General features: G+C 43.0%; 3 protein-coding genes and 1 pseudogene across 4 annotated transcripts; all 4 read left to right on the top strand.

Moving 5' to 3' along the window:
• The first annotated feature begins 38,092 nt into the window (after positions 1–38,092).
• LOC115113525 (FERM and PDZ domain-containing protein 4-like) lies at positions 38,093–83,151 on the top strand (annotated as a pseudogene).
• A 1,219-nt stretch (positions 83,152–84,370) lies between these two features.
• tlr7 (toll-like receptor 7) lies at positions 84,371–91,135 on the top strand. Its single transcript, XM_029641307.2, has 2 exons — positions 84,371–84,549; positions 87,226–91,135. Exons 1-2 carry the CDS (start codon positions 84,532–84,534, stop codon positions 90,397–90,399), a joined length of 3,192 nt encoding a protein of 1,063 aa, XP_029497167.1. The 5' UTR covers positions 84,371–84,531; the 3' UTR covers positions 90,400–91,135.
• A 158-nt stretch (positions 91,136–91,293) lies between these two features.
• Positions 91,294–99,958, top strand: LOC115113542 (toll-like receptor 8). The gene is made up of 2 exons (XM_029641319.2): positions 91,294–91,525; positions 96,553–99,958. Exons 1-2 carry the CDS (start codon positions 91,523–91,525, stop codon positions 99,658–99,660), a joined length of 3,111 nt encoding a protein of 1,036 aa, XP_029497179.1. The 5' UTR covers positions 91,294–91,522; the 3' UTR covers positions 99,661–99,958.
• A 490-nt stretch (positions 99,959–100,448) lies between these two features.
• On the top strand, positions 100,449–102,176 carry tmsb4x (thymosin beta 4 X-linked). Of its 2 annotated transcripts, none has more exons than XM_029641332.2 (3): positions 100,449–100,553; positions 101,471–101,583; positions 101,700–102,176. In XM_029641332.2, exons 2-3 carry the CDS (start codon positions 101,484–101,486, stop codon positions 101,729–101,731), a joined length of 132 nt encoding a protein of 43 aa, XP_029497192.1. In that variant the 5' UTR covers positions 100,449–100,553; positions 101,471–101,483; the 3' UTR covers positions 101,732–102,176. The 2 variants fall into 2 exon arrangements, with proteins under 2 accessions (XP_029497192.1, XP_029497200.1); XM_029641340.2 differs by having other exon boundaries at positions 100,501–100,553; positions 101,450–101,583.
• The last annotated feature ends 42,003 nt before the right edge of the window (positions 102,177–144,179 follow it).

The following is a 144,179-nucleotide window of genomic DNA, read 5'->3' as shown; positions in this document are numbered from 1 at the left end:
CCTTCCAACAGGACAACGACTCTAAGCACACAGCCAAGGGTCCTTCAACAATGTACTGAGTGAAGGGTCTGAATACATATGTAATATTTAAGTTTTAGATTTGTTATACATTTGCAAAAATGTCTAAAAAACTGTTTTAGCTTTGTCATTATGGGATATTGTGTGTACATTTATGATGGGAAAAAAACGATTTAGGATAAGGTTATAACATAACAGAGTGTGGAAAAAGTCAAGGGGTCTGAATACTTTCCGAATGCACTGTAGATGACATAACATTTTTGCATTAGCCTGTTTAAATTACGCTGAAGTTGTAGACATGCAGCCCCACAAATAAGAGGAACCGACTGTTATCAGAAATCACTCAGTCGATTTTATTTTACTTTTTTTTTTATTTAACCTTTATTTAACTAGGCAAGTTAGTAAAAAACAAAAATCTTATTTACAATGACGGCATACCCTGGCCAAACCTAGATGACTCTGGGCAAATTGTGCGCCGCCCTAAGGGACTGCCAATCACGGCCGGATGTGATAGAGCCTGGATTTGAACCAGGGACTGTTGTTCCGTCACTTGCACTGAGATGCAGTGCCTTAGACCGCTGCGCTGTAGACCGCTGTAGATCAGCATGTTTCTCCACGATCGTATCGTCGGGAGGCTACTGCAATTACTCATGGCAGAACAACAGCTGCATCATTAAACCTCATAATTAGCATAAATTAGCAGTGTTGTTCGAGTCAAAGATGATTTCAGTGGACTGGCACAGCTAATGTTAGCAAACCAACGTTGATGTTGGACAAATTAATGGTAGCTTTTGTGCCCATAGTCAAACTTCAGCAAAACTGCTAATTGATGCACAATAATTCTTAGGTAGAGGTATAATGGGGCGATTAAGACTTCCTCACCCCAAAAACATGAACATTACTGACATACAGTACCAGTCAAAAGTTTGGACAGGCCTACACATTCAAGGGATTTAAAAAAAAATATATATATTTTCTACATTGTAGAATAATAGGGAAGACATCAAAACCATGAAATAACACATATGGAATCATGTAGTAACCCAAATGTTTTTGAACAAATCAAAATATATTTTATATTTGAGATTCTTCAGAGTATCCACACTTTGCCTTGATGACAGCTTTGTACACTTTTGGCATTCTCTTAACCAGCTTCATGAGGTAGTCACCTGGAATGCCTTTTCAATTAACAGATGTGCCTTCTTAAAAGTTTCTTTGTGGAATTTTTCTTCATTCTTAATGTGTTTGAGTCAATCAGTTGTGTTGTGACAAGGTAGGGGTGGTATACAGAAGATAGTCGCAGGGTAGCCTAGTGGTTAGAGCGTTGGACTAGTAACCGGAAGGTTGCGAGTTCAAACCCCCGAGCTGACAAGATACAAATCTGTCGTTCTGCCCCTGAACAGGCAGTTAACCCACTGTTCCCAGGCCGTCATTGAAAATAAGAATGTGTTCTTAACTGACTTGCCTTGTTAAATAAAGGTAAAAATAAAAGAAATAAAAAAATTGGGTATAAGACCAAGTCCATATTATGGCAAGAACAGCTCAAATAAGCAAAGTGAAACAACAGTCCATCAGTACTTTAAGACATGAAGGTCAGTCAATCTGGAAAATTTAAAGAACTTCATCTAGTGCAGTTACAAAAAACATTAAGTGCTATGATGAAGCTGGCTCTCATGAGGACCGCTACAGAAAAGGAAGAGGATAAGTTCATTAAAGTTACCAGCCCAAATAAATGCTTCACAGAGTTCAAGTAACAGATACATCTCAACATCAACTGTTCAGAAGAGACTGTGTGAATCAGGCCTTCATGGTGGAATTGCTGCAAAGAAACCACTACTAAAAGACACCAATAAGAAGAAGATAATTGATTTGGCCAAGAAACACGAGCATTAGATTGGTGGAAATTTGTCCTTTGGTCTGATGAGTCCAAATTTCAGATTTTCTAACTGCCGTGTCTTTGTGAGACGCAGAGTAGGTGAATGGATGATCTCTGCAGTGTGATTTCCACGTGAAGCACGGAGGAAGAGATGTGATGGTGTGGGGGTGCTTTTCTGGTGACACTGACAGTGATTTATTTAGAATTCATGGCACACTTAACAAGCATGGCTACCACATCATTCTGCAGCGAAATGCCATCCAATCTGGTTTGCGCTTAGTGGGACTATAATTTGTTTTTCAACAGGACAATGACACCGCCAGGCTGTGCAAGGGCTATTTTACCAATAATTAAAGTGATGGAGTGCTGCATCAGATTACCTAGCCTCCACAATCACCCGACCTCAACACAAAATATGTACTGATGACAAAATTACTCCAGTTGTGCAGAAAAGTTATATTTGCACTGAGGAAAAAGCTCAAGGAGGAACTCAGACGCTTGGAAAAAGTTGGACATCATCACAAAAAATGGATGAACCCACAGATTGGATAAACTCACTGGTAATTGTGGTGAAAAAGAGCAGCATTCTCAGAATATGTCTAGACCTTAGAGAAGTTGGCAACCAGCAAAGTGGTCCAGTAAGCTTGACGCCTCATCAAGATTCTGGCAAATTAAGATAGATGACACAAGCTCAAGCCTATGCACCTTCCACACACCTGAGGGTAGGTACAGATTTCTTCATCTACCATACGGGATTCCCTCAGTGACAGTGGTCTGCCACAAAACAATCCACATGATCTTCGGGCACATTCCAGTAGAGCCCATGACAGACGACATCATCGTCCGGGGGTCCACAAAAGAAGAATACGGCCCGAGAGAGAGACAAATGCTGGACCTGACAGCGAAAGTCAACCTGAAACTAAACAAAGGCAAATGATAATAAACTATTTTTGGGTGGGCTTGGGCTCATATTGTGGCCTGTGTGTATGCACAAGCTACAGTAATATGGGTGTTCTGAATGAATCATCACCTTAGAAACAGCTGTCCATTTAGTTAAGTTAGGCTTTGAAACAACATCCACAACAACCATGTTTTCCACTCAGTCTCAACCTGTAGTTGAACTTCTCTCTTCAAATTGATCATCACAGTGAGGTGAGTTTTAAAAGCATGATACTGTTTTGATGATAACTGTGTGACGTGATTTTCGATTAGATGTGCATTGATGTCAGAGTGGTTAGAGGGACAATAGAGTGCTGTGTTCCAGGCCATTAGCGACCTGATGGTCGTTAGCGAGTTAGGCACTACCAACACATGTCCAGAGTGCATAAGAGGAGAATACCGTGACTCAACAGTCATGTGGAATTTTACAGCGCCCTTATGACTTCCGGTGTGGTGGCAATACTGCAACAGCCTTAACCAGAAAGATCTGAGGAAAACATCAGCCATAAACAACAAGGAGCGCCCGCAAAACAAGGACGACGTGAGACGCATGATCACCTACCATGCAAAGTTCATAACTCAACTGTCACCACTCATATGAATAGCACATGGGAATGGTACCATGAGCAAACAAACTACTTCACAAACCTGAAAAAGACAATCACAGAAGAGCTATTGCTCAGGTTCTACAATATAGATAAAAGCACAAGGATTTCACAGTTTGGCCTGGAAGCAGTTCTTCTGCAACTGCATGTTGATACCTGGCAACCCATCGCTTATACATCCAGAGCCTTGGCAGGAGCATCCAGGGCATTGACAGGAGCATCTAGAGCATCCAGAGGATCTAGAGCATCCCGAGCCTTGACAGGTGCATCCAGAGCCTTGACAGGAGCATCTAGAGCATCCAGAGCCTTGACAAGAGCATCTAGAGCATCCAGAGGATCTAGAGAATCCCGAGCCTTGACAGGAGCATCCAGGGAATCCAGGGCCTTGACAGGAGCATCTAGAGCCTTGACAGGAGCATCTAGAGCATCCAGAGGATCTAGAGCATCCCGAGCCTTGACTGGAGCATCCAGGGAATCCAGAGCCTTGACAGGAGCAGAAACAAGGTACGCAGAAATAGAGAAAGAACTCCTGGCGAGCACCTACCCGTGCAAAAGGTTTTATCAATAAGTCTACGGACAAGCCTTCACTTCCGGTGTCTGTCGAGAGAATGGAGCAGATCAAAAGAGAGACAGCAGCTGACAAAACAATGACATAGTTGAAAGAAACAATACTGAACGGATAGCCTGCACAGAAAAACAACTGTCCAAGGAGAAAACAGGATTATTGGATGTGTCATGATGCCTCTTGTCCTTCCTGTAGCAGGTGAGCTTGCGCTAGAGGTCCTTTTTAGCGAGAAAAAAAGTGAATAAAAAGAGAACCTTGACAGGAACATCCAGAGCGGGGTGGGAATAGTGGGCAATACCATCGTATATATCACAATGTTTCGTGGGTATTTAATCACGATAGGACAAACGTTGACATCCTCCAACCCTACATTTTTGTTACCGACTACTAATCACCCTACCCAGAAGTAGCAACACTGCCAACTACCTCCAAGCTGCATTGACCTACCTGAAAACTGTTTCGCAAGACATGGGGTTGCACTCCAACAATTGCCCGCAGTTCTCCAGTTCTGAATTCCAATTTTTCACCAAAGACTGGGGATTCACAACACCTCTAGCCCCATTTACCCAAGGTCCAATGGCTTAGAGTGAGAGAGTTCAGTTAAAACAGTGAAAAGCACACGATGGAAAGAAGGATTTCCTAAAAAGTCTGATGATCAGTCCCCATTCATGATGGACTTGCTAACACCCAGAGGTGATCGCAAAGTCAAACTTGCAAAGGAGAAACATGAAGAGAAACAAAAACAACGACGAGACAAAAGCGCAAGACACTTGCCTGAACTGAAACCTGGAGATTAGGGCCTGGATGATACCAGTGTCGCAATATTTTTTCCATTGTAAAAAATGAAAACATGAAGCAGACCAAACTCCTTGGTCCTTTAAACACCTGCTGTATTTAAAGACTTGTGTCCTATAGCTTGGAAAATATATACATGAGACTCTGGATGACAACATAATGATATTTGCTTACAAAGTTAGGGCTGTTGTACTAAAGAAGTTAAATCCGCTTTGTGTTTTGTTTCCTTGCCATGACAGTAACCAGTATGGTGATACTGGAATCTTCCCGGCCCTACTGAAGATCATGTACAGCAAGGATGTGTGCAGAGACAAGTTTCCCCTCAGTCCTACAAGATTCAAGGGGAGCATGGGTCACAACAACTCAGATGAAACCTAGTAGATCTAAGGCTTTAGTCATTCACTCAAATGACTGAGAAGCGTCCGGATTACAACCCTGAAGTGTGAAATGCTTCCAGTAACGAACAAAGCATTTAGAACACTGTCCAACGGCTTCAGTAAGCAGTCTAGCATGAGATTTGATATGTGCCATGTTTAGTTACAGAGAAAAGTGGTTATTTTAAACGAAGGGAGATACTGTATGTTGTCATTTGTTAATTACATTAAGACTACATTACCCTTGAGGCAATGCGCCACCCATTGTTGTTGGGGGTATTCCTTGCATGACTACACACAATGATATTGCTAGCTGAAGTATCAGTTTATTAAAATGTGTTAGACCTATGCCCCGGTTTGTCATTAAACAAGAAACATACATAGTACCATGTACAAATACTATTTTCCTTCACAGTCTGATGCAGTATCGGTCTCAAATGAAACATTTTGATATCTTGAATGGGATTATATAAGTGTGAGTATGTGCTGTTCTTATATCACTGTTATACGCTAAAATTCCCAATGTGATTATTCCATAGCCTCCTGCTTATAGGTCTTATTTTAGCTTTCTTAGCGAGCAACTTGAGCCAAACTCTGGACTTGCAGAATTTAGCTTATCAAGGGTGGATTTTTAATATCCCAGTGTCGTCAAAGACTGAAATCAGCTCTTTTTAAAACGAGCTCAGGGAGAGAGGAAGCTAGGTTAGGGATCAGAGTGGAAGCTTTGATTGGTTCGAGGCCTGGGTCACACTCTCTCTAGAAGTCCTCCTGTCTGACCTTAATATCCTCTGCCACTCTGCTGGCCTTTGGGCCAGGCAGCGGCCCAAATGGACAAACAGCCCAGAATACGCTGAGTCTCTCCTTCTCTCCCACAGCCATGGGACACAGTGTATGCAGATCAAGCAGGCTGTCAGACATGGTCCACTCACTGATCTGATCTGGGTGTACTAGATGCACTGGGTGTTTGGGCCTTCCAAATTTTTTTTTTGTAAAGCACAGTATAACTGCAGAATGCTGCAAATACTGCGTCCGAAATATCACAGTTTTCTTTACTGCAGTAATTTTGCAGTATAACTGCAGTTAGAGTGCAGTATTACTGCAGTATGCTGCAAATACTGCGTCCGAAATATCACAGTTTTCTTTACTGCAGTAATTTTGCAGTATAACTGCAGTTAGAGTGCAGTATTACTGCAGTATGCTGCAAATACTGCGTCCGAAATATCACAGTTTTCTTTACTGCAGTAATTTTGCAGTATAACTGCAGTTAGAGTGCAGTATTACTGCAGTATGCTGCAAATACTGCGTCCGAAATATCACAGTTTTCTTTACTGCAGAAATTTTGCAGTATAACTGCAGTTAGAGTGCAGTATTACTGCAGTATGCTGCAAATACTGCGTCCGAAATATCACAGTTTTCTTTACTGCAGAAATTTTGCAGTATAACTGCAGTTAGAGTGCAGTATTACTGCAGTATGCTGCAAATATTGCGTCCGAAATATCACCGTTTTCTTTACTGCAGAAATTTTGCAGTATAACTGTATTATTTTGTAAGGGGGACCTGAATGTGATCTGCTCCAAATATTCCTAAAATGGTTATGCCTCTATATTTCACACTGTTGTGTCTGTGAGCCTGTTAAAATGCTGTGCTTTCCTTGTTTTATTGACCAACCGTCTGCAGAATGAGATATTTCCTTACTGGTTACTGATGAGCTTTAGAAGTTAAAGTCTTCCGAGGGTCAGGATTCCTGAGGCTCAAGGTCTCAAATCAAATCCTTATTTTTATTGTTACAAGTTCCGAATACAACAGACTTTACCGGGAAATGCTTACTTACCAGTTTTTCCCAACAATACAGAATTTCTAAATAATAATGCAATTAAATATTAACACAAGGGGAAATGTCTTGTCGTTGATATTATACAGCTTTAATTTGAGGGTATTTTCATCCATACTAGGTGAACTGTTTAGAAATTACAGCGATTTAGTACATAGACCCTTCATTTTAGAAGACCAAAATTAATAGGGCAAATTCATTTATGTGTAATAAAGTAGTCAAAAGTTTAGTATTTGGTCCCAAATGTATAGCATGCTGAATGGATTTGCTGTTTGTTCGAGAGCTAATTCTCCGGTACTGTTTACAGGATAGTAGCAGAGTGAACAGTCTATAACTTCGGTGGCTGGAGGCAATTTTAGGTCCTTCCTCTGACACCGCTTCGTATATAGAGCATTCAGAAAGTATTCAGACTCCTTCCCCTTTTTCCACATTTTGTTAAGTTACAGCCTTATTCTAAAATGATTAAATCAATAAAACATCTCAGCAAAATACACACAATACTCCATAATGACATCACAATACTCCATAATGACATCACAATACTCCATAATGACAAAGCGAACACAGGTTATACATTTTTTGCATATTTATAAAACAGAAAAACAGAAATACCTATTTTTACATAAGTATTCAGACCCTTTGATATGAGACTCAAAATTGAGCTCAGGTGCATCCTGTTTCCATTAGTCATCCTTGAGATGTTTCTACAACTTGATTGGAGTCCAGTTGTGGGACATTCAATTGATTGGACATGATTTGGAAAGGCACACACCTGTCTATATAAGATCCCACAGTTGACAGTACATGTCAGAGCAGAAACCAAGCCATGAGGTCGAAGGAATTGTCCATAGAGCTCTGAGACAGGATTGTGTCAAGGAACAGATCTCTGGAAGAGTAAAAAAACAATCCTGCAGCATTGAAGGTCCCCAAGATCATAGTGGCCTCCATTATTCTTAAATGGAAAAAGTTGGGAACCACCAAGACTCTTCCTAGCTGGCCCAACTGAGCAATCGGGAGAGAAGGGACTTGGTCTGGGAGGTGACCAAGAACCCAAAGGTCACTCTGAAAGCTCCAGAGTTCCTCTGTGGAGATGGGAGAACCTTCCAGAAGGACAACCATCTCTGAGGACTCCACCAATCAGGTCTTTATGGTAGAGTGGCCAGAGGGAAGCCACTCTTCAGTAAAAGGCATATGACGGCCCACTTGCCAAAAAGGCACTTAAATGACTCTCAGACCATGAGAAACAAGATTGTCTGGTCTAGTGAAACCAAGATTGAAGTCTTTGGCCTGAATGCCAAGCATCACCCCTGGAGGAAACCTGGCACCATCCCTCCTGTGAAGCATGGTGGTGGCAGCATCATGCTGTGGGTATGTTTTTTCAGCGGCAGGGACTGGGAGAGTAGTCATCTTTCCCTTGATCCTGAAGGGAGCAAAGTACAGAAAGATCCTTAATGAAAACCTGCTCCAGAGTGCTCAGGACCTCAGAATGGGGCGAAGGTTCACCTTCCAACAGGATAACAACTCTAAGCACACAGCCAAGACAACGCAGGAGCCAGAGCCCGGACTTGAACCCGATCGAACATAGCTGTGCAGCGACGCTTCTCCAACTTGACAGCGCTTGAGAGGATCTGCAGAGAAGGAGCTTGTAGCGTCATACCCAAGAGTACTCAAGGCTGTAATCGTTACCAAAGGTGAGTAAAGGGTCTGAATACTTACAGTATGTAAATGTGATATTTAAGTTTTTACTTTTTTACATTTGCCTAAATGTCTAAATTTCAGTTTTAGTTTTGTCATTATGGGGTATTGTGTGTAGACTGATGAGGGAAAAAAAAGATGTATTTTTAGAATAAGGCTGTAATGTAACAACATGTGGAAAAAGTCAAGGGGTCTGAAAATCTTCTGGATGCACTGTAGATGTCCTTAATGGAAGGCAACTTGGTCGTAGTGATGTACTGGGCTGTCCGCACCACCCTTTGTGGTGCTTTGCGGTCAAGGGCAGTGCATTTGCCATACCAAGCAGTGATGCAGCCAGTCAAGATGCTCTCGATGGTGCAGCTGTAGAACTTTTTGAGTATCCGAGGGCCCATGCTAAATCTTTCCAGCCTCCTGAGGGGGAAGAGGCGCTGCCCTTAGTGTCACGTCCTTAGTGATGTGGAAGCTCTACATGGGTAATGGGGTTTTCTGATCAAGGACATTTCTGCCGTACATTAACGACAGCAGCCTAGTCATGAGTCATGAGGACCAAACATTATTTATTGCACGCCTCACCACGAGCAAAGGCACTCTGAGTCTCCAGACACTGACAATCTGTGGCATTTTAATATGGAATGGTTGCTATGTGTCTGCAGGGGAACGGTTGCAAAACATTGTTTTAAATGTCTTGGCCTAAGCATCCAATATTATATTTAACATTGTAGTGTGGGATAATATTATTGAAGAGATTAATATTCTGTCAGGCCTACATATTAGAGGGCAACTTTTCCTCCAACCCAACTGAGTTGGATATATCAATAAATAGAGGTATCGTGCCCTCTTGGTCTGCTTTAATGTCAATAGCTATAACTGAGTGTACAACACATCAGGAACACTTTCCTAATATTGAGTCGCACCCTCTTTTCCCCTCAGAACAGCCTCAAGCCGCATGGACTCTACAAGGTGTCGAAAGTGTTCCACGGTTGTGTCCTTTGGGTGGTGGACCATTCTTGATATACACAGGAAACTGTAGAGCATGAAAAATCCAGCAGCTTTGCAGTTCTTGACACACTCAAACCGGTGCACCTTGCACCTACTACCATACCCCGTTTAAAGACAATTCAATATTTTGTCTTGACCATTCACCTTCTGAATGGCACACATACACAATCCATTTGTCTCAAGGCTTTAAAATCCATAAATCCAAATATAAAATCCTCCCCTTAGATTTAACAAGTGAGGGATCAATAAGGGATCATAGCTTTCACCTGGATTCACCGGGTCTGTCTATGTTGTGGAAAGTGCAGGTGCTCCTAATGTTTTGTGCACTCAGTGTATAGCCAATCTCCCATGTGTCAGATGAGAATGTAATTATTTGGTAAAGGTTAAGGAAAGACCGTAGTAGTGGCTGGTGCCTTCATCTACATAGCTGGTTTAATACATGACATTATAAGTAGACTAGGATTTATTTTAGCTACTTCTTAGTGGATTGTGTGTATGATGGCACATTGAGAGAGACAGAGACTGCATAGATAGCCTTCATTAACAAGGAGAAGAGGTAATTTTATCAGCATGACAGAGGCAACATGAAGTAGTATTAAACCCCGTGGATCAAATGATATCAAGGGCTTCTAGGTGCTATTTGACACAAGGGCCAAGTCTGTAGTGTAGACTGTAATTAATGAGGGGTGATTCTTCCTCAATTGGAAAATAGACATTCGGTGATCCATCATTTGCATGTGAGAATGCACAGTGGGCTGACTCTGGGGTACTTTGAGTCTGTTCCAAGGTTGCATAGGCTACATTCCAATATGTTTCCTTTGCTAATATCCTCACATCCATCAACATGATGAATTCCTTAGACCATTTTGAAAATGTTTTTTTTTTTAAGCAATGGCTTCACATGGAAAATAGGAATCTTTATATGGAATATAGGAACCTTTACATGGAATATAGGAACCTTTACATGGAATATAGGAACCTTTACATGGAATATAGGAACCTTTACATGGAATATAGGAACCTTTACATGGAATATAGGAATCTTTATATGGAATATAGGAACCTTTACATGGAATATAGGAACCTTTACATGGAATATAGGAACCTTTACATGGAATATAGGAACCTTTACATGGAATATAGGAACCTTTACATGGAATATAGGAACCTTTACATGGAATATAGGAACCTTTACTTGGAATATAGTTTTTTTTAACAAGGGTTTTTCTTTATTTGTACTATTTTCTACATTGTAGGCGTGTAGGCATTCAAGGCACACTTAACCAGCATGGCTACCATAGTATTCTGCAGCGAAACGCCATCCCATCATTGGTTTCTCAACAGAACAATGACCCAAAACATACCTCCAAGCTGTGTAAGGGCTATTTGACCAAGAAGGACAGTGATGGAGTGCTGCATCAGATGACCTGGCCTCCACAATCATCCAACCTCAACCCAATTGAGATGGTTTGGGATGAGTTGGACTGCAAAGTGAAGGAAATGCAGCCAACAAGTGCTCAGCATATGTGGGAACTCCTTCAAGACTGTTGGAAAAGCATTCCAGGTGAAGCTGGTTGAGAAAATTCCAAGAGTGTGCAAAGCTGTCATCAAGGCAAGGGGTGGCTACTTTGAAGAATCTCAAATATAAAATATATTTTGATTTGTTTAACACTTCTTTGGTTACTACATCATGTGTTATTTCATAGTTTTGATGTCTTCACTCTTATTCTACAATGTAGAAAATAGTAAAAAAATTAAGAAAAACACTTGAATGAGTAGGTGTGTCATAACTTTTGACTGGTATTGTAGGAAACATGGAAAAGATTCAAACTCAACATGTGAAAAATGACTCCATTGCTTGAAGAATGCAGTTGACACGCTGCCGACCTGTTTAATGGCTAGGAAATAAAGGAGCACCATTGATTAATCGCACATCCTCATTTTATTATCCTCCACCTAATAGGTTAGCTGCACTGAATTGCACCAGGTAATAATATGTAACACGACTGAGGTCTGTACCAAAAAATTATAATATTTCAGTGGGTTTACAATGTAGGACTCATGACCCGAGTGGTCAGACTGAAATCAAATCCAACTTTATTTTCCACATGTGCAGAATACAACAAGTGTAGAATTTACTGTGAAATGCTCACTTACTGTAACGCCCGGGGTGTAGCGGAGGAAGAAGTCAGGCGCAGGAAGCAGAGAGTTCAGGGTGTAGTGGAGGAAGAAGTCAGGCGCAGGAAGCAGAGTTCAGGGTGTAGTGGAGGAAGAAGTCAGGCGCAGGAAGCAGAGTTCAGGGTGTAGCGGAGGAAGAAGTCAGGCGCAGGAAGCAGAGAGTTCAGGGTGTAGCGGAGGAAGAAGTCAGGCGCAGGAAGCAGAGAGTTCAGGGTGTAGCGGAGGAAGAAGTCAGGCGCAGGAAGCAGAGAGTTCAGGGTGTAGCGGAGGAAGAAGTCAGGCGCAGGAAGCAGAGAGTTCAGGGTGTAGCGGAGGAAGAAGTCAGGCGCAGGAAGCAGAGAGTTCAGGGTGTAGCGGAGGAAGAAGTCAGGCGCAGGAAGCAGAGAGTTCAGGGTGTAGTGGAGGAAGAAGTCAGGCGCAGGAAGCAGAGAGTTCAGGGTGTAGCGGAGGAAGAAGTCAGGCGCAGGAAGCAGAGAGTTCAGGGTGTAGCGGAGGAAGAAGTCAGGCGCAGGAAGCAGAGAGTTCAGGGTGTAGTGGAGGAAGAAGTCAGGCGCAGGAAGCAGAGAGTTCAGGGTGTAGTGGAGGAAGAAGTCAGGCGCAGGAAGCAGAGAGTTCAGGGTGTAGTGGAGGAAGAAGTCAGGCGCAGGAAGCAGAGAGTTCAGGGTGTAGAGGAGGAAGAAGTCAGGCGCAGGAAGCAGAGAGTTCAGGGTGTAGCGGAGGAAGAAGTCAGGCGCAGGAAGCAGAGAGTTCAGGGTGTAGCGGAGGAAGAAGTCAGGCGCAGGAAGCAGAGAGTTCAGGGTGTAGCGGAGGAAGAAGTCAGGCGCAGGAAGCAGAGAGTTCAGGGTGTAGTGGAGGAAGAAGTCAGGCGCAGGAAGCAGAGAGTTCAGGGTGTAGTGGAGGAAGAAGTCAGGCGCAGGAAGCAGAGAGTTCAGGGTGTAGTGGAGGAAGAAGTCAGGCGCAGGAAGCAGAGAGTTCAGGGTAGCGCTCCTTTATTTACACCACAACGGTGAAACGACGCCAACCCAACCCAAACACGGGGAACTTAAACAGTCCAGCAAAAATACACACACACACACACACACACACACACACACACACGGACAACCGTGACCACACGTACTCTGAAAACAAACCCACACAACCAGCAGGTGGGCCGGCTGGTAAATAAAGCCCAGCCAATTCTCCTAAACTAAACACAGGTGCAACTAATAAACAGAACAGGGGGAAAAGGGATCAGTGGCCGCTAGTAGGCCGGTGACGACGACCGCCGAGCGCCACCCGAACAGGAAGGGGAGCCACCTTCGGTAGGAGTCGTGACACTTACAAGCCCTTAACCGACAGTGCAGTTCAAGAAAAATAACATATTTACCAAGTAGACTTTTAAAAAAGTAATAAGAAAACACATATGGATAACACATTAGTGATCTATTTAGAATTCAAGGCACACTTAACCAGCATGGCTGGTTAAATACGGCAGTCAGTGTGTCCTCTCATATGGCCATGTCCTCTCATCTGGCCATGCCCTCTCATATGGCCATGCCCTCTCATATGGCCATGTCCTCTCATATGGCCATGTCCTCTCATATGGCTATGTCCTCTCATATGGCCATATCCTCTCATATGGCCATATCCTCTCATATGGCCATATCCTCTCATCTGGCCATGCCCTCTCATATGGCCATGTCCTCTCATATGGCCATGTCCTCTCATATGGCCATGTCCTCTCATATGGCCATATCCTCTCATATGGCCATATCCTCTCATATGGCCATGTCCTCTCATATGGCCATGTCCTCTCATATGGCTATATCCTCTCATATGGCCATGTCCTCTCATAAGGCCATGTCCTCTCATATGGCCATGTCCTCTCTATGGCCATGTCCTCTCATATGGCCATGTCCTCTCATAAGGCCATGTCCTCTCATATGGCCATTCCTTGGCTGTCCAGCCACCGAGCAGAATGACAGGTTATCTTTCCCTTCTAGTCCCTCTGCTCCTCTATGTTCTTTATTGTTTAGTTCATCGCTCTCTCTCTTTCACCTCCTCTCTCCCTGCTGAGCAACACCCACACTGCTGCTGTGAATTCTCCTTCATTATCTCCTTTCATTCTGAAAACACGACACATGATGTCAGGAAATGATGAGCATGTCCTTTCTAGAGGACAGGAGGAATTGATGAAACTGTCCTTTCTAGAGGAATTGATGAAACTGTCCTTTCTAGAGGAATTGATGAAACTGTCCTTTCTAGAGAAATTGATGAGAATGTCCTTTCCAGAGGAGAGGAATTGATGAGACTGTCCTTTCCAGAGGAGAGGAATTGATGAGACTGTCCTTTCTAGAAAAAAGGAGCAATGCGAGGGAGCCGGCTGCATCCATCAGCTGTGATTTGTGTCCCTACAACCCCAGCTTCCCCCGGCAACCCCAGCTTCCCCCTACAACCCCAGCTTCCCCCTACAACCCCAGCTTCCCCCGGCAACCCCAGATTCCCCCTACAACCCCAGCTTCCCCCAACAACCCCAGCTTCCCCCGGCAACCCCAGATTCCACCCTACAACCCCAGCTTCCCCTACAACCCCAGCTTCCCCCAACAACCCCAGATTCCACCCTACAACCCCAGATTCCACCCTACAACCCCAGCTTCCCCTACAACCCCATCTTTCCCCTACAACCCCAGCTTCCCCCAACAACCCCAGCTTCCCCTTACAACCCCAGCTTCCCCTACAACCCCAGCTCCCCCAACTTCCCCCAACAACCCCAGCTTCCCCCTTACACCCCAGCTTCCCCCAACAACCCCAGCATCCCCCAACAACCCCAGCTTCCCCCTACAACCCCAGCTTCCCCCTTACAACCCCAGCTTCCCCCAACAACCCCAGCTTCCACTCTACATCCCCAGCTTCCCCCTTCAACCCCAGCTTCCCCCTACAACCCCAGATTCCCCCTACAACCCCAGATTCCACCCTACAACCCCAGCTTCCCCCTACAACCCCAGCTTCCCCCTACAACCCCAGATTCCCCCTACAACCCCAGATTCCCCCTACAACCCCAGCTTCCCTCAACAACCCCAGCTTCCCCCAACAACCCCAGATTCCACCCTACAACCCCAGCTGCCACACTACATCCCATCTCTCTCTTCCTCTCTCCCTGCCCGCCCCTCACTCTATCTGTCTGCCTCTCTCTCTTTCTGTGTGTGTGTGCGCCTCTCCCTCGCTCTCCCTCACGCCTCTCCCTCGCTCTCCCTCACGCCGTGTCTCTTCAAAGCGGTTGTTACTGCGCGGCCCCTGCACATCATTCCACTGCGATGGAAATTAAATGAAGGTGGCTTAACGAACGGATCCAGGCATGCTTTGAAGGATGTAGCCGAGGGAAGCGCCACTGCCAGATCCTTTTCCACAGGCTGTGGATTTGTGCCGCTGATGCGAGGACACAGCAATCACTCAGCCGTGCAGAAGCCCCGACAAGAGGACTAATCTCTCCACCTGACTTGTGGAAGCTACAGCTTTTTTTCCTCCCTGCATTATTTATCCCCACCGCTAAAGACAGTGGGACAATGGAGCCAGCTACCTGAAGTAGATGATCAATTTGTAGCCTTGGACGGACAGACCACAGTTTGCTGCGCACATGGATGTGTTTAGCTTTGTGAAGATGCCAAAGCTGTCAGGGTGAGTCTTACGGATGTTGTTTAATTCGCCTGTCTGCTTCCATGCCACTTGTGTAATAAACGGTGGTGGATCTTTTACCCACAGGCGTGATTCACATAGAAAACAGGGGATTTAAAAAGCGCCATATAGAGTGGAATCTTGTGTAATGTTTGTAGAAACTGCACATACTGTTAAAATTATTGTTATGATGACTTAGTCTGAGTGCTGTCACATGCGATTCATGTGAGATGGAGAGAGAGAGAGAGAGAGGGAGAGAGAGAGAGAGAAAGAAAGAGAGAGAGAGACAGAAAGAGAAAGAGAGCGAGAGAGAGAGAGAGAGGGAGAGAGAGAGAGAGAGAGAGAGAGAGAGAGAGAGAGAGAGAGAGAGAGAGAGAGAGAGAGAGAGGAAAAAGTGGGATGGAAAGGGGGGAGGAGGAGAGGGGGTGAAAGCAACAGAGACTGACTGAAGTGAAGTGCTCCATGTGTCTGAACTTAATGAGGTGCTTTTATTAGAATGGGAATATGTGGTCAATTTTCAATCTGCCACTACACATTCATACTCAGTTGCAACATGTAATGGAGTGTTTTATGGTGGGGTTTAAAGCATAGGCACATACCCGTGAATTATTGGTTGGCAGTGATTTACTGTAACCCTAAAATCACATTTTGATGAATTATATAGTTGCATTTTTCAATGTAATATTAGATATTTATACAGGAGTGTTTAAGGTTTTTATTTCTGAGTAAATCAACCATGTAAAATCATGACAAAGATATTGCAATTTGTTACGAGGACACTTTGAGTGTAAATTTGTAACTTATTGTGTCTACAGATTGAACTGGGCAAAACTTTAGCAAATGATTGCAACAGTGTGATATGAGGCAGACATTTTGCCTGTGTTATGTTCATCTTAAGCAAATAGTGAGCATCTAGAAGACAACTCCAAATAGTGAGCATCTAGAAGACAACTCCGAATAGTGAGCATCTAGAAGACAACTCCGAATAGTGAGCATCTAGAAGACAACTCCGAATAGTGAACATCTAGAAGACAACTCCGAATAGTGAGCATCTAGAAGACAACTCCAAATAGTGAGCATCTAGAAGACAACTCCGAATAGTGAGCATCTAGAAGACAACTCCAAATAGTGAGCATCTAGAAGACAACTCCAAATAGTGAGCATCTAGAAGACAACTCCAAATAGTGAGCATCTAGAAGACAACTCCAAATAGTGAACATCTAGAAGACAACTCCAAATAGTGAACATCTAGAAGACAACTCCAAATAGTGAACATCTAGAAGACAACTCCAAATAGTGAACATCTAGAAGACAACTCCAAATAGTGAGCATCTAGAAGAGAACTCCAAATAGTGAGCATCTAGAAGACAACTCCAAATAGTGAACATCTAGAAGACAACTCCAAATAGTGAGCATCTAGAAGACAACTCCAAATAGTGAACATCTAGAAGACAACTCCAAATAGTGAGCATCTAGAAGACAACTAGATTACTCCTAGGTTGTCAACACATTACCTGCACATACAAGTCATTTTACGAGCCTCTGAGGTTCGACTACAGTGCTATGCAGTTATAAATAGGCAACAAAATAGAACGATAGGAAAGGTAACTGGAATATGTGTCTGTCTGTATGTATGTATATGTCATAACAATTCTGAGTAAGATCCATACATTTTCCAGACCAACAGTCAAATCCTGTTGGGATTTCTGCATTTTCTTGAACTGAATCTAGATAATCTTCCTGAGGGATTTGCTTTCATCAGCAACACTGCAACACTGTCTATGGCTGGGATATAATCAGTTTATCGTCTAACTTCATATCACATTTCACATTCAAGCCATTTCCTGTTAAAACCAAGACAAGATCCTCAATGAAACACAAGTACAAGATTCATACATTTTCCAGACCGACATTTTGCACCTGTTGGGATTTCTGCATTTTCTTGATCTGAATCTAGATGATCTTCATGAGGGAAGATTCACTGAATTCACTAAAAAAATTGACTATTGAATGACAAATGAAAAGCAAATTAGAAACATTTATGGCATTGATTTTCTGTATATTCCCTATCTTTGTTCTAGGGATGATTAATTTATGGATGATTCATTTATGAGTTCATCCAAAACAACATGTTCACCAATTTTTCACATTTGTGTTGTTTTGTCAGAAATGATTGGTTATGAGAACCTTTATGTGTGTGTAAAATATTACTTTTCTCAGATTTTTTTATTCTTACATTTTAGATGTGTATGAAAAATGTATTTTATATATTTTTTTACGTTTATATATCCATTGTTTAACTGGAATGGAATTTTTGTATCCTGTGTATTTCAAATCTAATTTTATTAATCACATGCACCGAATACAACAGGTGTAGACCTTACAGTGAAGCGCTTACTTACGAGCCCCTAACCAACAGGTGTAGACCTTACAGTGAAGCGCTTACTTACGAGCCCCTAACCAACAGGTGTAGACCTTACAGTGAAGCGCTTACTTACGAGCCACTAACCAACAGGTGTAGTAGACCTTACAGTGAAGTGCTTACTTACGAGCCACTAACCAACAGGTGTAGTAGACCTTACAGTGAAGTGCTTACTTACGAGCCACTAACCAACAGGTGTAGTAGACCTTACAGTGAAATGCTTACTTACGAGCCCCTAACCAACAGGTGTAGTAGACCTTACAGTGAAGTGCTTACTTACGAGCCACTAACCAACAGGTGTAGTAGACCTTACAGTGAAGTGCTTACTTACGAGCCCCTAACCAACAGGTGTAGTAGACCTTACAGTGAAAGTGCTTGAAATGCTTACGAGCCCCTAACCAACAGGTGTAGTAGACCTTACAGTGAAGTGCTTACTTACGAGCCCCTAACCAACAGGTGTAGTAGACCTTACAGTGAAGTGCTTACTTACGAGCCCCTAACCAACAGGTGTAGTAGACCTTACAGTGAAATGCTTACTTACGAGCCCCTAACCAACAGGTGTAGTAGACCTTACAGTGAAATGCTTACTTACGAGCCCCTAACCAACAGGTGTAGTAGACCTTACAGTGAAATGCTTACTTACGAGCCCCTAACCAACAGGTGTAGTAGACCTTACAGTGAAATGCTTACTTACGAGCCCCTAACCAACAGGTGTAGTAGACCTTACAGTGAAATGCTTACTTACGAGCCCCTAACCAACAGGTGTAGTAGACCTTACAGTGAAGTGCTTAGACCTTACAGTGAAATGAGCCCCTAACCAACAGGTGTAGTAGACCTTACAGTGAAATGCTTACTTACTTACGAGCCCCTAACCAACAGGTGTAGTAGACCCCCTAACCAACAGGTGTAGTAGACCTTACAGTGAAATGCTTAGACCTTACAGTGAAATGAGACCTACAGTGAAATGCTTACCCCTAACCAACAGGTGTAGTAGACCTTACAGTGAAATGCTTACTTACGAGCCCTAACCAACAGGTGTAGTAGACCTTACCCTAACCTAAACAGGTGTAGTAGACCTTACAGTGAAATGCTTACTTACGAGCCCCTAACCAACAGGTGTAGTAGACCTTACAGTGAAATGCTTACTTACGAGCCCCTAACCAACAGGTGTAGTAGACCTTACAGTGAAATGCTTACTTACGAGCCACTAACCAACAGGTGTAGTAGACCTTACAGTGAAGTGCTTACAGTGAAATGCGAGCCACTAACCAACAGGTGTAGTAGACCTTACAGTGAAATGCTTACTTACGAGCCCCTAACCAACAGGTGTAGTAGACCTTACAGTAAAGTGCTTACTTACGAGCCCCTAACCAACAGGTGTAGTAGACCTTACAGTGAAATGCTTACTTTAACCAACAGGTGTAGTAGACCTTACCTAACCAACAGGTGTAGTAGACCTTACAGTAAAGTGCTTACAGCCACTAAAAGTGTAGTAGACCTTACAGTGAAAGCCACTAAACAGGTGTAGTAGACCTTACAGTAAATGCAGGTTTAAACAAATACAAGCATAAGAACAGATAAGAACAATAGATAAAAGTAACAAGTAATTAAAGAGGAGCAGTAAAAAATAACAATATATACAGGGGGTGCCGGTACAGAGTCAATGTGGGTAGAGTTATTACAGTGACTATGCATAGATGACAGCAGAGAGTGGCAGTGGTGTGGAGGGGGAGGGGAGGGGGGGGGGGGGTAATGTGAATAGTCTGGGTAGCCATTTGACTAGATGTTCTGGAGTCTTATGGCTTTGTGGTAGAAGCTATTTAGAAGCCTCTTGGACCTAGACTTGGCGCTCCGGTACAACTGGCCTTGTGGTAGCAGAGAGAACAGTCTATGACTAGGGTGGCTGGAGACAGTTTTCAGGGCCTTCCTCTGACACTGCCTGGTATAGATGTCCTGGATGACAGGAAGCTTGGCCCCAGTGATGTACTGGGCCGTTCGCACTACCCTGTGTAGTGCCTTGAGTACGGAGGCCGAGCAGTTGCCATACCAGGCAGTATTTGACTATGTGGGTGTGTCACCTAGCTATCTTAAGATCAATGCACTTTTGCCACATACTGTAAGTGGCACTGTATAAGAGCATCACTCCAACCTAAGTGTATGTAAACGTCCGAATTCAACTGTTTTGGAATGAAACTCTTCAATTATTATCTCAAGTATTACATGTCTTTTTAAGTGGAACTGACAGTGTTTTAACTACTTTGCAGATATGAAACAGACAGACACTCATAATATCAGTAAAAAATGCTTCAAATCCAACTTTATAAGAGGTTTTAAAAATAGGTTAGAAAGGCCATGATTTTTATTTTTATTTTACCTTTATTTAACTAGGCAAGTCAGTTAAGAACAAATTCTTATTTTCAATGACGGCCTAGGAACAGTGGGTTAACTGCCTGGATGTATGCAGTTCAATGCATGATTCATAGAATTCTCCAATACATTTCTTCGTAGTCCAAAAATAATGCTATCATGTTGTAAATCACAGTTGCCTGGTACATTGTTTGCTGCCTCCACCTAATGGGATGCACTGTTTCCGTTTCAATCACTCAATATTTTGAACAAAGAAAATGGACAACTCTAACTAAGGTTGGGAATGTCAATAAAAATCAAATTAGCAAGAGGCAATGATCACAAGTCAGTCATAACGTGGCTAATAGGCTAGCGCACATGTGTCAAGGCCCGCGGGCCAAATAGGGCACACAAGCGAGTATAAATGAGTCAACAGTTTGAGTCATCTACTAATTACAGCCTGATGCGCTCGCGTTGGTGCATGAACCTTCTACTGTAGTGGGCTAAATCAGGGTCACACAGAGTGTACACCTCACACACACGTTTTTTTACAAAGAAGACACCCGTACCATGTCAGGTATAGAGTTCAATTTGATTTCATTTTGAGTGTTGTATCCTAATATTCCACTTTATAAAGTACATCACAGAAGACTGAAGTATAACAAAACCGTTTGAAAAACCGTTTGACCTAGAAACAGCAGACTTTCGGCGTTTAACAGTTTTTTTTATATATAACATTCCACCCATGAGGCCACTAGGTCATTTGACTGCAAGAAAGGGCTAAACTTCAATTGCACTGCTTTCATGTGTCCGGTTCAATAACGAGCAGTGGTGAGAATGTGAACTTTTTGATTAGGGTCACAGCATATTAGGCACATCTGCAAGCATTGCAGCTAAATCTGGATGTATCTCTTTTAACAACTAAAAACGCAATATACAGCACCATATGTACATACAGCGCATTTGGAAAGTATTCAGACCCCTTAACTTTTTCCACATTTTATTGTTTTTTTTCCCCTCATCAATCTACACACAATACCCCGTAACGACAAAGCAAAAACAGGTTTTTAGTCATTTTTGCAAATGTATTAAAAATGAAAACATAACATTTACATAGGTATTCAGACCCTTTAATCAGTACTTTGTTAGATCACCTTAGGCAGTGATTACAGCCTCGAGTCTGCTTAGGTATAACACTACAAGCTTGGCACACCTGTATTTGGGGAGTTTATCCCATTCCTCTATGAAGATCATCTCAAGCTCTGTCAGGTTGGATGGGGAGCATCACTGCACTGCTATTTTCAGGTCTCTTCAGAGATGTTTGATCGGGTTCAAGTTCGGGCTCTGGCTGGCCACTCAAGGAAATTCAGAGACTTGTCCCGAAGCCACTCCTGCGTTGTCTTGGCTGTGTGCTTAGGGTAGTTGTCTTGTTGGAAGGTGAATCTTCGCCCAAGGCTGAGGTCCTGAGCGCTCTGGAGCAGGTTTTCATCAAGGCTCTCTCTGTACTTTGCTTCGTTCATCTTTCCCTCGATCCTGACTAGTGTTCTGGTCCATGCCCCTGAAAAACATCCCCACAGCATGATGCTGACAATGCCATGCTTCACCGTAGGGCTCGTGCAAGGTTTCCTCCAGACGTGACGCTTGGCATTCAGGCCAAAGAGTTCAATCTTGGTTTCATCACACCAGAAAATCATGTTTCTCATATTCTGAGAGTCTTTAGGTGCCTTTTGGAAAACTACACAGAGGGCTGTCATGTGCCTTTTACTGAGGAGTGGCTTCCGTCTGACCACTCTGCCATAAAGGCCTGATTGGTGGATTGCTGCAGAGATGGTTGTCCATCTGGAAGGTTCTCCCATCTTCACAGAAGAACTCTAGAGCTCTGTCAGAGTGACCATCAGGTTCTTGGTCACCTCCCTGACCAAGGCCCTTCTCCCCCGATTCCTCAGTTTGGTCTGGCGGCCAGCTCTTGGAAGAGTCTTGGTGGTTCCAAACTTCTTCCAATTAAGAACGATGGAGGCAACTGTGTTCTTGGGGACCGTTAATGCTGCAGAATATTTTTGGTACCCTTTCCCACATCTGTGGCTCTACGGATAATTCCTTCGACCCCATGGCTTGGTTTTTACTTTGACATGCACTGTCAACTGTGGGACCTTAAATAGACAGGTGTGTGCCTTTCCAAATCATGTTTTTATAACATTTCTAAAAGCCTATTTTTCCCTTTGTCATTATTGTTTATTGTGTGTAGATTGCTTTTTTTTTTTTTTTTAGTTTTTAAAAAATAAGGCTGTAATGTAATAAAATGTGGAAAAAGTCAAGGGGTCTGAATACTTTCTGAAGGCACTGTAAGTGGACATTATAAAAGATAATTTTTTTCTAATAAACAAATGACCTGCCAAATTCGTTATGTTTTTTCACTCTAGCCCATTCGCTGATTGAGTTACAACTTAACTATGTCGAGAGCACTAGCCTCTGCCATATGGACACATAGAAACACTCTGATCCATTGGTGGCTAAAGAAATGAGAGCAGAGAACTCAGAGATAGCCTATAGGCCAGTGAAGCAGTAGGCTTATAACTTCCATCATCAACGCAGTAAAATACATAGGCCTCAAGCTGACAAATAAAAAGAGTAGAAAATATCCTGCTCGCTCGATGCAAGCAACACTGTAGCATACATGAGAGCACCAGCTGTTCCAGACGACTGTGTGATCACGCTCTCCGTAGCCGATGTGAGCAAGACCTTTAAAACAGGTCATTCACAAGGCCAGACGGATTACCAGGGCGTGTACTCAGAGCACTTGCCGACTGGCAAGTGTCTTCACTGGCATTTTCAACCTATCCCTGACCGAGTCTGTAATACCCACATGTTTCAAGCAGACCCCCATAATCCCTTTGCCCAAGAACACTAAGGTAACCTGCCTAAATGACTACCGCCCCGTAGTACTCACGTCAGTAGCCATTAAGTGCTTTGAAAGGCTGGTCATGGCTCACATCAACACTATCATCCCGGAATCCATAGACCCACTCCAATTTGCATACCACCCCAACAGAGCCACAGATGACGCAATGTCAATCGCACTCCATACTGCCCTTTCCCACCTGGACAAAAGGAACACCTATGTGAGAATGCTGTTCGTTGAGTACAGCTCAGCGTTCAACACCATAGTGTCCACAAAGCTCATCACTAAGCTAAGGACCCTGGAACTGATCACCTCTCTCTGCAACAGGATCCTGGATTTACTAACGCCCGCAGGTGGTAAGGGTAGGCAACAACACACTGATCCTCAGGCTGTCGCACCGTCAACGATGAGACAGCCTATTGGGAGGAGGTCAAAGACCTATCAATGTGGTGCCAGGCCAACAACCTCACCCTCAATGTGAGCAAGACTAAGGAGCTGATCGTGGACTACAGGAAAAGGAGGGACAAACATGCCCCCATTTACATCGACAGGGCTGAAGTGGAACCGGTCGAGACTTTCAAGTTCCTTAGTGTCCACATCACCAACAAACTATCATGGTCCAAACACACCAAGACAGTCGTGAAGAGGGCACGGGTCCCCAGATCCTCAAAAAGTTCAACAACTGCACCATCAAGAGCATCCTGACCGGTTGCAGACTATTTACACAACTGCTACTCGCTGTTTATCTATGCATAGTCACTTTACCCCTACCTACAAATTACCACGGCTAACCTGTACTCCGCACATTTACTCGGTACCGGGACCCCTGTATATAGCCTCGTTATTGTCATTCTGTCATTCTACTGTTACCTTTTATTTTATTTAGTATTTTCTTAAATCTATTTCTTGAACTGCACTGTTGGTTAAGGGCTTGTATGTAAGTAAGCATTTCACGGTAGGGTCTACATCTGTTGTATGTGACAAATACAATTTGATTTGATGAAAATGATGGTTCTTTTGATCACATTCATCTGTCTTTTCTGCCTGTCCGCCTCCCTTTCTAAATGTCTTGACTTGCTAGTGAAGTTCAACATGGTATCAAATCATCACAGGGTGCTGCCCAAAGCTGTCGCCTTTAGCAACATTGTATCAACTAGCCTATTCTGAGCCCTACATTGTTCCTGCACCAGCGATCTCGGGACAGAAAGCTGTTTTTTTAAAGACGTTTCCACTGGATATATGGGATCATCAGATCATGTTATTTTGCTCTTTCACACCCCGAGGCTTGGTGATTATCGAGGCAGGGAGTGTTGGAAAGATTTTTCAAATAATGAGGAACTATCATTTGCAATGGATGTTTAAAAAAAAAAAAACGACTTTGTTGACTTGTGTGAGGCGAAGAAATAATGAGTTGTGTATGTGGGAGACGCACCATATCTTTGCCTCACCCCCCCCCTTCCCCTTCAACTTGATGCAACATGTTAAATTATACTCAAGATCTTCACACACAGGCTTATTAAGGTGCTTTTTACTAACAGACGCAACTCAATCAGCTAATGTCACGCGCACCTTCCAAACTGCCCTCTTTTCTTTGTCTTCTACGTCTTCGTCTTCATCTTCTATGATGACAGTCCGCAAACAAACTGTTTAAGTGCATGCCGCCACCTACTGTACTGGAATGTACGATCAATCATGATTTTTTTTCCAAATCCCTACCAACTTCTACCACACCTTCCCCAACACCATTAAGCTTTATCTGTGTCGTGCGGAAACACTCCACCCTTAGGGTTGTTTAGCATTTCAACAGTAGCATATGTTACCCCTGTCGTGTCTTTACTATCATTAAATGAAGACTTAGTTTTTATCAAAGATCCTCTGTAATTATTATTACTCGATTAAACTGATTCATCATGTAACTGTAATTAACTAGGAAGGAAGTCGGGGCACCAAGGAAAATATTCAAATTACAAAGTTATAATTTTCCTAATATAACTTTTCAGATATTTTCATATCTGATCAATAGTCTTTTGAATTAATGAATTATTTTTTTCCCTCACCTTAGTCTCATTCCAAATGTCGTAAATTGTTGGTTATCTGCACGAACCCAGTCTTCACTATGAGTCATCCATACATCAATTGTCTTAAATCATTAATTTAATAACTAACTAAACAATCACAGAAGTGCACAAACAAACAAAGTAAATATGGTTACAAGAAATGATAGGGGAATGTGCCCTAGTGGGCTAAACCGGCATGGCGGCTTGTTAGACAAAAGGGGAGTGGGGGTCAGCTGAGAAGTCACTACAGAGTTGATAATTATAACAATTGAAATGCTAATCCTTTGCACATGAACGCTCACTCATTCGGGAACAATTGCAATCAATATATATTTATTCACGCTCCGTGTGTGTCGTCTTGATCACTGTTGAAAAGTTTGTTTCTTTTGTAGAATTGTCCATCTCTCTCTCTCTCTCTCTGTGTCGTGGTTAGAATGGATAGTGCAGAGTGACATTCATTCATGTCGTTATGTATAGGTGTTTCGACGGTTGTCGGTCTTCGCGTTCAATGATACCGAATTCCTAGCTGCAGACTAGTAATTAATATCAAAGACTTGTTCTTATTCTGTCGGTATCGATAGTCTAAGAGTTTAACCATGTGGGATGGTTAAAAGATTCAGCAGTCTGGTCTCAAACCTTGGCCCTCTCGTTATCGAAGGTAAGCTGGTCTGCAACCTTTGTCCTCTCGTAATGGAGAGAAACATGGTCTGTTGAGAAATTCTCAAGGTGAGGTTTTATTCGGAATTGCCGTAACTGGGCTCATTGGCGGTGCTCTGAATTAGTTAAACTCAAAAGGGAATTGGAGTTTCCTTCATTAAAAAGTCCAAAATCACATTACACAATTTTACAAACAGTATCATCCTTACTCATTCATCTTATACAACAATTAGATGTAAACCTCATATCTGAGGCTATTATATAAACAGCGTTATGGTAATGTGGCCGCACCATCTCCCATGAGCCCCACAAAATTGTACCAACCGGACCAGTTCGTAGCTGGATTCTTCACCGATCTTTTATACCTTCTCCGGAACATGAATGTTGCCCGGACCTCAAGTTCTGTGGGGTGGAAGAAAATTCACTCTGTCTCTATACTGTGGCCATGAGGAGATCAACTCCTCCAGGAATTTACGACCTCTCTGACCACAGCAGCCTATATGTAGGAGACAGAGAGAGAGGGATGGTACTCGCTGTACCCAAGAGGGCAACGTCATGACACCCCCAATATATCTTATGCTATCCCCACATTAACCTTCAACCTGACATTTCTGCTTTCCACAACTCGAGTAGTATTGATAACCTTACCAATAAAAGCAATGAAGTCAACTTTATTCATAATCAAAGTGTCCTTTGACACCACAAAGTTATGAGCACAATATTTCTGAACATGACTTGAAACCATGTCAGGACCAACAGAAACACCAGCCCCAACATTATGTCCACATAGCACAGGGGCAGACATGGTAGCTCCATCAGTCTGACATTATGTCCACTTAGTACAGGAGCAGCCATGGAAGCTCCATCAGTCTGACATTAGGTCTAGCTAGTACAGGAGCAGCCATGGAAGCTCCATCAGTCTGACATTATGTCCACTTAGTACAGGAGCAGCCATGGAAGCTCCATCAGTCTGTCATTATGTCTAGCTAGTACAGGAGCAGCCATGGAAGCTCCATCAGTCTGACATTATGTCTAGCTAGTACAGGAGCAGCCATGGAAGCTCCATCAGTCTGTCATTATGTCTAGCTAGTACAGGAGCAGCCATGGAAGCTCCATCAGTCTGACATTATGTCCACTTAGTACAGGAGCAGCCATGGAAGCTCCATCAGTCTGACATTATGTCCACTTAGCACAGGAGCAGCCATGGAAGCTCCATCAGTCTGTCATTATGTCTAGCTAGTACAGGAGCAGCCATGGAAGCTCCATCAGTCTGACATTATGTCTAGCTAGTACAGGAGCAGCCATGGAAGCTCCATCATTCTGACATTATGTCTAGCTAGTACAGGAGCAGCCATGGAAGCTCCATCAGTATGTCATTAGGTCTAGCTAGTACAGGAGCAGCCATGGAAGCTCCATCAGTCTGTCATTAGGTCTAGCTAGTACAGGAGCAGCCATGGAAGCTCCATCAGTTTGTCATTATGTCCACTTAGTACAGGAGCAGCCATGGAAGCTCCATCATTCTGACATTATGTCCACTTAGTACAGGAGCAGCCATGGAAGCTCCATCAGTCTGACATTATGTTCACTTAGTACAGGAGCAGCCATGGAAGCTCCATCAGTCTGACATTATGTCCACTTAGTACAGGAACAGCCATGGAAGCTCCATCAGTCTGACATTCTGTCCACTTAGCACAGGAGCAGTCATGGAAGCTCCATCAGTATGTCATTAGGTCTAGCTAGTACAGGAGCAGCCATGGTAGCTCCATCAGTCTGTCATTAGGTCTAGCTAGTACAGGAGCAGCCATGGAAGCTCCATCAGTCTGTCATTATGTCCACTTAGTACAGGAGCAGCCATGGAAGCTCCATCAGTCTGTCATTAGGTCTAGCTAGTACAGGAGCAGCCATGGAAGCTCCATCAGTCTGTCATTAGGTCTAGCTAGTACAGGAGCAGCCATGGAAGCTCCATCAGTCTGACATTATGTCCACTTAGTACAGGAGCAGCCATGGAAGCTCCATCAGTCTGACATTATGTCTAGCTAGTACAGGAGCAGCCATGGAAGCTCCATCAGTCTGACATTAGGTCTAGCTAGTATATGATCAGTGATGTACTGGGCCATTCACACTATCCTTTGTAGCGCCTTGCAGTCGGAGGCCGAGCAGTTGCCATACCAGGCGGTGATGCAACCAGTCAGGATGTTCTCAATGGTACAGGTGTAGAACCTTTTGAGGATCAGAGGACCCATGCCAAATCTTTTCAGTCTCCTGAATAGGTTTAATTGTCCCCTCTTCACGACTGTCTTGGTGTGCTTGGACCATTTTAGTTTTTTGGTGATGTGGACATCAAGGAACTTGAAGCTCTCAACTTGCTCCACTGCAGCCCCGTCGATGAGAATGGGGCCGTGCTCAGTCCTCTTTTTCCTGTAGTCCACAATCATCTCCTTTGTCTTGAGCACGTTGAGGGAGATGTTGTTGTCCTGGCACCATACGGCCAGGTCTCTGACCTCCTCCCTATAGGCTGTCTCGTTATTGTTGGTGATCAGTTCTACCACTGTTGTGTCATCGGCAAACTTAATGATGGTGTTGAAGTTGTGCCTGACTGGGCAGTCATAATTGAACAGGGAGTAGAGGAGAAGACTGAGAACGAACCCCTGAGGGGCCCCTGTGTTGAGGATCAGCGTGGTGAATGTGTTGTTACCTACCCTTACCACCTGGGGGCGGCCCGTCAGGAAGTTCAGGATCCAGTTGCAGAGGCAAGTGTTTAGTGCCAAGGTCCTTAGCTTTTTGATGAGATTTAAGGGCACTACAGTCTTGAACGCTAAGCTGTAGTCAATGAATAGCATTATCACATAGGCTAAGGTTAAATCTAGACTTGGTTTCCTCTATCATAATCGCTCCTCTTTCACCCCAGCTGCCAAACTCACTCTGATTCAGATGACCATCCTACCCATGCTAGATTACGGAATGTAATGATGTATAGATCGGTAGGTAAGGGTGCTCTCGAGCGGTAGGTAAGGGTGCTCTCATCAGTTTTGCCATCAATGCTCCTTATAGGACACCTCAAAGCACTCTATACTCCTCTGTAAACTGGTCCATCTCTGTATACCAATCGCAAGACCCATTGGTTGATGCTTATTTATAAAACCCTCTTAGGCCTCACTCTCTCCTATCTGAGATATCTAATGCAGCCCTCATTCTCCACATACAACACGCGTTCTGCCAGTGATATTCTGTTAAAGGTCCCCAAAGCACACACATCCCTCGGTCGCAAAGGGTGGCTACTTTGAAGAATCTTGAAAATAAAATATATTTTGATTTGTTTAACACTTGTTTTGTTACTACATGATTCCATATGTGTAATTTAATAGTTTTGATGTCGACACTATTATTCTACAATGTAGAAAATAGTAAAAAATAAAAATAAAAAAACTGAGTAGGTGTCCAAACTTTTGACTGGTACTGTACAGTCGTGGCCAAAGGTTTTGAGAATGACACAAATATTAATTTCCACAAAGTTTTCTGCTTCAGTGTCTTCAGATATTTTTGTAAGATGTTAATATGGAATACTGAAGTATAATTATAAGTGTCAACGTCTTTTATTGACAATTACATGAAGTTGATGCAAAGAGTCAATGTTTGCAGTGTTATTAAGGTCTGGGGAGTTTCCTGGCCATGGACCCAAAATATCAATGTTTTGTTCCCGAGCCACTTACTTATCACTTTTGCCTTATGGCAAGGTGCTCCATCATGCTGGAAAGGGCATTGTTCGTCACCAAACTGTTCCTGGATGGTTGGGAGAAGTTGTTCTCGGAGGATGTGTTGGTACCATTCTTTATTCATGGCTGTATTTTTAGGCAAAATTGTGAGTGAGCCCACTCCCTTGGCTGAGAAACAACCCCACACATGAATGGTCTCAGGATGCTTTACTGTTGGAATGACACAGGACTGATGGTAGCGCTCACCTTGTCTTCTCCGGACAAGCTTTTTTCCGGATGCCCCAAACAATCGGAAAGGGTATTCGTCAGAGAAAATGACTTTAGCCCAGTCCTCAGCAGTCCAATCCCTGTACCTTTTGCAGAATATCAGTCTGTCCCTGATGTTTTTCCTGGAGAGAAGTGGCTTCTTTGCTGCCCTTCTTGACACCAGGTCATCCTCCAAAAGTCTTCGCCTCACTGACGTCCGGATGCACTCACACCTGCCTGCTGCAATTCCTGAGCAAGCTCTGTGCTGGTGGTGCCCCGATCCCGCAACTGAATCAACGTGAGGAGACGGTCCTGGTGCTTGCTGGATTTTCTTGTGCGCCCTGAAGCCTTCTTCACAACAATTGAACCGCTCTCCTTGAAGGTTGTGATGATCTGATAAATGGTTGATTTAGGTACAATCTTACCGGCAGCAATATCCTTGCCTGTGAAGCCCTTTTTGGGCAAAGCAATGATGACGGCACAGGTTTCATTGCAGGTAACCATGATTGACAGAGGAAGAACAATGATTCCAAGCACCACCCTCCTTTTGAAGCTTCCAGTCTGTTATTCAAACTCGATCAGCATGACAGAGTGATCTCCAGCCTTGTCCTTGTCAACACTCACACCTGTGTTAATGAGAGAATCACTGACATGATGTCAGCTGGTCATTTTGTGGCAGGGCTGAAATGCAGTGGAAATGTTTTTGGGGGATTCACTTAATTTGCATGGCAAAGAGGGACTTAACAATGAATTGCAATTCATCTGATCACTCTTCATAACATTCTGGAGTATATGCAAATTGCCATCATACAAACTGAGGCAGCAGACTTTGTGAAAATTAATATTTGTGTCATTCTCAAAACTTTTGGCCATGACTGTAGATAAAAGAAAATGGATGATTTGTGTGAAACATGCTGTACACCTTGATAAAGGTCATAAGCCAAGTTGTACCATGGGTGGTTTGGGTGGCATGTGCATGCTAAGGGTTATAGGGTCTCGTCTTGGAGGGGTAATCTATGTCCCTCATCAATAAAACAACGGGGGAGATGTGTGTTTGTGGTGTCCTTTATGCATTACCATCTAGAAACTCTGCCTGCTTGCCTGCTTGCCTGCCTGTCTGCCTGTCTGCCTGGCTGCCTGCCTGCCTGTGTTTAACTGATGTCCAATTATATAGTAGCTTCTTCCCACTACCAGTTGCAACGGCATAGTGGATTTTATTAGTTGTATAGTACAGTGACTGGTGCAATGAGAGTTATTGATTGGTTTGATGGGGGATGTTCTAATATAATTGGTGCAGAGCCCAGTGGGTTCCTGTAACTAGTGCATGAAAGAAAACAAGGTAGGCAGCCAGTATGACATTTTAGGAACAGGTGCCTGCAGGAGGAAGAACATCTCTATTCGATGATGTTCTGGCTAGGCCTGAATAACAGGCAGACAGCAGTGGAGGCTGCTGATTGGAGGACGGCTCATAATAATGGCTAGAACAGAGTGAATGGAATAGCATAAACACCTGAAAACCAATGCGTTTGATGTTGTTGGTACCTTTACACCTATTCGGTTCCAGCCATTACAAGGTGCCAGTCCTCCCCAATTAAGGTGCCACCAACCTCCTGTAGGTAGACAGTGTTCAGACTCAGAGCCAGAAGGATTTCAACCACATTCACACAACAATAATACTAAGTAAGATATTGACAGATGGATTCATTAGTCTTGAGACCACGTAAACAATGTAGTCTCAATGCAATTTGTATTATTCTGTAGGTAAATGTACGACACTCCATTTAGTATGATTTGTTACATTATAAACGGAATTGTGTGTTGTACCAGGTCATACGGATTAGAAGACGTTTACTATCATAAGTCTTACCCAGTCGTACAATAGCATAAAGATTGGATGATGCAACTTGTCGTACCTGCTGGAGGACGTATAGTATTGCACGTCTTTATCTGAGACCAGGTTACGCAATAACACCAAAGGAGAATTATAGGGAGGATGTACGTTGGCGATTAAGGGAACTAAAACGACCAAGGTGAATTTACGTAGCAGGTTAGGTGAATTTACGTAGCAGGTTAGGTGAATTTACGTAGCAGGTTAGGTGAATTTACGTAGCAGGTTAGGTGAATTTACGTAGCAGGTTAGGTGAATTTACGTAGCAGGTTAGGTGAATTTACGTAGCAGGTTAGATGAATTTACGTAGCAGGTTAGGTGAATTTACGTAGCAGGTTAGGTGAATTTACGTAGCAGGTTAGGTGAACTGGGTTAAGTTTAGAATAAGGGTTATCTAAAATGCTACAGTTGTCCCTGACAAGACTCAAACATGCAACCTTTGAATTGCTAGACTGTCGCGTATAATACCTACCCATCCTCCCCAACCAGCATCCCTACTTTTAGTTTCTGTCTAAAGTAACTAGACTATTAGTAGGTATTATAAGTCTGGGAGGTGCTCAGAAATACATAAAGTATGTTTCATGTGGCTCTAAGTAAATTGTCCTATAAAGAAATGGTCGGGAGAGAGAGAGCCGCCTGCCATAGTGTAGTAACTGCCCATGGCAACAATATCAGCACTTACAAAGACAAATAGGTGCATTTAATATTCAGCTCTTTTGAAATAATGTTAAAATATGTAATAGATGGTGTTGCCCAGGGGCAGAAGCCAAATGCAAAGCGCTAGATACCAACACCGCCCTTCCTTACTGTGTGAAAGACAACTGTGAAATATACATACCACTCTTGGGTCTAGATTTGGCTTCATTTGCTGTTGTTAATTATTCTCTCCCCCTGCTGATCACGTGTGATGTAGGTAGTTTACACCATTTTGTTACCATTAGAGATGCAAAAAAAAATCTATGATAGATGTAGCCTTGATTGGCACATAAAACAGACCTTATGCTCACCACAACAGAAAGTGGTTATACATTTCGGCTGCATGTCAAACATTCAAGTGTAGCGTTCATACTTGAAGCTTGAAATGAGACAAGGTTTTCATTGGTTTCAGTGAAATGCATTTGTGACTGAATGGAGACAGAGAAACTATCTGTATTTACTGTCATTGGCCATCTGTAGGGTCAAACAGAGGGGATACATTACTTTTACACCGTGTCTCAAATACGGTGCCATTTGGATGCAGCTAGACAATCTGAACTTTCAGATCAACTGCCCCAGGCTCTCTCTCTCCGTCTCCTCCTTCAAATCAACTGCCCCAGGCTCTCTCTCTCTGTCTCCTCCTTCAAATCAACTGCCCCAGGCTCTCTCTCTCCGTCTCCTCCTTCAAATCAACTGCCCCAGGCTCTCTCTCTCTGTCTCCTCCTTCAAATCAACTGCCCCAGGCTCTCTCTCTCTGTCTCCTCCTTCAAATCAACTTCCCCTGGCTCTCTCTCTCTGTCTCCTCCTTCAAATCAACTGCCCCAGGCTCTCTCTCTCTGTCTCCTCCTTCAAATCAACTGCCCCAGGCTCTCTCTCTCCGTCTCCTCCTTCAAATCAACTTCCCCTGGCTCTCTTGCGCTCTGTCTCCTCCTCCAGATCAACGCCCCCTGGCTCTCTCTCGGTCTCCTCCTCCCTGGGGACGCTCATCTCAGCTACTGTTTGTCCACAGATCAGATATCCAAACACATGTACAATACTTCCCCCTCACAAACTACTGACAGGTTCAATTTACAGTGAGATTAGTGTGTAGCACTGGGCGGAGTTTCAGGGGTATTCCCCATGGTTCCGTGAGAGTGTACCCTGTCACCCTAGTGTTTCAAACAGAGCCCATCTCTTTTCTTTGGAATCTGATGTGGACGGCAGGGATAACATGCAGCAGCAGTTGCTGCCAGTCAGTTCAATGTGCTGTTTCAGCACTGAATGACAGGACAGCTCCCAGAGATCAACATTACTTGTGTTTTCTGGAGGGAGGATTTTAATGCTTGCAATGCATTTAAGAAAATTGGTATGTGTGTGTGTTTGTTAAGCTTGGGCAGTATACCATATATTTTCGCATACAAGGGTATTTTCAATTACTGACGGTATGATTTTCAATACTGTTCCCCATTTCTCCTCCAGAAAAATCTCACAAAAATGATATTGATTCACATTAAGTAATCATTTCACGGTAAGGTCTTCTACACCTGTTGTATTCAGCATTTCACGGTAAGGTCTTCTACACCTGTTGTATTCAGCATTTCACGGTAAGGTCTTCTACACCTGTTGTATTCAGCATTTCACGGTAAGGTCTTCTACACCTGTTGTATTCAGCATTTCACCGTAAGGTCTTCTACACCTGTTGTATTCAGCATTTCACCGTAAGGTCTTCTACACCTGTTGTATTCAGCATTTCACGGTAAGGTCTTCTACACCTGTTGTATTCGGCATTTCACGGTAAGGTCTTCTACACCTGTTGTATTCAGCATTTCACCGTAAGGTCTTCTACACCTGTTGTATTCAGCATTTCACGGTAAGGTCTTCTACACCTGTTGAATTCAGCATTTCACGGTATGGTCTTCTACACCTGTTGTATTCAGCATTTCACGGTAAGGTCTTCTACACCTGTTGAATTCAGCATTTCACGGTATGGTCTTCTACACCTGTTGTATTCAGCATTTCACGGTAAGGTCTTCTACACCTGTTGTATTCAGCATTTCACGGTAAGGTCTTCTACACCTGTTGTATTCGGCATTTCACGGTAAGGTCTTCTACACCTGTTGTATTCGGCACATGTGACAAATAAAGATGTTATTTCATTATGTGTTTTTTTTTTACAAATAGCACAAAGCAAACGGAAGTTTCGTGACATGATGTCCACTGCTGAGCAGCACAAGAGAGGTGATCAAGTTACACTTATTACTGTTGGCCAGCTCAATGTATAATAACTCAACTCAGCAGAAAAAAAGAAACATCCTCTCACTGTCAACTGCGTTTATTTTCAGCAACATGTGTAAATATTTGTATAAACATAACAAGATTCAACAACTGAGACATGAACTGAACAAGTTCCACAGACATGTGACTAACAGAAATTGAATAATGGGTACCTGAACAAAGGAGGGCTCAAAATAACAGTCAGTATCTGGTGTGGCCACCAGCTGCATTAAGTACTGCAATGCATCTCCTCCTCATGGACTGCACCAGATTTGCCAGTTCTTGCTGTGAGATGTTACCCCACTCTTCCACCAAGGCACCTGGACATTTCTGGGGGGAATGGCCCTAGCCCTCACCCTCCGATCCAACGGGTCCCAGACGTGCTCAATGGGATTGAGATCCGGGCTCTTCACTGGCCATGGCAGAACACTGACATTCCTGTCTTGCAGGAAATAATACACAGAACGAGTAGTATGGCTGGTGGCATTGTCATGCTGGAGGGTCATGTCAGGATGATCCTGCAGGAAGGGTACCACATGAGAGAGGAGGATGTCTTCCCTGTAACGCACAGAGTTAAGATTGCCTGCAATGACAACAAGCTCAGTCCGATGATGCTGTGACACACTGCCCCAGACCATGACGGACCCTCCACCTCCAAATCGATCCTGCTCCAGAGTACAGGCCTCAGTGTAACTCTCATTCCTTCGACGATGAACGCGAATCCGACCATCACCCCTGGTGAGACAAAACCGTGACTCATCAGTGAAGAGCACTTTTTGTCAGTCCTGTCTGGTCCAGCGACGTTGGGTTTGTGCCCATAAGTGACGTTGTTGCCTGTAATATTTGGTGAGGACCTGCCTTGATTTTTTGTGTGTAGTCCCGGGCTACATTATAACATTGAGCCTGTGTGTTATAGCCAGCAGAGGTGGTGAGGAAGTTTGCTCCAGTTGTTGTACAGTGAAACTGAGCCTAGGTAGACTTTAATAAATGATGACGGTTCTATCCCGGGCCCTCTGCAGTAACAGAGGGCTGGGCCCAGGCCGAGCTGAACAATTCATGACCAGGTTAGCAAAGGAGTCAGAGGAAGTGAGTTTCTGGACGTTAGGTTTGTTTCTGATGCTCAACAATGGCGGTGGTTATACATGGACGGGGATCCCTCATCTAATGGTATTGCTCTGAGAAACAGAAAGTGGATATACAGTAATACTGTATGTATTTAGTTAGTATGGTTTATGTTTCATAATCAAACGAATCAGTTATAATACATTATCAATATTTTGTAAATACCAACATTACCTTCAATGTTGTAGATTACAACAACAAAAAAACAGAAACAGAAAGTCCATAACCCCTCCAAAATAATAAGATCAAGAATTGTAAACCCTCCTCCTCAAGAGTAGCAATTTTCCACCAGCAGTCAGCCTTCGGGGAAACATAACAGTTGTTGAGTAATAACCAATAAAAGTATGGCACTCCTGGGAGTTGCCATGGCAACGAAGGTCTGTGGACTTCAGGCTCCACATTATAATCCAAGTTGAAACACAAAGATCACGACCCCGCCTACTTTATTAAAGAGATTTTATTTCACATCTGCTACATGTCTATATCTATGTGTGGGAGAGGAGCAGGAAGCAGTATCTTGACCTCTAAAGGAGTCTGATTTCTGTTCATAGCTTATAGTTCAAACCCACATCAAACCCACATCAGACCCACATCAAAACAACAATCAACCCTAAGAATCCAATGGTCTCTAGACTATATGTAGTCAGAGGCGCTATCACTTTTCAGTGTCTTATAAATACATATACAAATAATGTTTGATTTGATTACCGGTAGTGCACACAAGGGGCACTATTTCTTTCCAAACTATAATAAATAAAAAATTATATATATATATATAAATACTTATGTACGTACTGTATACTAACAAAATACTAGTGAGATCTCATAGCAGACGCTGGATAAATGCTAAGAAGTGCAAACAAACATAAACTAAATGCAAGAACTGACAACCCAGCTCATAAAGTTATACATATCAAAAGACACATCCAGAAGGGGATTGATTGTCTCTGCTGTCCCGGGGAACAGTGGGTTAACTGCCTTGCTCAGGGGTAGAACCTTCTCATCTCAGGGATTCGACCCAGCAACCTGGCCCAACTATCTAACCACTAGGCTACCTCCCACCCCTTAATTGCACTAGTTAATAACCTCTGTTTTCATTGAGTTTGAAACCTTCATTGTGATCTTGCAAGCTAGCCACCAATTTTAAATAGTTTTTGTATTCAGGGGAAACGCATTGAGACCAAAGGTACCCTTTGTGAATGCAATATGAAACAAAACTGCAACCAATACAATGTCAAATTAAATAAAAAATACAGCACAACACAACATTTAACAAAAACAGTTACATTCCTCAGCTACTAGGCTACTCTTTGTAGCCAATATGAGTAAGACCTTTAAACAGGTCAACATTCACAAGGCCACTGAGCCAGACGGATTACCAGGACGTGTGAGTCTGTAATACCAACATGTTTCAAACAGACCACCATAGTCCCCCTGCTCAAGAACACTAAGGTAACCTGCCTAAACGACTACAGACCCATAGCACTCACGTCTGCAGCCATGAAGTGCTTCGAAAGGCTGGTAATGGCTCACATTAACACCATTATCCCAGAAACCCTAGACCCACTCCAATTTGCATACCACCCAAACAGATCCACAGATGATGCAATCTCTATTGCACTTCACACTGCCCTTTCCCACCTGGACAAAAGGAATGCCTATGTGAGAATGCTATTCATTGACTACAGCTCAGCTTCCAACACCATAGTGCCTTTAAAGCTAATCACTAAGCTAAGGATCCTGGGACTAAACACCTCCCTCTGCAACTGTTTCCTGGACTTCCTGATGTGCCGCCCCCAAGTGGTGAGGGTAGGTTGCAACACATCTGCCACGCTGATCCTCAACACTGGAGCCCCTCAGGGGTGTGTGCTCAGTCCCCTCCTGTATACCCTCTTCACCCACGACTGCATGGCCAGGCATGACTTCAACACCATCATTAAGTTTGCAGACGACACAACAGCCTGATCACCGACAATGACGAGACAACCTATAGGGGGAAGGTCAGAGACCTGGCCGTGTGGTGCCAGGACAACAACCTCTCCCTCAACGTGCTCAAGACAATGCTGATGATTGTGGACTACAGGAAAAGGAGGACCGAGAACAACCCCATTCTAATCGATGGGGCTGCAGTGGAGCAGGTTGAGAGCTTCAAGTTCCTTGGAGTCCACATCACCAACAAACTATAATGGTCCAAACACACCAAGACAGTTGTGAAGCGGGCACGACACAACCTATTCCCCCTGAGGAGACTGAAAAGATTTGGCATGGGTCCTCTGATCCTCAAAAGGTTCTACAGCTGCAACATTGACAGCATCCTGACTGGTTGCATCTACGCCTGGTATGGGGACTGGTTGCATTACTGCCTGGTACGGCAACTGCTCGGCCTCCGACTGCAAGGCACTACAGAGGGTAGTGCATACGGCCCAGTACATCACTGGGGCTAAGATTGCCTGCCATCCAGGACCTCTACACCAGGGGGTGTCAGGAGGAAGGCCCTAAAAAAGTAAGACCCCATCCACCCAAGTCATAGACTGTTTTCTCTGCTACCGCACAGCAAACGGGACCGGAACGCCAAGTCTTGGACCAAAATTCTTCTCAACAGCTTTTACCCCCAAGCCATAAGACTCCTGAACAGGTAACCAAATGGCTACTCAAACTATTTGCATTGTTTCCCTCCACCCCCTTCCAACCCCTCTTTTACGCTGCTGCTACTCTCTGTTTATAATCTATGCATATTCACTTTAACTCTACCTACATGTACATACATATTACCTCAATTAGACCGACTAACCGGTGCCCCCGCACATTGACTCTGGACAGGTACCACCTGTATATAGCCTCAATACTGTTATTTTACTGTTTTTTTTATTTCTTTAATTATTTATTGTTTACATAATACTTATTTTTTACGTAAAAATTGCACTGTTGGTTAAGGGCTTGTAAGTAAGCATTTCACTGACAAGGTCTACTACACCTGTTGTATTCTGTTGTACTACTACTGACAAGGTCTACTACACCTGTTGTATTCTGTTGTACTACTACTGACAAGGTCTACTACACCTGTTGTATTCTGTTGTACTACTACTGACAAGGTCTACTACACCTGTTGTATTCTGTTGTACTACTACTGACAAGGTCTACTACACCTGTTGTATTCTGTTGTACTACTACTGACAAGGTCTACTACACCTGTTGTATTCTGTTGTACTACTACTGACAAGGTCTACTACACCTGTTGTATTCTGTTGTACTACTACTGATAAGGTCTACTACACCTGTTGTATTAGGTGGTGTTGCACGTGACAAATACACTTTGATTTGATATGTTCTAAAGGTTTAAGACTTGTTAATGGCTGCTGGATTCAGGTGTCACCGTAGTCAACAACTGGCAGGGAAGTGATATGTTCTAAAGGTTTAAGACTTGTTAATGGCTGCTGGATTCAGGTAAAAGGTAAATCACCGTAGTCAACAACTGGCAGGGAAGTGATATGTTCTAAAGGTTTAAGACTTGTTAATGGCTGCTGGATTCAGGTGTCACCGTAGTCAACAACTGGCAGGGAAGTGATATGTTCTAAAGGTTTAAGACTTGTTAATGGCTGCTGGATTCAGGTGTCACCGTAGTCAACAACTGGCAGGGAAGTGATATGTTCTAAAGGTTTAAGACTTTTTAATGGCTGCTGGATTCAGGTAAAAGGTAAATCACCGTAGTCAACAACTGGCAGGGAAGTGGACAGTGCAATCTGCCCTCTTTAAATCTTCACACTGGCTCATCATTACCTTTTTGAAATGTTAAATCCTTTCCAATCCAAACGCCCAGATATTTAGCTAGAAAATTAGCTAACCAAATTCCTAGCTTGGGCCTTGAGCTGGAGAAAATGTTTTTGGCAACATCTTAGATAGTTATCTTAAAAACGCAGGACCCTGTCTTTCAAAGATAATTTGTAAAAATCCAAATAACTTCACAGATCGTCATTGTAAAGGGGTTTAAACACTGTTTCCCATCTTTGTTCAATGAACCATAAACAATTCATGAACATGCACCTAAGGAAGGGTCGTTAAGACACTAACAGCTTACAGACGTTAGGCAATTAAGGTCACAGTTATAAAAACGTAGGACACTAAAGAGGCCTTTCTACTTACTCTGAAAAACACCATAAGAAAGATGCCCAGGGCCCCTGCTCATCTGCAGCATGCCTAAGGCACGAGGACTGCAGATGTGGCCGGGGCAATAAATTGCAATGTCTGTACTGTGAGACATCTAAGACAGCGCTACAGGGAGACAGGACGGACAGCTGCTCGTCCTCGCAGTGGCAGACCACGTGTAACAACACCTGCACAGGATCGGTACATCCGAACATCACACCTGCGGGACAGGTGCAGGATGGCAACAACAACTACCCGAGTTACACCAGGAACCCACCATCCCTCCATCAGTGCTCAGACTGTCTGCAATAGGCTGAGAGAGGATTTTATACAGCTTTCCTTCCATTCAGAATGGTATTTTGAAGGCATATCTTTTGAATCTGTGAGTAGAATCACGCTCCATTTATAAATAGCAAAGGCTTGCGGAGGATTGCCATTGCTGCCATCGGAGAGCCTCTATCTGCATTTTTGTCAGAAATAGTTTTTTGACATAGACTTGTTCAATGTTCTCTACCTACTGTATATAGTCCTCTAAATACCCTTAATTCATGTTGTATAGTAAAAAAAATAGGATAGGATAGGATAGGCATACCACAAAATACTCACTGATGAGGAAGAATGTACAGTATTTACTAAATAAAGCAAACACCATAACTCAGTATGCGATACAATTCTAACAAACAACAAATATCGAAAAAGATAATGCAATTACATGTACAAATGACCTCTAACCTGTACCCCAGCACACTGACTAGGTACCAGTACCCCTGTATATAGCCTCGTTATTGTTATGTTATTGTGTTACTTTTATAATTTGTACTTTAGTTTATTTGGTTAATATTTTCTCAACTCTTCTTGAACTGCACTGTTGGTTAAGGGCTTGTATGTAAGTCAGCATTTCACATGTTTGATTTGATACTGATTTGATTTCACCTCTGGTTGGATGCAGTCCCATACATATTAACTCAGCTGTGTTGAACATATGGCCTGAATACACAGCCAGGGGAACCTGCTGCGTTCTGTTAATGCACTGTGGCTCCAATAAATACACAGCATGTGGAAACGCTAATACCTCTCAAACACACCATTTTACTGGAGGAAATCAGATTGCATGGCCCTGTTTGGAGCCCAGTCTATCCTACTGCTTTGCTGTTCTATAGGTTACAGAGTAGGCTACAGATGTTATTTCCAATAGACGCCCCTATAATTTAATACACAAAACACACTGACATTAAAGCCGGGTTGGTAACTGGGGAGAAATAAAGAGTGAAAGGAAGAAAGGCTTTGAATAATGAATGTGAAGAGAGGCCTGTTAAACAGGCCTGTTAAACAGCAGAGATGCCTTTGATGTGACATAACTTACTGCCACAGTGTTCATATCATCACACATCATTGTTCAAATATGGAGAGACACACAGAAAGAAAGGGAGGGAGGGAGACAGAGAGAGAGACCAAAAGATAGAAAGAGTCATGTCTATAGGGTCCGCTCACCAACCAAGAATTCACAAAATGGGACAAACACCAAATTGAGAATCTGCATGAGGAATTCTTAACAAAAATAGAGAGAATATATTCCTTATTATTACGTGAATACCGACTGGGACCATTCTGAGTTCCCATCACCCTGTTAGATGTGACACAAGAGGAGAGTTTTACTTGAACAATTAAGACACAAAGTGTTTTGTTTAATGACTTGAGTTAAGTGTCGTGGCAAGGTGAGGATTAGAGTGTTTGGTGACTTTGCTATTTAGTTTTGGACTGTTGGGTTTTCATAATCTTCAGTTGGTAGACAAAATACAGGACAGATTCTACAGGAAAGACAGTTTCTTCTTGGCTCATTCAGTACTTCTATTCATTATTTCCAAAAAAAGTGGCAATTAAGACATGGGTTTCTGTTTGCTTCCTGATAAACTATTCCTGCCATTGCCCTTATCACATAATTCCTTAGGGCTCCCTGTTCTCTAATAAATCTCCCGAAATGTCCAAATAAAACCAATTTCATGCCTCTGACAGCACAAGAGTGAGATGTTTTTTATGTGTCTCGAATTACATTATTAATGTGATTCACATTCAGTGACTGAACACTGGTTAAGGAACATTGTCCATGACATTCAAACTAGACATCCACTTGTTATGAGTTGGGATTAGGGTTGCAAAGTGAGGGTATTTTATAGGAAACATTCTAAGTTTACCGGTAAACTACCAGAATTGTTTATATTTCAAGGATTTTATCATTTATGTAATCTATCACAAGATATATAGTGGTCCTTTTGGGCTCTTCAGATTATCACAGGTGTCTGTAATTATCTCTGGCTTTCTGTGTGGCCTGATAACATATCAAATACATGAACTAATTGAAGATGGTTTTAAAATAGAATAACAAATCTGTAAAACATTCTCCTAAATATAAACCGTCAACTTAGTGAATACTATTGGTGTTTAATATGAGGTTTCAGCAGTAAATATCATTAAAAAAAATATAAAGTGGGGCAAAAAAGTATTTAGTCAGCCACCAATTGTGCAAGTTCTCCCACTTAAAAAGATGAGAGAGGCCTGTAATTTTCATCATAGGTACACTTATACTATGACAGACAAAATGAGAAAACAAAATCCAGAAAATCACATTGTAGGATTTGTAATGAATTTATTTGCAAATTATGGTGGAAAATAAGTATTTGGTCACCTACAAACAAGCAAGATTTCTGGCTCTCACAGACCTGCAACTTCTTCTTTAAGAGGCTCCTCTCTCCTCCACTCGTTTTAACTGGCACCTGTTTGAACTTGTTATCAGTATAAAAGACACGTGTCCACAACCTCAAACAGTCACACTCCAAACTCCACTATGGCCAAGACCAAAGAGCTGTCAAAGGACATCAGAAACAAAATTGTAGACCTGCACCCGGCTGGGAAGACTGAATCTGCAATAGGTAAGCAGCTTGGTTTGAAGAAATCAACTGTGGGAGCAATTATTAGGAAATGGAAGGCATACAAGACCACTGATAATCTCCCTCGATCTGGAGCTCCACGCAAGATCTCCCCCTGTGGGGTCAAAATGATCACAAGAACGGTGAGCAAAAATCCCAGAACCACACGGGGGGACCTAGTGAATGACCAGCAGAGAGCTGGGACCAAAGTAACAAAGCCTACCATCAGTGACACACTACGCCGCCAGGGATTCAAATCCTGCAGTACCAGACGTGTCCCCCTGCTTAAGCCAGTACATGTCCAGGCCCGTCTGAAGTTTGCTAGAGAGCATTTGAATGATCCAGAAGAAGATTGGGAGAATGTCATATGGTCAGATGAAACCAAAATGGAACTTTTTGGTAAAAACTCAACTCGTCGTGTTTGGAGGACAAAGAATGCTGAGTTGCATCCAAAGAACACCATACCTACTGTGAAGCATGGGGTGGAAACATCATGCTTTGGGGCTGTTTTTCTGCAAAGTGACCAGGTCGACTGATCCGTGTAAAGGAAAGAATGAATGGGGCCATGTATCGTGAGATTTTGAGTGAAAACCTCCTTCCATCAGCAAGGGCATTGAAGATGAAACGTGGCTGGGTCTTTCAGCATGACAATGATCCCAAACACACCGCCCGGGCAACGAAGGAGTGACTTTGTAAGAAGCATATCAAGGTCCTGGAGTGGCCTAGCCAGTCTCCAGATCTCAACCCCATAGAAAATCTTTGCAGGGAGTTGAAAGTCTGTGTTGCCCAGCAACAGCCCCAAAACATCACTGCTCTAGAGATCTGCATAGAGGAATGGGCCAAAATACCAGCAACAGTGTGTGAAAACCTTGTGAAGACCTACAGAAAACATTTGACCTCTGTCATTGCCAACAAAGGGTATATAACAAAGTATTGAGATAAACTTTTGTTATTGACCAAATACTTATTTTCCACCATAATTTGCAAATAAATTCATAAAAAATTCTACAATGTGATTTTCTGGATTTTTTTCCTAATTTTGTCTGTCAAAGTTGAAGTGTACCTACGATGAAAATTACAGGCCTGTTGTCATAAGCGCAACGTGACTGCAAAAGAGACGTGGGAATGTCTGAGTGAAATATGGGACAAATCAACTTTAAATTACTGGTGTTTTAATTTGTTGCTAAAATGCAGGACATCATTGTTTGGTTGCGTTCACGTGTGGAAGGAAAAGAGCAACACTAACAAACATGGAAGGGAGTGGACGTGACACACAGAGACCGTACCTAAAAGACGGGACATGGCTTGGGAATGAAAAGTCTGACACGGACCAGAAAACCGCCCCCCTGCCAAATATGCCGCAGGCCGGGCCCGACAACAGGCTCAAACACCACTAACCTCTTTTACCACCTACGCAAGAATCATGTGAAACAGTACGGAGAGAGTCTACGGATGAGACCTCAAAAAGTAGTTGAGTGCTCAAAACAAACTCTGACTCAGACGTTGAAAGAGGCTTTTGCCCGCGACACTCCATATGGCACAGAACCATGAAGATGGAAGGAGATAACAGCTGCCGTTACAACTTACATCTGCAAAGACATGGCCCCAATTTACATGGTCGAGAAACGGGGGTTTCGTGAGTTGGTGCTAACACTCGACCCAAGGTACCAAACGCAAATTGATGTGACACGTATCAATGTCAAAATAACATGCAAAACAGGCAAGCCCCCCAACATAATTTTTACCTTTAGGCAGGTCAGTTAAGAACAAATTCTTATTTTTGATGACGGCCTAGGAACAGTGGGTTAACTGCCTGTTCAGGGGTAGAACGACAGATTTGTACTTTGTCAGCTCGGGGATTTGAACTTGCAACCTTTCAGTTACTAGTCCAACGCTCTAACGACTAGGCTACCCTGCCGCCCACATATATATATATATATATATATATATTTATTTTTTTTTTAGGCCTATTTTTTTTTTTGCAACTATAGTTTAAGTGTTTTCTATTTATCTTTTTAGATTTTACACATTCATATTTTATTTTTTGTTACATGCTTAATTGAAAATTTGCACAGGTTCTAAATAAAATAAATAATCAAATATGAGTATGTACCTTTTTTATTTGTTGAGTATAATTCAAAATGTAATAACAAATAGGTCTTTACATGTGGTCATTTTATGTAAACTATTTATCAATTGAATTTACAGAAAATTTGCTATATCGTGATATGTATCGTTATCTCGATATGAAATTACCTATATCGTGATTTGAGATTTTGGCCATATGCCAGCCCTACTGGGACATGTAGTCACCCTAGATGGACTGCCTCAGACCATGCCGTGATGACTCATGCCGTGTAAAATGGAGTTAGATGTGATAAGATTTAATTTGACAGACTACTAGGATTGTATACTGAACAAAAATATAAACCCAACATGTAAAGTGTGTTTCATGTTTCATGAGCTGAAATAAAAGATCCCAGAAATGTTCCATACGCACAAAAAGCTTATTTCTCTCAAATGTTGTGCACAAATTTGTTTACATCCCTTTCAGTGAGCATTTCTCCTTTGCCAAAATAATCTATCCACCTGTCAGGTGTGGAATATTGTCACAACTTCCACCGAGGGTGGCTCCCCTTCCTGCTCGGGTGGCGCTCGGCGATCGTCGTCGCCGGCCTACTAGCTACCACCGATCCATTTTTCTTTTTTGTTTGGTTCTGTCTGTTTCTTACACCTGTGTTCTATTGAGTTAATTTCTGTGGGTTTATTAACCTCGTTGCCTGCTGGTATTTTGTGCGGGATTGTTTCTGTGTTTGTTTGGTGCGTGTGCTAGATTGCGCCACAGGCTATTCTCACGGTCGTTTGAGCCGTTGTGATTTATTTAGGAGTAGATTGTTTTTCCTCCTGTTGTCACTTCGAATTCCTGTTTTGTTGGGCGCCTTCGTTGGGTTTGTTTCCCGACCAGTTTTGTTGGGCGCCTTCGTTGGGTTTGTTTCCCGACCAGTTTTGTTGGGCGCCTTCGTTGGGTTTGTTTCCCGACCAGTTTTGTTGGGCGCCTTCGTTGGGTTTGTTTCCCGACCAGTTTTGTTGGGCGCCTTCGTTGGGTTTGTTTCCCGACCAGTTTTTGTTGTGTTTTGGGACTTTCAAATTAACATGTTCTATTTGGACCTCAGGTGCTATAATGAATCTAGAAGGGAACTACCCATTTTGGTTCAAGGGTGGAACCCTTTCAACAGAGGGTTGTACATTAAACCAGACAGGGCCCTATGGGGACAGCTGAATAACCCCTTTTGGAATCCTTTTTGTCTAAGAGCGTATGGGGAATAGGGTACCATTTCAGATGCAGCCTACACTCCCAGTCGCTATTAGAAACAACTTTGAGGCCCAGCCCGACTGTGGGAAAGCAACCTGTGGTTACTCCATTGGCTCACAGCAAAAACATCATCCTTTTCAAACGCAATTTTCTTGTTGACTGCAATTATAAACCTACATTTAAGAAAAGTATAACATGTCTAAAGATTAATGTAAACGTAACTTAAGAAAAAATGTAATGTAGGGCTTCCCTCACGCCCTTTTTCATGACTGCTTGCAGCCATGTGAGTGCTAGCCAGCTACCGACCATAACAATAAGCTAGCCAAGACCAACAACACAAACAAACAAACTCTATAGCTACAAGTAGTTACAAACAGACTATACTAAACAAGTTACATTTCTCACCTGTGATGAAATGTTTTCCACACACTTAGCGACGTATGTGTAGCCTATTTGGACATTGGGTCCCCAGATTTCCCACTCTCCCACGCCAAATAGCCTGAAGCCACAGGGCTCTTCTCGCAGACTCTATTTCCCTGCGTGGGAGCATTGTAAAACGTAGGTTGGGTATTTTCACCTGGTACATTGAATAGACCAGAGTCTTTTCGGCATGTTTTGTGATTTCTGTATAACAAAAATAGACAACAAAGTTGTCTCTTTTACAATTAGGGGTCAATTGGAAATAATGTTTTACCAATTTGTGAGCGAAGTCGAGGGCAATTCTTTATTATTACGTGAATATTGACTCGGCGTATAGGAATTTGTCATTACTCTAAAAGGCTCTGCATGTGGCCGTACAGCATTTACTGCGATGCGGCCTCCACAGAAGTCAAGGCCTTCATACTTGCGCTTTGTGGAACAGAGCAGAGCTGTTGTCAAGGAAATACGTTTGTGTTTATATATTGAACTCCCACACCTACCTACCGTCAACCGATCATGTCAAAGCAGAGCTATACAGAGCCCTCCATTGTTACAAAATTTAGGAGGAGCAAGGCGATGACACTACTGTAAGTCTGATGTGGCTGACCTCCTCTTCTCCTCCTCTACAGCCATAGGACCAAGTCATCAGGCTGGCTGCCGCCTGGCACCTGCAGCACTGCACATGGACCCCCCAATGGATGGGACATGGCCACCAATAGAGACGGCAGAGACTTCTACATCAAGTAAGTGAGCTGAGATGGGAAGGGAGGGGAGGAGACAAGTGGAGAGGAGAGGAAAATAGGAGAAGAAAAGAGAAGAGGAAAAAAGGAGAGGAAAATAGCAGAGGAGATGAAAAGAGGAGAGGAAAAGAGGAGAGAATATGAGAGGAAAAGAGGAGAGGAAAGGAAAGAGGAGAGGGGGAGAGGAAAAGAGGAGAGAATAGGAGAGGAAAGGAGAAGAGGAGAGGAAAAAAGAGAAGAGGAGAAGAGGAGATGAAAAAATGAAAGAAAAAGAGTAGAGGAGAGGAGGAGGAGAGGAAAAGAGGAGAGGAGAGGAAAAGAGGAGTGGAAAAGAGAGGAAAAGAGAAGAGAAGAGAATAGGAGAGGAAAAGAGGAGAGAATAGGAGAGGGAAAAAGGAGAGAGGCTCTCTCTCTCAGTCCCAGATGTTTTGGAGGCTTTTGGTAACCTGTGATTATTCTAGCCACGTCATTGCTAGTGCCTCCACTCTCTCTCTCTCCCCATCCATCCTTCAGAATACTGATTCTCCATTTCCTTCTTTTTCTGCGCACAGACACATGCCCTGCCCTTCCCGCACACACTGTATCTCACACACACAGACACATGGCCTGCCTGCACACACTCTCTCACACACCCACTCACACACCCACACACACAGACACATGGCCTGCCCGCACACACTCTCTCACACACCCACTCACACACCCACACACACAGACACATGGCCTGCCCGCACACACTCTCTCACACACCCACTCACACACCCACACACACAGACACATGGCCTGCCCGCACACACTCTCTCACACACCTACTCACACACCCACAAACACAGACACATGGCCTGCCCGCACACACTCTCTCACACACCCACTCACACACCCACACACACAGACACATGCCCTGCCAGCCCACACTCTCTCTCTCACACACAAGCACACATACACACACAGACACCTACCTTGCCCGCACACACTCTCTCACACACACACACACACACACACACAGACAAACACACACTCACAGACACGCTCCAGCCTCCTCACTGTAGCTTGCTCTTCAGAGCAGAGAAGTAAAGCCTAATTGTTTTCCGGCTCCTGAAGAATTCATCCGCAAAGGGACTTATTTAGATCTCTATGAGACTGCAGGTAGCTGTGGAGATGCCAGGGTGACGTAGCTGTGGAGATGCCAGGGTGACATAGCTGTGGAGATGCCAGGGTGACTTAGCTGTGGAGATGCCAGGGTGACGTAGCTGTGGAGATGCTAGGGTGACGTAGCTGCGGAGATGCCAGGGTGACGTAGCTGTGGAGATGCCATGGTGTAGTAGCTGTGGAGATGCCAGGGTGACGTAGCTGTGGAGATGCCAGGGTGACGTAGCTGTGGAGATGCCAGGGTGACGTAGCTGTGGAGATGCCAGGGTGACGTAGCTGTGGAGATGCCAGGGTGACGTAGCTGTGGAGATGCCAGGGTGACGTAGCTGTGGAGTTGCCAGGGTGACGTAGCTGTGGAGATGCCAGGGTGACGTAGCTGCGGAGATGCCAGGGTGACGTAGCTGTGGAGATGCCATGGTGTAGTAGCTGTGGAGATGCCAGGGTGACGTAGCTGTGGAGATGCCAGGGTGACGTAGCTGTGGAGATGCCAGGGTGACGTAGCTGTGGAGATGCCAGGGTGACGTAGCTGTGGAGATACCAGGGTGACATAGCTGTGGAGATGCCATGGTGTAGTAGCTGTGGAGATGCCATGGTGTAGTAGCTGTGGAGATGCCAGGGTGAAGTAGCTGTGGAGATGCCAGGGTGTAGTAGCTGTGGAGATGCCAGGGTGACGTAGCTGTGGAGATGCCAGTGTGACGTAGCTGTTGAAATGCCAGGGTGTAGTAGCTGTGGAGATGCCAGGGTGTAGTAGCTGTGGAGATGCCATGGTGTAGTAGCTGTGGAGATGCCAGGGTGACGTAGCTGTGGAGATGCCAGGGTGTAGTAGTTGTGGAGATGCCAGTGTGACGTAGCTGTGGAGATGCCAGGGTGACGTAGCTGTGGAGATGCCAGAGTGTTGTAGCTGTGGAGATGCCAGGGTGTAGTAGCTTTGGAGATGCCAGGGTGACGTAGCTGTGGAGATGCCAGGGTAAAGTAGCTGTGGAGATGCCAGGGTGACGTAGCTGTGGAAATGCTAGGGTGTAGTAGCTGTGGAGATGCCAGGGTGTAGTAGCTGTGGAGATACCATGGAACAGTGTTATCAGCATCATCAATCTTTTGCCAGTTCAGGATTTCTGAGGAGGACTACAGGTAAAATCTCTCTTTCTGACTGTGGTTTCGCTGTAGTGTCATGTACTGTAGAGTGCTGTACTGTAGAGTACTGTACTGCAGAGTACTGTACTATACTGTAGTGTACTGTAGTGTACTGTTGTGTCCTGTAGTGTACTGTCTGTAGAGTAGAGTAGTGTAGTGTAATGTACTGTTCTGTACATGCGTGTAGTGTACTCTTCTGTATAGTAGATAAGTGTGGTGTAATGTCCTGTGCTGTACTTTAGCGTACTGTAGTGTAATGTAGTGTACTGTGCTGTAGTGTACCCTTTTGTAATGTAGTATACTGTTCTGTTCTGTAGTGTAGTATAGTGTACTGTAGTGTACTGTAGTGTAGTGTACTGTAGTGTACTGTAGTGTAGTGTACTGTAGTGTACTGTAGTGTAGTGTATTGTACTGTAGTGTATTGTAGTGTACTGTAGTGTAGTGTAATGTTCTTTACCATCGTGTACTGTATTGTAATGTAATGTAGTGTACTGTACTGTAGTGTACTTTAGTGTAATGTAGTGTTCTGTACTGTAGTGTACTGTAGTGTAGTGTACTGTAGTGTTCTGTACTGTAGTGTACTGTAGTGTACTGTAGTGTAGTGTACTGTAGTGTACTGTAGTGTAGTGTATTGTACCTTAGTGTACTGTAGTGTACTGTACTGTACTGTAGTGTACGTTTTTGTAATGTAGTGTACCGTTCTGTACTGTTCTGTACTGTAGTGTACTGTAGTGTTCTGTACTGTAGTGTACTGTAGTGTAGTGTACTGTAGTGTACTGTAGTGTAGTGTATTGTACTTTAGTGTACTGTAGTGTATTGTAGTGTACTGTAGTGTAGTGTACTGTTCTTTACCATCGTGTACTGTATTGTAATGTAATGTAGTGTACTGTACTGTAGTGTACTTTAGTGTAATGTATTGTACTGTAATGTAGTGTAATGTCCTGTAGTGTAATGTAGGGTAGTGTACTGTGCTGTTGTGTACTGTTGTGTAGTGTAATGTACTGTGCTGTAGTGTAATGTAGTGTGTTGTACTGTAATGTAGTGTACTGTTGTGTAGTGTACTGTATTGGGACTACAAAGCACAGTGTAACAGGTGAGGGCTGCTTCTTCATCTCTTATGATGTTTCTTTAGGAGGATGTATTTTCTTCTGCTCTCCTCTCCCAGCAGTGATGTTGAAGCAGTATAAATATGACAGCCTGCATCGACAAGATTCCCAGACCCACCCTGGCATTCTTACTTCCCTATCTCTTCATGCATAACACGATGCATTCTAATTTAGATCCAGTATGTACTCATAGAATATATATACAGTATATATAAAAACCCTGCTGTAATACAGTGGAAAAGTTGTACACATCATTTCCCTTGTGATTACATGTAGCTGCCATATAAGGGAAACATGTTATAATTATGATGCTTTGCATTGACCAGTAGGAAATAGTCTGGGGAACTATTGACACATGGGCTAGAGAGCTTGAACGGCGTGACGGCAGAGAGGTTACATAAGAGCTCCAGAGGAGGACAGAGTGTATTGGATGCAGAGAGTCTGTCTGTACGAGGCACATCACTGAGGCTCGTTTGGCTCTAACCTACTGTATTCTTGCTTTGACTCTAACCCAGCCATGCTTTGGCTCTACAATAGTCTTGCTTTGGCTCTACTATAGTCTTGCTTTGGCTCTACTATAGTCTTGCTTTGGCTCTACTATAGTCTTGCTTTGGCTCTACTATGGTCTTGCTTTGGCTCTACTATAGTCTTGCTTTGGCTCTACTATAGTCTTGCTTTGGCTCTAACCTAGCCTTGCTTTGGTGCTAACCTAGCCTTGCTTTGGTGCTAACCTAGCCTTGCTTTGACTCTAACCTAGCCTTGCTTTGACTGTAACCTAACCTTGCTTTGACTCTAACCTAGCCTTGCTTTGGCTCTAACCTAGCCTTGCTTTGACTCTAACCTTGCTTTGACTCTAACCTAGCCTTGCTTTGACTCTAACCTAGCCTTGCTTTGACTCGAACCTAGCCTTGCTTTGACTCGAACCTAGCCTTGCTTTGGCTCTAACCTAGCCTTGCTTTGACTCTAACCTTGCTTTGACTGTAAAAAATATTTGACATTTCGTAGCAGATTAGGAGAATTTACGCAGCAGGTTAGGAAAATGTGGTTAAGGTTAGGAAAAGAGTTAGGGTTAGTTAAAATGCGATTTTTTTTTTTACTTTTGACGTTCATTTGACAAAAGCTGGATCCCCTTTCGAACCCCTTTTCCGCCTAGATTACATGGTTGCATTCAAGACAAGGCCATTTTTATTGATGTGTTGTCAGTCGAGTAGGCTACCATCATATTAAAAAAGATTCTGCTAATATCATATAACGTGTAGTAGAATTACATGAAATGTTTATCAAATGCAACATTTGACCGGTATAAAGGAATGAAACATCTCTGATATAGTCTATAAGCCTATTCCACCATGCATTTATTAATAGCCTAAATTATCATTATCCAATCTACTCATCACATTAGGATTAGTAGGCTTACATTAATCTACAGATGCGATGATAGAGGCATGCAATCCTTTGGTATAAATATGCATTTTTATGGTGAAAAAAAATGTGCTTCCCCAAAACTTACCCGACACATGCTAATAATTAGACCAAAAGCTATCTAGCTAGATAATTTTGTGTACAGTGATGTTGTTAACATCTGGTTAGCTTAAAACCTCTTAGCGCACAAATACCGTTATCGGGATCAAAATCGACAACATCCGGTGACGCTGGAGCGCGCCAAATTCAAATGACAAAATTGTAATATTAAACATTCATGAACATACAAGTGTCCTACATCATTTAAAAGTTTAACTTCTTGTTAATCCAGCCGCTTTGTCAGATTTCAAAACGCTTTATGGCGAAAGCACACCATGCGATTATCTGAGGACAGCGGCAACACACAAAAGCATTAAAAACATTTTCCAAACCAGCACAGGCATCACAAAAGTCAGAAATAGCGATAAAATAAATCACTTACCTTAGAAGATCTTCCTCTGTTTGCAATCCCAAGGGTCCCAGCTACACATCAAATGGTCGTTTTGTTCAATAAAGTCCTTATTTATATCCCAGAAAAGTCAGTTAAGTTGGTGTGTTTGATTCAGTAATCCACCCGTTCCACTAGTTCAACATGCATACAAAGGAATCCCAAAAGCTACCAATAAACTTTTTCCAAACAACGTTTCTAATCAATCCTCAGGTACCCTAAAATGTATATAAATGATACAATTTAATTAAGACGGAGAACAGTATGTTCATTACCGGAGGTAAATAACGAAGTGCGCCCTCATCCACGCCCTCATCCACGCGCGCCACAAGACTACAATCCAAATGAGAGCCACTTTGAAAAACTACAAAAAAAAAATTAAACAAGCCTGAAACCCTTTCTTAAGACTGTTGACATCTAGTGGAAGCCCTATGAACTGCAATCTGGGAGGCATTCCTTTGAATCTCGCGTAAACAAGGATTTCAATGGGTGGTCTCCTCAAAAAAATGATTCTGGATGATTTTCCTCAGATTTTCGCCTGCCATATTAGTCCTGTTATACCCACATACATTATTTTCAACAGTTTTAGAAACGTAAGAGTATTTTCTATCCAATGCTACCAATTATATGCATATCCTAGCTTCTGGGCCTGAATAACAGGCAGTTTACTTTGGGCACGTCAGTCATCCAAATTTACGAACACTGCCCCCTTAAGAAGTATTTTAACAGCTAACCTAAACTCAAATTCAGTCAGACTTGACTTTCCAGTGATGAAATGATCATAGCAGACCTACTGGCAGCTCAGTGTCAGGTCCTGACGGACAAAAAGGTTTCTTTGCTTTTCTGACAGTTCTTGAGTTTTATCTCATTGGTATCACCAACGGTGTTTTCATGATTGCGGGGAATCTGTAAACATATTTTTCCCATTGTCTTTCCTGCCTTGTTAGAGCAGCCAAATACTCCACAGAAAATGACTGTGGTGATAAATCAACTCGTTTTAGGCACTGTTATCATGCAGTTTGGAGTAGCCACTCGGCTGTTGTTGTTGGAAGAATTAATGCGGTGGTCTTCCAACATGGCCACCATTAGGAGTCGTACGTCAACTGCAAGCCTATATGTTGTCATGTCAATGCTGAAACTCGAGACGGTGGACGGTGGTTGGAAGAGCACGCTTGTTTGAAATAGAAAAGCTTTGCGGTAGTTATTGATAAAGCAGACCATAAAGATGAAGCAGCTGATTTATAAGTGGGATGCACTGTTGAGTGCTACATTCCCGAGGGGTTCATGCTGATTGTACGGAGATTGTGACAGACGGTTAAATGGCGTCCCTTGGGAAGGCAAGAACAAGATGTATGTCAGGAGAAGTACAGAATTATCATAAGGAGACTTATACTTGGAATACGGAGGAGGAATGAAGGGGAAAAAGAGAGACAGAGAAGGTCTAAGCGGGTGGAAGAAGGTGAGCTTGAGTCGGTTAAAAATGGCAGAAAAAAGGGAGATGGTTTGTTAAAGAAGAATGGTAGAAAGTGTAAGCAGAGTGAGCTGAAGACATGAGTATAAATAGAAGAGAATGAGGGTGAAGTATCGGAGATGGTTGGTGTGATGAGGTTCTCGGAGCCCGAGGCTTGCACCGAGGGTCAGGATAAAGATGAGTCTGTGGCAATAGGAGTGAAGTTTTTGAAAAGCAGACCCTTGCCTTTTGGCTGATTCATTTGTGGTTTCAGGGTGGGTGAAAACCGAGTTTGGTGCTGTGGAATCAGTGAGGTTAACCAGAAGTGGTTTTGTGATATTTGTTTGTGTTAAACGAATGGGGGCAAGACTTGTGAATTGTTTTGCTTTCAAGAAAAGGGTGCCATTGAAAGGAGTGATTAATAGCGGTAAATGTAAAAGTTGACCAACTGAAGGGGAAGATTCCCGGTGTTTGTGATAATTGTCTTTTGGTGCGACACAGACAGGGTGGCATGAGTGGTGAAACAGAATAGTCATTGTCTGTTCTTTTGAGTTTTGATGTTGATTCTTTGCCCAACAAAGGGATGTTAGGATATATAAGTTACCCTGTATAAGCTTTAGTGCCGAATACATTATGTTGTTACAGGTGTCAAGCTTATGGGCATGTGGCAGCAGTGTGTAGGAGGGAGGTTCCTAGGTGTGAGAAGTGTGCAGAAGGGCATGAGACAAAGGAATGTGTAGCATTGGAGAAAGAAGCCGTATGTGTTAATTGTAGTGGTGCCCATGGGACAGGGGATCAGAAATGTCCCGTGCGAGAGAGGCAGGTTGAGGCTTCCAGGGTTAGTGTAGAGCAGAAGTTGTCATATGCTGAAGCAGTGAAGAAAGTGGAGGAAGATGGGTCTAGGGGGATTGATTCTGAGAGGAGTGGTGTGAATAGTAGATCTGTATCAGTACAGAGATATCAACCAACAAGTGATATGTGTTTCAGTAATATTGGATTTTGAGCATTTATAGCAATGGTTATCAACTGTACTGCAGGGATGGAATGTAAAGTCGCAGAAAATTAAGGTTGTGGTGGCAGCTGCAGAAAGTTATTTGGGTATGCGAGACTTGACGTCAGAAGACTTACAGGGTGTGTTAAGTGGTGGTGTCCCATCCTTTCAGGTAGTTGACCTGAGGTAGGACTAAATAGATTTAAATAGTGGAGTAGGGTGGTGTTCTCTTTTATTATTATTATTTATTTATTGTAGGTGTAGCCGATGTGAAATGGCTAGCTAGTTAGCGGTGGTGCGCGCTAGTGGCGTTTCAATCGGTGACTTGCTCTGAGACCTTGAAGTAGTGTTTCCCCTTGCCCTGCAAGGGCTGCGGCTTTTGTGGAGCGATGGGTAACGATGCTTCGAGGGCTCTGGTTCGCGCCCAGGTCGGGGTTCGTGGGTACGGAGGTAAAGTCTATACTGTTACATAGGCGTAGTGTTAGATGGTAGGGTAGTTGGTTATTTATTTATTTTTTCAGCCTAGTTGTACTCCAGTCTAGTAAGTGGCGGTAATGCAACATTTATTGGATGCCAACCGCCATTAAACCTCATCGAAGAAGAAGAAGTGCTGAAACTCACACTACAAATTCGAAGTCAATTTGTCTCAGTGGCACCTTGGTTAATTTGAATGTAATTTGAATACAATATGTTACAATCGTAACCTAAAGCAAGCGAAACAACCATATAACATGCCTCACAATGTGGTTGAAATGTCAGAAGACATCTGAGTGTCTGTTGCCATAGGCCTCCATGTAAATGTTGAGAAAGACCCTAGCTGCAACCTCCCTGCTCTCGCTCAGTGCCTTGAAAGATTAATTGTGGGTATTCAGTGGCGAGTGGAACATGTGTCAGAAATGACTGTGAATTACACACTGGCTCCTCAGCCAACCCATGAGCCTAATTACCCAGCACAGTGGGCACCATGGAGAGAGCTGCTACTGCTGCTGCTGCTACTCCCTTGGATGCTACAATCCTGCTCCTGGAGAGGGGAATTGGAGAAGGGAAAGCTGGAGGAAAATACAGAAAGATGCAAAGCTACAAAACAGCACACAAACTGTTTTCTTAACTGCTTACGTGGTATAAAAAATGTACCTGTCTATGTAAAGGCTGCTATCATTTGCGCACTGGACATGATCTACAAATGGTGGATCAGTGGTGGAAAAAGCACCCACATTTCACACTTGAGTAAAAGTGAAGATACTTGAATAAAAGTAAAGATACCTGAGTAAAAGTCCAAAATAATTTGGTTTAAAATATACTTAACTATCAAAAGTAAAACAAAAAAGTATAAATCATTTCATATTCCTTATATTAAGCAAACAAGATGGCACCATTTCGCCAGTGGCACACTCCAACATTCAGACATTATTTACAAACGAAGCCTGTGTGTTTCCTGAGTCCACCAGATCAGAGGCAATAGCGATGACCAGGGATGTTCTGTTGAAACGTGTGTGAATTGGACCATTTTCCTGTCCTGCTAAGTATTCAAAATGTAGCGAGTACTTTTGGGTGTCAAGGTAAATGTATTGAGTAAAAAGTACAATATTTTCTTAAAGAATGTTGTAAAAGTATTCAAAAATATAAATAGTGAAGTAAAAGACAGATACCCCCAAAAGTACTTATTTTACCTTTATTTAACTAGGCAAGTCAGTTAAGAACAAATTCTTATTTTCAATGACAGCCTAGGAACAGTGGGTTGACGTCAGAAGACTTACAGGGTGTGTTAAGTGGTGGTGTCCCATCCTTTCAGGTAGTTGACCTGAGGTAGGACTAAATAGATTTAAATAGTGGAGTAGGGTGGTGTTCTTTTTTATTATTATTATTTATTTATTGTAGGTGTAGCCGATGTGAAATGGCTAGCTAGTTAGCGGTGGTGCGCGCTAGTGCACCGAGGCCTGTTCGGGGGGAGAACGACAGATTTGTACCTTGTCAGGTTGGGGATTTGAACTTACAACCTTCTGGTTACTAGTCCAACAGTCTAACCACTAGGCTACCCTGCCACCCCTTAATAACTGTACTTTAAAGTATTTTTTGTTAAGTACTTTACACCACTGGTATTCAACACAGTTAGCATGGTAGTCCAATTGAATAGCAGTGCATTTACATAGAGAATATGTAAATGAATATCAACTAATTCAATTCAACGTTGACTAGTTGAAATGAGAGGGGGAAATCAGGGTTTGAGGTAGATTGAGTAACAGTCCGTGAGTGACAGGTTGGCCAACCACAGTGGTGCCACAGGTTAGACATGATCCCAATCTCTGTTTGAACCTCAGGACCTTTTACTGACCCCTCCCTGGCACTTCACTAACCATCCCCATAATGCACCACCTCACACAGGCCAATTGTCTCATTGTCTAATGGCCACAGTGTTTATTTCGGGTTTCCAGTGTGCCTGAATAATCACGTGCATGTAAGACGCTGCCATATACTGTTTTAATGCTGAATCTTGAAAGGCATCGAGTTCGTGTTCTGTGTCAGTATGTGTGTGGGTTTTGTTTGAGATGTTCGTATTAAGAGTGGCAGTGAGCGTTGGCTGCAGGAAGATACAATGGCAGCTTGATTGTCATCGCCCACGTGTTCTATTTGGAGGCATGGCAGTAGTTTGTCATTTCAGACTAAATGCTGCTTTTCAGCGTTGAACGTTTAAGGATCTTAATAGACTGGTTCATATCGAAGAGACATTTAATGCTGTACTCCTACTGTATTTTTTTTTTTTTGATTTATAGAATAATCTGGCCAAAGTTACAGCAGTATTTCATAGAATGGAATCTTGGTGCATGTAGATTTTTACATACATTGTTACATAGATTTTGAACCCATTTTTGGCCCATTTTCATTTTGGATATTTTGAATCACACATCTGTTTTAAATAGGAAATGTATGGTAAAAAACTAAACAGATTTGTGTCTTTCAGCTAGTGTGTCAGTCTTTTTGTCACATTATTAGGGTTGAAAAGCTCCCGGTAATTTACCAAAGTTACAGGAATCTTCAGTAAGTTTGGCCATTAACAGAAAATCTAGGGCAATCTATCGTACCTTTGGTCATTTATACACTCTTAGAAAAAGGGGTTCCAAAAGGGTTCTTTGGCTGACCCCATTGTAGAACCCTTTTTGGTTCCATATAGAGGACTCTGTGGAAAGGGTTCTTCAAAGAAGCCAAAAGGGTTCTACCTGGAACCAAAAAGGGTTCTTCAAAGGGTTCTCCTATGCGGACAGCTGAAGAACCCTTTTAGGTTCTAGATAGCATATTTTTTTCTAAGAGTATACTTGAATAGCTTTAAAAAAAAAATGTATTCATATATAGTATTAATGTATTCTATCTGTGTCCATATTGTCCATAAGTTTCTAGTAGATGGACCATGTGGTTTAATAATTAATGAATTATTAAAGCATCTCATCAACAATGGAATTATTTTCAATTACCTCTGCAACTTCTCCGACTATTGACTTTTTTCATAACTTCGACCAGTTTGATGCCAAAACATTGACAACAAATTAGTATTGACAGTAAAATATATACAAGTTTGTAAAAACATTTTAAAGGATACTTGAATGCTGAAAACCTCATTTTAAACACCAATTATATTCACTAAACTAATTATATTTAGGATAACGTTTTACAGCTTTGTCCTTCAATATTTATTTTTAAAATTATTGTAAATCTTGTTGAATTATTTCATATATTTTTCATGTGATAAGGCCACACATGAGATAATTACAGACCACTGTGATAATCTGACATCCTGAAAAGGGCCACTACACGTCTCATGTTAGATTACATAAAATCCTTGAAAGATACCAAAATTCTGGTAGTTTACTGGTAAACTTTGAAAGCTTCCGGTAATTTACTCCCCCGTCCCTTTTCAATCCTCGACTCTATAGTTGATTCATTGAAAAAAGCATCTGGACACTTCCACTCAGATGCACGTTTCTTTAATGTAGCTGAGCTTTTGGTCAGTGGATCTTCATCAGTGTGATACTATTCTTACCTGTTCTATGATTGTCCTTCCCCCTTTCTCCTCTCCCAGTCACCTGTCCCAAAGCAGCTCCTTGGAGGAGGTTCGTCTGGACGGGGACAAGTTTGTACCTCCGGCCCCCCGTAAGGTGGAGATGAAACGAGATCCAGTCCTGGGCTTTGGCTTTGTGGCAGGCAGTGAAAAACCAGTGGTGGTTCGGTCAGTCACACCAGGTAACACACCAGACCACCTGTAAACCAATCAGCATTAATGAACCACATCTAACCAATAATGTCACATATAGCCATTAGCAACAGGAAGTAAGATTTAGTACTATCCAATGGTGACCAGATGACAAAAGATGGCGACCAATGGGTGATGACATCCAATGAAAGTCCATGTTCATGTTATATTAATTGACCATTCACATTAAGGTACTTCATAAATTAGCCAAACTTAAGCCTAAAGGCCAGAGTACAATGAATTCAGAAAACAAAGATGAATTACTAGCTAGAAAAGTTGTAATTGATACCACTGGGGTTCGCTGTGTCTTGGTAGGAGGTCCCTCTGAGGGCAGACTGACCCCCGGAGATGAGATCATCATGATTAACGATGAGCTGGTCAGCTCCGCCCCCAGGGAGATGGTCATCGACCTCGTCAGGTACAGGATGTCAACGTCTCTAATAGCACACCCTGCTGAGTTTAGATAGGATTTATGTTTGTACTGTAGGCCAGTTCTTTCCTGGAACATTGTGATATCAAGCTGTGTGTGCTTTGCCTGTGAGTCATTTTCATCACTCGTGAGTCCTTAGCCGGGACAGTAGACAGTAAATGTCTAATATGAATGCATTAATGCCTGAAAAGAAACAAACTGAACATTCTACTTTTAGGATCATTCCCTCTGTATAGTTTCAATTGAAATAGCAATAATAATGTGTAGGTGAAAGTAGTGGTTAGAGCATTTAGCCCACTGCTGCACCATGCAGGTCCAAATGTATAGCATTATTTCCATGCGTCTTATTAGATTGATGTGTTTGGCACAGGTGAGTGAGTGAGTGAGTGAGTGAGTAGGTAAGTAGGTGAGTGAGTGAGTGAGTGAGTAGGTGAATGAGTTTTTTTTTTTTTACCTTTATTTAACCAGGCAAGTCAGTTAAGAACAAATTCTTATTTTCAATGACAGCCTAGGAACAGTGGGTTAACTGCCTGTTCAGGGGCAGAACGACAGATTTGTACCTTGTTAGCTCGGGGGTTTGAACTTGCAACCTTCCGGTTACTAGTCCAACGCTCTAACCACTGCCGCCCCAGTGAGTGAGTGAGTGAATGAGTGAGTGAGTGAGTGAGTGAGTGAGTGAGTGAGTGAGTAGGTGAGTGAGTGAGTGAGTGAGTGAGTGAGTGAGTGAGTGAGTGAGTGAGTGAGTGAGTGAGTGAGTGAGTGAGTGAGTGAGTGAGTGAGTGAGTGAGTGAGTGAGTGAGTGAGTGAGTGAGTGAGTGGCTGAACGGCCAGTCCTCTCATGACCTACATGTTGTGGACTGTGGAGTGTGTCTGTACAGCAGATTAGTGCAGTGAAAAATGAGACTAAGGAGTCCAGTCCATCACTGCTCCCCTGGCCTTGCAGTGTGTTGTGCTCTCTCTCAGCAGTAAACTACTGTACCAATACAGGATTAACGGCCAGGCATGAGGCATCGCTAGAACAGATTGCTGTAACACTTTATTTGGATACCATCTCTAGATGCTCTACAGACTATCTACAAACTATCAGTTACATATCAACAAACTATCTAGTAACCCTAAACACTTACCCTAACCCTAAACTAAACCCTTACCCTAACCCTAAACTTAACCCTAACCCTAACCCTAAACTTAACCATTACCCTAAACTTAACCCTTACCCTAAACTCAACCCCTACCCTAAACTTAACCCTTACCCTAACCCTAACCCTAAACTTAACCCTTACCCTAAACCTAAACTTAACCCTAAACTTAACCCTTACCCTAACCCTAAACTTAACCCTTACCCTAAACCTAAACTTAACCCTAACCCTAAACTTAACCCTTACCCTAACCCTAACCCTAAACTTAACCCTAACCCTATACTTAACCTTTACCCTAACCCTAAACTTAACCCTTACCCCTAACCCTAAATTTAACACTTACCCCTAACCTTAAACTTAACCCTAACCCTAAACTTAACCCTTACACTAATCGTTAACTTAACCCTTACCCTAACCCTAAACTTAACACTTACCCCTACTGTAACCTTAGCAAGCAGTTATCAACCCGATACACTACATGATCAAAAGTATGTGGACACCTGCTAGTATTACATCTCATTCCAAAATCATGGGCATTAGTATGGAGTTGGTCCCCCCACCTTTGCTGCTATAACAGCCTCCACTCTTCTGGGAAGGCTTTCCACTAGATGTTGGAACATTGCTGCGGGCACTTGCTTCCATTCAGCTACAAGAGCATTAGTGAGGTCGAGCACTGATGTTGGGCGATTAGGCCTGGCTCGCAGTCGATGTTCCAATTCATCCCAAACCATTTCTGAAACAGGAAAGGGATTTTATACACCTGTCAGCAACGGGTGTGGCTGAAATTGCCGAATCCACTCATTTGAAGGGGTGTCCAGATACTTTTGTATGTATAGTGTAGTTTGTTGATAGTATGACCATCTGTAGAGCATCTACTGATGGACTATCCAGACTATCCAAATAAAGTGTGACCCAGATTGCTCATCTTGTTATTAACCCATCTTTGTGGGCTTATTTCTAACAGTCATAATCTGCCCACTGTAGGCAAAACAATGCATGACTCAGAGTGGATTAATCGACATCCGCTGAATTTGACATATTTACCTTTTCAATCTATAATGATGTTTTTTGGTTTGTTTGTGTTGTGTTCCTAGGAGCTGCAAAGAATCCATTGTTTTGACAGTGGTTCTACCGTACACAGTAAGTCTTCCTCCCATCTTCAAAAGTTCCATTGAAAAGATTTAGAGCAACCTCATGGGGAAAAGATTTCAATAGACTGTTTGCCTGCGATGCTGATTGGTTTGTTGACTCTGTGAATCCGAGACAATCCGAGACATGAAACGCGGCCATATGTCTGTGCTTGCGTTGTAACAGACAGGATACTGCTGAGTGTTCCCCTGGTTAATTCACAGGGACTGCAGTCCAAACACTGAATACTGAACATGGTCCAAGTCCTCTCATGGTAGCTTCAAAACCAAGCATGAGACCCCAAGTTAGCCTGAACCTGCCATGTCAACAGTTGTTAGTACTATATGGTGACGGATACAATGCCACACTAACCACTAATGCAAACGGCAGTGATATGATTTATAGAATAGTTCAATGAGATGGATTTGTGCTGTCATCACCAAAAGAGACAATGATTTGAAAATAATTGTGTCTATTGTGCTGTGTGTTCAAACTAGCAGAAATGATAGGGTGTTGTAACCTGGCTTTCGGGAGAACATTTCAGAAGTAACCGTAGAGAAAACAATAGTTTATATATTACAAAAGTAGCAATTACATCCAGAAAGGCTGCACAGAACTTGTCAAACTTATTAAATTGAATATTTCACAAACAGCTCTGAAAATGATATAATCTGAGCATTACTGTACATTCTTCTAATTATGTTTCCCTGTACGAAGACTGTCTCTATAGCCTGATAAGTGTTATCATACTGGAAAGTACTTCAACTTGAGTAGGAGCTCATCATACAGGGGTTTGTGAAAGTATTCACAACCTTGGCATTTTTCCTATTGTGTTGACTCACAACCTGGAATTTAAATGGATTTTTGGGGGGTTTGTATCATTTGATTTACACAACATGCCTACAACTTTGAAGATTTTTATTTTGAAACAAAAAATAAATAAGATAAAAAACAGAACTTGAGCGTCAATACTTTGTAGAGCCACCTTTTGCAGTAATCACAGCTGCAAGTCTCTTGGGTTATGTCTCTATAAACCTGGTACATCTAGCCACTGGGATTTCGGCCCATTCTTCAAGGCAAAACTGCTCCAGCTACTTCAAGTTGGATGGGTTCCGCTGGTGTACAGCAATCTTTAAGTCATACCACAGATTCTCATTTGGATTGAGGTCTGGGCTTTGACTAGGCCATTCCAATACCTTTAAATGTTTCCCCTGATGCCACTCAAGTGTTGCTTTAGCAGTATGCTTAGGGTCATTGTCCTGCTGGAAGGTGAACCTCCGTCCCAGTCTCAAATCTCTGGAAGACTGAAACACTTTCCCTCAAGAATTTCCCTGTATTTAGCGCCATCCATCATTCCTTCAATTCTGACCAGTTTCCCAGTCCCTGCCGATGAAAAACATCCCCACAGCATGATGCTCCACCACCATGCTTCACTGTGAGAATGCTGTTATCAGAGTGATGGGAGTTTTGCGCCAGACATGGTGTTTTCCTTGATGGCCAAAAAGCTCAATTTTTGTTGACCAGAGCACGTTCATCTGACCAGAGTACATTCTTCCATATGTTTGGGGAGTCTCCCACATGCCATTAGGCAAACAACAAACATTTTTGCTTATTTTTGTCTGGCCACTAAAGTGGTCCTATGGACAGATACTCCAAACTCTGCCGTGGAGGTTTTCAGATCCTTCAGGGTTATCTTTGGTGTCTTTGCTGCCTCTCTGATTAATGCCCTCCGTGCCTGGTCTGTGAGTTTTGGTGGACAGCCCTCTCTTGGCAGGTTTATTGTGGTGCCATATTCTTTCAATTTTTTAATAATGGATTTAATGGTGCTTTGTGGGATGTTCAAAGTTTCTGATATTTTTTTATAACCCAACCTTGATCTGTACTTCTCCACAACTCTGCCCCTGACCTGTTTGGAGAGCTCCTTGGTCTTCATTGAACTGCTTGATTGGCGGTGTTGCAGAATCTGGGGCCTTTCAGAACAGGTGTATATATACTGAGATCAGGTGACAGATCATGTGACACTTAAATTGCAAACAGGTGGACTTTATTTGACTAATTATGTGACTTCTGAAGGTAATTGTTTGCACCAGATCTTATTTAGGGGCTTCACAGCAAAACGGGTGAAAACATACTGTATACACGCACCACTTTTCTGTTTTTTATTCTTTAGAATTTTTTTGAAACAAGTTCATCTTTTCATTTCACTTCACCAATTTGGACTATTTTCTGTATGTCCATTACATGAAATCCAAATAAAAATCTATTTAAATGACAGGTTGTAATGCAACAATATTGGAAAAACGCCAAGGGGGTGAATACTTTTGCAAGGCACTTTAAAAGCACCTTCAGTTCACTTGAGAGAGAGGGAGAGTGAGAGAGAAAGAGAGAGAGAGAGGGAGAAGGGGGAGAGAGACAGACTGAAGGTAGAGAGAGAGACAGACTGAAGGTAGAGAGAGAGACAGAGTGAAGGGAGAGAGAGAGACAGAGTGAAGGGAGAGAGAGATGGAGAGAGAGAAAGAGAGGGATAAGGGAGAGAGAAAGAGAGAGAGAGAGATAAGGGAGAGAGAAAGGGAAAGAGAGAGTGTTGTGTGTTCCAACTCTAGCAGGAATCATGCTGTGTTGTAACCTGGCTTTGGGAAGCACGTTTCACATTGTTCATATTACAAAAGTAACAATTACATTCAGAGAGGCTGCACAGAACTTGTAAAACGTATTAAATTGAATAATTTCAAAAACAGCTCTGAATATTATATAATTTGAGCATTCATTTCTTCTAATTATATTTCTGTGTATGAAGTCTCTGTAGCATGATAAGTGTTAATATACTGAAAACTACCTCAACATAAAAGCACCTTCCGTTCACATGAGAGAGAGAGAGAGAGAGGGGGAGAGGCAGAAAGAGAGAGAGAGTGAGAGAGCGAGAGAGAGAGAGACAGAGAGAAAGGCCGAGAGAGGGAGAGGCAGAAAGAGAGAGAGAGAGAGTGAGAGAGCGAGAGAGAGAGAGAGAGAGAGGCCGAGAGAGGGAGAGGCAGAAAGAGAGAGAGAGTGAGAGAGAAAAAGAGAGAGAGAAACGGCTGATTTGCTGTGACTTCTCCGAAGGGGAAGACCTGTTGCCAACTGTTTTTTTAAATTCTGTTTCTCCCACCGACCCCCACCCCTAGTCACCCAAATCTGCATTCATCAGTGCAGCCAAAAAGGCCAAGTTAAAGTCTAATCCAGTGAAAGTCCGCTTCGCAGAGGAGGTCATCATTAACGGTCAAGTCCCGGTAAGACCTACTGTACTGAAACCATCCATCCCTCTCTGTCTGATGTGATTGTATACCAGTGTTCTCCAAAAGCTAAAAGCATGCACCAGTGATAATGACTTTGAATCTTCTAATATTGCAAAATACGTTACACTGTTAAGATGGATTGGACGCAGTCATGATCTTCTTCACATTGCCATAGTAATCATCCCCATTTCACAGTGTAGCCCACTGATCAATATGGAAGCCATAGTAATCATCCCCATTTCACAGTGTAGCCCACTGATCAATATGGAAGACATAGTAATCATCCCCATTTCACAGTGTAGCCCACTGATCAATATGGAAGACATAGTAATCATCCCCATTTCACAGTGTAGCCCACTGATCAATATGGAAGACATAGTAATCATCCCCATTTCACAGTGTAGCCCACTGATCAATATGGAAGCCATAGTAATCATCCCCATTTCACAGTGTAGCCCACTGATCAATATGGAAGCTATAGTAATCATCCCCATTTCACAGTGTAGCCCACTGATCAATATGGAAGCTATAGTAATCATCCCCATTTCACAGTGTAGCCCACTGATCAATTTGGAAGCTATAGTAATCATCCCCATTTCACAGTGTAGCCCACTGATCAATATGGAAGCTATAGTAATCCTCCCCATTTCACAGTGTAGCCCACTGATCAATATGGAAGCAATAGTAATCATCCCCATTTCACAGTGTAGCCCACTGATCAATATGGAAGCTATAGTAATCATCCCCATTTCACAGTGTAGCCCACTGATCAATATGGAAGCTATAGTAATCATCCCCATTTCACAGTGTAGCCCACTGATCAATATGGAAGACATAGTAATCATCCCCATTTCACAGTGTAGCCCACTGATCAATATGGAAGCTATAGTAATCATCCCCATTTCACAGTGTAGCCCACTGATCAATATGGAAGACATAGTAATCATCCCCATTTCACAGTGTAGCCCACTGATCAATATGGAAGACATATTAATCATCCCCATTTCACAGTGTAGCCCACTGATCAATATGGAAGACATAGTAATCATCCCCATTTCACAGTGTAGCCCACTGATCAATATGGAATACATAGTAATCATCCCCATTTCACAGTGTAGCCCACTGATCAATATGGAAGACATAGTAATCATCCCCATTTCACAGTGTAGCCCACTGATCAATATGGAAGACATAGTAATCATCCCCATTTCACAGTGTAGCCCACTGATCAATATGGAAGACATAGTAATCATCCCCATTTCACAGTGTAGCCCACTGATCAATATGGAAGAAATAGTAATCATCCCCATTTCACAGTGTAGCCCACTGATCAATATGGAAGACATAGTAATCATCCCCATTTCACAGTGTAGCCCACTGATCAATATGGAAGACATAGTAATCATCCCCATTTCACAGTGTAGCCCACTGATAATTATGGAAGACATAGTAATCATCCCCATTTTACAGTGTAGCCCACTGATCAATATGGAAGCCATAGTAATCATCCCCATTTCACAGTGTAGCCCACTGATCAATATGGAAGACATAGTAATCATCCCCATTTCACAGTGTAGCCCACTGATCAATATGGAAGACATAGTAATCATCCCCATTTCACAGTGTAGCCCACTGATCAATATGGAAGCTATAGTAATCATCCCCATTTCACAGTGTAGCCCACTGATCAATATGGAAGACATAGTAATCATCCCCATTTCACAGTGTAGCCCACTGATCAATATGGAAGCTATAGTAATCATCCCCATTTCACAGTGTAGCCCACTGATCAATATGGAAGACATAGTAATCATCCCCATTTTACAGTGTAGCCCACTGATCAATATGGAAGCCATAGTAATCATCCCCATTTCACAGTGTAGCCCACTGATCAATATGGAAGACATAGTAATCATCCCCATTTCACAGTGTAGCCCACTGATCAATATGGAAGACATAGTAATCATCCCCATTTCACAGTGTAGCCCACTGATCAATATGGAAGCTATAGTAATCATCCCCATTTCACAGTGTAGCCCACTGATCAATATGGAAGACATAGTAATCATCCCCATTTCACAGTGTAGCCCACTGATCAATATGGAAGCTATAGTAATCATCCCCATTTCACAGTGTAGCCCACTGATCAATATGGAAGACATAGTAATCATCCCCATTTCACAGTGTAGCCCACTGATCAATATGGAAGCTATAGTAATCATCCCCATTTCACAGTGTAGCCCACTGATCAATATGGAAGACATAGTAATCATCCCCATTTCACAGTGTAGCCCACTGATCAATATGGAAGCAATAGTAATCATCCCCATTTCACAGTGTAGCCCACTGATCAATATGGAAGCTATAGTAATCATCCCCATTTCACAGTGTAGCCCACTGATCAATATGGAAGACATAGTAATCATCCCCATTTCACAGTGTAGCCCACTGATCAATATGGAAGACATAGTAATCATCCCCATTTCACAGTGTAGCCCACTGATCAATATGGAAGCTATAGTAATCATCCCCATTTCACAGTGTAGCCCACTGATCAATATGGAAGCTATAGTAATCATCCCCATTTCACAGTGTAGCCCACTGATCAATATGGAAGCTATAGTAATCATCCCCATTTTACAGTGTAGCCCACTGATCAATATGGAAGACATAGTAATCATCCCCATGTTCTTCTCATTTCCAGGAATCTGTGAAGGACAACTCTCTACTCTTCATGACAAATGTTCTGAAGGTGTACCTGGAGAACGGACAGACCAAATCCTTTAAGTTTGACAGGAACACATCCATTAAGGTATAGTACGCTGTGGCATTCACTAGCGCTAAGAGGTTAAGGTATAGTACGCTGTGGCATTCACTAGCGCTAAGAGGTTAAGGTATAGTACGCTGTGGCATTCACTAGCGCTAAGAGGTTAAGGTATAGTACGTTGTGGCATTCACTAAGACATTGTAATGGGGACAGTGTTTCATAAAAAATAAAAAAATAAAAATAATTATATTTTACCTTACATCATTCATAGGCCACTTCTAGAAGAGTTAATTCCTTTGAACACAGCAGCATATCATATTATCTTTACTTCATTTGGATTCATCAGGTGTCCAAATGTGTATTACACAAAGCTCTCCCACGAAGACACGTCAGCTGGAACTTAATTTTACTGTGAAGCATGGAGAAGTAGGCCAGGGCTTTTGTTCCTCATAAACAAAACATCTCCAAAGTGTACGGTTTTAATCTGTGTGATATTATGTAACGCCGGCTGACACAATGTCAAGTTATGCGCTGTACAATTATTATTATGGGATGTGAAAAAATCCTCCATTTTGATTTGGGTTTTTACTGAGACTCAAACCCCATTTATTTTCCATTATCTTACTAGGATATGCAGTATTTTTTTTGCTTTTTAGAATACATACATATTTAGCTAGGGTATATATAATGCAAATGTGTGCTTTTACATAGCTTTCCCCTCTCGTCACACCTCACTCTGTCACTTGGTGGTCCCTGCACGTGCCTGACACATACAGTAACATATGAATAATGAATGTGTCTTCTGTCTGTGTGAAAGGATGTCATCTTGACCCTGCAAGAGAAGCTCTTCATTAAGAGTATTGAACACTTCTCACTGATGCTGGAGCACAGACACGAGGGCTCGGCCAGCAGACTCATGCTCCTCCACGAGCAGGAGATGTTAACTCAGGTGAGACGTCATGGGGGGAGTAATGACAGTGGGGTGGCTTCATGCTCGGGTAGACGACAGATTGACAATATTATGCCCGAATACAGTGTAATTAAATATGACCTGCCTTTTTTTTCTCATAGTCAGTGTGAAATGGATGTTGGTGGGCATGTGATTGAATGATTGTAGGGTAACAGTGAACATTATGCAGACACCCCAACAGACTGTAGATTCAAATAAGTATAATGTGGCTGAGAAATAGGTTTTCATTTTTTTGCTCATTGCAAATATGTGATTCTGTCACAAAAAAAGACAGGTCAGTATTATATATTCAATATAAAAATGAAAAACTGTAATAAAACAATGATTATCATTCTGGTCTTTTAAATACATTTGTTATAACAAATGTGAGTTATACATTTTGTTTTGTTTCTGTAAGCATACGAATGAGGATATAGATTTTAAGCCTATTTTATAGGCTTGTGATTAGTTTTTTAAATAAATGTCAGCATTTAAATCGCAGTATCTTTAATCCATTATTCATTATTCATGACATCGCAACACACTTCCTTGTCCTGGTCTGGTGCCTTAGGCAACACAGAGACCAGGGGCGCACAAGATGAAATGCTTCTTCCGCATCAGCTTTGTACCGAAGGACCCCATTGACCTCCTGAGGAGGGATGCAGTGGCGTTTGAATACCTCTATGTTCAGGTGAGTCACAGCACATGGACGACAACACTGGCTGATTGAAAAGTATCAGGTTTGTTGTGTTATCAAAATGTATATTTTTCTATGATATTCATTGATATGTATTTGGTAAGATTCCTTGTAGAAAGTTTAGCTCAGAAAAAAATGTAAAGGATCTGCTGTTGACTTGGAGCTTCACCACAACCAGAGTTACTAGGGGAGCCAAATGTACCTTCATACCATAGTTACTGTGTACTCGTACTGTCTGGTTCAAGGTGCAGTGTAACATCTCTCCTCTCCTCTCCTCTCCTCTCCTCTCCTCTCCTCTTCTCTTCTCTTCTCTTCTCTTCTCTTCTCTTCTCTTCTCTTCTCTTCTCTTCTCTTCTCTTCTCTTCTTCTCTTCTCCTCTCTCTCTCTCTCCTCTCCTCTCCTCTCCTCTCCTCTCCTCTCCTCTCTTCTCTTCTCTTCTCTTCTCTTCTCTTCTCTTCTCCTCTCTTCTCTTCTCTTCTCTTCTCTTCTCTCCTTTCCTCTCTTCTCTTCTCTTCTCTTCTCTTCTCTTCTCCTCTCCTCTCCTCTCCTCTCCTCTCTTCTCTTCTCCTCTCCTCTTCTCTCCCCTTTGCTTTTCTCTCTTCTCCTCTTCTCCTCTCCTCTCCTCTCTTCTCCTCTTCTCCTCTCCGCCTCTTCTCCCCTTCAAGAGCTGTAATGACGTGGTGCTGGAGAGATTTGGGTCAGAGCTGAAATACGACACAGCCCTGCGTCTGGCTGCCTTGCAGATGTACATCCTCACCATTAACACCAAACAATCGCAGAAAGTCTCCCTCAAGTACATTGAGTGAGTAGCTTGGGTTTCACACTGCTTCCCACAACCAGGTCAACACAGAACAGATCCGATGTCTAAGTTCAAACATGGCACTGCATTTCCTTGCATGTTCAATCCAGCAACACATTGTTATGAGAGCTTTTGACACCCTCACAACATTAGACTCTCAACACTTACTCAGTGACTTGAGATTAATCTGGAAATAAAAAATAATTATCTGGCTTGGGTGTCTTCATGAAGGAATTACATCCATGTCAGATACAGTAACGATTTCCCCATTGATTGGTGCGTCAAAAATACCACAGCTATTTAATATGGATATTGATTATAATCGACTAGCTGTTGGCTAATCAATGCATCCCCTCTTTATAAAGTGATTGATTTTGGCTGGACGAATGCATTCTGCTGTTGTACATTAAACCTGCGTTACCATGGTTTCTTGCTCTACAGGAAGGAGTGGGGTTTGGCACTGTTCCTCCCTCCTGCAGTACTATCTAGTATGAAAGAGAAGAACATCAAGAAAGCCCTAACACACATTCTCAAAACCAACCAGAATCTGGTACCTCCTGGGAAAAAGGTAGGGTACCTTTTTATCTCTCTCCTGTTTTCTCTCTCTCTCTCTCTCTCTCTCTCTCTCTCTCTCTCTCTCTCTCTCTCTCTCTCTCTCTCTATGCCTCTCTCTCTCTCTCTCTATGTCTCTCTCTCTATGTCTCTCTCTATGTCTCTCTCTCTGTCTCTCTCTCTCTCTCTCTCTCTCTCTCGCTCTATCTATCTCTCTCTCTCTATCTCTCTCTCTCTCTCTCTCTGTCTCTCTCTCTCTCTCTCTCTCTCTGTCTCTCTCTCTATGCCTCTCTCTCTCTCTCTCTCTCTCTCTATGCCTCTCTCTCTCTCTCTCTCTCTCTCTATGCTCTCTCTCTCTCTCTCTCTCTCTCTCTATGCCTCTCTCTCTCTCTCTCTCTCTCTCTCTATGCCTCTCTCTCTCTCTCTCTCTCTATGCCTCTCTCGCTCTCTATGTATCTTCTCCCTCTCTTCTGTCTCCTCTTCTCCCCCTCTTCTCCAGCTGACTCTTAATGCAGCATATTGGAAAAGAGCACCACCTAGTGGAATACTCAACCTGATTTCTCATGCTCTCATACATTTCCCACTGTTAGATAATGTAATGCGTCACTGTGACCATTCACAGCGCCACCTTCTTTGTAAAATAAATCCTCTGTGCACATTCATACAACGACAGTAGCCTACATTGCTCATGTTCTCTTTCAGCTGTCAGCATTGCAGGCCAAGGTCCACTATCTGAAGTATCTCAGTGACCTGAGACTGTATGGAGGGCGGGTGTTTAAATCTATACTGCTGGTAAATAACTACCTCTTATTTTCTGAACTTTTGAGTAACGACACATCAAATATCAAATATCAGAATATCATATCATAATAAGTTATAAGTTATTAATGGAGTCTGTGTATCCAGAGACAGGCTACCATCTGCATTTCAGGCAAATGCCAGATGGGCTGGTCCATTATTAGCTGTATGGGCCTGTATGGGAGCCTCAAGGGAAAAAAATGGTCCGGTGTGTTAGAAATGCTAGGGCCGATATGTGGTCCCAGTCCGCCCCCGTGTGTATTGTCTTTCAATGGTTTCCGTTCTGCTTTATGCCCACAGCAAGGTGAGAAGCACACAGAGGTGACTCTACTAGTGGGTCCCAGGTATGGCATCAGTCATGTGATCAACACCAAGACTAACCTGGTGGCGCTGCTGGCTGACTTCAGCCACGTCAACCGCATCGAGATGTACACAGAGGACGAGAAGAACGTCAGGGTAGAGCTACATGTTCTGGATGTGAAGGTGAAATCTTCTGAGTGTGGTATTTTTCTTCCATTAATCTTGTCACAATTAACTTTTTATTAGTTGAATATTGTCACCAATATAAAACTTTTTCTGAAATATTCTATAAAAATACGTTACATTTTGTTAAGACACTCCAGGAAGGGAGTGTGGATATATAGTTTTTAAATCTTTCTATCTATAGGCCGTCATTGTATGCCGTCATTGTAACTAAGAATTTGTTCTTAACTGACTTGCCTAGTTAAATAAAGGTTAAATATATATATATATATATTTTTATCTATAAAAATACAAAAACATGTAGGTAAACTGTATTTTTGGTGCATATTTCCAAATAAAAATGTGATATAATAAAAATGTTACAACATATCAACAATTTCCTTGATACAAGTCTGGAGAATTTACAGTGCATTGGAAAGTTTTCAGACCTCTAGACTTTTTCCACATTTTGATACGTTACAGCCTTATTCTAAAATGTATCAAATACTCCCTCCCCCTCATCAATCTACACAGAATACCCCATAATGACAAAGCAAAAACAGGTTTTTAGAAACTTTTGCAAATGTATAAAATAAATAAAAACTGAAATACCTTATTTACATACTGTAAGTATTCAGACTCTTTCTCACATCTGCTCCTGCCACACCCCCTAGTGGACATCCAGTGTCTCCTTGACCTGCAGCCATTCTCCTAGTTCTCTCTCTCTCTCTCTCTCTCTCTATGTCTCTCTCTCTCTCTCTCTCTATCTCTCTCTCTCTCTCTCTCTCTCTCTCTCTCTCCCTCTCTGTGATTGTGTGGTTGAAGACAGGTGTGCTGGAGTCAGAGCAGTTCCCCACCAGCTGCAACCCGTTCCACAATCTAGACCTCTACAAATGCTCAGTCCTGCCACTTCCACTCTGTCAGATCGTAATCTTCATTCATCTCGCTGCTCTGACTCTGGTTCCTGTCTCCTGTTCCACATCTCACCGCCCTGCTACCCTGTTCTGGATTCAGCTCACCATAACTCCCTTGGATTCCCCTCTGGACTTGTTTACCCTGTTCCAACCCAGCCCAGCTCACTCAAACCTCAGCCTCCACATCTGGTTTCCTACAACTCACCCGAACTTCCCTGGATCCACACTTCATCTCTCCCTGTTACAATAAATATCTGGGTTCTTTCATCCCTGTTTTCCTGTCTTGAGTCTGCGCTTGGGTTCCTCTGTGCTGCTCCGCCTAACACCCTTTGCTATGAGACTTGAAATTGAGCTCAGGTGCACCCTGTTTCCATTGATCATCCTTTGTTTCTACAACTTGATTGGAGTCCACCTGTGGTAAATTCAATTGATTGGAAATTATTCGGAAAGGCACACACCTGTCTATACAAGGTCCCGCAGTTGACAGTACATCCAAGCCATGAGGTTGAAGGAATTGTTTGTAGAGCTCTGAGACAGGATTGTGTCGAGGCACAGATTTGGGGAAGGGTACCAAAATATTTCTGCAGCATTGAAGGTCCCCAAGACTATTCCTAGAGCTGATTGTCTGGCCAAACTGATCAATCGGGGTAGAAGGGCCTTGGTCAGGGAGGTGACCAAGAACATGATGGTCACTCTGACAGAGCTCCAGAGTTCCTCTGTGGAGATGGGATAACCTTCCAGAAGGACAACCATATGCAGCACTCCATCAATCAGGCTTTTATGGTAGAGTGGTCAGACGAAAGCCACTCCTCATTAAAAGACACATGACAGCTGCTTGGAGTTTGCCAAAAGGCACATAAAGGACTCTCAGACCATGAGAAACAAGATTATCTGGTGTGATGAAACCAAGATTGAACTCTTTGGCCTGAATACCAGTGTCACATCTGGAGGAAACCTGGCACCATCCCTACGGTGAAGCATGGTGGTGGCAGCATCATGCTGTGGGGATGTTTTTCAGTGGCAGGGAGTCTAGTCAGGATCAAGGGAAAGATGAACAGAGCATAGTACAGAGAGATCCTTGTTGAAAACCTGCTCCATAGCCCTCGGGATCTCAGATTGGGGTGAAGGTTCACCTTCCAATAGGACAACGACCCTAAGCACACAGCCAAAATGCAGGACTGGCTTCGGGACAGGTCTCTGAATGTCCTTGAGTGGCCCAGACAGAGCCCGGACTTGAACCCAATCAAACATCTCTGGAGAGACCTGAACATAGCTATGCACCAGCGCTCCCCATCCAAGCTGACAGAGCTTGAGAGGATCTACAAAGAAGAATGGGAAAAACTCCCCAAATACTGGTGTGCCAAGCTTGTAGCATCATACCCAAGAAGAGTTGAGGCTGTAATCACTGCCAAAGGTGCTTCAACAAAGTACTAAGTAAAGGGTCTGAATACTTATGTAAATGTCAGTTGTTGTTTTTTTATTAACCAAAATTTCTACAAACCTGTTTTTGCTTCTTCATTGTGGGGTATTGTGATGTCATTGTGATGTCATTGTGGGGTATTGTGATGTCATTGTGGGGTATTGTGATGTCATTGTGCGATATTGTGATGTCATTGTGGGGTATTGTGATGTCATTGCGGGGTATTGTGAGGTCATTGTGAGGTATTGTGATGTCATTATGGGGTATTGTGTGTAGATTAATGAAGAAATTAAAAACAATTTAATTAATTTTAGAATAAGGCTGTAACGTAACGAAATGTATCTAAGGATAGCCACACAACATGGTGTGAATAAAGATGCTTCTGAAGCTGAGCAAAATGAGTTGGCATGTGGGAAGAGTCTGACTTTCAGAAAATTACAGTTAAAGAGGAGTATAAGGAATTTAGACTACCAAACGCCAAATGTCTATTTAGGCCCAATCACCATCTGTTCAAGGTAAGTTACTACATATAGTCCAGTTTGTGACATTCTCTATGAACTGTGCTTAAAACCCCTTTTTAGGGGACCTGCCCGGTTCTGGTACCGATTCCGTCCGACATGCACGCTTAGAAATCGATCTGTGGATACCGCAGATCAAAAGGACACAGTAGTATTTTTCTGAGCCTGTGTGACATACTATAGGATGTGAAATCTGAAAGCACTTGAAGCTGGCGCCACAGACAAAGCAAATACCTGCAATGTTTACATCAGAGATCGGTTAATAGCCATTAATCTAAATAATTCATAGATTTTAAACTAAAAACACTTTGTTTTTCATAGACGGACTTGAAATGAAAGGCGAGTTCCCAACGAGTTCAGAAAGCCAAGCTAGAGCTGTGTGTGACATTCACAGGGATGGGGGCCAATGTTTTGATCAAGAGAGACCTTTAGAAAATATGCACGTTTTCTCTAACACTAAACATACAAATATGTAATTTACAGTTATAAGGAAGGTGAAATCTTACAGTTAGTCATTTTATCATTTGATTATGCTATATTTAGAAAGCATATAAGTAATTTCTAGCCTTATACATACAGTTTTGTTGAATAGGAAATATGTGTACTTGCGCTTTTGTCTTAAAAAGTGACTACATCTCAGGAATGCATTTTAACCAGAAAGGTGAGATTTGAACCTTTTTTTGAGTATGTAGCATTACTAGTTATTGTTTATGGCCCTCTCAATAATTACTTTTGGTGATTACGTAGTTTACATTTTTGAAATGAAGTGTCATTACTTGTAGTGAGCTTTGAAATTATGGATTTATGTCCATTTTAACGTGGTTAAAATTCATTACATTTTTATGACGGAAGTATGATAAACAAAATAAAATAGACATCTACATCAAGTTTTAGAAATGTTATGTTTACTTTTTAAAGTACTAAAATACCCTAAAATTTCAGAAATGCTCATTTGATGCAACAACTAAAAAAAACAGCCTCTGGTACTTTGCCTTAATAAGCCAAAATATCATATTCTGTAATAATATCGAGCAAGGAAATTAATGCTCAATGAGAAACATTAGAATAACACTAAGTCTTGTCTTAATTCAGCTCTTGACATTACTCTATCTTAGTCTATTTCCAGTTAGTGTGTGTTCATTGTTGTCCTCTTATCTTCCAGCCCATCACTCTGCTAATGGAGTCCACTGATGCAATGAATCTGGCCTGTCTGACTGCTGGATACTACAGACTACTGGTGAACTCTCGGCGTTCCATCTTCAACGTGGTCAAACCAGGGAATGTAGACAACACCGGTGAGTCTCTAGACTCTATACAGTTCTAAGTCCATACAATATAACTGCTATTGCAGAAATCTGATTATCAACCCCTGGTTTGGTTCCCATCCTCAGGTCATGACTCCAGAGTAAAGCAGGTCTACCAGGCCATAGAGTGGACATACAGCGCTTCCTTTAGGGGATGTGAGGAGCACCAGCACCACAACAACCAGCGCTGCACCAGAGAGCCCTCCACCAATAGAGACACAGACTACATGGACCCTGGCTATATCACTGAGATCCAGCAGCCGCCCCAGTACTGCATGCAAATGGCAGAGAGGGTGGATGCCAGAGGGGGAACCAGTGGTCCAACACATCCCCAACCCTACCTCTGTGTCCCCAGGCCCAAACCCCAGGACTCCCCCCGCAGTGCCAAGGTCTCCTTCACCTTCGGGGATCCTCTGTTAGACAGTGTGGACCCCCAGAACCTGGGCTACCAGAGGCTGATGGAGGAAGGCCCAGAGGTTCTACACGACCCCATGTATGAGCGACTAGATGAGGATTACAACAGCAGGGATCTCATGGGGATGGCCGGGGAGGGATATCCGTACGCTGACAAAATCTTCGGCAACACCGAGTGCAGTGAGGAGCCGCTGCTGCACGACATCTGCTATGCGGATACCACAGACGCGGACGAGGACGAGGAGGACATCAGCTGCGAGGAGGACATGGGACTGATGGGGGATCTGGACAAGGCTAGGTTCCTCACGCTCTCTGGGTCCAGCGATGACATCATCGACCTGACCTCCCTGCCCCCGCCATGGGAGGGTAAGGACGAGAAAGACAACGAAGATGTGTTGCTTCACTCCCTCAACCTGGCCATCGCAGCCCCGCCCCCAGGCTTCAGGGACCGCTCTGATGAGGACGAGCAGTACGGGGGGGGCCGGGTGCCTGTCAAGAAGAGCCAGGGGACACGTGATAATATCCTAGACTCAGTCACCACACAGGTGGAGGAGGGCCTTGACGGGGCCCTGGACGAAGCTGTGGTGTCCACATTACAGGCCCTGGAAGCCCTGGCAGCTTCTGAGGAGCAGAGCCCAAAACCACAGTCAGAAAAGAGCACAGGTTCTTCTTCTTACACTACTGTAACGTTTATTCATTAACACCACGAAAATTAACCAGACATGAACGTTTTTCATTTGTTGTTGTTGATTTTTCAATAAAAAAAACCCATTTTGTTCTGTGTTTCCATTTTGTGTGTGCAATGTGTCATTCATTTTGAACGTAAAACATTTGCTGTGACACTCATTTTGTCTCCAGAGCTTTTTTTGTGTATCATTTTGTTTGTTTTTATCATTTATGAAACGGTGCACAAATGCATTTCAACTCATAGCTTTCATTCTTTTTGTACCAATGAAATGTGTACCATTTTATAATATCTCTCAGGTGCCTCAGGTGAAGTTGTTAATAAAATGTCTGTCTCTCTGTGGCACACAGGTATAGAAATATCAAGGGCATTTAGCCCCGAGTCCTCGTCAGACTCTGGCAACGAGACTAACTCCTCTGAGATGACAGAGAGCTCAGAACTGGTCGCTGCCCAGAAACTGTCTGAAACCCACCTGAGACTGTTTGTGGCCACCACTGAGGGCTACCAGACTCTGACTGAGGAGAAAATAGAGTTGCCTGTAGCACAGTATGAGGACGGGAAGGCCCTGGCCATACAGCACGACCCTCAGGAGACCCAGGGGGAGGAGGAGGAGGAGAAGAAGAAAGAGGAAGGGGCCAAGTCCTCGGGTGTGTCATCCACCCAGATCCTATACTCAGAAAGGGGAGAGATGGAGCCAGAGACCATGGAGACCAAGTCCCCCACCGACTACTTTAGCAAACTGCACATGGGCTCTTTGATGAGCAAGCAGCCAGGAAAGCACAGTGACCCTGAGGGCAGGATTCAGGGAGATACCAGTGACTCAAGAGAAAAGCAAAACAGCAAAGTCCACTCAAATAGAGGGGAGCCACCCAAATATAATGCTATTGTAAGGGAATCTCCGTACATGAACCAATTCGAGTTGGGGCGAACGCCATATCCGTATCGAGAGAAGCCCCCAAGATATCACCGGCCGCCTGAAAACAAAGTGGCCAACAATCTTTCCCCAGACTGTGTGAATGACTCACAAGCCTCCCTCTCTTGCAGGGTAACAATTAAGGGAGACAAGCAGGACTGGGATGAAAGGAGCCAGTGGTTAGACGCTGATTCACACTCCCATGCCAAAGACCCCCACAGTACCCAGGAAGCCAATTTACCCAGCAGCGACCGGCAGCAGCAGCAGTCGAGGATCCCCTCAGCTGAGCAGGATGTCACACGGCTATATGAGTACCACCTTAGTAAGCACATGCCATCGTTACAGAGCAGCGAGGGTGTCCACTCCCTCCAGAGCTCACAGTGTTCCTCCATAGACGCTGGCTGCAGTACAGGAAGCAGCAGATGTGTGACGCCCAGGGACTCCCCCCTCTGCGCTGGAGAAAACATGCATCTACTTTCGGAGTGTTCCCTCAAGGGAATGGGCCATATGAATTGGGAGGAGAAGGCGTATGGCACCCAAGGCCAGGCCACACAGCAAGGCAAGGCTAGACATCAGACGATGGACCCCACCCTGCTGAGGAAGATCCACGCAGCCACCAGTGCCGAGCCTGGGTTCGGTACCGTACGAGGAGATGACTGCCACCGGATGCCCAAGATCAAAGAAACCACAGGTACAACTAAATAAGTGTTTTCCTATGAAGTCTGTGTGCTTACAGGTCTTATCCCAGTATTATTCCAACCTCATAGTGTGGAAATATGTATAAAACACAGGAAAATATACTTTTTAAGTGGCTTTGGGAGACACAATTCCAGGAGGGAAGTGTGGCTGTTGATAAATGATTCTCTAGCGGGGATTAGGATACGCGTCAGAGTGACAAGGTAGGATTATCCCTTCAGACAGAAAGACAGTAGAATGTCAGTAGTATTTATACAATAATACAGTGCATGCATGTGTAGCACAGGAGGCTGCTGAGGGGAGGAGGGCTCATAATAATGGCCGGAAAGGGAGCGAATGGAATGGCATCAAAACACCATTGGAAACCAATGTGTTTGATATATTTGATACCATTCCACTGATTCCGTTCCAGTCATTAACATGAGCCTGTCCTCCCCAATTAAGGTGCCACCAACCTCCTGTGATGTGTAGAGGTTTGTTGTCATAATATGCCTGTGCCTGAGGCCTTCTCAGTCCATTATACAACACTTGCTGCAGGGAGAGTTGGTCAAAGTGCTGAAATGCAACGTTGTTCCATTTTACACCATTCTCTAGAAATCAAGCTACGTTGTGAAAACATAATTAGAGAAAAAATCTTTCTAAAAAAGTCCTCTGATGAAAACAGGAAAGGGTGATGAGAGATCAAAGCAACGCACCATGTTGTCAGGGAGATGCTTAACGATTCTCTTTGTATTTCTGCTCCCCCTAGTGTAGCTTGTACACAGCTGGAGATGGCTGGTGGGAAAGACTCCTCCTCAGCTCTCTCTGAGGTAAACGCCGCCGCCACCACCACCACCAACTCACTACCATCATTTACCAGTAGCAGCAGCATGTTCAGAGTCCAGTGTTCCCAGTGTGCCAAAGCAGCAGGGGTGCCACAGCCCTGAGTCCTTCCCACACTGCACCATTCCTCTCAAGCGTACACCCATGTGAACATATCACAAGCAGCCTCAGGAGTCGGATGTTGAGGAGGAGCTGGAACAGCATCACACCCTGGATCTGGGAGCCTCGAAGCGCTGCTGGAAAAAACAAAAGCCACTCTGAACGTGAGGAGCGCCCAGAGACTCCAGTCACCCGATGACCCCACCAAGCCACAGAGGGGAGATTAGCTTTTTCCAAGACACTTTCCAAGAGCTTGTCTCAGGGCTCAGTATGGTCTGTTAGATCAGTTAGCTCTCAGTGCTCTGGCAGGAGGCTTTTCAGAGGCGCCTCCATCTTGCTGCCAGCATCACTGGATGCCAAACTGCTCCGAGCCATGCCACTACCCAGACTGCACCCCAGGAGGTGGTGGATGAGCCTGGAGGAGGTGCCACGAGCCCTTCACTCAATGCTTCCCCAAGAGGAAGACCAACATGGTTGGGGACGATGTAGATGAAGGTAGAGAAAACCCCATCCCACAGCCATTCTCTGGAGGTCAAAGAACCCAATCACTCCCTAGCAACCTCAGTGTTGAGGTAGAGAACACAATCTCTCTATACACCTCTGGAGCTGAACCCTCCACTGTGGCTGAACAGCTCAACGTGGCCAGTGTTGTGACTGTGAGTGATATGAGTCTGGGAACAATGCTGGCCCATGTGAACTCACTGAAGGGAAGACTTACAGCCTCCCCAAGGGGGTCCCAGACACACAGAGAGATTCCCTTTAGATAATGGCCCTGGTGCACTCCAGTGTAGGTCAGGGAGGGGGCCAGAGAGAGGTCCATAGGTCAGAGGTCAGGTAGCCCGACCTATGGAGATTCAGCCAGCTGCTCTCCATGAAGGCCCTAGAGTGAGGCAGCGCCTGTAGTCACATGGCCCTGGTGCATCCTGCTCACCCTGACTCAGTGTCCACATGCTCTGCTGCTTAACAAAGGCCTGCATGTCACTGGTGGAGGGCTTTAGCCATGAGAGCCGGTCAGCGCGAGCTGGTCGCCAAGGTGGACGAGCTGGTCGCCAAGGTGGACAAGCTGGTCACCAAGGTGGACGAGCTGGTCGCCAAGGTGGACGAGCTGGTCACCAAGGTGGACAAGCTGGTCGACAAGGTGGACGAGCTGGTCACCAAGGTGGACGAGCTGGTCGCCAAGGTGGACGAGCTGGTCGCCAAGGTGGACGAGCTGGTCGCCAAGGTGGACGAGCTGGTCGCCAAGGTGGACGAGCTGGTCGCCAAGGTGGACGAGCTGGTTGCCAAGGTGGACGAGCTGGTCACTAAGGTGGACGAGCTGGTAACCAAGGTGGACGGGCTGGTAGCCAAGGTGACTAGTTGGTAGCCAAGGTGACGAGTTGGTAGCCAAGGTAGACGAGCTGGTCGCCAAGGTAGACGAGCTGGTAGCCAATGTGGACGAGCTGGTAGCCAAGGTGGACGAGCTGGTAGCCAAGGTGATGAGCTGGAGGTGACGAGTTGGTAGCCAAGGTGGACGAGCTGGTAGCCAAGGTGATGAACTGGTAGCCAAGGTGACGAGCTGGTAGCCAAGGTGACGAGCTGGTAGCCAAGGTGGACGAGCTGGTAGCTAAGGTGGACGAGCTGGTAGCCAAGGTGACGAGCTGGTAGCCAAGGTGACTAGCTGGTAGCCAAGGTGACGAGCTGGTAGCCCAGGTGATGAGCTGGTAGCCCAGGTGATGAGCTGGTAGCCAAGGTGACGAGCTGGTAGCCAAGGTGACGAGGTCGTCATGAGTTATGTCTGCTTGCAATTGCTGAAACGGCTTCGGGCAGTTCCCCCGATTACACATCACTCTACCACCATGTCTGCTATTGTCAATACACTGAGTTGCTCAATTACAACACTCCCTTACAAGTAAACAGAACAACACGGTTGTCTTTCTGATTAGTGATTTCAAAGCCATACATTAGAGACATGGGTTTATTCGACTCAAACCAATGTGAACTGCTGTGACATACCTTTGCCTTTTCTGAATCGTGATGACACTTTTAAAAGAGATTATATTCAGGCATCTGACCAGAAAATAATTCACCTTAGGGTATATACACTGATATTACTTGATAAGTACACTTTTACAAATTGATAATGGGGTGTAATGTGTAGATAGACCTCTATTGGATCTGCATTATATTTGTATTCATTGTATTGAAATATTATTTTACACATGATACATATTATATGACAAAGAGCTCTAGACAAATCAATGTGGAAGACAATAAATGATATTATGTGATACAGTCCATTGTGACCTCAATCTTTTTCATTTGCTGAATCCAGCGTAGTTTATGAATCGTTGCACATGATCACTGAGTACTTTCCTGTTATTTAGGTAGTCAGCACTGTAACATATTAAAGGTTTAAAACGCTGCAACCTGATTATGGTCTCCTTTATTCTTCTGATAACAAATGGCATACAATGTAAAGGTCCAATTCAATTGTCAATGATCAATTTCAAAATATTTCACGAATATTGTTTTCTTGTTCTCTAAAGCCAAGCCCCTTTCTGCATGAGTGAAGGGAGCTTACTTCATCTTTCTCATAATTTATACCAAAAACTCTCCTGGACCATGTTTGGTTGAATAACAATGTTTACTTATTTACTGTTTGGAAGCTGGAGAGTGTGTCTGCATGGTGTATTCTAACCTTGCCAGGCACAGACAGCGCTGTTTTTCACTGCAGCCACTAGCTAATGTTCCAGTTGTCCCTGCATGCACACCCAACCGATGGAAAGTTTTGTGGTGTGTTTCTCTAAACCTAGGTTTGTTTCACTTTCATTTACAGAAAAAATGAACCTGAAACTGTGGTAACAAAATAGAGAAATGTGTCAGCACATGTCTCCAAGTAAACACATTTCCTCCTTTTATACAGTGCCTATAGTCAAAGTCTACACACCCTTCGCAAAGTGTTCACATTTTACTACCTTAAAATTAAATCTAAATGTGAAACGAAATGTATTGAAATTCTTCCAAATAAATACCAAATTGAAAACTAAGATGTCTTGATTGCATGTTTATTCACACCCCAGAGTTGACACTTGGTGAAAGCAGTTTTGGCAACAATTACAGCTGTGAATCATTTTTAATAAGATTTTATCAACTTTTCACAAATCTTAGGGCAACATACTGAATGCAGTCTCCGCTAACATGGGAACATTGCTTTAAAATTTAAATCACGCTGTAAAGCTGAACTTCTGCAATACGTATTGAATAGAGACCTAAGGCACCTTTTCCTTTAACTTTTTACCTTGGCTTTGCTCCTTTCATATTTCCTTTGATCCTGACAAACTCCCCAGTCCCTGCCAGTGGCAAGCATACCCATAACATGATGCTGCCACCAAATACTTAGTGTTGTACAACATTTCATTCACCACATTACTAACCTGTATGACAACTTGAAAAGAAGGAAGCCCTAAATCCACATTCTGTTTGCAACAAAAGGCCCTTAAGTAATTCTGCAAGACAACATGTCATTTTTTGCCTAAATTAAAAACTTGAATACAACACATCACAAAGTGAAACCCTCTGTATTTGGTGGCAGCATCATGGTATGGATATGCTTGTCACCGGCAGGGACTGGAGAGTTTGTCAGGATCAGGATTCCACCAGGTATTAACTCTGGGGTGTGAAGACATATGCAATCAAGACATCTTTGTTTGAATATAATTTTTCTTTCACTTTCAAAATGTGGAGTAGGTTGTGTAGATCGTTTGGGGGTGAAAAAATCCACTTTTTTTTTTTTTTTTTTTTTATCCCTCTTTAGATTTAATATTAAGGCAGAACATTTTGAAGACCGCAATGCTATCATAAATAAGACAAACTATATGCATATTCCTATCAATAAATGTTAAAAATCAAGGATGAGCACATGCTTGAAAGAAGCTCCATTACATTTACATTTAAGTCATTTAGCAGACGCTCTTATCCATTCACACACAATTAATCAGTACTGCTGCAAACTGCTTAAATTATAAAAAATATATATATATGTAAATATATATATGTAAATTAAGCTATTGAATGTATAGTATTGGATTTATAAACCAAGAAAGCCTACATACAGAAAATGCTGATCAATTAAGCCTGTACCAGAAATAGACAACATTGATTGATTTAACAATTTAGATTTTAGGAACTTGACCTTAGGCAACAGTTGTACTATGTGCCTATTGATAGATAGGTGTCTAGCATCTGCCTAAAGGGAAGTGGAAACTATTAAAGACACTTTCACTCGCACATCTGTTGTCCTTCGTTCCATCAGCCTGTTGTTTTCATGTTTTCACATGAACATTTTATCGTTCTTAGTACTCCTTTTATTTTACAGTACGAGAGAACTGAACCGTGAGAACTTATCCACACAAACATTGATCTGAACAATGCTGTCTCACATGATGGTAAGAATACCTTTCATATGGTAATACCTTTCATATGGTAATACATGTAATATAGTAATACATTTAATATGGTAATACCTTTCATATGGTAATACATTTAATATAGTAATACATGTAATATAGTAATACATTTAATATGGTAATACATTTAATATGGTAATATGGTAATACATGTAATATGGTAATATGGTAATACATTTAATATGGTAATATGGTAATACATGTAATATGGTAATACATTTAATATGGTAATATGGTAATACATTTAATATAGTAATACATTTAATATGGTAATACATGTAATATAATAATATATTTAATATGGTAATATGGTAATACATGTAATATGGTAATACATTTAATATGGTAATACATTTAATATGGTAATATGGTAATACATTTAATATGGTAATATGGTAATACATGTAATATGGTAATATAGTAATACATGTAATATAGTAATACATTTAATATGGTAATATGGTAATACATTTAATATAGTAATACATTTAATATAGTAATACATTTAATATGGTAACACATTTAATATGGTAATACATTTAATATAGTATTACATTCCGGAGACACCTGAAACCCCACCTCTTTAAGGAATACCTAGGATAGTATAAAGTAATCCCTCTCACTCCCCCCTTAAAAGATTTAGATGCACTACTGTTCCACTGGATGTCATAAGGTGAATGCACCAATTTGTAAGTCGCTCTGGATAAGAGCGTCTGCTAAATGACTTAAATGTAAATGTAAATGTAATATAGTAATACATGTAATATGGTAATATGGTAACACATTTCATATGATAATACATTTCATATGATAATACAGTTCATAGGGTGTAGCATGCACATCCATTGTGCAAGGGGAAAAAAAAAGATTAATGAAAATGAAGAAACTGGGGATGAACCTCTAAACTGGGGATGAACCTCTAAACTGGGAATTAACCTCTAAACTGGGGATGAACCTCTAAACTGGGGATGAACCTCTAAACTGGGAATTAACCTCTAAACTGGGGATGAACCTCTAAACTGGGGATGAACCTCTAAACTGGGGATGAACCTCTAAACTGGGGATGAACCTCTAAACTGGGGATTAACCTCTAAACTGGGGATTAACCTCTGTCTCTAACATCTAAGCTAACACGATGGTCGTACCATGGATCATTTAGTTATTTAATTTGGGATTTTAGGACCCCTTTAAGGTATAAATTCAATAACATTGAATTTGGCCTTTGCTACTACAGAGACGCATTGGATCAGACATCTAAAAATAAATAAGCAATGAAGTTTTGAAGAGTTTGTCCTTATATCTAGGAGATACAAGAAAGCTCAGGAAATATTTTGGTTTTTTGGACACATATTTAACCTCTTATTTTTGTTGGCACAAAACAACCTCCATACTTCCATTCGTTTGCATTGGTTACCTTCAGACAGGCTGTAGAGCAAAACAGAAAACACAGAACGGTTTGGCCTTCCAACTATTATAACCACTCTATGGAAAGGATAGTGGTTATAGTCGTTTTGAAGGCCAAACTGTACGGACACTACATACATTTTTCGTGAGAAGACTGACTTTCAGGACATCTCATGGTCTGACAAACATCGCTGTAGCTTGGACACCTTCCACCGCAGATGCAGAAGACCAACATAGGTCGATGTGGCGGATTGAGATAAAAATATCGGATTTCTCTGAAATTAAACTGACAGATTTTGATGGGGATTTGTTTTAATCATGTTACTTAGATTGATGCATGTGTGGGCCAATAGACTCTTAATTAACCATGATTATAAAGGACTCAATAGAGGTGAATGAAAAAGGAAACCGCATCACTGATCTTTAATAAGCGTACGTATCAGACACACGGCCTTCGTCGACGAAGCTTATTAAAGATCAGTGATACTTTCAAGAGCAGTGTGATCAGTGTTTCCTTATTCCTTCATCTTGTTCAACTGTTACCATGCACCTGCAAAAAAAGATTGCTCAGATGTGCGAGTGCCTTTTGAATTTTGACTCAATAGAGGTAAAACGACATTTTTATATATTGTTTAAGTTATGTCTATGCAGAACAACATACTAAAGGTCAATAGAATCAGAATAAGAAATAGTAGAAAATAAAAAATGCTATCACAACCTTTTCATAAATTAACCAACATCTGCAGTAGCTTAGTTGAGCTGAGCCACTGGTTTCTATATTCGTATATTTTATTGAGCAGTTAATTTACAAAATTATTTTAAGACTCTCTTGTGTCCTATGGTTTATGAGAGGCGACATGCAAATAAGACTCGTTATCATTACCCCTCTAGGAAAAACACTGTCCTGTTCCCCCAGAGGTCAGAGTGTGTTATCATTACCCCTCTAGGAATAACACTGTCCTGTTCCCCCAGAGGTCAGAGTGTGTTATCATTACCCCTCTAGGAATAACACTGTCCTGTTCCCCAGAGGTCAGAGTGTGTTATCATTACCCCTCTAGGAATAACACTGTCCTGTTCCCCCAGAGGTCAGAGTGTGTTATCATTACCCCTCTAGGAATAACACTGTCCTGTTCCCCCAGAGGTCAGAGTGTGTTATCATTACCCCTCTAGGAATAACACTGTCCTGTTCCCCCAGAGGTCAGAGTGTGTTATCATTACCCCTCTAGGAATAACACTGTCCTGTTCCCCCAGAGGTCAGAATGTGCATCTTTCCACGTGTGTGGGGTGATACTGCTGGGCCTGTGGTGCTCCTCTGTGCTGGAAGCTGGAAGCTGGTACCCCAAAACCCTACCCTGTGACGTCACCCTGGCCAGCAACAACACCATGGTCAACGTAGATTGCACTGAGAGAGGACTTCTAGAGGTCCCAAAGGACATCCCCAGAAACACCACCAACCTGACCCTCACCATCAACCACATCCCTCACATTAACTCAACGTCCTTCCAGGGCCTGGAGAACCTCACCGAGATCGACATGCGCTGTAACTGCGTGCCCATCAAGATCGGCCCCAAGGACCGCATGTGCACAGAGAGTGTGACTATCAAGACGAACACCTTCAAAGACCTGAGGAATCTGAAGGCTCTGTATTTGGATGGGAATCAGCTTTCCACCATCCCAAAGGGTCTCCCTCCGAACCTCATTCTGCTCAGTCTAGAGGTGAATAAAATATATACCATTCTGAAGAGGAACCTCTCTGACATCACTAACGTACAGATTCTTTACCTGGGTCAAAATTGTTACTATCGTAACCCATGTAATGTTTCCTATCAAATTGAGGAGGGAGCATTTTTACAGCTTGGTAACATGACTCTCCTATCCCTCAAGTCAAATAACTTATCCTACATTCCCCCAAGATTACCGACAAGTCTCAGAGAGTTGTATCTCTATAATAACAAGATTGAAATGGTTACTGACAAAGATTTTCATAACCTAACCCAATTGGAGATACTTGACCTGAGCGGAAACTGCCCACGCTGTTACAATGCACCGTTTCCTTGTGTTCCGTGTCCTAACAATTCACTTCAGATAGACAAAAACACCTTTAAAACGTTGACCAAACTGAGGATACTACGCCTGCATAGTAACTCCCTCACGTATGTGCTTAGAGAGTGGTTTCAGAACTGTAAAGAGCTGCGAGTACTTGATCTCTCAACCAACTTTTTAGCTCGAGAGATAGCATTTACTTACTTCCCACGAGCTCTTCCCAACCTGGAAGAACTGGACCTGTCTTTTAACTACGAGCTGCAGAGGTATCCAGCTACACTGCACCTTAGTTCCTCCTTTTCCTCCCTGAAATCCTTGAAAGTTCTCCGCATCAGGGCCTTCGTCTTCCAGCAACTTACCCTCGAAGACATCAGCCCACTGATTCATCTAAAGAACCTGGAGGTCATTGACTTGGGCACCAACTTCATCAAAATAACCAACCTCAGCATTCTAATGGAACTGAAAAGCTTCAAAATAATAAATTTATCTGACAACAAAATATCATCCCCCTCTGAAAGTGGTCAGTCTGTTGCCTTTTCAGGAGGAGAAGCCATACATGGCTCCCCAATGTCAGATTCTGGGCATAACAGCAATGGAGAAGTGAGAGAGATTCATTATTTTAGATACGATGAGTACGCTCGCAGCTGCAAATACAAGGACAAGGAGGATGGGACGCTGAATTCATTCGTCAATACCCAGTGCAGCAAGTTTGGAAAAACCCTGGATATCAGCAGGAATAATATATTTTTCCTTCACTCCAGATTCTTGAACCTTGCTGACCTTAGATGCCTAAATCTCTCTGGAAATGCAATGAGCCAAAGTCTAAATGGTTCTGAGTTTACTTTCCTCACTAACTTACAGTATCTTGACTTCTCATTCAATCGTCTGGACCTTCTCTATTCCACAGCGTTTCAGGAACTGAGAAGTTTAGTTATCTTAGACATAAGCAACAACAATCATTACTTTGAATCAGAGGGTTTGACCCACATGCTTAATTTCACAAAAAATTTGACCAATCTGACGAGATTACTAATGAACTATAATAAGATTTCTACATCCACCAACACAGAGCTGGAGAGTCTCTCTCTGGAGGAGTTAGAGTTCAAAGGTAACCGTTTAGATATGCTTTGGAGAGATGGTGATACAAGATACATCGACTACTTCAAAAAACTGCTAAATCTGAGGGTCCTAGACATCTCTCACAACAACCTCAACTTCATCCCTCAGCAAGTCTTCCAAGGCCTGCCAGACAAACTCACTCATCTCTACATCAACAACAACAGATTGAAGATATTTAGTTGGGAGAAGCTCATTATTCTTCAGTACTTAGAGGTCTTAGATCTCAGTAGTAATAGCATATCAACAGTTCCCCCAGAGCTCTCCAACTGCACCAAATCTCTCAAGACTCTCCTCTTACGCAAAAATCAAATATCCAAACTCTCTGCGTATTTCCTCAAGGACGCCTTTAGTTTGAAGAATCTGGATCTCAGCTTCAATAACATTCAAAACATTGAGCAGACCAGCATCCCTGATGATGTTGTCGATCAAATGGACACGTTAGTCCTGAATAACAACAAGTTCATGTGCAACTGTAACGCCCTCATGTTTGTGATGTGGCTGAACCGCACCATGGTGAACATCCCCAGACTGGCCACCGCTGTGATCTGTGCTGCTCCAGGAGCCCAGAGGGGTCATCCGGTCATCTCCCTGGACCTAGAACTGCAGGCCTGCCAGCATAACTACCTATCCATCATCCTTTACATCCTACTCACATCCCTGGTGCTCAGCTTCATCGCCCTCTCCATCTCCAGCCACCTCTTCCTCTGGGACGTGTGGTACCTCTACCACTTCCTCCTGGCCAAGTTCAAAGGCTACAGACGCCTGTCCTCGCCGAGCACTGCCTACGACGCCTTCGTGGTATACGACAAGAAGGACCCGGAGGTATCTGAGTGGGTGCTGAAGGAGCTGCTTGTTCAGCTGGAGGACCAAGGGGACCACCCCTTACAGCTGTGTCTGGAGGAACGAGACTGGATCCCTGGCTGCCCCCTGATCGACAACCTGTCCCAGAGCATTCACCAGAGCAAGAGGACCGTGTTCATACTGACGAACAAGTACATCAAGAGCGGGGACTTCAAGACCGCATTCTACATGGCCCATCAGCGACTTATGGATGAAAGAGATGATGTGATTGTCTTGATTTTCCTGGAAAAAGTCCCCAGTCACTCAAAATACCTGAGACTCAGGAAGAGGTTGTACAGGCGGTCAGTGATGGAGTGGCCAACAAATCCTCAAGCGCAGCAATACTTTTGGTTTAGCCTAAGGAGTGTACTGGTAACAGACAGTCAAAAACAATACAGTAATCTCTTCAAGGAGACTCTTTGAAAAAGGACAAACACAATGATTTTTCGCCATTTGTTAAGAATGCTTAGCATTGTCCTTTTTTATGTGATTGTGTAATGATTGTGTAATCATTGGGTAATGTCATTAATGACAAAAAGAGGGAAGCAAACCAATGGAGAACTTCCTCAATTAATCTATGAAGATTCTGTTTGATTTAGCTCAGATGGTGGGATGGGAATCTGCAGTGTCAGACAGTCAGAGACACTCAAAAACAATACAGTAATCTCTTCAAGAAGATTCTTTGAAATTTTACACTTAGAATACACCTTACCCACTGGGCACACACTGGTTGAATCAACGTTTTTCATTGAAATTACATGGAAACAAGATGGAATGGACGTTGAATTGACATCAGTGCCCAGTGGGTAGTGTTGATCTTTTAATGTGGTGATTGTTGTAAATTGTAAATTGTAAATTGTTGTTAAACGCTCTGATCACCTGTGATAATTAGCTATCTAGCATGCTCTGATCACCTGTGACAATTATCTTACAGATGGGTTTTAAGGTGTACCGTAAATGTAATGTATCTGGTTTTAAGGTTTACAGTAAATGTAATGTATCTGGTGAGAATGTTTAGATATTAATTTTCATCTCTAATACTGACTGATTATGTTTGCTGTACTGCAATGCTTATAAATATACTGTCTCAATCTCCTATCCTGCTGCGGAGAGTAAGGTAACAATACATTAATAAAATAATGATTCACAAAATGTTTAACTGATTCTGCCTTTAATCTCTTTATGCCATATGAAAGTATAAAAATGAATTAATTACAGAAAGTGGGAAGAAAATCAGAGGAGAACTTCCCTAATAACATGCCCCAACACTGACTACCCATAATCCACCTGATTGAGGCAACCAACCAGCTTGATGAACACATCTGACTAACCATAGCTGCAAGGGGAATTTTAGTTGCACTTCAACGTGTGTTTGAGTAGAGAGGAATTGAGTCATTACACAAGGGACTACATTGATGGAAACAAAAAGAAAACGAACAGTCCTCTGCAGTTGTATTAAACTTTTTTGCTAATTGGTAACTAAACTACCAGGCACAACTTATTTGAAAGGCTTTCAAAATATCACAAGGAATCAACGGTAAACAATATGGTAAGTTTGATTAATTTCAGTGTCTATTTAGCGTATTTAGGGTATTTGCTTTTCGAAAGTGGCAAAATTGATAATGAAACATGAGAAAATACATTACTTTTTAAAGGGGAAGTAGTGATATTTCACAATCGCTACATTCACAAATGCCATTTCTATCTAGGCAAACATATTATAGATAACTAGTATGCGGAAATTAGTAGTATGTCCTAACATCCTACATGGCCAAATATCCACGTTACAGCACGTGTTTACAGAAGACAGACGGAAGACAGAGGGACCACCTGTGCTAATTAGCTATCTAGCACTCTCTGATCACCTGTGCTAATTAGCTATCTAGCACTCTCTGATCACCTGTGCTAATTAGCTATCTAGCACTCTCTGATCACCTGTGCTAATTAGCTATCTAGCACTCTCTGATCACCTGTGCTAATTAGCTATCTAGCACTCTCTGATCACCTGTGCTAATTAGCTATCTAGCACTCTCTGATCACCTGTGCTAATTAGCTATCTAGCACTCTCTGATCACCTGTGATAATTAGCTATCTAGCACGCTCTGATCACCTGTGATAATTAGCTATCTAGCATGCTCTGATCACCTGTGATAATTAGCTATCTAGCATGCTCTGATCACCTGTGATAATTAGCTATCTAGCATGCTCTGATCACCTGTGATAATTAGCTATCTAGCATGCTCTGATCACCTGTGATAATTAGCTACCTAGCATGCTCTGATCACCTGTGATAATTAGCTATCTAGCACGCTCTGATCACCTGTGATAATTAGCTATCTAGCACACTCTGATCACCTGTGATAATTAGCTATCTAGCACGCTCTGATCACCTGTGATAATTAACTGTCTAGCACGCTCTGATCACCTGTGATAATTAGCTATCTATAGCATGCTCTGATCACCTGTGATAATTAGCTATCTAGCACGCTCTGATCACCTGTGATAATTAGCTATCTAGCTATCAAATACCTGTGGTAAAGTGCTATATAGCATGCTCTGATCACCTGTGATAATTAGTATTCTAGTATGCTCTGATCACCTGTGATAATTAGCTATCTAGCATGCTCTGATCACCTGTGATAATTAGCTATCTAGCATGCTCTGTTCACCTGTGATAATTAGCTATCTAGCATGCTCTGATCACCTGTGATAATTAGCTATCTAGCACGCTCTGATCACCTGTGATAATTAGCTATCTAGCACGCTCTGATCACCTGTGATAATTAGCTATCTAGCTATCAAATACCTGTGGTAAAGTGCTATATAGCATGCTCTGATCACCTGTGATAATTAGTATTCTAGTATGCTCTGATCACCTGTGATAATTAGCTATCTAGCATGCTCTGATCACCTGTGATAATTAGCTATCTAGCATGCTCTGTTCACCTGTGATAATTAGCTATCTAGCATGCTCTGATCACCTGTGATAATTAGCTATCTAGCACGCTCTGATCACCTGTGATAATTAGCTATCTAGCACGCTCTGATCACCTGTGATAATTAGCTATCTAGCTATCAAATACCTGTGGTAAAGTGCTATATAGCATGCTCTGATCACCTGTGATAATTAGTATTCTAGTATGCTCTGATCACCTGTGATAATTAGCTATCTAGCATGCTCTGATCACCTGTGATAATTAGCTATCTAGCATGCTCTGTTCACCTGTGATAATTAGCTATCTAGCATGCTCTGATCACCTGTGATAATTAGCTATCTAGCATGCTCTGATCACCTGTGATAATTAGCTATCTAGCACGCTCTGATCACCTGTGATAATTAGCTATCTAGCACGCTCTGATCACCTGTGATAATTAGCTATCTAGCTATCAAATACCTGTGGTAAAGTGCTATATAGCATGCTCTGAACACCTGTGTGTAACAGAAGATGGCCACCAGAAATATGTTGTCATTTAGAAATACTGTCGGCTGAAACTGTGATAAAACAGTCTACAGTAAGTGTGTATTATGCATTTGTAAAATTATGTTGATGTGATATGAATGTAAAGGGTGTTATGTACAGTTGAAGTCGGAAGTCTACATACACTTAGGTTGGAATCATTAAAACGTGTCTTTCAACCACTTCACAAATTTCTTGTTAACAAACTATAGTTTTGGCAAGTCGGTTAGGACATCTACTTTCTGCATGACACAAGTCATTTTTCAAACAATTGTTTACAGACAGATTATTTCACTTATAATTCACTGTATTGCAATTCCAGTGGGTCAGAAGTTTACATACACTAAGTTGACTGTGCCTTTAAACAGCTTGGGAAATTCCAGAAAATGATGTCATGGCTTTAGAAGCTTCTGATAGGCTAATTGACATCATTTGAGTCAATTGGAGGTGTACCTGTGGATGTATTTCAAGGCCTACCTTCAAACTCAGTTCCTCTTTGCTTGACATCATGGGAAAATCAAAAGAAATCAGCCAAGACCTCAGAAAAAAATTGTAGACCTCCACAAGTCTGGTTCATCCTTGGGAGCAATTTCCAAATGCCTGAATGTACCACATTCATCTGTACAAACAATAGTATGCAAGTATTTTTATTTATTTTTTTATTTCACCTTTATTTAACCAGGTAAGCTAGTTGAGAACAAGTTCTCATTTGCAACGGCGACCTGACCAAGATAAAGCATAGCAGTTCGACACATACAACAACACAGCGTTACACACGGAATAAACAAAACATACAGTCAATAATACAGTAGAAAAAAAGAAAACAAAGTCTATATACAGTGAGTGCAAATAAGGTCAAATAAGGGAGTTAAGGCAATAAATAGGCCATGATGGCGAAGTAATTACAATATGGCAATTAACACTGGAATGGTAGGAGGGGCAAAAGATGGATGTGCAAGTAGAGATACTGTGGTGCAAAAGGAGCAAAATAAATAAATACAGTGTGGGAATGTGGTAGATAGATGGGCTGTATACAGATGGGCTATGAACAAGTGCAGTGATCTGTGAGCTGCTCTGACTGACGGTTCTTAACGCTAGTGACTGAGATGGGAATCTCCAGCTTCAGTGATTTTTTTAGTTTGTTCCAGTCAGTGGCAGCAGAGAACTGGACGGAAAGACGACCAAAGGAGGAATTGGCTTTGGGGGAGACCAGGGAGATATACCTGCTGGAGTGCGTGCTGCTATGGTGACCAGTGATGCTGGATGGGCGGGCAGGTGTGGGCAATGATCGAATGAATAGCATGCATTTAGTTTTATTTGCATTTAAGAGCAGTTGGAGGCCACGGAAGGAGAGTTGTATGGCATTGAAGCTCGTCTGGAGGTTAGTTAACTTCTTCGATATAGGGGGCGCTCTTTTAATTTTGGGATAAAAAAACATTCCCGTTTTAAACAAGATATTTTGTCATGAAAAGATGCTTGACTATGCATATAATTGACAGCTTTGGAAAGAAAACCCTCTGACGTTTCCAAAACTGCAAAGATATTATCTGTGAGTGCCACAGAACTGATGCTACAGGCGAAACCAAGATGAAATTTCAAACAGGAAATGCCCCAGATTTTGAAGGCGCTGTGTTCCAATGTCTCCTTATATGGCTGTGAATGCGCCAGGAATGAGCCTTCTGTCGTTTCCCCAAGGTGTCTGCAGCATTGTGACGTATTTGTAGGCATATCATTGGAAGATTGACCATAAGAGACTACATTTACCAGGTGCTCCGGTTGGTGTCCTCTGTTGCAATTATTGCGTAATCTCCAGCTGGTTCTCAGCTGGAGATGGTTCTCAATCAGAGACAACGACAGACAGCTGTCCCTGATTGAGAACCATACCCGGCCAGAAACAAAGAAATACAAAAACATAGAAAAAAGAACATAGAACGCTCCACAACACAGTAGAAGCCTCATTCAAGTTTCTAAAGACTGTTGACGTCTTGTGGAAGCCCTAGGAAGTGCAACTTGATTCATATCCCACTGTGTATTCAATAGGGGCTGGGTTGAAAATCGACCAACCTCAGATTTCCCACTTCCTGTTTGGATTCCTTCTCAGGATTTTGCCTGCCATATGAGTTCTGTTATACTCACAGGCATCATTCAAACAGTTTTCTATCCAATACTAATAATAATATGCATATATTAGCAACTGGGACTGAGGAGCAGGCCGTTTCCTCTGGGTACCTCTGGGCACCTTTCATCCAAGCTACTCAATACTGCCCCTGCAGCGATTTTTAAGGACAACAAAGTACAGGTATTGGAGTGGCCATCACAAAGCCCTGACCTCAATCCAATAGAACATTTGTGGGCAGAACTGAAAAAGTGTGTGCGAGCAAGGTGGCCTACAAACCTGACTTGGTTACACCAGCTCTGTCAGGAGGAATGGGCCAAATTTCACCCAAATTATTGTGGGAAGCTTGTAGAAGGCTACCAGAAACGTTTGACCCAAGTTTTTAAAAATTATAGGCTATGCTTCCAAATACTAACTGAGTGTATGTAAACTTCTGACCCAATGGGAATGTGAAATAAAAGCTGAAATAAATCATTCTCTCTACTATTATTCTGACATTTCACATTCTTAAAATAAAGTGGTGATCCTAACTGACCTACGACAGGGAATTTTTACTAGGGTTAAATGTCAGGAATTGTTAAAAAACTGAATTTAAATGTATTTGGTAAGGTGTATGTAAACTTCTGACTTCAACTGTATCTAGAACTGTATCGCAATTGATAATTGATTCACTTTTAGATGGAGTATATGGCTGTTTTTTCTACCAGAGCCAGTCTACCTCTGAAAATATAATACCTTATAAGGTCCTTGGATTTCAAGGAGTAATGGTATGCTCCTTAAGAGTACATCTTGGGCTACTTGTTGGTCTACTCCACACAGAGGAGGCTGGCAGACATTCCATTTATTCCATTTCAGCCATTAATATGAGCCCATCCTCCTATAGCTCCTCCAACCAGCCTCCTCTGACTCCACGTCAGTTAGACATCTCATCATGAATCATTAGTCTTTCATTAATCTGTCATTATATTTCCATCCTCACACTTTTGTACTTTGTATTTCCAGGCTGCTACCACCTGCTGGTTACAGTTGGCATCATTGTTCCTGTGTCACATCCTGGTCATAAATACTTCATGTACCTTATGGATGCCATGGCAGTTTCCATGTGACATTAAGGTGGTCAATACTACTAAAACCACAGATGACATCATCTTCAATTGTGAGGAGCGTCGACTGAGAAAGGTACCTGATGGCATCACCAGGAATGTGACTGTGCTGGACCTATCAGAAAACAACATCCAGAATGTATCTAATGAATCCTTTTCTAACCTGGAGAACCTGACCATTCTCAATCTCAACTGGGTCAACAAAAACCATATAAGTCACATTGCCGAAGGTGCCTTCCAAAATCTGACAAACCTGCAGGACCTAAGGCTTAATGGAAATGGCCTAATTGAAATTCCACAAAACCTCCCACTCAGCCTGGAAATACTCATGCTGGACAATAACAAAATCAATTTCTTGAATATGAGCTACCTCTCTGGTATAACACATGTGAAGGAGCTCTTCTTATCCAAAAACTGCTTCTACTGGAATCCTTGTGAGAATAATTTTACTATAAGAAACGGCACATTCTCAGCATTGATTAACTTAGAAGTTTTGACATTGGCCTTTAATAATTTAACTCAAGTTCCAAAAGAACTTCCCAGCTCTTTAAAAACATTATGGCTCGAATCTAACAAGATACAGTATATTGATAAGGATGATTTCTATGGACTAACCCATCTAAAAACCCTTGAATTACAGGGAAACTGTCCACGATGCTCCAATGCTCCATTTCCGTGTGTCCCCTGTCCCAATATTTTCCTAGATATTCATCCTCATGCATTTCATGGCCTTACAGAGTTACAGACACTGCACCTAGCAGGGAACTCACTCAGTTTCATCAAGAACTCCTGGTTTGAGAGTTTAAACAATCTTAAACAACTGTTCCTCTCTTATAATTTCTTGTCTAAGGCTATGACTGAAGGAACATTTTTTAGCTATCTACCAAAGCTAGAAGTGATGGATTTTTCATTCAATTATGATTTGTTAGCCTACCCTGACACCCTACTGCTTTCAAGACAGTTTTCTAAATTAATGTCACTTAGAACATTACATATAGCAGGTTATGTTTTTAAAGAAATCCAGTCAAATACTCTCAGCCCTCTCCATCATCTAAAAAATCTGTCAGCGTTAAACATGGGAATTAATTTCATTGTCCGCTCTAATTCTACCATATTCAGAGAATTCTCACACTTGAAACTAATATACCTCGCAGAAAATAGGCTGTATCCAGTTTCAGTGAGCGATTCACCAGGCCGTGTCTTAGGAAGCAATTCAAAGTCGGAGCTGCACAAGTCACCTCTCACTAGTCACTATTCACATTCAATGGATTTTTCCTTTGAGTTAAAACATGGCCTTGTGAAGCAAGAGTGCTTTGACTCTGGTCGAGTGCTGGTCCTTAGTTCAAATAATATCTTCTTTATTTCTCCAAAGCAATTTGAGGGCTATGGTGACATTGCATGTCTGAACCTATCAAGAAATGGATTTTCTGCAGCACTGAATGGGACAGAGTTCACAACGTTACCAGCCCTAACATATCTGGACCTGTCCTTTAACAAGATTGACCTGGCCTATAACAATGCATTTAAGGAATTACACAAACTACAAGTTTTAGACCTAAGCTACAACAGCCACTATTTTGAAGTGTCAGGTGTGACACATAATTTAAATTTCTTGACAAATCTACCGGCTTTGAAAGTACTGAATATGTCAAACAATAACATTTTTACATTAACAACTAAGCAGATGACAAGCGCATCTTTGAAAGAGCTTCAATTTCAACACAATTTGTTGGCCACGTTATGGAAAGAGAGGGACGGCTCATACAACAGACTTTTTAAAAACCTGGTGAATTTAACCTATCTCGATATATCCTTCAACAGCATTGAGAAGATTCCATCAACAGTCTATGAAAACTTACCATATACCCTTCAGAAACTATGCATTAGTCATAATTTACTCACCCATTTTGATTGGGATAAACTGGCTAGTTTCCAACAACTGAATATTCTGGATCTAAGCTATAATTCTTTATATCACATGTCAGCAAATCTCTCAAACTTCACAAATGCACTTCAGATGCTTGACTTGAGCTACAATCAGATTGCTCAACTCTCTGATGGATTTCTTAAGGGTGCTCACAACCTTCAATTACTTGACCTCAGCCACAACCAACTGACTATCGTCAACGAGACCACCTTCCTTTCGGGCCCTGAAAACTACATGAAAACCTTGTCCTTGCAAGGTAATCCATTCCAGTGTACCTGTGACTTATTCGACTTCATCCTGTGGATTAAAGATAACAAAGACGTAGAGATTCCCGGACTGGCCACTGAGTTGATCTGCAACATGCCAGCCGAAACGAGAGGCCAACCAGTGATACTGTTTGACATTGAAGAATGCGTCAATGACATCAATGCCTTCCTGATTTACTCCCTCTCCGCTTCCTTGATCATGCTCACCATGGTCATCACCATGGCAGCTCATATGTTTTATTGGGATGCTTCCTATATTCTATACTACCTGAGGGCGAAGCTAAAGGGCTATCATTCCTTTGGGTCCGCAACAACAAACAATCTCTATGATGCCTTTGTTACCTACGACACCAGAGACCTGTGGGTGTCTGACTGGGTGCTGAACCACCTGCGGGTGCAGCTGGAGGAGAGGCAGGAGAGACACCTGCCTCTCTGTCTGGAGGAGAGAGACTGGGTCCCAGGGGTCCCCCTGATAGACAACCTCACCCACAGCATCCGACAGAGCCGCAAGACCGTTTTTGTGCTGACCGAGGCATATGTCAGGACCGGGACCTTCAGGATGGCTGTGTACCTGGCCCACCAGAGGCTGCTGGATGAAAACATGGACGTGATCGTGCTGGTTCTCCTGGAACCTGTACTGCAGCATTCTCATTTCCTCCGTCTGCGGCGGCGTCTGTGTGGGAAGAGTGTTCTGGAATGGACCCGGACTGCAGCCGCAGAGCCCTGGTTCTGGCAGTGCCTGGGTAACGCTGTCAGGTTAGACAACCAGGTGATGTACAACCAGATGTACTCCAGGTACTTCACCAATAAGTAGAGCACAGGTCACACCAGAGACTCAAGAGGGACCAGGTAGCTTTCTCACACAAATAGACTGAGCAGTTAAACACAACAACTGCAATCCCTTTTTACAATTTATTTTTATATCCCTTTATGATTGGATGATTCTGTACATCTGAAATCAACAATATGTAAATAAATGTTCTATTCATTGCTTTAATGCCAAACAGGGGGGTATTGGGTTGTGGTGTGAGCCGGTCAGTGGCACTTATGGTATGTGACAATAGAGACATCATTTTCAAAAATTGTGACAATAAAGACAACATTTTCAGAAATTGTTATGACTCATTATTTTATTATATGAATTATCATTTCAAAAGATCACAAATTCAAAACATTGTATAGGGAATCTCTTTGAACTACGCAGACAGTCACAGCACCAGTGTGCCTTACGATCATGGAAAATGTATTATCTAAAATGTAATCAACGACGTAGGGATCAACTAGTAGTCTTACTATGTTTCTGATGCAAACCAATGAAGTCAGGGTTACCATCTGATGTAATACTGTGTTAATCCACGGGATGTCATTATTGACACAATCACTAAGAGTTACCGGTTTACACTGGACTGGTTTGGGTTGGCAGCAATGCTCTGAAATGGTGCCCTAAATCAAATGAGATAAACATTCGTTGTCCAATACGATAAACAAATAAAACCACAACTATTATTTGTGCTCTCTCTCTCTCACTTGTAAAGATGACGGAATATATATTTTCCCTAACCAAGTTGTGCAAGAGAGTGAAGGGACGTGACGTCATGCTGCAAATTAGCATATTGCGGAGTATAATAGACTTTGATTGACCAGCCCGCCTTCACTTGTGTTCGGCGCCATCTGGATTGAGACTCATTTCTATCCAATACACCTCCGGTGAGTGCGCAAACAAATTATTTATTGTCGCAGGGCCTACATAGCATGTGTAACCAACTAGGTTAACTTCACAGCCATGTAGTATGTTCTGTCGTGTAGGCTATAAATGGTCCAACCGCTGCAACAGCCTTAAGCATAAATGCTTAATCAATATATATTGCTCAATGTATTTCTACATGTTGAAGTCCTATTCAATAGTGTAATTGTTTGTTCTATCACTTGAAGTTGGTACCCTAGTAAGTGTTGTTTTGAGTGAAACGTATCAATAGTGTGGATGTTCTAACGTAGGCTACAATGTTTCCTACACAAATATTATCATGTCTTGATTTAGGATGTGCTACAAAGTCAATATGACAAAGCAAATGTGCAAATGCTGACCATTGATGGTCGATGCCAATAGTTAGCCTCAGCCTGTTTTGCGATGCTGCCAAGCAGGGCGGTGGTTGTTCGACTACTTCGCCTGCAGATAGCTCTCACAGAATGGCACAATACTGTTCTCCAGATTTGTCGCCAGTCATGAGAACACGTGCTCGTAGAATAAATTGCATAAAATAATGCAATTTTACGTTGCTTTTGTAAATCTAGGAAAGTAATGGACTAGGTTGTATGTACTCGAATTTAGATGTGGGCTGCTTGCCCTGCCAGGGAGAATGAAAGCATTTAATCTTACCCCCCCCCCCACTCCAACACATGTGCTGTAGGGGATTGTGCTCTTTGTCTGCATTTTGGGTTTGATTTGAATGTATGGGCCTATTAAGAGTAACTATGATGGAAGCTGTGCTAAATTGTGTGCAAGGCCCATATGGTTTCATAGACCAGGTTTTGTTCATGTTGCCAGTCTAGAATAAATTCTTGCTTTCTCTTTTACATTGTAACCTAAATGTCTAATTGTTCAGTTTCATCTGCTGTTTGACCAGATCCTCTGCAAAGATGTCTGACAAGCCAGATCTTGCGGAAGTCTCCAACTTTGACAAGACCAAGTTGAAGAAGACCGAAACGCAGGAGAAAAACCCCTTGCCCACCAAAGAAAGTATGTTCGCTTTATTCTACGTCAAAAGCTGATTATCCTTTGAAATTGGTGTTTTACTGAGAAGTTGAGACACTGAGCAAACATTAAGAACTAACCTGTTATCACCTTCCTTGCAGCCATTGAACAGGAGAAGCAAGCAACAGCATGAAGCCCAAGCTTCCACTATGCACTGTACATTCCACGAGCATTGCCTTTATTTTCATCTCCTTTTAGCTGTAAGGAACACCTAAGTTGCATTGTAATTGGACAAAAGCAGAAGCCTGTACAGCCGCCCCTCCCCCCCCCTCCCTTTTACATAAAGTCTGAAAGGAAACAACTACTGACTGGCAGTCTGACTAGGAGGATGTGTTGCTCGCCCTGACTCACTTCAGCGCTCTGTCACCTGTTCCTGCATCCAGCCACTTGTGGTTGTGATGGATCAGCCCAACCAGGGACCCACACTTTTGACAGTCAGTGTAGTTCAGCTTCTGGCCACCTGTGAAATGCTTTCAAATCAAGCAGTGTTTTTGTTACTTGTTCAATTGTTTTGTATAAGTTCAATTCTTGGAATGCACAAGTTTGTTTTGATATGCAATTAAAAAGAAATAACTGTTTGGTATTGTAATTTTCATTTTGAATATACTTGCATTTTGTCTCAAGTGTCACATTGTACACGTTGTTCATTACAACTCTGAAAGTGCCACAAATCCTTTTAGACTACTGGAATTGCATTCTATACCGCTGAATGGCTATGCAGTCACTGTTAATCAGAATCCAAGCGATGTGTTTCAAACTGCTGGAGTGTGGTGGCAGTTTAGTCATTTAGCATGCTTCTCCAGAGCAATTTCCTGTTAGCCTTAAACTGGCTAGGTGAGGCAACCCTATTTCAGCTAAGTGCAAAGGTGCTGCTGAAAGAGTAAGGTTTTTTTTATGCCGGTGATGTGGCTTCACTGACGCACTAGTGGGCTTTGGCGCACTAAGTGGATGAGCCCTTGGCACAGTGCACACAACTGACCTAGAAAAGCACCATTGGCACACATCACAACTGGCTTAATGGCCTGCCTGCCCCAGCAAAACAATAAACCCTTGGTCTGGACTTGTGGTAGGAAAGCCACATTCTTAAAGGACTTATTACTTTAGTTGTGCTGGACTTGGGACATATTACAATGGCCAAAATGGCTGTTCCCACAATAGTAATTGCATAGCTTCAGTTGTACTGGATGTTCTTGGGGGGGGGGGGGGGGGCATATTGCAATATGTATTGTCTGAATACAACAATCCCTTTTCATCCAACAGGCAATCAGCATTTTGGCAATATGTTCTCACAATTTCAAAAGATTAGCCACCAATGGAGAGAGCCTGTTTACTTCAACACAGGTTTTAATAGTCATTAAACTCGTCCCCATCCATAATTTGATACAGCTATCAGCGGGTGTATAGTTGGGTTAAGTGGATTGCTGTTAAACTGGTTAGTCTCAATGACAATCCCACTGAAAGCGGCTGAGATCTCGAGTGTTTTCGATTTCCCCATTCTTCCTGGACACCATGGTCTCGTACCAGATTAATTTGTTCAGGTGCTTTTGCTGCGTTCAGAACTGGGAACTCTTGAGACATTCTACTTCCGTCCGTTCAAGAGAACTGGGGACTCCTGGGGGGGGGAGCACGCTCTGACTGCCAAATCTTTTGAATGCTCACCCAAGTCACAAACTTGGGCATCATTCTAGAGCTCTGACCTGAAGATCACTGTCACAATTTGACCCCCCCCCTGCCTCTTGAAGGCACTTTGGGGCAACAACCACCCAAGCCACTGCCTATTCACCCCGCTATCATCCAGAAGCTAAGGTCAGTACAGGTGCATCAAAGCAGGGACCGAGAGACAGAACAGCTTCTATCTCAAGGCCATCAGACTGTTAAACAGCCATCATTAACATTGAGTGGCGCCAAAAATACTGACTTAAATAAATCTCTAGCCACTTTAATAACAAATTATCACTAGTCACTTTAACAATGTCAAGTTGTGTTTACATACCCTACATAACTCATATATGTATATACTGTACTCTATACCATCTACTGCATCTTGCCTATGCCGTTCGGCCATCGCTCATCCACATATCAATATGTACATATTCTTATTCATTCCTTTACACGTGTGTGTATAAGGTAGTTGTGAAATTGTTAGATTACTTGTTAGATATTTCTCCATGGTCGGAACTAAAAGCACAAGGATTTCGCTACACTTGCATTAACAGCTTCTAACCATGTGTATGTGACCATTAACATCTGCTAACCATGTGACCATTAACATCTTCTAACCATGTGTATGTGACCATTAACATCTAACCATGTGACCATTAACATCTGCTAACCATGTGTATGTGACCATTAACATCTTCTAACCATGTGTATGTGACCATTAACATCTGCTAACCATGTGACCATTAACATCTACTAACCATGTGTATGTGACCATTAACATCTGCTAACCATGTGTATGTGACCATTAACATCTTCTAACCATGTGTATGTGACCATTAACATCTAACCATGTGACCATTAACATCTGCTAACCATGTGTATGTGACCATTAACATCTTCTAACCATGTGTATGTGACCATTAACATCTGCTAACCATGTGTGTGTGACCATTAACATCTGCTAACCATGTGTATGTGACCATTAACATCTGCTAACCATGTGTATGTGACCATTAACATCTACTAACCATGTGTATGTGACCATTAACATCTTCTAACCATGTGTATGTGACCATTAACATCTGCTAACCATGTGACCATTAACATCAGCTAACCATGTGTATGTGACCAATACAATTGGATTTGATTTGATGACAACTCCCAATGAGAAATGAAACGTACTGTAGAAACGTAATCATGCACAACATAGGCTGTGTTTACACAGGCAGCCTAATTCTGATCTTTTGCCCAAAGATTTTGCCCATATGATTAGTGAAAAGACCAGTTAGTGGCTAAAGATATCAATTTGTCTGCCTGTGTAATGTGGGAATTTTGACTCATCAACTCGGGCAGATTACAGCCTCTGCTAATGATGCCCCAAAGACACTGTCTACCCTCATCAAGCTGTACTGATGATGTCCCCAAATACACTCTGTCTACCCTCATCAAGCTGTACTGATGTTGTCCCCAAATACACTGTCTTCCCTCATCAAGTTGTAATGATGTCCCCAAAGACAGTGTCCTCCCAAAACAAGCTGTAACTATGTCCCCAAATACACTGTCCTCCCTCATCAACTTGTAATCATGTCAAATCAAATGTATTTATATAGCCCTTCGTACATCAGCTGATATCTCAAAGTGCTGTACAGAAACTCAGCCTAAAACCCCAAACAGCAAGCAATGCAGGTGTAGAAGCACGGTGGCTAGGAAAAACTCCCTAGAAAGGCCAAACCTAGGAAGAAACCTAGAGAGGAACCAGGCTATGTGGGGTGGCCAGTCCTCTTCAGGCTGTGCCGGGTGGAGATTGTAACAGAACATGGCCAAGATGTCCAAATGTTCATAAATGACCAGCATGGTCAAATAATAATAATCACAGGCAGAACAGTTGAAACTGGAGCAGCAGCACGGCCAGGTGGACTGGGGACAGAAAGGAGTCATCATGTCAGGTAGTCCTGAGGCATGGTCCTAGGGCTCAGGTCCTCCGAGAGAGAGAAAGAAAGAGAGAATTAGAGAGAGCATACTTAAATTCACACAGGACACCGGATAGGACATGAGAAGTACTCCAGATATAACAAACTGACCCTAGCCCCCCGACACATAAACTACTGCAGCATAAATACTGGAGGCTGAGACAGGAGGGTTCAGGAGACACTGTGGTTCCATCCGAGGACACCCCCGGACAGGGCCAAACAGGAAGGATATAACCCCACCCACTTTGCCAAAGCACAGCCCCCACACCACTAGAGGGATATCTTCAACCACCAACTTACCATCCTGAGACAAGGCCGAGTATAGCCCACAAAGTTCTCCGCCACGGCACAACCCAAGGGGGGGCGCCAACCCAGACAGGAAGATCACATCAGTGACTCAACCCACTCAAGTGACGCACCCCTCCTAGGGACGGTATGAAAGAGCCCTAGTAAGCCAGTGACTCAGCCCCTGTAATAGGGTTAGAGGCAGAGAATCCCAGTGGAAAGAGGGGAACCGGCCAGGCAGAGACAGCAAGGGCGGTTCGTTGCTCCAGAGCCTTTCCGTTCACCTTCACACTCCTGGGCCAGACTACACTCAATCATATGTCCCCAAAGACAGTGTCTGTCTCCCCTCATCAAGCTGTAATGATGTCCCCAAATACACTGTCTTCCCTCATCAAATTGTAATGATGTCCTCAAAGACAGTGTCTGTCTTCCCTCATCATGCTGTAATGATGTTATATATTATTTCACCTTTATTTAATTAACCAAGCTAGTTGAGAACAAGTTCTCATTTGCAACTGCAACCTGGCCAAGATAAAGTAAAGCAGTTCGACACATAGAGCAACACAGTTACACATGGAATTGACAAACATACAGTCAATAATACAGTAGAAAAAGTATATATACAGTGTGTGCAAATGAGGTAGGATAAGGGAGGTAAGGCAATAAATAGGCCGTGGTGGCGAAGTAATTACAATATAGCAATTAAACACTGGAATGGTAGATGTGCAGAAGATGAATGTGCAAGTAGAGATACTGGGGTGCAAAGGAGCAAGATAAAAAAATAACGATAGTACAGGGATGAGGTAGTTGGATGGGCTATTTACAGACGGGCTATGTACAGGTGCAGTGATCTGTAAGCTGCTCTGACTGCTGGTGCTTAAAGTTAGAGAGGGAGATATGAGTCTCCAGCTTAAGTGGGTTTTGCAGTTTGTTCCAATCATTGGCAGCAGAGAACTGGAAGGAAAGGCAGCCAAAGATGAATTGGCTTTGGGGATGACCAGTGTGATATACCTGCTAGAGCGTGTGCTGCTATGGTGACCAGTGTGATATACCTGCTAGAGCGCGTGTTGCTATGGTGACCAGTGTGATATACCTGCTAGAGCGCGTGCTGCTATGGTCTCGACCCCGCCCTGTGCAACTGGGTCCTGACGTGCCGCCCACAGGTGGTGAGGGTAGGCAACAACATCTCCTCCCCGCTGATCCTCAACACGGGGGCCCCACAAGGGTGCGTTCTGAGCCCTCTCCTGTACTCCCTGTTCACCCACGACTGCGTGGCCATGCACGCCTCCAACTCAATCATCAAGTTTGCGGACGACACAACAGTGGTAGGCTTGATTACCAACAACGACGAGACGGCCTACAGGGAGGAGGTGAGGGCCCTCGGAGTGTGGTGTCAGGAAAATAACCTCACACTCAACGTCAACAAAACTAAGGAGATGATTGTGGACTTCAGGAAACAGCAGAGGGAACACCCCCCTATCCACATCGATGGATCAGTAGTGGAGAGGGTAGCAAGTTTTAAGTTCCTCGGCATACACATCACAGACAAACTGAATTGGTCCACTCACACTGACAGCGTCGTGAAGAAGGCGCAGCAGCGCCTCTTCAACCTCAGGAGGCTGAAGAAATTCGGCTTGTCACCAAAAGCACTCACAAACTTCTACAGATGCACAATCGAGAGCATCCTGGCGGGCTGTATCACCGCCTGGTACGGCAACTGCTCCGCCCTCAACCGTAAGGCTCTCCAGAGGGTAGTGAGGTCTGCACAACGCATCACCGGGGGCAAACTACCTGCCCTCCAGGACACCTACACCACCCGATGTTACAGGAAGGCCATAAAGATCATCAAGGACATCAACCACCCGAACCACTGCCTGTTCACCCCGCTATCATCCAGAAGGCGAGGTCAGTACAGGTGCATCAAAGCTGGGACAGAGAGACTGAAAAACAGCTTCTATCTCAAGGCCATCAGACTGTTAAACAGCAATCACTAACATTGAGTGGCTGCTGCCAACACACTGTCATTGACACTGACCCAACTCCAGCCACTTTAATAATGGGAATTGATGGGAAATGATGTAAATATATCACTAGCCACTTTAAACAATGCTACCTTATATAATGTTACTTACCCTACATTATTCATCTCATATGCATATGTATATACTGTACTCTAGATCATCGACTGCATTCTTATGTCACTAGCCACTTTAACTATGCCACTTTGTTTACTTTGTCTACATACTCATCTCATATGTATATACTGTACTCGATACCATCTACTGTATGCTGCTCTGTACCATCACTCATTCATATATCCTTATGTACATATTCCTTATCCCCTTACACTGTGTATAAGACAGTAGTTTTGGAATTGTTAGTTAGATTACTTGTTGGTTATCACTGCATTGTCGGAACTAGAAGCACAAGCATTTCGCTACACTCGCATTAACATCTGCTAACCATGTGTATGTGACAAATAAAATTTGATTTGATTTGATTTGATTTGACCAGTGTGATATACCTGCTAGAGCACGTGCTGCTATGGTGACCAGTGTGATATACCTGCTAGAGCGCGTGCTGCTATGGTGACCAGTGTGATATACCTGCTAGAGCGCGTGCTGCTATGGTGACCAGTGTGATATACCTGCTAGAGCGCGTGCTGCTATGGTGACCAGTGTGATATACCTGCTAGAGCGCGTGCTGCTATGGTGACCAGTGTGATATACCTGCTAGAGCGCGTGCTATGGGTGGGTGCTGATATGGTGACCAGTGAGCTGAGATAAGGCGGGGATTTACCTAGCAGAGACTTGTAGATGACCTGGAGCCAGTGGGTTTGGCGATGAGTATGAAGCGAGAACCAGCCAACGAGAGCATACAGGTCGCAGTGGCGGGTAGTATATGGGGCTTTGGTGACAAAACGGATGGCACTGTGATAGACCGCATCCAATTTGTTGAGTAGAGTGTTGGAGGCTACTTTGTAAATGACATCGCCAAAGTCGAGGATCGGTAGGATGGTCAGGTTTACGAGGGTATGTTTGGCAGCATGAGTGAAGGAAGCTGATTCTAGATTTAATTTTGGACTGGAGATGCTGAATGTGAGTCTGGAAGGAGAGTTTACAGTCTAACCAGACACCTATGTCTGGTTAAACTGTCAAGCTGTAATGATGTCCCCCAAAGACAGTGTCTGTCTCCCCTCATCATGCTGTAATGATGTCCCCAAACACAGTGTCTGTCTCCCCTCATCATGCTGTAATGATGTCCCCAAACACAGTGTCTGTCTCCCCTCATCATGCTGTAATGATGTCCCCAAACACAGTGTCTGTCTACCCTCATCTGTCCCCCCTGATGTCCCCAAACACAGTGTCTGTCTCCCCTCATCATGCTGTAATGATGTCCCCAAACACAGTGTCTGTCTCCCCTCATTACAGTGTCAGTGTCTGTCTCCCCTCATTATGCTGTAATGATGTCCCCAAACACAGTGTCTGTCTACCCTCATCATGCTGTAATGATGTCCCCAAACACAGTGTCTGTCTACCCTCATCATGCTGTAATGATGTCCCCAAACACAGTGTCTGTCTACCCTCATCAAGCTGTAATGATGTCCCCAAACACAGTGTCTGTCTCCCCTCATCATTATATTATCTCATGAAACCCCTCCCACAATGACTAAGGCCAGAACAACACATTGTTCTCTGACCTGGGTTTTATAGTGGAGGAGTCCATATCTTTTTTGGACAAGTCAGGAACATCCTGAGGCTGAGATGTCCCACCCCCTCCCCACAGACTCTCAGCACAGAGTAGTATAGCATAACATAGAACAGTAAAACCCAGCCCACTATAGTTATAACCTCAGCACAGTCTGATCCAGCCCACTATAGTTATAACCTCAACACAGTCTGATCCAGCCACTATAGTTATAACCTCAACACAGTCTGATCCAGCCTACTATAGTTATAACCTCAACACAGTCTGATCCAGCCCACTATAGTTATAACCTCAACACAGTCTGATCCAGCCCACTATAGTTATAACCTCAACACAGTCTGATCCAGCCCACTATAGTTATAACCTCAACACAGTCTGATCCAGCCCACTATAGTTATAACCTCAACACAGTCTGATCCAGCCCACTATAATTATAACCTCAACACAGTCTGATCCAGCCTACTATAGTTATAACCTCAACACAGTCTGATCCAGCCCACTATAGTTATAACCTCAACACAGTCTGATCCAGCCCAGTATAGTTATAACCTCAACACAGTCTGATCCAGCCCACTATAGTTATAACCTCACACAGTTCTCATCACAGTCTGATCCACTATAGTTATAACCTCAGCACAGTCTGATCCAGCCTACTATAGTTATAACCTCAACACAGTCTGATCCAGCCCACTATAGTTATAACCTCAACACAGTCTGATCCAGCCCACTATAGTTATAACCTCAACACAGTCTGATCCAGCCTACTATAGTTATAACCTCAACACAGTCTGATCCAGCCCACTATAGTTATAACCTCAACACAGTCTAAACCAGCCCACTATAGTTATAACCTCCACCTAGTCCCAACTGGCCCTGCCCAGCCCTGCCTAGTGTCGATCCCAGATCAGCCTATCACAGCCCTGCACAGTACGTCTTCCGTCCTCCTAGCTGCACTGGGCCATTGTTCAGTCAGTTTAGAAAGACAGGAGCAGGAGACCCTCCCCCCCTTCCCAGTCTGCCTCCAGCTGTGCTGCAGCTATCTCAGACAGTCATCTGACATAGGCACAATGAGAGGCTCCCCCTCCGCTGTCATCGCATCAACTCCCCAAACACTCCCCTGGACAAGACTACTGCATGTCTGAGTGTGGAGGAGGGAGTACTGTCTCCCCATGCAAGCTATTACACCCACCCACATACACACACATATATACACATACCCACACACATACCCACCCACATATACCCACCCACACACCCACACACATACACACACATACCCACCCACATATACCCACACACATACCCACCCACATATACCCACACACATACCCACCCACATATACCCACACACCCACACACATACCCACCCACCCAGACATACACATACACACACCCACACACATACACACACACACCCACACACATACACACACACACACACACACACACCCACCCCACACACACTCACCCACCCATACATACACACACCCACCCACCCACATACCCACCCACCTACACACATACACACCCACACATACCCACCTACACACACACACACACACACACACACACACACACACACACACACACACACACACACACACACACTCACACGTACACACACACATACACACCCCCATACACACACACACCACACACACCCACAAACAGAGATTGGGGTTTAAGGTAAGAGATATGAGCAGCCTGATAAAATACAGCACCAGGAAAGATGCTGACTTCTGCACTGTGGTGAAATACAGTGATGATGCATTCGATCTGCCTGTTGCATTACTTATTTAGGAGCTGGAGCAGTGTAGAAGGTTACACACTCCATTGAGCAGGCTTTCACTATAGGTATTCCTACGGGAGGAAATGTTATGACACACACGGGCAGGCAGAGAGTGTCGTTTTCTGTGTCTACCGTGGCCGTGTGACGACCTGCTCCGTAATGAGGGGTGACGGGTACCTGAACCTAATCCAAGGTGACAAGCGCTGGCAGACAGCCTCTAGGTCACGTGCTAACGCAGGTCTGGCCTCTGTGCTGTAAAGGGAAATACAAACAAGTTTGAACTCTCCTCTTTGTGCCCGAATTGATTCGGGTTTCTTACAGTCAAGCTATATGCTCGTGTCAAATCCAGTTGGAGAATCTGGATAAGTGTCTTCTTCTCATCTGCTGATTCTGTCAACAGTGACGTCATCTTCCTCTGTGGATATTCATGTGACCCAATCAATGCATCTGTCTCGTATTGATTAAGTATACGTTGGGAGACTGTGACACAAATACACAGAAACGTCACTATGTTGATGTCTTTACTGGCAACAGATTATAGTCCGACGTCAGATAATGACTGACCGTTACAAAATGGAAAGCCCAGTGTTTTTGCTGAGTATAAGAGTTTAACTCTTGATCTCAGTGCTCTGATTTTTCAAAGCCTGTGTTTAGAGGAGTCGGAGTGGGTGTGTCCTTTCTCCTCAGGCACAAGACAGATGATAATTGCCCCCATGGCAGATATACTGTGACGCATCTAGTCTCTGTGAATGGAGGAGTCTGCTAAGGCCTGGCCCCTGGCCATCTGCTAGCTGAAGGGGTGAGTGTGGAGCAGCATTAGTGGACTTGTTTAGTGGCTGAGAAAAAAATAGGTCCTTTGTGTCCTACCTTCTCTGGGCTGCATCTTCTCTCTCTCTTTCTCTCTCTCATTCTCTCTCGTTCTCTTTCTCTCTCTCCTTCTCTCACCCTTTCTGTCTGTCTGTCTCTCTCTCTCTCTCTCGTTCTCTCTCTCTCTCTTCTCTTTCTCTCTCTCTCTCTCTCTCTCTCTCTCTCTCTCTCTCTCAATTTCATTTTAAGGGGTTTTATTGGCACGAGAAACAGGTAGCCTAGTGGTTAGAGCGTTGGACTAGTAACCGAAAGTTTGCAAGATTGAATCCCTGAGCTGACAAGGTAAAAATCTGTTGTTCTGCACCTGAACAAGGCAGTTAACCCACTGTTCCTAGGCCGTCATTGAAAAAATGAGTTGTTCTTAAACTGACTTGCCTAGTTAAATAAAGTTTTTAATATATATATATATATATTTACATTGCCAAAGCAAGTGAAATAGATAACAAATAAAAGTGAAATAAACAATACAAAATGAACAGTAAACATTACACTCAAAAAAGTTCCAAAAAAATAAAGACACTTCAAATGTCATATTATGTCTATATACTGTGTTGTAATGATGTGCAAATAGTTAAAGTACAAAAGGGAAAATAAATATGGGTTGTAATTGCAACTGTGTTTGTTCTTCACTGGTTGCACTTTTCTTGTGGCAACAGGTCACAAATGTAGCTGTTGTGGTGGCACACTGTGGTATTTCACCCAGTAGTTAAGGGAGTTTATCAAAATTGGATTTGTTTTCAAATTCTTTGTGGGTCTGTGTCATCTGAGGGAAATATGTGTCTCTAATATGGTCATACATTTGGCAGGAGGTTAGGAAGTGCCGCTCAGTTTCCACCTCATTTTGTGAGCAGTGTGCACATAGCCTGTCTTCTCTTGAGAGCCAGGTCTGCCTACGGCTGCCTCTCTCAGTAGCAACACATTCCTTAATTTTGGGTCATTCACAGTGGTCAGGTATTCTGCCACTGTGTACCCTCTGTTTAGGGCCAGTCACAGAGGCCAGGTATTCTGCCACTGTGTACTCTCTGTTTAGGGCCAAATAGCATTCTAGTTTGCTCTGTTTTTTGTAAATTCTTTCCAATGTGTCAAGTAATTCTCTTTTAGTTTTCTCGTGATTTGGTTACCGTCTAATTGTGCTGCTGTCCTGGGGCTCTGTGGGGTCTGTTTGTGTTTGTGAACAGATCTCTAGTACCAGCTTGCTTAGAGGGCTCTTCTCCAGGTTAATTTCTCTGTAGGTGATGGCTTTTTTAAGGATGGTTTGGGAATCACTTCCCTCTAGGTGGTTGTAGAATTTAATGGCCCTTTTTTGGATTTTGATAATTAGCGGGTATCGGCCTAATTCTGCTCTGAATGCATTAATTGATGTTTTACGTTGTACACAGAGGATATTTTTTGCAGAATTCTGCATGCAGAGTCTCAACAACAAAAAAATGGGACAAATGGTGTTTGTCCAATTTTGTGATTTCTCTGTTGGTGAGCGGACCCCAGACCTCACAACCAGTGGGTCCTATAACTGATTCAAGTATTTTTAGCCAGATTATAATTGGTATGTCAAATTTGAGGTTCCTTTCGATGGCATATAAGGCCCTTCTTGCCTTGTCTCTCAGATCGTTCACAGCTTTGTGGAAGTTACGTGTGGCTCTGATGTTTAGGCCGAGGTATGAATACAGGGCTTTGCAAAAGTATTCACTCCCCTTGGCGTTTTTCCTATTTTGTCGCATTACAACCTGTAATTTAAATTTATTTTTATTTGGATTTCTTGTAATGGACATACAAAAATAGTCCAAATTGGTGAAGTAAAAAAAAATATATATATTGTGTCAAAAATTCTAAAACAATATTTTTTTTAATGGAAAAGTGGTGCGTGCATACAGTATGTATTCACCCGGTTTGCAATGAAGCCCCTAAATAAGATCTGGTGCAACCAATTACCTTCAGAAGTCACACAATTAGTTAAATAAAGTCCACCTGTGTGCAATCTAAGTGTTACATGATGTGTCACATGATCTCAGTATATATACACCTGTTCTGAAAGGCCCCAGAGTCTGCAACACAACTTAGCAAGGGGCACCACCAAGCAAGCGGGACAATGAAGCCCAAGGAGCTCTCCAAAGGGGATACCACATCAGCTACGGATGCTGCCACCCATCTGTGCCCTTCATTACCACTAATACATTGACTAAGTGCTCACTGTATCAAAACACTTTCCAAAGACAGAGAATTTTTCAAATAGCCCATGTCAATACTGGCCATGGCAATGTTGTGATTTTACTCATACAGTATGTGTCATTTGCCATTTCAATGACTACATATTCTACAATAACTTTTAGCTTTAGCTACTGCACCTGAGTAGTATTTATGTAAAGCTGATTCAGACCATTCTAAGAGTGAAGGATGATTTTATCTTGGCATCCAGGTATGGAGGAAATAAATGAGCCCATATAGTTAAACGGTTGCTGCTTTTCAGTAAGAAATCTGCCCCAGAGTGCTCCTTCAGCCAACCCCAACAGTTAATAAACTGTTAGAATGTGCCCAATGGTGTCCAATGTCCATCCATTGAACAGCATCCACAAAAGGCTAATCCGTTGTAGTGTCGAACTAATAGGATTTTAAACTGACAGGGTAACGTAATCTCCCCCTCTGTCCTCTGGGCTCCTTCCCTCCCTCATCCTCTGATGTTTTCATGGACTTCTCTGGACCGTGATGTCATCACCATTATGGTGTCTGCATCATGGAGGACACACACACACACACACACATAGAGAGAGGTGATTGTGATGAACGTGGCCCAAAGTGAGGGCCCAGAAGGCCATCTGCCAGTGTTGTGATGGGAAGGCACTTGCCTCTCTGCCTGCTGGACTGGCTGTGGGCTGCAGCTCAGCTCTCTCTCTGGGAGGAACACAGATGTCTTTGAGTCCCTGGGTGCCTCAGCCTGATCCTCATGACGGCTGGAGTGTAAATCTAATCAAGGGCTTTGAGAGTCAGGCCACATATGTACTAGATGCTGCAGTTACTATACTATACTGTATTCTGTATACCGTATTCCGGGTTCTGGGTTCCGAGTTCTGTATTCTCTATCCAGTAATGTAGGCATACTACCGTCTCAATTCTCATCTTCACAGAATTATAATTATTTGATGCTTCATAGCAGAGCCTTTTAATTTAAAATGATTGGCTCTGCTTCATACTTGACAATATTCTTATTCTGAAAGTTTAGCATTAAAATAGTACAGAATGATTCAAAATCCACAACACACTCTATCAGCCATCAAACACCCACAAACCATAAATAAATGAAATAGTACAATTCATTCATGTAAGGACATGCAGATACTTTCACCGCCAGCACCAGCGAGTCATTTTCTGAACAGGAAACACTACTGGGTGAATGAGGGCTAGCTGGTTCCTACAGGAAGTTGCAAAAGCCACCAGAATAGCTGCAGCTAGCAGCCTCTGTGGTGCTGAACACATCTCTGTCTCTGTGTTCAGCCTCGAAGCTGAATCGCCAGGTCCCTCTTTCTCTCTCTGTTTCCATGGTAGCAGACAGGTGCTTATGGCTCATAACACCCCCTGCCTCTTACAGAGACTGGTGCTGTTCACAATTCTAAATCAATGAGCTTTGGTTGTAAGGATACAAAGAAACAATTATGTCCTAAAGGAACCAGGAGAAAGCTGTTGGACCTTTTTTTTCTGTATAAAAATATGGCTGATTCATCCATGGCTCAGAAAATGTGTTATAGGTCAGACACATACAAAGTCATCTATCATATTTAATCAAAATATTTGTCCTATCACTGGTGGGCTTGAGAAATTGTTGTTCTATTTCTGGCACAGTTCTACTGTTGCATGTTGGTAACAATGTGAGAGCATGTTGCTCTATGGCCCATTTTCAGTAGCTCATTTGTCAGGAAGTTAGTTCCTCATTACTGATTAAGGTTCATTTTTATGACTTGCAGTCAGTCAGTCAGCAGACAGGCACTCTGCTATTGGTCTTCTCGCAGCAGTCCTTCTTTACAGAGATGTCCCAAATAAACCAAAACAGATGATCACGTGTGATCATACAGTGCTATATGCTTCTGGGAGACAATCAGTATTTATTAACCTAACAACTCTAACATCATATGACAAGATGTCCACTTAATTCATCATATTGTAGGACCATCTATGGTTGTTTAAATATTCTGTCATCATAAATCGAATAACAATCGTATAAAGTAAGTTATTATGATTTGAATAGCAGATCATTTGTGAGGTCTTATGAACATAAATGGTCTCTGCATGAGCTGACTGACACTTGTTCAGTTAGACAAGTGTCCTTTCTATTATCAGACAAGCAGGTAACACATCTTTAACAAGCCCTCAAGTGTCCCACAGCAAAAGTTAGCTTACATTCTGAGAATGGTAGGTACTGGAGCATTAAAACAGGGGGAGGGGTGACTTCCTCTTTTTTTTCTTCTTTTTTTTTAAACAGTTGTAGACTATTTTGACAATACTTTCCCAAGTGGCCTGCGTGAACATTTCTATGAGAAACAGTGACACATACTATGAATGACCTAAAATGATTCATCTCACATGGGTCTTTCAAAGCCATGCTGTACTGTGTATTAGGCTAATAGTAGGTCTACTATTGAAACAGAGGCTGTCAACTGAGTCAGAACAGACGTTTTTAACACCAAAACAAATAGGATGTTCTAAGTCCACAACAATAACCAAATCAGGGCACCACTTCTGAGGTCATTTTTTTGTGTAGTTTTGAGTGTAGTCACTCTTTAACTCAAGTGTGCAAGCACCTAGCACTGTTGTTTGGTTAGCAGTGTTTCTGTAGCGCAGGCACCTAGCACTGTTGTTTGGTTAGCAGTGTTTCTGTAGCACAGGCACCTAGCGCTGTTGTTTGTTTAGCAGTGTTTCTGTAGCGCAGGCACCTAGCACTGTTGTTTGGTTAGCAGTGTTTCTGTAGTACAGGCACCTAGCGCTGTTGTTTGGTTAGCAGTGTTTCTGTAGCACAGGCACCTAGCACTGTTGTTTGGTTAGCAGTGTTTCTGTAGTACAGGCACCTAGCGCTGTTGTTTGGTTAGCAGTGTTTCTGTAGTGCAGGCACCTAGCACTGTTGTTTGGTTAGCAGTGTTTCTGTAGCACAGGCACCTAGCACTGTTGTTTGGTTAGTTGTGCTTCTGTAGCACAGGCACCTAGCGCTGTTGTTTGGTTAGCAGTGTTTCTGTAGTACAGGTACCTAGCGCTGTTGTTTGGTTAGTTGTGTTTCTGTAGCACAGGCACCTAGCGCTGTTGTTTGGTTAGCAGTGTTTCTGTAGCGCAGGCACCTAGCACTGTTGTTTGGTTAGCAGTGTTTCTGTAGTACAGGCACCTAGCGCTGTTGTTTGGTTAGCAGTGTTTCTGTAGCACAGGCACCTAGCACTGTTGTTTGGTTAGCAGTGTTTCTGTAGTACAGGCACCTAGCGCTGTTGTTTGGTTAGCAGTGTTTCTGTAGTGCAGGCACCTAGTGCTGTTGTTTGGTTAGTTGTGCTTCTGTAGCACAGGCACCTAGCACTGTTATTTGGTTAGCAGTGTTTCTGTAGCACAGGCACCTAGCTCTGTTGTTTGTTTAGCAGTGTTTCTGTAGTACAGGTACCTAGCACTGTTGTTTGGTTAGCAGTGTTTCTGTAGCGCAGGCACCTAGCAGCTGTTGTTTGGTTAGCAGTGTTTCTGTAGTACAGGCACCTAGCACTGTTGTTTGGTTAGTTGTGGTTCTGTAGCACAGGACACCTGTTGTTTGGTTAGCAGTGTTTCTGTAGCTGCTGTTGTTTGGTTAGCAGTGTTTCTGTAGTACAGGCACCTAGCACTGTTGTTTGGTTAGCAGTGTTTCTGTAGCACAGGCACCTAGCGCTGTTGTTTGGTTAGCAGTGTTTCTGTAGCGCAGGCACCTAGCACTGTTGTTTGGTTAGCAGTGTTTCTGTAGTACAGGCACCTAGCGCTGTTGTTTGGTTAGCAGTGTTTCTGTAGCACAGGCACCTAGCACTGTTGTTTGGTTAGCAGTGTTTCTGTAGTACAGGCACCTAGCGCTGTTGTTTGGTTAGCAGTGTTTCTGTAGTGCAGGCACCTAGTGCTGTTGTTTGGTTAGTTGTGCTTCTGTAGCACAGGCACCTAGCACTGTTATTTGGTTAGCAGTGTTTCTGTAGCACAGGCACCTAGCTCTGTTGTTTGTTTAGCAGTGTTTCTGTAGTACAGGTACCTAGCACTGTTGTTTGGTTAGCAGTGTTTCTTAGGCACCAGCGCTGTGTTTGGTTAGCAGTGTTTCTGTAGTACAGGCACCTGTTATTTGGTTAGCAGTGTTTCAGGCACCTGCACTGTTGTTTGGTTAGCAGTGGTTCTGTAGCACAGGCACCTAGCACTGTTGTTTGGTTAGCAGTGTTTCTGTAGTACAGGCACCTAGCGCTGTTGTTTGGTTAGCAGTGTTTCTGTAGTACAGGCACCTAGCACTGTTGTTTGGTTAGCAGTGTTTCTGTAGTACAGGCACCTAGCGCTGTTGTTTGGTTAGCAGTGTTTCTGTAGCACAGGCACCTAGCACTGTTGTTTGGTTAGCAGTGTTTCTGTAGTACAGGCACCTAGCGCTGTTGTTTGGTTAGCAGTGTTTCTGTAGTACAGGCACCTAGCATTGTTGTTTGGTTAGCAGTGTTTCTGTAGTACAGGCACCTAGTGTTGTTGTTTGGTTAGCAGTGTTTCTGTAGTGCAGGCACCTAGCACTGTTGTTTGGTTAGCAGTGTTTCTGTAGTACAGGCACCTAGCGCTGTTGTTTGGTTAGCAGTGTTTCTGTAGTACAGGCACCTAGCACTGTTCAAATCAAATCAAATTGTATTTGTCACATACACATGGTTAGCAGATGTTAATGCGAGTGTAGCGAAATGCTTGTGCTTCTAGTTCCGACAATGCAGTGATAACCAACAAGTAATCTAACTAACAATTCCAAAACTACTGTCTTATACACAGTGTAAGGGGATAAAGAATATGTACATAAGGATATATGAATGAGTGATGGTACAGAGCAGCATACAGTAGATGGTATCGAGTACAGTATATACATATGAGATGAGTATGTAGACAAAGTAAACAAAGTGGCATAGTTAAAGTGGCTAGTGATACATGTATTACATAAGGATGCAGTCGATGATGTAGAGTACAGGATATACGTATGCATATGAGATGAATAATGTAGGGTAAGTAACATTATATAAGGTAGCATTGTTTAAAGTGGCTAGTGATATATTTACATAATTTCCCATCAATTCCCATTATTAAAGTGGCTGGAGTTGGGTCAGTGTCAATGACAGTGTGTTGGCAACAGCCACTCAATGTTAGTGGTGGCTGTTTAACAGTCTGATGGCCTTGAGATAAAGCTGTTTTTCAGTCTCTCTGTCCCAGCTTTGATGCACCTGTACTGACCTCGCCTTCTGGATGATAGCGGGGTGAACAGGCAGTGGTTCGGGTGGTTGATGTCCTTGATGATCTTTATGGCCTTCCTGTAACATCGGGTGGTGTAGGTGTCCTGGAGGGCAGGTAGTTTGCCCCCGGTGATGCGTTGTGCAGACCTCACTACCCTCTGGAGAGCCTTACGGTTGAGGGCGGAGCAGTTGCCGTACCAGGCGGTGATACAGCCCGCCAGGATGCTCTCGATTGTGCATCTGTAGAAGTTTGTGAGTGCTTTTGGTGACAAGCCGAATTTCTTCAGCCTCCTGAGGTTGAAGAGGCGCTGCTGCGCATTCTTCACGACGCTGTCAGTGTGAGTGGACCAATTCAGTTTGTCTGTGATGTGTATGCCGAGGAACTTAAAACTTGCTACCCTCTCCACTACTGTTCCATCGATGTGGATAGGGGGGTGTTCCCTCTGCTGTTACCTGAAGTCCACAATCATCTCCTTAGTTTTGTTGACGTTGAGTGTGAGGTTATTTTCCTGACACCACACTCCGAGGGCCCTCACCTCCTCCCTGTAGGCCGTCTCGTCGTTGTTGGTAATCAAGCCTACCACTGTTGTGTCGTCCGCAACTTGATGATTGAGTTGGAGGCGTGCGTGGCCACGCAGTCGTGAGTGAACAGGGAGTACAGGAGAGGGCTCAGAACGCACCCTTGGGGGGCCCCCGTGTTGAGGATCAGCGGGGAGGAGATGTTGTTGCCTACCCTCACCACCTGGGGGCGGCCCGTCAGGAAGTCCAGTACCCAGTTGCACAGGGCGGGGTCGAGACCCAGGGTCTCGAGCTTGATGACGAGCTTGGAGGGTACTATGGTGTTGAATGCCGAGCTGTAGTCGATGAACAGCATTCTCACATAGGTATTCCTCTTGTCCAGGTGGGTTAGGGCAGTGTGCAGTGTGGTTGAGATTGCATCGTCTGTGGACCTATTTGGGCGGTAAGCAAATTGGAGTGGGTCTAGGGTGTCAGGTAGGGTGGAGGTGATATGGTCCTTGACTAGTCTCTCAAAGCACTTCATGATGACGGAAGTGAGTGCTACGGGGCGGTAGTCGTTTAGCTCAGTTACCTTAGCTTTCTTGGGAACAGGAACAATGGTGGCCCTCTTGAAGCATGTGGGAACAGCAGACTGGTATAGGGATTGATTGAATATGTCCGTAAACACACCGGCCAGCTGGTCTGCGCATGCTCTGAGGGCGCGGCTGGGGATGCCGTCTGGCCCTGCAGCCTTGCAAGGGTTAACACGTTTAAATGTCTTACTCACCTCGGCTGCAGTGATGTTTTCGTTGAGTCAGTGGCACTGTATTGTCCTCAAAGCGGGCAAAAAAGTTATTTAGTCTGCCTGGGAGCAAGCCTGGTCCGTGACTGGGCTGGGTTTCTTCTTGTAGTCCGTGATTGACTGTAGACCCTGCCACATGCCTCTTGTGTCTGAGCCGTTGAATTGAGATTCTACTTTGTCTCTGTACTGACGCTTAGCTTGTTTAATAGCCTTGCGGAGGGAATAGCTGCACTGTTTGTATTCGGTCATGTTGCCAGACACCTTGCCCTGATTAAAAGCAGTGGTTCGCGCTTTCAGTTTCACGCGAATGCTGCCATCAATCCACGGTTTCTGGTTAGGGAATGTTTTTATCGTTGCTATGGGAACGACATCTTCAACGCACGTTCTAATGAACTCGCACACCGAATCAGCGTATTCGTCAATATTTTTATCTGACGCAATACGAAACATGTCCCAGTCCACGTGATGGAAGTAGTCTTGGAGTGTGGAGTCAGCTTGGTCTGACCAGCGTTGGACAGACCTCAGCGTGGGAGCCTCTTGTTTCAGTTTCTGCCTGTAGGCAGGGATCAACAAAATGGAGTCGTGTTCAGCTTTTCCGAAAGGGGGGCGGGGCAGGGCCTTATATGCGTCGCGGAAGTTAGAGTAACAGTGATCCAGGGTTTTACCACCCCTGGTTGCGCAATCGATATGCTGATAAAATTTAGGAGTCTTGTTTTCAGATTAGCTTTGTTAAAATCCCCAGCTACAATGAATGCAGCCTCCGGATAAATGGTTTCCAGTTTGCAAAGAGTTAAATAAAGTTCGTTCAGAGCCATCGACGTGTCTGCTTGGGGGGGGATATATACGGCTGTGATTATAATCGAAGAGAATTCTCTTGGAAGATAATGCGGTCTACATTTGATTGTGAGGAATTCTAAATCAGGTGAACAGAAGGATTTGAGTTCCTGTATGTTTCCTTCATCACACCATGTCTCGTTAGTCATGAGGCATACGCCCCGCCACTCTTCTTACCAGAAAGATGTTTGTTTCTGTCGGCGCGATGCGTGGAGAAACCCGTTGGCTGCACCGCATCGGATAGCGTCTTCCCAGTAAGCCATGTTTCCGTGAAGCAGAGAAAGTTGCAGTCTCTGATGTCCCTCTGGAATGCTACCCTTGCTCGGATTTCATCAACCTTGTTGTCAAGAGACTGGACATTGGCAAGAAGAATGCTGGGGAGTGGTGCGTGATGTGCCCTTGTCCTGAGTCTGACCAGAAGACCGCTACGTTTCCCTCTTTTTCGGAGTCGTTTCCTTGGGTCGCTGCATGCGATCCATTCCGTTGTCCTGTTTGTAAGGCAGAACACAGGATCCGCGTCGCGGAAAACATATTCTTGGTCGTACTGATGGTGAGTTGACGCTGATCTTATATTCAGTAGTTCTTCTCGACTGTATGTAATGAAACCTAAGATGACCTGGGGTACTAATGTAAGAAATAACACGTAAAAAAACAAAAAACTGCATAGTTTCCTAGGAACGCGAAGCGAGGCGGCCATCTCTGTTGTTTGGTTAGCAGTGTTTCTGTAGTACAGGCACCTAGCACTGTTATTTGGTTAGCAGTGTTTCTGTAGTACATGAGATGGAGTTTGAAAAACAAATGGCCACTGGACTGATGCAAATAATCATGATATCATTCTGCCAGGTAAGCATAGCCTACTTTGTCGCTAGTTAACATTTTATTGAGAAGGTTTTTGGGAAAGCCTTTCCATCTATCAGAAGCCAGTTAGGCCTATCACTAGCATCACTATATCCTGTTCCTTAATTGTTTGAAACGTGGACATTTACTTCATATTATGATGCATGTCTTAGGTAGCCTATTGCCAAAATCCCACTGAAAATGTGAAGAAATAATAGTTGATCACTGGCTCCCGAGTGGCACAGTGGTCTAAGGCACTGCATCGCAGTGCTAGGGGCATCACTACAGACACCCCGGTTCGAATCCAGACTGTATCATAACTGGCTGTGATTGGGGTCACATAGGGCAGTGCTCAATTAGCCCAGCGTCGTCTGGGTTTGGCCGGTGTAGGCCGTCATTGTAAATAAGAATGTGTAACTGACTTGCCTAGTTAAATAAAGGTAAAATCTAAACAAATGTAGCTAAACTTTTCCATTTTGTTCCATGAGCCTTATTAAATGATAAGGCATATACCTCCACTACGCTACATTGATACACATTGTGGTGAGTAAGAGGTGGGTATACGCAATGCCCTCTGAAAAATACATGGGTGTACCGGTGTATACACTCCACTGTCCCTGAAGAATGTTAAGGTGAAAGAGGCAATTTACCAATCCAGGAAGGCAGACAGGCCACATCTCTGCAGGCATAACACACATCTGGTATGGGCGGCATTTAGAAACTGGACAACAATTGTGGACAACAATTGTGACAACAATAATGGACAACAATTGTGGACAACAATAATGGACAACAATTGTGACAACAATAATGGACAACAATTGTGACCACAATAATGGACAACAATTGTGGACAACAATAATGGACAACAATTGTGACAACAATAATGGATAACAATTGTGCTGAAGTTGTGATTACTTTGGCTTTGTATTATAAAATACAAAAATCTGTTATGTTCGTCACTAAAGTGACTAGAAATCATAACGCTCTCGAATGACACAATTCAGCCAATAAGGAATACATTGTGTCATTATACACATTGCCAGAATGTGTACGGCAGTGTGCAATGGAAACATCCCGTGACTATGAGAGAAAACAGGACTTACAATACCCATCTAACCTTTGAGGAAATGCCATTGTTGAAATGCCTTATTCTCCTCGTCTGAACATACACTCGCATTGTACATGCCCAAAGACATTCATCCATTGATGAGTAATTATGATGGTTATGAAACTAAAATGAGCAGAGAGGTTTACTGTTGGCTTCAGTAGTTGTTTATGGGCAGATGGCTTTATCTACACGCATGGGAAACCCAGAGAGCCCATGTTTGTTTATGTTCGAGTGTGGGTTTCCATCTGGGTTGTATTTCATGGGAAAAGCAGGTTTCTCAAGGACACTGTCTCAACAACACAAAGCTATTCTTGTCTCCATTTAGCCTACCACAATTTGATAATGATCAACATTAGTTGATTAACATTTGTTGAAATGAGTGGTATTCACAGTACGTACAGTCACTGCACTGTAGTCATTGAAAGTGGGGACACGGTCAAGTTAAATAAAGGTTAAATATATATATTTCTTTAAGTTGGATAATTAGGGCAACACCTCTAGTTGTACTAGTTAGACTGGCCTCATCAATGATTAACCCAATCAATGGGCAGGGGTGGGAAAGAGTCCTGAAATTTGACTGAAATCAAATCAACTTTTTATTGGTCGTGAACACATATTTCTGCAGATGTTTATCGCAGGTGCAGCGAAATGCTGATGTTTCTAGCTCCAACAGTGCTAATACAAAACAAATATACATAAATACCCTAAATCTAAATAAAGAAATGAAGAAACATCAGAACGAGCAATGTCAGAGTCCGGAATGTACATTTCTATGTATATAATGGTGTGTATAGACATTTTCGACATTATATGAATAGAAAAGGTGTATACAGCAGTAGTTGTATAGGATGAACCATGACTAGAATACAGTATATACATATGAAGTGGACAGCAGTAGTTGTATAGGATGAACCATGACTAGAATACAGTAGATACATATGAAGTGGACAGCAGTAGTTGTATAGGATGAACCATGACTAGAATACAGTATATACATATGAAGTGGACAGCAGTAGTTATATAGGATGAACCATGACTAGAATACAGTATATACATATGAAGTGGACAGCAGTAGTTGTATAGGATGAACCATGACTAGAATACAGTATATACATATGAAGTGGACAGCAGTAGTTATATAGGATGAACTAGAATACAGTATATACATATGAAGTGGACAGCAGTAGTTGTATAGGATGAACCATGACTAGAATACAGTATATACATATGAAGTGGACAGCAGTAGTTATATAGGATGAACCATGACTAGAATACAGTATATACATATGAAGTGGACAGCAGTAGTTATATAGGATGAACTAGAATACAGTATATACATATGAAGTGGACAGCAGTAGTTATATAGGATGATCCTTGACTCGAATATAGTATATATATATGAAGTGGACAGCAGTAGTTATATAGGATGAACCATGACTACAATACAGTATATACATATGAAGTGGACAGCAGTAGTTATATAGGATGAACCTTGACTACACTACAGTATATACATATGAAGTGGACAGCAGTAGTTATATAGGATGAACCTTGACTACAATACAGTAGATACATATGAAGTGGACAGCAGTAGTTATATAGGATGAACCAGGACTAGAATACAGTATATACATATGAAGTGGACAGCAGTAGTTATATAGGATGAACTAGAATACACTATATACATATGAAGTGGACAGCAGTAGTTATATAGGATGAACCATGACTACAATACAGTAGATACATATGAAGTGGACAGCAGTAGTTATATAGGATGAACCTTGACTACACTACAGTATATACATATGAAGTGGACAGCAGTAGTTATATAGGATGAACCATGACTAGAATACAGTATATACATATGAAGTGGACAGCAGTAGTTATATAGGATGAACCATGACTAGAATACAGTATATACATATGAAGTGGACAGCAGTAGTTATATAGGATGAACCATGACTAGAATACAGTATATACTACAGGATGAACCTTGACTACAATACAATAGATACATATGAAGTGGACAGCAGTAGTTATATAGGATGAACTAGAATACAGTATATACATATGAAGTGGACAGCAGTAGTTATATAGGATGAACCTTGACTACAATACAGTATATACATATGAAGTGGACAGCAGTAGTTATATAGGATGAACCTTGACTACAATACAGTAGATACATATGAAGTGGACAGCAGTAGTTATATAGGATGAACTAGAATACAGTATATACATATGAAGTGGACAGCAGTAGTTATATAGGATGAACCATGACTAGAATACAGTATATACATATGAAGTGGACAGCAGTAGATATATAGGATGAACCATGACTAGAATACAGTATATACATATGAAGTGGACAGCAGTAGTTGTATAGGATGAACCATGACTAGAATACAGTAGATACATATGAAGTGGACAGCAGTAGTTGTATAGGATGAACCATGACTAGAATACAGTATATACATATGAAGTGGACAGCAGTAGTTATATAGGATGAACCATGACTAGAATACAGTATATACATATGAAGTGGACAGCAGTAGTTGTATAGGATGAACCATGACTAGAATACAGTATATACATATGAAGTGGACAGCAGTAGTTATATAGGATGAACTAGAATACAGTATATACATATGAAGTGGACAGCAGTAGTTGTATAGGATGAACCATGACTAGAATACAGTATATACATATGAAGTGGACAGCAGTAGTTATATAGGATGAACCTTGACTACAATACAGTAGATACATATGAAGTGGACAGCAGTAGTTATATAGGATGAACCAGGACTAGAATACAGTATATACATATGAAGTGGACAGCAGTAGTTATATAGGATGAACTAGAATACACTATATACATATGAAGTGGACAGCAGTAGTTATATAGGATGAACCATGACTACAATACAGTAGATACATATGAAGTGGACAGCAGTAGTTATATAGGATGAACCTTGACTACACTACAGTATATACATATGAAGTGGACAGCAGTAGTTATATAGGATGAACCTTGACTACAATACAGTAGATACATATGAAGTGGACAGCAGTAGTTATATAGGATGAACCTTGACTACAATAAAGTATATACATATGAAGTGGACAGCAGTAGTTATATAGGATGAACTAGAATACAGTATATACATATGAAGTGGACAGCAGTAGTTATATAGGATGAACCATGACTAGAATACAGTATATACTACAGGATGAACCTTGACTACAATACAGTATATACATATAAAGTGGACAGCAGTAGTTATATAGGATGAACCATGACTAGAATACAGTATATACTACAGGATGAACCTTGACTACAATACAATAGATACATATAAAGTGGACAGCAGTAGTTATATAGGATGAACTAGAATACAGTATATACATATGAAGTGGACAGCAGTAGTTATATAGGATGAACCATGACTAGAATACAGTATATACTACAGGATGAACCTTGACTACAATACAATAGATACATATAAAGTGGACAGCAGTAGTTATATAGGATGAACTAGAATACAGTATATACATATGAAGTGGACAGCAGTAGTTATATAGGATGAACCTTGACTACAATACAGTATATACATATGAAGTGGACAGCAGTAGTTATATAGGATGAACCTTGACTACAATACAGTAGATACATATGAAGTGGACAGCAGTAGTTATATAGGATGAACTAGAATACAGTATATACATATGAAGTGGACAGCAGTAGTTATATAGGATGAACCATGACAAAATACAGTATATACATATGAAGTGGACAGCAGTAGTTATATAGGATGAACCATGACAAAATACAGTATATACATATGAAGTGGACAGCAGTAGTTATATAGGATGAACCATGACTAGAATACAGTATATACATATGGGTTGGAGCGAGCGGTCGCATCCGCGCTTCGGTCTGCTTCGGTCTGCAGGTTGTATAACTTTTCATTACATTTCATTACATTTCATTATAGTACAACGGTTTGATTTGTCTAATCTTAGCAATTTCTTCTTAGCTAGCTACATAGCCGTCTTTGTATCAAAGATAATTGCGTAATTATCGTATTTCGTCGTCCTCCTATCTGCCCAGCAGCTAGCCAGCTAGCTAACGTTCACCGTCTACCGTAGCACTGTAGTAACTATCACACTCAACTGAACGACTTGATTAGTGTAGTGTTAGCTAGCTACATAGTTGTCTTTGCTGTCTTCGTATCCAAGATAATTGTGTAGTTTAGAGTGTGTAGTCTTAGAGCGATTATCTTAATTTACCGAGGTTAGCTAGCCAGCTATTTGTCGTCCTTAACGTAGGAGTCACTCCTAGCTAGCCAACAGCTAGCCAACGTCTACTGAATAGAACTTTCGCATTCCGGTCGCATTCCGCTTCGCTCCACAGGTAGTATCACATTTTCATTTCATTTCATTACAGTCCCAACGGTGTGATTTGTTTGATCGTAGCTAGCTACATAGCTAGCTACATAGCCGTCTTTGTTTCAAAGATAATTGTGTAGTCTAGAGCGATTTTCTAGGTTAGCTAGCCAGCTATTGTCGTTCTTTTAACGCAACGTAACGTAATCAACACTGCTAGCTGGCCAGCTAGCCCCCGAATAGCAGCATTGTAGAAACTTTACACTCAACTGAACGACTTGATTAGTGTAGTGTCAACAACGCAGCCACTGCCAGCTAGCCTACAAAGTCAACAACGCAGCCACTGCCAGCTAGCCTACCTCAGCAGTACTGTATCATTTTAATCATTTTAGTCAATTAGATTCTTGCTACGTAAGCTTAACTTTCTGAACATTCGAGACGTGTAGTCCACTTGTCATTCCAATCTCCTTTGCATTAGCGTAGCCTCTTCTCTAGCCTGTCAACTATGTGTCTGTCTATCCCTGTTCTCTCCTCTCTGCACAGACCATACAAACTAATCTGGTGGTCCCAGCGCGCACGACCCACGTGGAGTTCCAGGTCTCCGGTAGCCTCTGGAACTGCCGATCTGCGGCCAACAAGGCAGAGTTCATCTCAGCCTATGCCTCCCTCCAGTCCCTCGACTTCTTGGCACTGACGGAAACATGGATCACCACAGACAACACCGCTACTCCTACTGCTCTCTCTTCGTCTGCCCACGTGTTCTCGCACACCCCGAGAGCTTCTGGTCAGCGGGGTGGTGGCACCGGGATCCTCATCTCTCCCAAGTGGTCATTCTCTCTTTCTCCCCTTACCCATCTGTCTATCGCCTCCTTTGAATTCCATGCTGTCACAGTTACCAGCCCTTTCAAGCTTAACATCCTTATCATTTATCGCCCTCCAGGTTCCCTCGGAGAGTTCATCAATGAGCTTGATGCCTTGATAAGCTCCTTTCCTGAGGACGGCTCACCTCTCACAGTTCTGGGCGACTTTAACCTCCCCACGTCTACCTTTGACTCATTCCTCTCTGCCTCCTTCTTTCCACTCCTCTCCTCTTTTGACCTCACCCTCTCACCTTCGGATCACCACCTCAAGCTGAACCTCGGCAAGACGGAGCTGCTCTTCCTCCCGGGGAAGGACTGCCCGTTCCATGATCTCGCCATCACGGTTGACAACTCCATCGTGTCCTCCTCCCAGAGCGCTAAGAACCTTGGCGTGATCCTGGACAACACCCTGTCGTTCTCAACTAACATCAAGGCGGTGGCCCGTTCCTGTAGGTTCATGCTCTACAACATCCGCAGAGTACGACCCTGCCTCACACAGGAAGCGGCGCAGGTCCTAATCCAGGCACTTGTCATCTCCCGTCTGGATTACTGCAACTCGCTGTTGGCTGGGCTCCCTGCCTGTGCCATTAAACCCCTACAACTCATCCAGAACGCCGCAGCCCGTCTGGTGTTCAACCTTCCCAAGTTCTCTCACGTCACCCCGCTCCTCCGCTCTCTCCACTGGCTTCCAGTTGAAGCTCGCATCCGCTACAAGACCATGGTGCTTGCCTACGGAGCTGTGAGGGGAACGGCACCTCAGTACCTCCAGGCTCTGATCAGGCCCTACACCCAAACAAGGGCACTGCGTTCATCCACCTCTGGCCTGCTCGCCTCCCTACCACTGAGGAAGTACAGTTCCCGCTCAGCCCAGTCAAAACTGTTCGCTGCTCTGGCCCCCCAATGGTGGAACAAACTCCCTCACGACGCCAGGACAACGGAGTCAATCACCACCTTCCGGAGACACCTGAAACCCCACCTCTTTAAGGAATACCTAGGATAGGATAAAGTAATCCTTCTCACCCCCCCCTTAAAAGATTTAGATGCACTATTGTAAAGTGGCTGTTCCACTGGATGTCATAAGGTGAAAGCACCAATTTGTAAGTCGCTCTGGATAAGAGCGTCTGCTAAATGACTTAAATGTAAATGTAAATGTAAGTGGACAGCAGTAGTTATATAGGATGAACCATGACTAGAATACAGTATATACATATGAAGTGGACAGCAGTAGTTATATAGGATGAACCTTGACTACAATACAGTATATACATATAAAGTGGATTGATCAGAGTTAATTGATCAGAGGGTTTTTAGATGATTTAAACAATGCACTTCTACCAGTGAAAAGCCCTTGGCCAGGGGAAGTGGATAACTAGCTGCGTGAGATGAGAGCACTCAGCACGAGAGGGTGCTTCTGAATCAGTTCCAGTTTACCTCGATCCAAACGCTGACTCGTACTACTGCTGTGAAACCATCAGAACCGTTTCAAGGGTCGTACCACACAAAAAGGCCAGGACAATTCACATATTCATTGACTGGCTGACAACATAGAGTATGTCACAGAGACTATAATAAAATGATAGTGCTATGTATTCTGATTTATGTTCAACCTTCTTTATATATTCAAGAGTAATGGCTACATTCATTTGTATTAAAAACTGTACTGAAAGTGGATCAATTTATTCTTTGAATCACATGATTCAGCCTAATGCCACCTTCTTTACTACCAATATCTTTGTGTGCAGAATTTGATACTCAGGTGTTGCACAGCTAAGGAATGCTCAACACAGTTATTTAATAATTTGATAGCCGGTTATTATGTTTTGTTTGGCTTGGTAATAACAGGGCCATGAGGATGGCATAAAGGCAGAGAGACCTCCCCAAGCTGTTTGTTAATTCTCTGTAGGCTGCAGGGGAATATAAAGAATAGACTATTACAGGCCAACAGAGCTTCCTCTCACAGGAAGCTACTCCCACAATCCTTTTCCCCAAAGGTACAGAATGAGCAGAGAAGTCAAACAGTTCCCAACAATTGCCTCCAGCTCACCAGAGAATACACTGCACACTAACATTCTGGAGGGGACCTTGACCAGAAAACCAGTTTCATATCTTTGATAAAATATTCAACAGTGCATTTACATGTAATCTATTAAGGTTTACTAAAGCATACACAATCACTGGGGCTACTGGAATATTTTGAATAATATTTTACAATGTCAAGTCAACGTGTAAAAAGACTCCATATATTTCATACTATTGTCCAAAAGTTGGTATTTCCAAGTGATTTCTTTCAGTGTTTTTTTCCCAGACGGTGATGTGATCACATAGCTATCTCACTGTGGACTGACGCCCATGCCCATATTAGGACGTGAGAGACAAAAAAACAGACCTTTTTTCCGTAGAGGAATTTGTCCGTTTCTCTATTGATCTGTCCACACACAAAGGTAGCCTGTTTCTGAATGGTTCGAGTGACAAACACTGATCCTGTGCACCCAATCAGAAGGAGGAGGTGTGAAAACACTGGAAAATGACTTCTTAAGGATGGGAGAGCAGTAAAAAATCAAATCAATCAAATCAAATGTATTTGTCACATACACATGGTTAGCAGATGTTAATGTGAGTGTAGCGAAATGCTTGTGCTTCTAGTTCCGACAATGCAGTAATAACCAAAGAGTAATCTAACCTAACAATTCCAAAACTACTACCTTATACACACAAGTGTAAAGGGATAAAGAATATGTACATGAAGATATATGAATGAGTGATGGTACAGAACAGCATAGGCAAGATGCAGTAGATGGTATCGAGTACAGTATATACATATGAGATGAGTAATGTAGGGTATGTAAACAAAGTGGCATAGTTTAAAGTGGCTAGTGATACATGTGTTACATAAAGATGCAGTAGATGGTATAGGGTACAGTAAATACATATACATATGAGATGAGTAATGTAGGGTATGTAAACATTATATTAAGTAGCATTGTTTAAAGTGGCTAGTGATACATTTTACATCAATTTCCATCAATTCCCATTATTAAAGTGGCTGGAGTTGAGTCAGTGTGTTGGCAGCAGCCACTCAATGTTAGTGGTGGCTGTTTAACAGTCTGATGGCCTTGAGATAGAAGCTGTTTTTCAGTCTCTCGGTCCCTGCTTTGATGCACCTGTACTGACCTCGCCTTCTGGATGATAGCAGGGTGAACAGGCAGTGGCTCGGATGGTTGTTGTCCTTGATGATCTTTATGGCCTTCCTGTGACATCGGGTGGAGTAGGTGTCCTGGAGGGCAGGTAGTTTGCCCCCGGTGATGCGTTGTGCAGACCTCACTACCCTCTGGAGAGCCTTACGGTTGTGGGCGGAGCAGTTGCCGTACCAGGCGGTGATACAGCCCGACAGGATGCTATCGATTGTGCAACAAATCAAATCAAATCAAATGTATTTATATAGCCCTTCGTACATCAGCTGATATCTCAAAGTGCTGTACAGAAACCCAGCCTAAAACCCCAAACAGCAAGCAATGCAGGTGTAGAAGCACGGTGGCTAGGAAAAACTCCCTAGAAAGGCCAAAACCTAGGAAGAAACCTAGAGAGGGACCAGGCTATGTGGGGTGGCCAGTCCTCTTCTGGCTGTGCCGGGTGGAGATTATAACAGAACATGGCCAAGATGTTAAAATGTTCATAAATGACCAGCATGGTCGAATAATAATAAGGCAGAACAGTTGAAACTGGAGCAGCAGCACGGCCAGGTGGACTGGGGACAGCAAGGAGTCATCATGTCAGGTAGTCCTGGGGCATGGTCCTAGGGCTCAGGTCCTCCGAGAGAGAGAAAGAAAGAGAGAATTAGAGAGAGCATATGTGGGGTGGCCAGTCCTCTTCTGGCTGTGCCGGGTGGAGATTATAACAGAACATGGCCAAGATGTTCAAATGTTCATAAATGACCAGCATGGTCGAATAATAATAAGGCAGAACAGTTGAAACTGGAGCAGCAGCACGGCCAGGTGGACTGGGGACAGCAAGGAGTCATCATGTCAGGTAGTCCTGGGGCATGGTCCTAGGGCTCAGGACCTCCGAGAGAGAGAAAGAAAGAGAGAAGGGGAGAATTAGAGAACGCACACTTAGATTCACACAGGACACCGAATAGGACAGGAGAAGTACTCCAGATATAACAAACTGACCCTAGCCCCCCGACACATAAACTACTGCAGCATAAATACTGGAGGCTGAGACAGGAGGGGTCAGGAGACACTGTGGCCCCATCCGAGGACACCCCCGGACAGGGCCAAACAGGAAGGATATAACCCCACCCACTTTGCTAAAGCACAGCCCCCACACCACTAGAAGTTTGTAGAAGTGTAGAAGTTTGTGAGTGCTTTTGCTGACAAGCCGAATTTCTTCAGCCTCCTGAGGTTGAAGAGGCGCTGCTGCGCCTTCTTCACGACGCTGTCTGTGTCGGCGGACCAATTCATTTTGTCCGTGATGTGTACGCCGAGGAACTTAAAACTTACTACCCTCTCCACTACTGTCCCATTGATGTGGATAGTGGGGTGCTCCCTCTGCTGTTTCCTGAAGTCCACAATCATCTCCTTTGATTTTTTGACGTTGAGTGTGAGGTTATTTTCCTGACACCACACTCCGAGGGCCCTCACCTCCTCCCTGTAGGCCGTCTCGTCGTTGTTGGTAATCAAGCCTACCACTGTAGTGTCGTCCGCAAACTTGATGATTGAGTTGGAGGCGTGCATGGCCACGCAGTCATGGGTGAACAGGGAGTACAGGAGAGGGCTCAGAACGCACCCTTGTGGGGCCCCAGTGTTGAGGATCAGCGGGGTGGAGATGTTGTTACCTACCCTCACTACCTGGGGGCGGCCCGTCAGGAAGTCCCGTACCCAGTTGCACAGGGCGGGGTCGAGACCCAGGGTCTCGAGCTTGATGACGAGTTTGGAGGGTACTATGGTGTTAAATGCTGAGCTGCAGTCGATGAACAGCATTCTCAGGTATTCCTCTTGTCCAGATGTGTTAGGGCAGTGTGCAGTGTAGTTGAGATTGGATCGTCTGTTGACCTATTTGGGCGGTAAGCAAATTGGAGTGGGTCTAGGGTGTCAGGTAGGGTGGAGGTGATATGGTCCTTGACTAGCCTCTCAAAGCACTTCATGATGACGGAAGTGAGTGCTACGGGGCGGTAGTCGTTTAGCTCAGTTACCTTAGCTTTCTTGGGAACAGGGACAATGGTGGCCCTCTTGAAGCATGTGGGAACAGCAGACTGGGATAAGGATTGATTGAATATGTCCGTAAACACACCAGCCAGCTGGTCTGCGCATGCTCTGAGGGGGGATGCCGTCTGGGCCTGCATTCTTGCGAGGGTTAACACGTTTAAATGTTTTCCTCACGTCGGCTGCAGTGAAGGAGAGACTGCAGATTTTGGTTGCGGGCCGTGTCAGTGGCACTGTATTGTCCTCAAAGCGGGCAAAAAAGTTATTTAGTCTGCCTGGGAACAAGACATCCTGATCTGTGACGGGGCTGGTTTTCTTTTGTAATCCGTGATTGACTGTAGACCCTGCCACATACCTCTTGTGTCTGAGCCGTTGAATTGTGACTCGACTTTGTCTCTATACTGATGCTTAACTTGTTTGATTGCCTTGCTGAGGCAATAGCTATACTGTTTGTATTCGGTCATGTTTCCGGTCACCTTTCCCTGGTTAAAAACAGTGGTTCGCGCTTTCAGTTTCACACGAATGCTGCCACCAATCCACGGTTTCTGGTTTGGGAATGTTTTAATCGTTGCTATGGGAACGACATCATCAATGCACTTTCTAATGAACTCGCTCACCGAATCAGCGTATTCGTCAATGTTGTTGTTGGACGCAATGCCGAACATATCCCAATCCACGTGATTGAAGCAGTCTTGAAGTGTGGAATCAGATTGGTCGGACCAGCGTTGAACAGACCTGAGCGTGGGAGCTTCTTGTTTTAGTTTCTGTCTGTAGGCAGGAGGCAACAAAATGGAGTCGTGGTCAGCTTTTCCAAAAGGAGGGCGGAGGAGGGCCTTATATGCGTCACGGAAGTTAGAATAGCAATGATCCAAGGTTTTACCAGCCCTGGTTGCGCAATCGATATGCTGATACAATTTAGGGAGTCTTGTTTTCAGATTAGCCTTGTTAAAATCCCCAGCTACAATGAATGCAGCCTCAGGATATGTGGTTTCCAGTTTGCAAAGAGTCAAGCGAAGCGAGGCGGCCATCTCTGTCGGCGCCGGAAGTACTCTGTACAGTTTATGATGGAGACCTATATTTCCCTCACCAACTTTAAACATCAACTATCTGAGCAGCTAACCGATCACTGCAGCTGTACATAGTCCATCTGTAAATAGCCCACCCAATCTACCTTCCTCAGCCCCATACTGTTTTTATTTGATTAACTTTTCTGCTCTTTTGCACACCAGTATCTCTACTTGCACATCATCTGCTCATTTATCACTCCAGTGTTAATCTGCTAAATTGTAATTATTCGCTCCTATGGCCTATTTATTGCCTACCTCCTCATGCCTTTTGCTCACACTGTATGGCAGCATGGCAGCAACACACGACAACACAACACTACACTAAGACAACAACATAGCATGGCAGCAACACGCGACAACACAACACTACACTAAGACAACAACATAGCATGGCAGCAACACGCGACAACACAACACTACACTAAGACAACAACATAGCATGGCAGCAACACGCGACAACACTACACTAAGACAACAACATAGCATGGCAGCAACACACGACAATACAACACAACACTACACTAAGACAACAACATAGCATGGCAGCAACACACGACAACACAACACTACACTAAGACAACAACATAGCATGGCAGCAACACGCGACAACACAACACTACACTACACTAAGACAACAACATAGCATGGCAGCAACACACGACAACACAACACTACACTAAGACAACAACATAGCATGGCAGCAACACGCGACAACACAACACAACACTACACTAAGACAACAACATAGCATGGCAGCAACACACGACAACACAACACTACACTAAGACAACAACATAGCATGGCAGCAACACGCGACAACACAACACTACACTACACTAAGACAACAACATAGCATGGCAGCAACACACGACAACACAACACTACACTAAGACAACAACATAGCATGGCAGCAACAGCGACAACACAACACTACACTACACTAAGACAACAACATAGCATGGCAGCAACACACGACAACACAACACTACACTAAGACAACAACATAGCATGGCAGCAACACGCGACAACACAAAGGGACAAAGGGATTTCTGACCTGTTTACTTAGGGCTACTCACATAAGACTGTTGAAAGTGGGCTAATCTTTGGTTTGTAACTTGCTTGAAGTTTTAAAAAGATCAAAGTGGCTTCTATCTACCGTACAGAAGAATGCTCTCAAACAGTGTTAAAGTCTGCTGCAGATTTTTTAATTTGACCTTTATTTAACTAGGCAAGTCAGTTAAGAACAAATTCTTATTTTCAATGACAGCCTAGGAGCAGTGGGTTAACTGCCTGTTCAGGGGCAGAACGACAGACTTGTACCTTGTCAGCTCAGGGATTTGATCTTGCAACCTTCCGGTTACTAGCCCAACGCTCTAACCACTAGGCTACAACCACGGTAAAGGCTCCTGAAGTATGGTACTGTGGAATTCTGTGGAATCTCTTTGGGAGAAATATTCCTTGGAAATCAGCTATTGCCAGTGGAGTCTTCCTCAGATTAGCCAAGCAGACATTTCCTTGTTGAACTGAGAGAGATGCAGCTGGTGCAAAGTTACATTTGCATGCAACCTTTCATCTGAAGGAAATTTGCCCTGCTGAGAGCAGTAGCACTCCAGCTGTGAACCTGGCACACACACACACTCATGCAGGCACGCACGCACACTTCCACACACACACCCACTTACTCGTGCACAGTTACAACTCCTCCCCCAGCCCGTCCTCCCCCAGCTCATCGGAACATGGCAGGACATGCACACTAAAGCCAAACGCAAACAGGCAGAGATTGCTCAACACAAGAAATCCCTGTCTGACAGGTCAGTACCAACACAGTGTCTCTGCAACATTAGAGGCTTGTTGGACACAGCCATTAGGAATACACATTGGCAAACAGGCCCTGACATACTGCGATGGCAATCTCCCTCTGTAGCTTTGTGTGCAAGGACAGAGTGAGGTCACGCGCTCAGAACTCAGTAGTGGCAGACATTTTTTTTGCATGCGCTACAGGCGGCTATATTGATCCACTAATACAGGACTAGTAAAGAGACAGCAGAGGGACATTCTGAGGCCCATGGGTAGAGACAGCAGAGGGACATTCTGAGGCCCATGGGTAGAGACAGCAGAGGGACATTCTGAGGCCCATGGGTAGAGACAGCAGAGGGACATTCTGAGGCCCATGGGTAGAGACAGCAGAGGGACATTCTGAGGCCCATGGGTAGAGACAGCAGAGGGACATTCTGAGGCCCATGGGTAGAGACAGCAGAGGGACATTCTGAGGCCCATGGGTAGAGACAGCAGAGGGACATTCTGAGGCCCATGGGTAGAGACAGCAGAGGGACATTCTGAGGCCCATGGGTAGAGACAGCAGAGGGGAATCCTGGGAAAAGGGGTGTAGCTAGGCTGCATGGTCTCTGTGACACCAGCCTCTGTCATGGTATATCTGACTGGCTCATCTGATTCTTATCTTCAACTATCTGTCATCTGTAACAGGGGTATGTGTGTTTGGGGGGAAGGGGGGGAAGAGGGGGGGGGGGTGACTTGACATGGATCATAAAATCAAAGCTAAGGGTGAAATGCAGAGAAAGAGAGTGAAAGCTTGTTCTTTCATGACTGTAGAATATTTCTCAATTTATGGTTAAAGAGTTGGATTGAAGGAAGGTGAATCTATGGATGAATACTAACTTTGAACAGGAAAAACAAACCTTGAATTATTGCTTTGCCTTGGTGCTAAAGTTGACATTGTTGAGAATATTGAGTCAAACAGTTTGCCTCAGTGGTTGACAATATGTGGGCAGCACTGTCCCATGACTCCTGAATGAATACATCAGATAACATGACACTGTAGGTGTGAGGGTTACCATGCCAACACCATGCCAACACCTGCATTGCTTGCTGTTTGAGGTTTTAGACTGGGTTTCTGTACAGCATTTTGTGATATCAGCTGATGTAAAAAGGGCTTTATAAATACATTTGATTGATTGATTGAGGAGGGGACAACAGCAGATCCACCTCAGAAGATTCTCAGTTGGTCTACCTTCATTGGGTCACATTTTATTTGGATAGTCCATATGTAGATATGCTCTACAGATGGTCATACTATCAACAAACTATGTGTTGATAAGCAACTGACTACAGTATATTGATAAGCAACTACTTGCTAAGGTTACTGTTAGGGTTAGGATAAGGTTTCGAAAAAGGATTAAGGTTGAGTTAGGGTTAGGGTAAGGGTTAGAATAATGGTTAAGGTTAAATTGGGGTTAGGGTAAGGGTTAGGATAATGGTTAAGGTTAGGGTTAGGGTAAGGGTAAGGGTTAGGATAATGGTTAAGGTTAAGTTAGGGTAAGGGTTAGGATCATGGTTAAGGTTGGGTTAGGGTTAGGGAAAGGGCTAGGATAATGGTTAAGGTTGAGTTAGGGTAAGGTTTAGGATAATGGTTAAGGTTGAGTTAGGGTTAGGGTTAGGATAATGGTTAAGGTTGAGTTAGGGTTAGGGTAAGGCTTAGGATAATGGTTAAGGTTGAGTTAGGGTAAGGTTTAGGATAATGGTTAAGGTTGAGTTAGGGTAAGGTTTAGGATAATGGTTAAGGTTGAGTTAGGGTAAGGTTTAGGATAATGGTTAAGGTTGAGTTAGGGTAAGGATAATGGTTAATGTTGAGTTAGGGTTAGGGTAAGGGTTAGGATAATGGTTAAGGTTGAGTTAGGGTTAGGGTAAGGTTTAGGATAATGGTTAAGGTTAAGTTAGGGTAAGGTTTACGCTAATGGTTAAGGTTGATTTAGGGTAAGGTTTAGGATAATGGTTAAGGTTGAGTTAGGGCAAGGTTTAGGATAATGGTTAAGGTTGAGTTATGGTAAGGTTTAGGATAATGGTTAAGGTTGAGTTAAGGCAAGGGTAAGGTTTAGGATAATGGTTAAGGTTGAGTTAGGGTTAGGGTAAGGGTTAGGATAATGGTTAAGGTTGAGTTAGGGTAAGGGTTAGGATAATGGTTAATGTTGAGTTAGGGTTAGGGTAAGGGTTAGGATAATGGTTAAAGTTGAGTTAGGGTAAGGGTAAGGGTTAGGATAATGGTTAAGGTTGAGTTAGGGTAAGGTTTAGGATAATGGTTAAGGTTGAGTTAGGGTAAGGTTTAGGATAATGGTTAAGGTTGAGTTAGGGTAAGGGTAAGGGTTAGGATAATGATTCAGGTTGGGTTAGGGTAAGGGTAAGGGCTAGGATAATGGTTAAGGTTAAGTTAGGGTTAGGGTAAGGTTTAGGATAATGGTTAAGGTTGAGTTAGGGTTAGGGTAAGGGTAAGGGTTAGGATAATGGTTATGGTTGAGTTAGGGTTAGGGTAAGGGTTAGGATAATGATTAAGGTTGGGTTAGGTTAAGGGCTAGGATAATGGTTAAGGTTGAGTTAGGGTTAGGGTAAGGGTTAGGATAATGGTTAAGGTTGAGTTAGGGTAAGGTTTAGGATAATGGTTAAGGTTGAGTTAGGGTTAGGGTAAGGGTAAGGGTTAGGATAATGGTTATGGTTGAGTTAGGGTTAGGGTAAGGGTTAGGATAATGATTAAGGTTGGGTTAGGTTAAGGGCTAGGATAATGGTTAAGGTTGAGTTAGGGTTAGGGTAAGGGCTAGGATAATGGTTAAGGTTGAGTTAGGGTTAGGGTAAGGGTTAGGATAATGGTTAAGGTTGAGTTAGGGTAAGGTTTAGGATAATGGTTAAGGTTGAGTTAGGGTAAGGTTTAGGATAATGGTTAAGGTTGAGTTAGGGTAAGGGTAAGGGTTAGGATAATGATTAAGGTTGGGTTAGGGTAAGGGTAAGGGCTAGGATAATGGTTAAGGTTAAGTTAGGGTTAGGGTAAGGTTTAGGATAATGGTTAAGGTTGAGTTAGGGTTAGGGTAAGGGTTAGGATAATGGTTAAGGTTGAGTTAGGGTTAGGGTAAGGGTTAGGATAATGATTAAGGTTGGGTTAGGTTAAGGGCTAGGATAATGGTTAAGGTTGAGTTAGGGTTAGGGTAAGGGTTAGGATAATGGTTAAGGTTGGGTTAGGGTTAGGGTAAGGTTTAGGATAATGGTTAAGGTTAGGGTTACAGCTAGAGCTACGGTTAGGGTTAGTAGATAGTTTAATTGCTACAGATGGACTATTCAAATAAAGCAATACCCTTTAAATGTGTTTGTTTTGGGCTCGTGTTTAAGCAATTATCCCTAAGTCATAGTCACAAGTTCAAATGGCGAAATGCTAATGTCTTCTGCATTTTCAAAAGTTATATCGAGAAATGAAAGAATTGGCCTCCCGTTGTGCTCTGTATCGCCCTCGTGCAGCAGAGCTACACTGCAACATTGACCGGAGCCCTGTGGGGTAATCTACAAGGCTGCAGCCTTGTCTACCTCTCTGAGCACACAACAGGAAGCATGCATAACTTTGATACAGAATCGATTGGAACAGTTTTGAACAAAACAAAATGACCACCATGTGTTTTTTCCCCATGAAATGGTGTGTTATGTGTGCCCAATAGTTATTCTTGTTAACTATTTCTGTGAAAAACATTATTTCTATGACAGATTTAGGGCCAACTAAGGCTCTTTTCAGTTGTTGTAAGAACCACTCTTCCTTTGATGCTCTAGTGCTTAATGTTAAAGTCTGATTTTCAACTTGTCATTTAGCCAGAACAGCACAGGAAGTGCCATTAACAAACCCTCCGAGGTCCCTTAAGTGCCATCACTTCCACTCCCATCCACTTCAGCACACTTCTCATGTTCCTTTTACAGGCTCTAATCCATCACACCAGTCATCTTTACAGGCTCTAATCCATCACACTAGCCATCTTTCCAGGCTCTAATGCATCACATCAGTCATCTTTAACAGTCTACAGTATTATACAGGCTCTAATCCATCACACCAGTCATCTTTACAGGCTCTAATCTCTCACACTAGCCATCTTTCCAGGCTCTAATCCCTCACACTACTCATCTTTCCAGGCTCTAATCCATCACACCAGTCATCTTTAACAGTCCACAGTGTTAGTTTCCCATTTCCCAATTACAGGCTCTAATCCATCACACCAGTCAAATCTAACAGTTAACATTGTCATACAGGCTCTAATCCATCACACCAGTCTTCTTTAACAGTCTACAGTGTTTGTCTTCCCACCATGAGAAGAGTCCATGGGGCGGCAGTGTAGCCTTGAGGTTTGAGCGTTGGACTAGTAAACGAAAGGTTGCTAGATCGAATCCTCGAGCTGACAAGGTACATATCTGTCATTCTGCCCCTGAACAAGGCAGTTAACCCACTGTTCCTAGGCCGTCATTGAAAATAAGAATTTGTTCTTAACTGACTTGCCTAGTTAAATAACGGTAACACACACATATAGACTTGTGGCTCTATAGCAATCATGTTACTGCTTGTTTAGGTTCTGGTTCTGGAGATACTACAGTCTAAAGATAAAATGTGCAGTCATTTCTCCAAAACACAACAATAACATTATGAATACCCGGCTAGTCCTTATCAAGAAGTTTGAAAGTTTCTTCAAATTCAGTCGCAAAAACCGTCAAACGCTATGATGAAACTAGCTCTCATGAGGACTGCCACAGGAAAGGAAGGTCCAGAGGTATCTCATTAAAGTTACCAGCCTCAGAAAATGCTTCAGCGACTTCATGTAAAATTAACTGCTAAGAGGAGACTGCACGATTCAGGCCTTCATGGTCTAATTGCAGCAAAGAAACCACTACTAAAGGACACCAATATGAAGAAGAAACTTGCTTGGAACTTGCGTGGAAAACTGTCCTTTGTTTGGATGAGCCTAAATTTGAGATGTTTGGTTCCAACCTCCGTGTCTTTGTGAGAAGCAGAGCAGGTGAACGGAGGATCTCCGCATGTGTGGTTCCCACCGTGAAGCATGGAGGAGGAGGTGTGATGGTGTGGAGGGGCTTTGCTGGTGACACTGTCATGATTCATGTAGAATTCAAGGCACACTTAACTAGCATGGCTACCACTGATTTCTGTAGTGAAAAGCCATCCCATGTGGTTTAATCTTAGTGGGATAATCATTTGTTTTTCAACAGGACAATGACCAACACACCTCCAGGCTGTGTAAGGGCTATTTGACCAAGAAGGAGAATGATGGAGTGCTGCATCAGATGTCCTGGCATCCACAATCACCCGACAACCAAATTGAGATGGTTTGGGATGAGGTGGAACGCAGAGTGAAAGAAAAGCAGCCAACAAGTGCTCAGCATATCAAATCAAATCAAATGTATTAATATTGCCCTTCGTACATCAGTTTATATCTCAAAGTTCTGTACAGAAACCCAGCCTAAAACCCCAAACAGCAAGCAATGCAGGTGTTGAAGCACATTGGCTAGGAAAAACTCCCTAGAAAGGCCAAAACCTAGGAAGAAACCTAGAGAGGAACCAGGCTATGAGGGGGGGCCAGTCCTCTTCTGGCTGTGCCGGGTCGAGATTATAACAGAACATGTCCAAGATGTTCAAATGTTCTTAAATGACCAGCATGGTCAAATAATAGGTCTGGGACAGGTAGCACGTCCGGTGAACAGGTCAGGATTCCATAGCCGCAGACAGAACATTTGAAACTGGAGCAGCACGGCCAGGTGGACAGGGGACAGCAAGGAGTCATCATGCCAGGTAGTCCTGAGGCATGGTCCTAGGGCTCAGGTCCTCCGAGAGAGAGAGGAAGAAAGAGAGAAAGAGCGAATTAAAGAGAGCATACTTAAATTCACACAGGACACCGGATAAGCATATGTGGGAACTCCTTCAAGACTGTTGGAAAAGCATTCCCGGTGAAGCTGGCTGAGAGAATGCCAAAAGTGTGCATAGCTGTCATCAAGGCAAAGGGTATTTTAACACTTTTTGGTTACTACATGATTCCATGTGTTATTTCATAGTTTTGATGTCTTCACCAGTATTCTACAATGTAGATAATAGTAAAAATAAAGAAAAACTCTTGAATGAGAAGGTGTTTTAAAAAGTTTGACCGGTAGTGTATGTGGGAACTCCTTCCCGACTGTTGGAAAAGCATTCCAGGTGAAGCTGGTTGAGAAAATTCCAAGAGTGTGCAAAGCTGTCATCAAGGCAATTTATGTATTTGTTATTTATTTTACCTTTATTTAACTAGGCAAGTCAGTTAAGAACAAATTCTTATTTACAACAACGGCCTACCAAAAGGCAAAAAGGCCTCCTGCAGAAATGGGGGCCAGGATTAAAAATAAAAATAAATTAAATGAAAGTATAGGGAAAAACACACATCACGACAAGATAGACAACACAACACTACATGAAGAGAGACCTAAAACAACAGATATTAACTTGGTACAATGAGTAATTCAACTAGGGGCTGCAGGGTAGCCTAGTGGTTAGAGAATTGGACTAGAATTGGACTAGAAACCGGAAGCTGACAAGGTACAAAATCTGTCGTTCTGCCCCTGAACAGGCAGGTAACCCACTGTTCCTAGGCCGTCATTGAAAATAAGAATTTGTTCTTAACTGACTTGCCTAGTAAAATAAAACTACCATAGCTACACAATTCCAGTGTGTGTGTTTTTTTCATTCATGGTTTGTGAGTAAGAACACTGCCAGGTAGCATAGGCAGGAAGTGGTTAACAGCAGGAGATGCATGCTTACGGCAAGATTCCTGCTACAGTAACATCTGGGCCTTGTTGTCGACAAGTATGCTGTGTGTGCTCTAACCTACCCAAGTGTCAGACATACAATTACATTGCATTTACAGGACTATATGCTATTCATGGCAGTCATGTTTCTCAATGTACATTTCCTCCCTTGTTCATAAGCAGCTCACTGTAGAGATTTGAGGTTAGGTTAGGTACGATACTGTCTGCAACAAGCATCCACTATGTCCTGTGTAGCTGACGGGTACTGTAGGCCCAGAACAATCTCTGGCTCTGGGAGTATAATGAAAGAAAACAAACAATAATTCTGTGCAAAAAGCCCCAAAAGTGATGAGATGTTTATCTTCTCAGGACAGCCACAGTAGAGATTCCATGTATTACTACATTCCATAGATAAGTATAAACCCTGTAGTGGCTTCAGACGGCTTGATGAGAACCGTCAGAGGAATGTTCTTATCTGTTACTCCTCCCTGCTTCTAAAGCTTGTCTGTAGTATTAGTCCTACAGCTCTAGGCTAGATACAGCTTGTCTGTAGTATTAGTCCTACAGCTCTAGGCTAGATAAAGCTTGTCTGCCAGTATTAGTCCTACAGCTCTAGGCTAGATACAGCTTGTCTGTAGTATTAGTCCTACAGCTCTAGGCTAGATAAAGCTTGTCT

The sequence above is a fragment of the Oncorhynchus nerka genome, linkage group LG3 (assembly GCF_034236695.1).
Source record: "Oncorhynchus nerka isolate Pitt River linkage group LG3, Oner_Uvic_2.0, whole genome shotgun sequence".
NCBI classification, from domain to species: Eukaryota; Metazoa; Chordata; class Actinopteri; order Salmoniformes; family Salmonidae; genus Oncorhynchus; species Oncorhynchus nerka.
Note: the sequence above shows the minus strand (reverse complement) of the source record. Positions and strands in the feature narration are given on the sequence as shown.

Coding starts and splice junctions, on each gene's coding strand:
- tmsb4x (XM_029641332.2), top strand. CDS start 101,484: ATGTCTGACAAGCCAGATCTTGCGGAAGTCTCCAACTTTGACAAGACC. Junction 101,584..101,699: donor CCCCTTGCCCACCAAAGAAA/GTATGTTCGCTT, acceptor CCTTCCTTGCAG/CCATTGAACAGGAGAAGCAA.